Source organism: Zychaea mexicana, assembly GCF_025766255.1.
Source record: "Zychaea mexicana strain RSA 1403 chromosome Unknown BDB00scaffold_70, whole genome shotgun sequence".
NCBI lineage: Eukaryota > Fungi > Mucoromycota > Mucoromycetes > Mucorales > Lichtheimiaceae > Zychaea > Zychaea mexicana.
This window is the reverse complement of record NW_026516733.1, coordinates 57711-188500: the sequence shown is the minus strand read 5'-3', so window position 1 is coordinate 188500 and position 130790 is coordinate 57711. Positions and strand designations below refer to the sequence as shown.

The 130790-nt window shown below is 41.7% G+C and overlaps 44 protein-coding genes and 2 non-coding genes across 46 annotated transcripts in view; 19 read left to right on the top strand and 27 right to left on the bottom strand.

Moving 5' to 3' along the window:
- BDB00DRAFT_768761 (kinase-like domain-containing protein) overlaps window positions 1–125 on the bottom strand; it is a gene marked incomplete at both ends in the record, with an annotated part of 1647 nt that extends 1522 nt beyond the window's left edge. Inside the window, one exon of the mRNA XM_053119764.1 lies at window positions 79–125. Coding sequence (XP_052976800.1) covers window positions 79–125 — 47 coding nt within the window. The remainder of the gene's footprint in view (window positions 1–78) is intronic.
- A 2054-nt stretch (window positions 126–2179) lies between these two features.
- On the bottom strand, window positions 2180–2854 carry BDB00DRAFT_837550 (uncharacterized protein). The gene has a single exon (XM_053124564.1). It carries the CDS (start codon window positions 2589–2591, stop codon window positions 2355–2357), a length of 237 nt encoding a protein of 78 aa, XP_052976799.1. The 5' UTR covers window positions 2592–2854; the 3' UTR covers window positions 2180–2354.
- Window positions 2855–3728: 874 nt separating this feature from the next.
- BDB00DRAFT_790289 (Centromere/kinetochore Zw10-domain-containing protein) lies at window positions 3729–6902 on the top strand (the record flags this gene model as incomplete). The annotated part of the gene is made up of 1 exon (XM_053120947.1): window positions 3729–6902. One exon carries the CDS (start codon window positions 3729–3731, stop codon window positions 6900–6902), a length of 3174 nt encoding a protein of 1057 aa, XP_052976798.1.
- Window positions 6903–7047: 145 nt separating this feature from the next.
- BDB00DRAFT_884150 (alkaline-phosphatase-like protein) lies at window positions 7048–8543 on the bottom strand (the record flags this gene model as incomplete). Its single annotated transcript, XM_053128304.1, has 4 exons — window positions 7048–7941; window positions 8032–8190; window positions 8276–8319; window positions 8432–8543. The coding sequence occupies 4 exons, from the start codon at window positions 8541–8543 to the stop codon at window positions 7048–7050; spliced, it is 1209 nt and encodes a 402-aa protein (XP_052976797.1).
- A 461-nt stretch (window positions 8544–9004) lies between these two features.
- On the bottom strand, window positions 9005–10769 carry BDB00DRAFT_837547 (uncharacterized protein). The gene is made up of 6 exons (XM_053124563.1): window positions 10747–10769; window positions 10590–10666; window positions 10486–10506; window positions 9908–10408; window positions 9191–9831; window positions 9005–9120 (listed from the first exon to the last, which is right to left on the bottom strand). The coding sequence occupies exons 4-6, from the start codon at window positions 10338–10340 to the stop codon at window positions 9019–9021; spliced, it is 1176 nt and encodes a 391-aa protein (XP_052976796.1). The 5' UTR covers window positions 10341–10408; window positions 10486–10506; window positions 10590–10666; window positions 10747–10769; the 3' UTR covers window positions 9005–9018.
- A 1060-nt stretch (window positions 10770–11829) lies between these two features.
- Window positions 11830–12554, bottom strand: BDB00DRAFT_790287 (uncharacterized protein; the record flags this gene model as incomplete). Its single annotated transcript, XM_053120946.1, has 3 exons — window positions 11830–11842; window positions 12033–12302; window positions 12418–12554. 3 exons carry the CDS (start codon window positions 12552–12554, stop codon window positions 11830–11832), a joined length of 420 nt encoding a protein of 139 aa, XP_052976795.1.
- A 328-nt stretch (window positions 12555–12882) lies between these two features.
- Window positions 12883–13141, top strand: BDB00DRAFT_837534 (uncharacterized protein). The gene has a single exon (XM_053124562.1). The coding sequence runs from the start codon at window positions 12955–12957 to the stop codon at window positions 13129–13131; it is 177 nt and encodes a 58-aa protein (XP_052976794.1). The 5' UTR covers window positions 12883–12954; the 3' UTR covers window positions 13132–13141.
- Window positions 13142–14708: 1567 nt separating this feature from the next.
- On the top strand, window positions 14709–15594 carry BDB00DRAFT_875267 (uncharacterized protein; the record flags this gene model as incomplete). Its single annotated transcript, XM_053127321.1, has 4 exons — window positions 14709–14790; window positions 14903–14964; window positions 15031–15068; window positions 15144–15594. 4 exons carry the CDS (start codon window positions 14709–14711, stop codon window positions 15592–15594), a joined length of 633 nt encoding a protein of 210 aa, XP_052976793.1.
- A 76-nt stretch (window positions 15595–15670) lies between these two features.
- On the bottom strand, window positions 15671–16641 carry BDB00DRAFT_768686 (protoheme IX farnesyltransferase; the record flags this gene model as incomplete). Its single annotated transcript, XM_053119756.1, has 2 exons — window positions 15671–15854; window positions 15953–16641. 2 exons carry the CDS (start codon window positions 16639–16641, stop codon window positions 15671–15673), a joined length of 873 nt encoding a protein of 290 aa, XP_052976792.1.
- A 465-nt stretch (window positions 16642–17106) lies between these two features.
- On the bottom strand, window positions 17107–17663 carry BDB00DRAFT_884148 (inositol phospholipid synthesis and fat-storage-inducing TM-domain-containing protein; the record flags this gene model as incomplete). The annotated part of the gene is made up of 2 exons (XM_053128303.1): window positions 17107–17148; window positions 17280–17663. 2 exons carry the CDS (start codon window positions 17661–17663, stop codon window positions 17107–17109), a joined length of 426 nt encoding a protein of 141 aa, XP_052976791.1.
- A 482-nt stretch (window positions 17664–18145) lies between these two features.
- Window positions 18146–19292, top strand: BDB00DRAFT_790284 (WD40-repeat-containing domain protein; the record flags this gene model as incomplete). Its single annotated transcript, XM_053120945.1, has 3 exons — window positions 18146–18458; window positions 18551–19052; window positions 19118–19292. 3 exons carry the CDS (start codon window positions 18146–18148, stop codon window positions 19290–19292), a joined length of 990 nt encoding a protein of 329 aa, XP_052976790.1.
- Window positions 19293–19439: 147 nt separating this feature from the next.
- BDB00DRAFT_552748 (PIG-X) lies at window positions 19440–20597 on the top strand. Its single transcript, XM_053117828.1, has one exon. The coding sequence runs from the start codon at window positions 19494–19496 to the stop codon at window positions 20304–20306; it is 813 nt and encodes a 270-aa protein (XP_052976789.1). The 5' UTR covers window positions 19440–19493; the 3' UTR covers window positions 20307–20597.
- On the top strand, window positions 20431–22960 carry BDB00DRAFT_837520 (Aspartyl/glutamyl-tRNA amidotransferase subunit B). The gene is made up of 10 exons (XM_053124561.1): window positions 20431–20680; window positions 20790–20866; window positions 20934–21075; window positions 21146–21240; window positions 21311–21414; window positions 21480–21564; window positions 21646–22109; window positions 22201–22319; window positions 22386–22540; window positions 22612–22960. The coding sequence occupies exons 1-10, from the start codon at window positions 20485–20487 to the stop codon at window positions 22858–22860; spliced, it is 1686 nt and encodes a 561-aa protein (XP_052976788.1). The 5' UTR covers window positions 20431–20484; the 3' UTR covers window positions 22861–22960.
- A 282-nt stretch (window positions 22961–23242) lies between these two features.
- BDB00DRAFT_837514 (acyl-CoA dehydrogenase/oxidase) lies at window positions 23243–25367 on the top strand. Its single transcript, XM_053124560.1, has 9 exons — window positions 23243–23371; window positions 23466–23531; window positions 23608–23734; window positions 23821–24082; window positions 24154–24326; window positions 24409–24520; window positions 24606–24837; window positions 24926–25066; window positions 25167–25367. Exons 1-9 carry the CDS (start codon window positions 23288–23290, stop codon window positions 25272–25274), a joined length of 1305 nt encoding a protein of 434 aa, XP_052976787.1. The 5' UTR covers window positions 23243–23287; the 3' UTR covers window positions 25275–25367.
- Window positions 25368–29655: 4288 nt separating this feature from the next.
- On the top strand, window positions 29656–32590 carry BDB00DRAFT_837502 (S-adenosyl-L-methionine-dependent methyltransferase). The gene is made up of 10 exons (XM_053124559.1): window positions 29656–29839; window positions 29937–29995; window positions 30064–30392; window positions 30494–30602; window positions 30740–30938; window positions 31036–31097; window positions 31226–31310; window positions 31488–31571; window positions 31694–31870; window positions 31963–32590. The coding sequence occupies exons 1-10, from the start codon at window positions 29701–29703 to the stop codon at window positions 32352–32354; spliced, it is 1635 nt and encodes a 544-aa protein (XP_052976786.1). The 5' UTR covers window positions 29656–29700; the 3' UTR covers window positions 32355–32590.
- Window positions 32591–34388: 1798 nt separating this feature from the next.
- On the top strand, window positions 34389–36521 carry BDB00DRAFT_917088 (ferric reductase like transmembrane component-domain-containing protein; the record flags this gene model as incomplete). Its single annotated transcript, XM_053128710.1, has 4 exons — window positions 34389–34936; window positions 35056–35530; window positions 35615–36032; window positions 36135–36521. The coding sequence occupies 4 exons, from the start codon at window positions 34389–34391 to the stop codon at window positions 36473–36475; spliced, it is 1782 nt and encodes a 593-aa protein (XP_052976785.1). The 3' UTR covers window positions 36476–36521.
- Window positions 36522–36687: 166 nt separating this feature from the next.
- On the top strand, window positions 36688–37957 carry BDB00DRAFT_552447 (uncharacterized protein). The gene has a single exon (XM_053117827.1). It carries the CDS (start codon window positions 36860–36862, stop codon window positions 37898–37900), a length of 1041 nt encoding a protein of 346 aa, XP_052976784.1. The 5' UTR covers window positions 36688–36859; the 3' UTR covers window positions 37901–37957.
- Window positions 37958–38304: 347 nt separating this feature from the next.
- On the top strand, window positions 38305–38806 carry BDB00DRAFT_730514 (GATA-4 zinc-finger transcription factor; the record flags this gene model as incomplete). Its single annotated transcript, XM_053118308.1, has 3 exons — window positions 38305–38387; window positions 38490–38663; window positions 38740–38806. Coding segments are annotated over 3 exons (324 nt in total), but the record flags the coding sequence as incomplete, so codon positions are not given.
- A 698-nt stretch (window positions 38807–39504) lies between these two features.
- BDB00DRAFT_837498 (tRNA A64-2'-O-ribosylphosphate transferase) lies at window positions 39505–41619 on the bottom strand. The gene is made up of 8 exons (XM_053124558.1): window positions 41472–41619; window positions 41319–41401; window positions 41192–41232; window positions 40748–41128; window positions 40428–40667; window positions 39858–40362; window positions 39721–39776; window positions 39505–39648 (listed from the first exon to the last, which is right to left on the bottom strand). Exons 1-8 carry the CDS (start codon window positions 41543–41545, stop codon window positions 39595–39597), a joined length of 1434 nt encoding a protein of 477 aa, XP_052976782.1. The 5' UTR covers window positions 41546–41619; the 3' UTR covers window positions 39505–39594.
- BDB00DRAFT_837495 (uncharacterized protein) lies at window positions 41620–43766 on the top strand. Its single transcript, XM_053124557.1, has 9 exons — window positions 41620–41778; window positions 41856–41915; window positions 42008–42178; window positions 42239–42312; window positions 42393–42516; window positions 42592–42682; window positions 42757–42927; window positions 43031–43114; window positions 43198–43766. The coding sequence occupies exons 1-9, from the start codon at window positions 41672–41674 to the stop codon at window positions 43663–43665; spliced, it is 1350 nt and encodes a 449-aa protein (XP_052976781.1). The 5' UTR covers window positions 41620–41671; the 3' UTR covers window positions 43666–43766.
- A 148-nt stretch (window positions 43767–43914) lies between these two features.
- Window positions 43915–45236, bottom strand: BDB00DRAFT_768736 (uncharacterized protein; the record flags this gene model as incomplete). Its single annotated transcript, XM_053119761.1, has 5 exons — window positions 43915–44160; window positions 44240–44327; window positions 44411–44505; window positions 44603–44800; window positions 44859–45236. 5 exons carry the CDS (start codon window positions 45234–45236, stop codon window positions 43915–43917), a joined length of 1005 nt encoding a protein of 334 aa, XP_052976780.1.
- BDB00DRAFT_552352 (uncharacterized protein) lies at window positions 45050–45902 on the bottom strand. The gene is made up of 2 exons (XM_053117826.1): window positions 45499–45902; window positions 45050–45424 (listed from the first exon to the last, which is right to left on the bottom strand). Exons 1-2 carry the CDS (start codon window positions 45841–45843, stop codon window positions 45233–45235), a joined length of 537 nt encoding a protein of 178 aa, XP_052976779.1. The 5' UTR covers window positions 45844–45902; the 3' UTR covers window positions 45050–45232.
- A 452-nt stretch (window positions 45903–46354) lies between these two features.
- Window positions 46355–47262, bottom strand: BDB00DRAFT_837487 (putative beta-tubulin; the record flags this gene model as incomplete). The annotated part of the gene is made up of 1 exon (XM_053124556.1): window positions 46355–47262. A coding segment is annotated over exon 1 (873 nt), but the record flags the coding sequence as incomplete, so codon positions are not given.
- A 4442-nt stretch (window positions 47263–51704) lies between these two features.
- Window positions 51705–53725, bottom strand: BDB00DRAFT_837484 (NAD(P)-binding protein). The gene is made up of 4 exons (XM_053124555.1): window positions 53108–53725; window positions 52499–53013; window positions 52292–52399; window positions 51705–52130 (listed from the first exon to the last, which is right to left on the bottom strand). Exons 1-4 carry the CDS (start codon window positions 53249–53251, stop codon window positions 51911–51913), a joined length of 987 nt encoding a protein of 328 aa, XP_052976777.1. The 5' UTR covers window positions 53252–53725; the 3' UTR covers window positions 51705–51910.
- A 168-nt stretch (window positions 53726–53893) lies between these two features.
- On the bottom strand, window positions 53894–56288 carry BDB00DRAFT_931164 (uncharacterized protein). Its single transcript, XM_053129031.1, has 3 exons — window positions 55270–56288; window positions 54643–55130; window positions 53894–54561 (listed from the first exon to the last, which is right to left on the bottom strand). The coding sequence occupies exons 1-3, from the start codon at window positions 55904–55906 to the stop codon at window positions 54211–54213; spliced, it is 1476 nt and encodes a 491-aa protein (XP_052976776.1). The 5' UTR covers window positions 55907–56288; the 3' UTR covers window positions 53894–54210.
- Window positions 56289–61711: 5423 nt separating this feature from the next.
- On the top strand, window positions 61712–62074 carry BDB00DRAFT_837470 (uncharacterized protein; the record flags this gene model as incomplete). The annotated part of the gene is given in 3 exon segments (XM_053124554.1): window positions 61712–61743; window positions 61763–61995; window positions 62058–62074. Coding segments are annotated over 3 exon segments (282 nt in total), but the record flags the coding sequence as incomplete, so codon positions are not given.
- A 3433-nt stretch (window positions 62075–65507) lies between these two features.
- Window positions 65508–66353, bottom strand: BDB00DRAFT_875250 (uncharacterized protein; the record flags this gene model as incomplete). The annotated part of the gene is made up of 4 exons (XM_053127320.1): window positions 65508–65780; window positions 65859–65942; window positions 66025–66098; window positions 66170–66353. 4 exons carry the CDS (start codon window positions 66351–66353, stop codon window positions 65508–65510), a joined length of 615 nt encoding a protein of 204 aa, XP_052976774.1.
- A 196-nt stretch (window positions 66354–66549) lies between these two features.
- Window positions 66550–67470, bottom strand: BDB00DRAFT_790271 (uncharacterized protein; the record flags this gene model as incomplete). The annotated part of the gene is made up of 1 exon (XM_053120944.1): window positions 66550–67470. One exon carries the CDS (start codon window positions 67468–67470, stop codon window positions 66550–66552), a length of 921 nt encoding a protein of 306 aa, XP_052976773.1.
- A 1516-nt stretch (window positions 67471–68986) lies between these two features.
- Window positions 68987–72127, top strand: BDB00DRAFT_551966 (rab-GTPase-TBC domain-containing protein). Its single transcript, XM_053117825.1, has 7 exons — window positions 68987–69239; window positions 69339–69454; window positions 69514–69629; window positions 69713–69769; window positions 69839–71037; window positions 71124–71181; window positions 71254–72127. Exons 1-7 carry the CDS (start codon window positions 69223–69225, stop codon window positions 71929–71931), a joined length of 2241 nt encoding a protein of 746 aa, XP_052976772.1. The 5' UTR covers window positions 68987–69222; the 3' UTR covers window positions 71932–72127.
- An 863-nt stretch (window positions 72128–72990) lies between these two features.
- BDB00DRAFT_931159 (uncharacterized protein) lies at window positions 72991–75821 on the bottom strand. The gene is made up of 3 exons (XM_053129030.1): window positions 74802–75821; window positions 74577–74696; window positions 72991–74471 (listed from the first exon to the last, which is right to left on the bottom strand). Exons 1-3 carry the CDS (start codon window positions 75596–75598, stop codon window positions 73352–73354), a joined length of 2037 nt encoding a protein of 678 aa, XP_052976771.1. The 5' UTR covers window positions 75599–75821; the 3' UTR covers window positions 72991–73351.
- Window positions 75822–77100: 1279 nt separating this feature from the next.
- On the bottom strand, window positions 77101–80182 carry BDB00DRAFT_931158 (uncharacterized protein; the record flags this gene model as incomplete). The annotated part of the gene is made up of 3 exons (XM_053129029.1): window positions 79346–80182; window positions 78210–79271; window positions 77101–77192 (listed from the first exon to the last, which is right to left on the bottom strand). The coding sequence occupies exons 1-3, from the start codon at window positions 80082–80084 to the stop codon at window positions 77101–77103; spliced, it is 1893 nt and encodes a 630-aa protein (XP_052976770.1). The 5' UTR covers window positions 80085–80182.
- A 1953-nt stretch (window positions 80183–82135) lies between these two features.
- BDB00DRAFT_875244 (uncharacterized protein) lies at window positions 82136–82665 on the top strand (the record flags this gene model as incomplete). Its single annotated transcript, XM_053127319.1, has 4 exons — window positions 82136–82144; window positions 82263–82388; window positions 82474–82538; window positions 82608–82665. The coding sequence occupies 4 exons, from the start codon at window positions 82136–82138 to the stop codon at window positions 82663–82665; spliced, it is 258 nt and encodes an 85-aa protein (XP_052976769.1).
- A 253-nt stretch (window positions 82666–82918) lies between these two features.
- On the bottom strand, window positions 82919–84095 carry BDB00DRAFT_837444 (uncharacterized protein). Its single transcript, XM_053124553.1, has one exon. The coding sequence runs from the start codon at window positions 84026–84028 to the stop codon at window positions 83066–83068; it is 963 nt and encodes a 320-aa protein (XP_052976768.1). The 5' UTR covers window positions 84029–84095; the 3' UTR covers window positions 82919–83065.
- Window positions 84096–84798: 703 nt separating this feature from the next.
- BDB00DRAFT_875242 (Zinc/iron permease) lies at window positions 84799–86271 on the top strand (the record flags this gene model as incomplete). The annotated part of the gene is made up of 3 exons (XM_053127318.1): window positions 84799–84859; window positions 84939–85109; window positions 85202–86271. The coding sequence occupies 3 exons, from the start codon at window positions 84799–84801 to the stop codon at window positions 86269–86271; spliced, it is 1302 nt and encodes a 433-aa protein (XP_052976767.1).
- A 697-nt stretch (window positions 86272–86968) lies between these two features.
- On the top strand, window positions 86969–87840 carry BDB00DRAFT_768721 (Reticulon-domain-containing protein; the record flags this gene model as incomplete). Its single annotated transcript, XM_053119760.1, has 3 exons — window positions 86969–87222; window positions 87293–87440; window positions 87526–87840. 3 exons carry the CDS (start codon window positions 86969–86971, stop codon window positions 87838–87840), a joined length of 717 nt encoding a protein of 238 aa, XP_052976766.1.
- Window positions 87841–89706: 1866 nt separating this feature from the next.
- Window positions 89707–90168, top strand: BDB00DRAFT_837438 (uncharacterized protein; the record flags this gene model as incomplete). Its single annotated transcript, XM_053124552.1, has 1 exon — window positions 89707–90168. A coding segment is annotated over exon 1 (194 nt), but the record flags the coding sequence as incomplete, so codon positions are not given.
- A 38-nt stretch (window positions 90169–90206) lies between these two features.
- On the top strand, window positions 90207–91085 carry BDB00DRAFT_768658 (Peroxin 13, N-terminal region-domain-containing protein; the record flags this gene model as incomplete). Its single annotated transcript, XM_053119755.1, has 1 exon — window positions 90207–91085. One exon carries the CDS (start codon window positions 90207–90209, stop codon window positions 91083–91085), a length of 879 nt encoding a protein of 292 aa, XP_052976764.1.
- Window positions 91086–91245: 160 nt separating this feature from the next.
- Window positions 91246–93524, bottom strand: BDB00DRAFT_551685 (uncharacterized protein). The gene is made up of 5 exons (XM_053117824.1): window positions 93184–93524; window positions 93021–93060; window positions 92370–92925; window positions 91590–92282; window positions 91246–91490 (listed from the first exon to the last, which is right to left on the bottom strand). Exons 1-5 carry the CDS (start codon window positions 93335–93337, stop codon window positions 91407–91409), a joined length of 1527 nt encoding a protein of 508 aa, XP_052976763.1. The 5' UTR covers window positions 93338–93524; the 3' UTR covers window positions 91246–91406.
- A 2028-nt stretch (window positions 93525–95552) lies between these two features.
- On the bottom strand, window positions 95553–97196 carry BDB00DRAFT_790262 (uncharacterized protein; the record flags this gene model as incomplete). The annotated part of the gene is made up of 6 exons (XM_053120943.1): window positions 95553–95563; window positions 95780–95979; window positions 96471–96652; window positions 96911–96927; window positions 97029–97108; window positions 97177–97196. The coding sequence occupies 6 exons, from the start codon at window positions 97194–97196 to the stop codon at window positions 95553–95555; spliced, it is 510 nt and encodes a 169-aa protein (XP_052976762.1).
- Window positions 97197–98177: 981 nt separating this feature from the next.
- On the bottom strand, window positions 98178–99856 carry BDB00DRAFT_790261 (uncharacterized protein; the record flags this gene model as incomplete). The annotated part of the gene is made up of 5 exons (XM_053120942.1): window positions 98178–98247; window positions 98913–99082; window positions 99267–99477; window positions 99566–99691; window positions 99753–99856. The coding sequence occupies 5 exons, from the start codon at window positions 99854–99856 to the stop codon at window positions 98178–98180; spliced, it is 681 nt and encodes a 226-aa protein (XP_052976761.1).
- Window positions 99857–102694: 2838 nt separating this feature from the next.
- On the bottom strand, window positions 102695–102766 carry BDB00DRAFT_t84. The gene has a single exon. It is a non-coding gene; the product is annotated as a tRNA-Val (tRNA).
- A 1664-nt stretch (window positions 102767–104430) lies between these two features.
- On the bottom strand, window positions 104431–105252 carry BDB00DRAFT_768739 (uncharacterized protein; the record flags this gene model as incomplete). Its single annotated transcript, XM_053119762.1, has 3 exons — window positions 104431–104720; window positions 104798–105039; window positions 105128–105252. Coding segments are annotated over 3 exons (657 nt in total), but the record flags the coding sequence as incomplete, so codon positions are not given.
- Window positions 105253–108280: 3028 nt separating this feature from the next.
- Window positions 108281–108352, bottom strand: BDB00DRAFT_t83. Its single transcript has one exon. It is a non-coding gene; the product is annotated as a tRNA-Val (tRNA).
- A 1221-nt stretch (window positions 108353–109573) lies between these two features.
- Window positions 109574–110452, bottom strand: BDB00DRAFT_917050 (uncharacterized protein; the record flags this gene model as incomplete). The annotated part of the gene is made up of 1 exon (XM_053128709.1): window positions 109574–110452. Exon 1 carries the CDS (start codon window positions 110258–110260, stop codon window positions 109574–109576), a length of 687 nt encoding a protein of 228 aa, XP_052976759.1. The 5' UTR covers window positions 110261–110452.
- Window positions 110453–114377: 3925 nt separating this feature from the next.
- On the bottom strand, window positions 114378–115337 carry BDB00DRAFT_551564 (uncharacterized protein; the record flags this gene model as incomplete). Its single annotated transcript, XM_053117823.1, has 1 exon — window positions 114378–115337. A coding segment is annotated over one exon (720 nt), but the record flags the coding sequence as incomplete, so codon positions are not given.
- A 13018-nt stretch (window positions 115338–128355) lies between these two features.
- BDB00DRAFT_837409 (uncharacterized protein) lies at window positions 128356–128867 on the bottom strand. Its single transcript, XM_053124551.1, has one exon. The coding sequence runs from the start codon at window positions 128718–128720 to the stop codon at window positions 128388–128390; it is 333 nt and encodes a 110-aa protein (XP_052976757.1). The 5' UTR covers window positions 128721–128867; the 3' UTR covers window positions 128356–128387.
- Between the last annotated feature and the right edge of the window lie 1923 nt (window positions 128868–130790).

The following is a 130790-nucleotide window of genomic DNA, read 5'->3' as shown; positions in this document are numbered from 1 at the left end:
TACTGAGATTGATAATGACACAGTAGATTCTGATAGTAATGTATTGGGGGATGAGAAACAATAAAAACAGCACTTTACCGATGGACCGTGCCGAACTGGCCTTTACCGATTGTATTACCAAGTTTCTAAATGATTTTTTTGTCGTGTTGTTGAGCAAAGCTGTTGGAAAAGAACGTTTTGGAGAATACAACTTACATAGCGAGCAACAATAGATCCATCCGATTGTCGCATTTCGAGCCGTTCTCCACTATCGTTCGTATCATTTTCTGTGACTTCGAACGTTCCTGTCGATTTACGACGAGGTACTGCAGCAGCCAACGTTTCACGTGATCGCGAAGGATCCCCCCAGGAATCGACAGACAATTTCTTCATTTTGCTAACCCGTCGTTTTCGGATCATTTCTTGTTCTCGGGTCATACTGTTGGTAAAGTGATCGTTATACAGAGGTGACGACGCAGATGATTCTATCATCCTCGGATATTGTTGTTGTTGCAATGATGATCTATTGCTGATAATGGATGATGAGGTAGTAGTGATGCTGCTACAAGCAGTAGTACTGCTACTGGCGGTGCTAATGCTGGCGGTAGGATGATTCGGGGCTTGTTGATGAGATGGAGGGGTCGTAGTAGTAGTATCGGTAAGAGAGCTATTGCTTTTCTTAGAACTCAATGAAGGTCTCCTTTTTGGTGCTTGCTCTTTCCTTAATTTCGAGTCCGTCCACTCCTGATATCTCATATGAAATGGGATCTTTTGCCGAATAGGCAGTTTTCTTCTGAACGACAAGTTGGATGATAGTCGAGCCAACCGTGATGTTGCGGATTTTTTACTACTACTACCAGTAGTAATAGCAGTAAGAATTGTGCTGTTTCTGTTATTGCCATCCATTTGCTCGTCGTCGTCGTCATTGTTGCCGTAAAGGTCAATCGTTGATAATCGTTCATGTCGACCTACTGTGCTTGTTCGTCCCATAGGCATTCTGATAGAAGATAAATCATAATCCTCTTCATCATCAATCCCGTCCTCCTCTACCTCCTGGAAAGGCGGGCTCGGTGGAGGGTTGAACAAGGAGGTCAGATGAATTGCGCCTCGTACACTGGTGCTATTTCTTTTCTTGGCTGTAATCGCCGTATTTGTTATTGTCGTTGTTGTTCCGTACCCACTGTCGCCTGAAGATGTGCTGTCGACTGCGGGAGAATGTCGATCCGAGCAAGACGGAGTGTCGGGTATAATAATAGGTTGTTGCTGTTGCTGGTGTTCGTCGTCAACATCATTTTTCTCCTCGTCCTCTTCTCCCCATGTAGTAGCAACGACTTGTTTTTCGGTAGCTGTTCTTGACCATGATTTTCGTTGCTGTTCTTGCTCCTTAATTTTTTCTCTTGATAACCCTGCTTCTGGCACCTCCTCTTGCTCCTGCTCCTCATTATTATTATCATCACTTTTATCAACATGGATGACTCCTAAATGGCTCCTGTTGTCACTATCGGCTGCCAAACATCTTGGCTGCTGCTGTTGTTGTTTTTGGCCGAATGGAACGGTGTATCTACGCTTCAATATTCGCATGTCGTTATTGTTCTGTCGGTGATACTGATATTGTTGGCTATGCCAATGGCTCATGCTTAGTCGTTGTTGCTGTTGCTGGATCTTATTAAATCGCTGACTATTGCTCACTCGATCATGCAAAAATGACAATGTCCTTGCTACCTGTTCAGCATTCAGAACTGTTATTAGTATGTCTAGTTCTCTCCCTCGTCCCTCTTACTATCTTTCTCTCACATAGAGGAAAATCTTACAGCAATCATGTCATATCCGTATAGCAGGTCAACCGTATCGAACAGCTGAAATGCGTCAAGTCCTCCAATCTGCTCAATATACATAGTAAAAAGAAGGGACCAAAGGGATCCTCCCCCTGTTAGATTCCTTCCACCATCAATAGCATATAGTTATTATTGTTAGTATTATTCTTTTGCCTACTAACCTGTTCTGCCGCAGTGAGGAATTGTTGTATATTTTTGGTCTATTGGATAGATGTGCATCAATATACCATGCAATACGTCACATTCATTGTTTCGTCTTCTTCTAATGAGGACCGCAATTCTTATTTACCCAGGCATCAATGTTATTTTCAAAAAATATATATGGTACCGAGTTTGGTATTAAATTATTTATTAACCTACATACATGATAAAGGAAATTCATGCAAAAGCAAAAAAAGTTTGTTTGGTCGATGAGTTATTCGCCTATTTTCCGGGCGTTTGTGTGTATCACCCCGAAACCAAACCAAACCCACCCGCGCGGAAATCCGTGTCAAAATGATATTGTTCCACCCTGTTCCTTCCAACAACAACTCCATTCGTTTAATCCAAACGATGACCTCGCACACACACTCTCTTTTTAGTAGAGCAAAAAAAAAACAAAAAAGAAGGGGCGTAGTCGAGCACTAACTTGCACAAAAATACACCATCTCTAAGACTTGTATATAAATCGTCGGAATCGGGTAACTGGACTTGCAGGACGGCTTGTATCCAAAGTCGTGCTGTATGTTGTTGATCGAGATTGGGCGTGAGAAAGTCGAATGAAAGACAAGACTTCATTGTTTCATAATAACAGACAAAAAAAATAGTAGTAGTGATAGTGGTAATAGAAGGTCAAAAAAGAACCGTTTAATAAGTATTAGAGTTGGAAGAAAAGAAAAAGAAAGAATATAAGGGACAATGAGGAGTGAATCGTGTGAAAGTTAGACAGAGCAGTAAAGAGGGATATAATATATAAAAAAAAGAGGAGAAAGGGGTGTGTGATTCCTTATCCCAAAACCATGCACCACAGTTAGCACTGCCTTAATACTCTTAAAATCCGGATGATGTTTACAGTTTGCCGTTTTCGATGCCGCAACCCAACACGCGTGTTACTAACACTAACAGCAGTGCTTGTGTGTCGTCCCCAAAAAACATTATTGTTTCCCCTACCAACATGGTGGCATGGTTGCTACTCTGTCATTTCCGTTGCTACGTAACAACAACGGTTGTTATGCTTCCTAGCACTTTAACTCCTTCTGCTAGCAACATTCGCTGCTATGATGATCCCGTATACTATAAAATCATACAATGCGTTTTGTGCCCTAGATGCCACGGTCATGATAATGGTCCGTCTATTAAAGCGTACACCGTCGTCCGTTTCTACGCCCATCTTTGGTGCATGTCTGCTGCTGCACTTGATGGGTGCACACATACAAACACCCCACATAACACACAACAATATGGATACTGCATACACATGTTGTGCTCTTTCCTAGCATGGCAATTTTACATCTTGCCCATCTCGATTTTCACATCTACGGCCACTAAAAAAAAGAAGGAGAGGTTTAAAGACATCCTCATTTCAACATCCTTTATATAGAGACAACCATTATCGTAAGAGGTCGCATTGAAATAGATGTAGTGCTTCAATTGACATACTTCAAGTTTCTGAAGAAGTGCCGCAAATGTATTTCTTTTCTAAAAGAAGATTAAGTTAGTAGCAAACTTTATTTGAGATACGCTGGAGGAAAGGCCCGGTTGATGATGGCATGATCCGCGCTATTATGTATACTGTGGGACGGGGTCCAATATCCGACGAACCACAATGCCTCTGCCTATGATATTTCCCGCTGGAGGACGCGGTGCTCTGTTCTTCCTGTCTCCTCAACTGTACACCACCAATCGATTAAATCACGAAAAAGGGAGACACTTAAAATGTCAACGGAAACTTCAGCAAATAACAATAGCCGGATCCAACAAGATTTTATTACGGCCATTTTCAACGACAATGCCGACCGCGACGCACTCCTCCAAAACCAACACATTGACAACCGCGCCCTGGTGTCCACTTTGAACGGATTAGAAGACCATACGCATATTTTACAACAACAAGTGTTTGAAACCGTCCGTGACAATTTGGACAGCTTTGTTTCACTGTACACGGGATGTCATCAAGTTCATGAACGATTGGATGGTATTTTGGACCAATGCCAAAACTTGGGTGGTGGTAGCAGTATTATTGCCAACAACCATGAGCAACAACAAAAGATCACGGATGTCTTGCACAAGTATCAAGAAACGATACGGCGTACGACGCAAAATCAAAACGAAATACAAGTGCTGGAAAGGATCCAAAGGCTGGTTCAAGAAATGGATGACTGTGAACAACAGCTTTTGGGTTCACCAACAACGCCAGTACAAGACGTGACACGACAATATTTGACCATCCACGATGCCTTGTCCAAGGAAGAAGAACACCTTTCTAAAGAAAACGAATCCGTTACACGATTATTACGCGAACAATACACACAGCTCAGAGATAAACTGGTAACGACGCTGCAGGACAAAATGGCAGAAGCAGTTGTATTTGCGACACCGGATCCAGAAAACACGCGGACCATGTGCGTCTATCCTACTGGCACCGCCAGCAAACATCCACAGCTGTTGGATATTTTCGAATGCTTCGATATGCTCGATATATTATCTGCAGAAATGGCCAATCTCAAGCGCTCCATAATGAAGAATATTGTAACACCGTTTTTCGATTATTGCAGCACGGCACATATCTCGATTCAAGGAAACACGCTGTACTCGCAACGACATGGACAAAATGATGGAGAGGATAGTCACGCGGATATCGCCTGTGCTGTGCTTCACAACATTGACACGATGCTTAAGTTCATCTCAGAGCAATGCTTCGATGGACTCGTGGACAAGACGAAAACACGACTGTTTGGTAACTTGATCCTGCCCGAAATTTTCCAACAATTGATCCAGTACGCCATTGCGCCCGCTATCCCTTCCTCTGCTGCTCAACTCGCTACTTTTGACAGCGTAGCCAATGCTGTTCGTGAAGTGGAGCACAACTGTATTCAACAATATGGATTTTTGAGCGACGATAACGGTGAGCCTAGCTCAATCACGGTCTACGTCGACAATGTGGATAGTCATTTCGCGACCAAACGACGCGACAAAGTATTACTGGAAGGTCGTCGGGTCATGCTACGTCAACTATACGAAGTCGAAGACATTGTTGACATGGACACGAAAACCAACACTTTACAACAATACCAAATCACACAAACACCCAAACTGCTGTCATTGTTACTAATTGATACGGTCAAGGAAGCCAACAACCTACGACAACAAGGATCACATCCTGTCTCGGTCACCGGATTACTTGGTGTCGTATATGATCTTCTCGACTTGTATCGTGCCATCATGCCTCAATTCCATCGATCACAGTTCTTGTCGAGTCCACAATCTGCGCTGGTTTTTCGCAACGATTGTTATTGGTTGGCCAACTCGTTGACAAAAGACCTCGTATCTACTGTCCAGAACGACGGCACCACAGACTTGAGTGAGAAATTACAAGGCGCTGTGGATAATGTACGAACTTTAGGCGAGTCGTGGTTTGAGCTGGCTATGGCACAATGGGTCCGTGTCCTCCATAAGGCGCTCGACAAGACAAAAAAATTCGTTGGGATTGCCGAAAACCGTCAACAACAACAAGCTTGTGACGAAGCTATTGCCCAAGTAATCGACCAAATACGAAGCTACGCCGTAACCCTCCGCACCGTAATCTCTGAACGCGTCTATTTTGACTTGGTGAGCCGCGTAGTGGATAGTGTCCTCACACATTTAATGGGCGACATTGAAGATTTGCAAGATATTGGTGCCGACGACTCCCACTTGATTGCCCAAAGCTTAAACAGTCTGATTCAATTAGTCGACGTATTTGACTCTAGTCAAGGACAACCGGCAACAGAACCTCAAGTCATGCAGCGTGTTCCTAGCTGGCGCAAGTTTTGGTTCTTGAAGGATATGCTCGAGATGAATTTGCGTGATATCATGGACCATTATCGACGTGGCGAGTTGTATACTTTTGAGAAGAAAGAGTTGATCCATTTGATCTGTGCTCTGTTTGCTGATACGGATTTGCGGGCGTCTATGATTCGAGAGATCCAGACGACTAGTCCACCGCCGCCATCCATGCTTTCGCCCACTACGACCTCATCATCGTCGCCATCGCCATCCGTGGAGCAACATCGGTCAGCATCACCTTTCACCCCTCAGAAACAACAACCACAAGACGAAAAGCCATTGACCCCCAAGACAAGTTCCCTGGCCATGGTTTCGCAGGAGGATAACAATGAAGGGGAAGAAGGAGGTGATGGATGGGGTTGGGATGACGAGCCAATTATCCCTTCACAACACGTAGAAAGAAGAGAAGATGAAAAGAAACAACAACAGCCAAGGACAACGAGCTCTTTGTCCATGATGGATCACGATGCAGGAGCAGCAGATGGCTGGGGCTTCAATGATGACGACGAGCCAATGGTTATTCCACAAGAGCAACCCAAGGACCTTACCAAAAAGAAGACCTCCTTATCAATGGAGCTAGACGATAACGATGAACAGGAAGAAGGAGGATGGGGCGATGATGACGAGCCTCTCATAATCCCTCAAGAAAGCGACAACAAGGAACATAAGAATGAAAGAAAAGCAGACGACGACGAAAAGTCGAGAGATGTTCCGAAAAAGACAAGACCGCTGTCTATGCTACAACTCGATGACGTGAACGATGAAGAAGAGCAAGGATGGGGACTCGACGATAATGAACCACTCACTATTCCGCAAGAACATCAAGAGGAACAACAGCCATCCATGATGCAGTTAGATAACGTCGTCCATGGCAAACAGGCTTCCAAAGCTTCTTCAGAAACGGATACAGCGCAACCTGCTCCAGTTAATATTCAACAAGAGAAAGAAAAAGAATCGACATCGAAGAAAACGAACTCTTCTCTATCGATGGCACAAACCGAAGAAGGCAATGGTTGGGGTTGGGATGATGCAGATGAAGATGTCAACTGGAATAATCTACACTAAGAACATTATAAACATATATATACCCTTTTAGTAGTAATACTCGCTTAATACAACTCTGTTTTATGGCTCCAATTTACTACCATTTTGTCCCTCTCATAGTTTGTATATATAGATAAAAAAATAACATAGAGACCGTTTATTATTGCTACAGCTCCTCGGCCTTCAAATATCCCTTCAATGTACCATTATTACTTGCGGGCTCCAGATCCAATATACGAGTAAACATGGAGTACAACTCAACGTTCCAAAAAGGTTCTAACGTGGTTCCCTTTTCATGGTCCTCCCAAAAGAATGGACCTTGACCAACAAAGATAGCTCTCGACTGCTCATCCAAATTATCATATCCATGCACACCACGTGAGATCCAAGGGTTGTTTCGTGTCGTGATGATCCATTCATTGTCTGGCAACACCAACAGCGGCGGAATTCGCACATTGTCTCTGAAATGGAATCGGTCGGGTATATCTTGACGTCTGTAGACACGGAAATGGCCACCGGTCTTTTGTTTCAATCGTAAAAATGCTTTGTAGAGCACATCCACACTATCATCATCGTTAGTGTGGGGGCGAATCAGTAATAATGGATCACCTTCGACGCTTCGAATACGGCTCATTTCATCCTCGGTAAATTCATCGTCGTAATAAATCGTGCGTGATTTGGCATCGGTTGCAGACATGCCATGGTCGCTGACGACCATCAAGTTGACAATCTCGGTCAAATTACGTGCTTCCAACCCCTTCACGAGTCGACCAATGCTTTGGTCGGCTTTGTGTAATTGATATAAGGTTTGATTGGCATAAGGTCCGTATCGGTGACCGGCTTGGTCGATTTGTTGGACATAGATGTTGATTGATTGAGGCCGTTCTTCGATGGGCAAGTCAAGCCATGTCAAGGCTCGATCGACTTTTTCGTCAAAGGCCATATCGTCGTTAAATGGAATCTGTAAACTGGGCTGTAGATTGTCTTGGAAGATGGTGCTACAACCTGGCCACATGATCACTCCGGATCGCAAGCCTTGGCGGACAGCTGTGACCCAAATCTATTCATCAGAACACCGTACCAATATTCGTTAGTGTATCTTGTTACAATATAGTGATAAAAGTGGGATGGTGGTGATGTTGAAACTTACAGGCTCACCACCCCACCATTTCGCATCCCAACTTTGAGCAGGGCTCTTGTAATTGAACGAGTCGTTGAGTGCGGGGTCGTAAAACATGTTTCCGATAATGCCATGCGATTCTGGATAAAGGCCAGTGACCAGGGACCAATGGTTAGGGAACGTGATGGGCTATACACACGTTCAATGTGCAAAACAAACATCACGCATATCAGCCAAGTGCTGGTCCGTTTTGTGAATTAAAAAAATTTATTACCGGAAAAGATGGCGTCATCCACTTTGCACGTACGCCCTCGTTTGCTATGATTGAAAAGTGTATACACGCATGCATGATTAGCTCGAGCTTCTACTTTATCAACGTTGTTCTTTGTCTCTGTTATGAAGTGAAAGAGATGCATCAATGTGTATTTACCGATCTCTGTCATATGAGGTGTCAAAAACAAATCCAAGTCATGGTTTACCACACCATCGAGAGATATGAGAATCATGGTGGGATTAAACGCGTGCGTGCCGTTGTTGAGCATTGGCTGCCTGTGCTTTCTGGGAGCTTTGTTTGGGTAAAGAAAGAGGTACGTGAAAAATGCGCCTATCACGATGACGATGCAAATAACACCAGCAAGGAATGGGATGATACCACCCTATGTATACAATACATATAATATATGTTTAATCACTCCCTATACTAAGTTGTTTCTCCTCCTGATATGCACCTCCCATTTCTTTTCAGTACCCGTTCTCTTCGCCGCCGTTGCTGTTGTTGCTGCTGTCCTTCAAGAACACCTCCATTGTTGGGATTCTGCACGGCATTGTCCTTGGCAACGGGAATGGAACCATATGATGCCGACGATTGAGGTAATGGCGTTGCCGAGTCAGTGTCAACTAGTTTGTTACTGGAATCGGCCATCCTAACAATACACACACACACGCACACACGCTTCCCCCAAAAGAGAAATATGAAAAATATGAAAAAGGCAGCAGGAGAAGCAGCGGAAATAGAATTTATTCATCACTTCTTATATGCCGAGGTTTGCACCTGAAGGATGCATTATCCAGGATCCCTACTGCATCACCCACAGCATGGTGCCTGTACGCCTCAAAAAGCTACACATTTTTCAAGGGTTAATGTTTACCCATAATATGGGATAAAGTATGAATAATGATAGATACTTACTAAATCTCGAACACCAGGTAAATCCATCACAAACGGATCCGTTTCCACTACATTGACAAGAAATGTTGGTTGTATCAAAGGAAATCGAATATATTGCAGAATCTCGGCTAGATTAGCTCGTCGATCTTCCATGCCACCACCATCATCGACGAGGAATAATCCATCACCAGTAGTGTTATCATCGTCACCCTCGTCTTGGTCTTGATGTTGTATACCCAGCTCATCCGTCTTTTTTAACTGTCCTTTTTGTAGTTGTTGTCGTTGCTGCTGCTGCTGTGAACGGTGATGATGGTGCTCATTGGTCTTTGCTACAGTAGTAGAAGCACTGCTACTGCTGTTACTCGGAGTCGTATTTCCCACGCCTGTCTCTTCCACTACCACTTCCTCGTCATCGTCATCGTCATCGTCATCATCATCTGAAAGCAACAGCAATGCCTTGTTTATCATCCCATGTTTCGCCCAAGACACCACGCTTTCATAGAGTACTTCTTCACTAGGTATCAGGCCTTCATCGATCTGTAATGCCATTTTCAATACGTTCGGTCGCGCCCTTAACCATGCTGGATTCTTTATCAGATCGACAAAGTGATTTGAAACGAATCGAAGGCATGCCGATCTTGTTCGATCACAGTCATAGATATCTGTCTCATCACCATACTATATATTAGTATTTTTACTCTTTCACCCTCCTTCACAATATTAAAAGAAAACACCCACCTGACCATGCCCAAATATCCCAGATATTCGATTCCGTGATTTCTTGCCGCATATACCGAAGTGCCTCGTCCCGCAGCTTTGTCAGTTGGAACTGATCTGCCGCCTTCAAAATAGCCTGTGCGTCTGTGACCGATTGAATATCCATGCTGAACGTATAACAATAATGTAACAATCTTGAAAAGATGGCCGGATCCACGCCTTCGATATCAATCACGCTTTCGTAGGATTCGCGCATACCGCTTGTGAAGATTGCTTTAAACCATGGCGACATGGCTGACAGGATCGCTTTGTGGCCATAAAAGAGTGTGCCTGTTGCTTTGATACAAAATCGAATGTCGGAAAACTCGGGCGAGTTGGCATAGTCGGCAAAGGGGGACAGACCAGGTCCAACGACGCTGGGGACAATGTCGATCTCGGATTTGATGATGGTCATACTGATGGATAGCGAGGCTTGGTCTTGGTTGAGAAATGGATCAAGACTTTCCAATGGAGCAAGTGCATCTATTTTAGCTGTGTGGATCAGCCTTGTTGGCACAAACAAATGTAGATTAGTGCACATTAAAGATATTAAATATTACCTTCACCCCACTTTGTGTGCTCTAAAAGGATAAGAAAGAGGAGCGCAGTTACATTTTAGTGTGCTTAACACAATGTCAAACGTGTGAGTTTGTATGTAACTTACTTTCACTGAACCAAACTGGATGAAGACCTACATACAAGAAAGTAAAAGAGGTTGTTTACTCACTTGATATATTATTGCTAACAATAACAACATCATTGTTGACTAGACTGTCTCACATGATCCGTTTCACCCCTTCCTTGGTCCTTTTCAAACTTACGTTTGCCGACACCAAAGTCATTATAGTAGTTGGACGGGTTCGTATTGTTGACTTTCAGAGTCAATGTGACCTTTTTACGTACACCGCGTAACGATCCATGGCCTGTTTCATGTAGCTTCACAAACAAGGATAACATCTACTTTGATAAAAACCCTCCATTTGTGAGCCCTCACTCCCTTTCCATTGTGTCCGAACTCGAATGTTATGCATCATACTTACATTTGGGCTCTTTGGCCGACCTTTGTACAGCTACTACGGAACTGAAACAATTATGTTTCCAACTCTATTTGTGTATATACTATTATGGTTTTCTTCTCACCTTGATCGACCTAGAAAGAAAAAAACAATACTGTTGGTTTTAGTTGTTCTAGTAAATACATGCGATTCAGCCCATACGTATGACGAAAAAGGATATTCTAGTTTATTAAGTTATTACCATTTTAGACCGTCTATATAAAGTGGTGGGCTACTGTATTCAGTGCAAGTACGTAGTTTCTCCCAGTCGGGTATTCTCCAATGACAAGTATGGCTGGTCTTGATCGCTCCGACTTATACAAAAAGAAACGTTAAACTGAAATTAAGTTTTAATTGTTCTACAATTGGGAAAAGAGAATTTACCTTCGGTCATTTAGCAGTTAGTGAACGAGTGCAAAAAGAAATGAGCAAAAAAAAGAAAAAAGGAGAGGAGCGGTTCAGGGAGGAGAAGAAGGGGAGAGAGTACAAACTTATTTCGAGTGAGTGGCGTGTCAACGCATATTGTACACTATTCCACTTAATTAGCATGATAGTTGCTTTTACTTCTATTACCGAAATAGTAGAGATAGTGTCGTTAGTTGCTAAGCATGGTCCGTGATTGTCGCACAAACCACACCCGTGTCCCTTCATATCTGGTCTACAGTAGCTTGTTCTTAAAACGCATGCTATCATAATAATACAGACGTAATAACCAGTGCAACAAGCTTCGTCCCATTGATGTATTATGTAAGCAATAAGTCTAGTTACATATGTACTTAAGAAAAGAACCTAGCATTTTATCAACGAAATTACTAGTACATACCAACGAGAAACACTGGATATTTGATACTAGGTAGTGTCACTATTATTTATCACAAAATGTTTATCATATTTCAATGAACGAACTGAAAGAGTCGCTACATACTACTTCTACTATTACTACTACAAATCAAGCTAGATTCTAATGTTAAGCTTGACTTTCTTCTGTTATGCTTCAGGAAAAAAAGAAAATGGCGACATGTACGGTTCTGTTTCTTTCAATCACAAAATACTTGATTGAATGTTCACTGCTGCTCTGGAGTTCCAACATGCCATCATTGATTAGCTCCTTCGCACTCATCACAAAGTGGACGACACGAGGTTGGTGACGATCGCTATCATTTTCGTCCACGGGTGTATTGACCAAGCAGGCGCAATCGTCATAGATATCTTCCCAGTTCCAAATGAGTTCTTGGTATCGATGCATAGCGACCATTTTCGTCATGACGATCAGTTGATGATCCCTGATGCGCGTGCTCCGATCGCTCAAGAAAGCCATCCGTCTGTTATATACATATATAGATGGATAAAGGAAGCAGTTTACAAAAGCGATTGTAAGAAAGGTTGCACGAAACAATAGAATAAATATACATATCTATAATAGCTGGGGCTACTTACGCTTGGACAATGCATAGATCTGAGTCCCGTCCTCCTGATCCTTTTCGTAGATAATCATACATTGCAGCGATTGATTCCTCTAACTCGTCCTCCAGCATACGGTCCTCGTATTGATGGGAGATGAGTTTTCTGGCCATCTGCGGAGGCTCATGCAAAAGAATGGACAACCATATGATATTAAAAGATATGGATACGGAATAGTAGCCAACAATAAGTGGTAGCAACAAAACATATCAGCTAATCAAATCAAATATCTTAGACGCACATTTTAACTGACGGAGGTATCAAAGAAACGGTATCATTCATGTTGCAAACGGTATCGATAACATGCTATAATTATGGATACATGTTGAAGAAGAGGAAAACAGCCAATATACTATGTCAGAACAGAAAAAAACAATCCATTGATATATAGGAAAGTGTGTATATATGGGACGGAGGGATTCTCTCTTACCCCGATTTTGTCGTTCTTGTTCCTCTACATTTCCTTCGTCTTCACTGGTCGTATACCGCTGGCGTTTACCGAGGACAGGGGAAATGGAGAGTCCTTGTTGTTCCATAGTGGACGACGACGCCTATCCCTGCTGCTGCTGCTCCAACAGACCCGGGATCTGTTTGGGCACACCAATAATTTTCTTCTGTGTGTGGGTGACAATGGAGGAGCAAATGAAGATGCCTGCTGGTCTTGTCGCGCACGATATGCTATGGTTCTGACGGCTTTAATAACCCCTTGTTTGTCCTCCGGGTATGCTGCACCGGTAGATGACTGGACTGTTTGCTCTTCCGTTTGATGAGAAGATTGCCGTTACTGTCCTCCTGCATGATGGCCACCACTACTATTAATATACCACGTGAGACTGGCGACTATTTTGTTGCTGATAGCGACAACTGTGTTCTGCAAGCAGGAGTAGTAATGGGCACTTTTGCCTTCTTTGTTATGATCTCCATCCCCAAAGTTTTATGCCGACAAAACAAAGCTGGCCAAATAGACCCTGAGAAACGTTTTTTGTTGCCCTTCATTGTTTCTTTGCTCCGTGATGATAGAATCCCTTCTTTTTTTTGCCCTTTCCTTCATTTCCACGGGTTCGTATACAGTATCTTCTTTGTTAAATGCTACTATATTTATCGATTCCTTTACCTCAACAAGTTTGTTTGCATACAAACCATATCATCATTGGTTGAGGTTTTTCAAGCTTCACGACGAGCCAACCTTTTTTTAATTCGAAAACGAAAAAGTGTTTGATATTCTGGACCACGCTGCAGTAGACATGACTTAAAATCCAATGCACATTGCTTATTTCGCGTTTTTTTTCCTCCTTGTCTTTTTGCATCATACACATCTGGCCGTACCATTGAAGTTTTGAGATTCAGGCACACTTTCTGATTAGTGCCTTTGAACTTGACAGATTTGATTTGATGCGTTTTGGCCCTGTCATGGCTATTTCCGGCACTATCCTGACTGAAAAGATGATAAGTACTTGTTTCCGTTCGACAATGTCCTTTGTCTTGCCAGTTTATTTTTTTGTCAATAGTTTTGTCCCTAGGTTGGTTCCAAATTATGACAGCGCACATGATCCCTCGCTTAATACGGGACGATCCAGGCATTACTTCCACATCTGATGTGCGGACGAACCAGCAAGTAGGAGTTAAATGATGGTTTTGGCAACAAGTGTGCGAGAATCGTTCAGGTGGTAGAGCGCTCCGAGAGATACGGTGATCGCTTATAAGAGACTCGCTAACATCACGTTTGAATATATGGATCATAGACTTCTCCATTGCCTGGTCAAGTATGTAGTGTACATCTTGTATGGCTTATATTATCACAAATTCTTGTACTGCTCAAAGCAGCATTGTCTGTGAAACGATGACTTAAAAAAAGAAAGTAGTTACTGATAAAGCCCACAATTTTATGTCTACCTTGTACACCCAAAATGTGCAACGTCTGCGCAGATGATATATTGCTATGATCATACATATTCATTTCACAGCAGCCCATGGCGTCACAGTCGACCAGTACCGCGTATTCAGCAGACGGGCTGGAAAGTGTGTTACCACTCTGTGTGCGGGAGATACAATCGATTTCTTCATAGATGCGTATATATAAGTGTTAATTTTACAACAGCAGCTCTACTATAGTGGCAAGGATGGACGCATGATTCGAATTAATGCGGAACCAATGTGACGTTTGCCAGAACTTTTTCCGAGGTACAGAACGCATTGAACCTTGCGGGGTTCTCGAAGCATTTTTTTTTTATATATGCGACACACGTTTCACCTGTTATTGACAGAATATGGAAGGTCTGCAGCGTCGTTTCCAGTCCAAAAAACCAACAACCCATCCAGAAGACGAATCTGAGTTTTTAGATGAAGAAGGTTCGATCTTGTGTGTTGTTCTTTTTCTTTTCCGAGACCGTTATATTACAGTAATAGCTCATGCAGATAAATGCACGCCCCATTTCTTCATGTCGATTGTTGAACATGTTAGAACAAGAACGATTACTTGATGAACTTCGAGAACAAAATGAAAAATCCAACTTGGGAATCCAGGTAGACCCCTTTTCTCATATGAAAACTTTGTAAAAGGTCTTGTTTCTCTCACACAATATATAATAGCGCGGTATTATTGTCATTGGTATTCTCGTATCCACCATGTAAGAAAGAAGACGAAAGATATGCTATATTGTGTGTGTGCGTCATATTAAGTTGCTCAACTCTTAAAAAAATAGATACGCCATCTTTTTCTACGATCTCGCCACATCCAAAGTTTTATCAGTACCACGAATTCCCATGCCATTAATGCAACAACCTATCCCCTCCCTTATTCCCGTTCCTGAGTTTGCCGCCATGATGAGCATGGTTTCCCTGTACACATCCATCTACACTTTTGCAACAACCTGTAAACTCTCCGCCCTCGAGATCATCTGGCTTAAGGAACCAACACCCTCACGAGGCATAGGCCAGGTGAACATCCTCACTGCTTCCTTGGCCGGCTTTGCAGGCATTGTCTCACCTTGCATTGCATTATTGGACATGCAGACCTCGACCTTAGAAATTGCTTTTTGGTCTGTTCCCTTGCTTGTATTGGGTTTGATGTTGTTGGGATTACGGATGATGGTGCAAGTCGAGGGCAAGATTGCTGATTTGGATAAAGCTCGTTACAAGTACAAGGGTGCATAATTAAAGTTACATGTGTGTGTGCAATGTAAATGATTATATATATATTTGATATTTCTTGTAAATATGTTGCTGTTTTTCATGATTGTACTTGCTGAGGTTGTGGTGACTCAAAGACTTCTTCGTCAACAAAGTCACTGTCATCCCAGGATAGTAATTGTGTCATGTCCGTATCATACACCTTGTGCACCATCATCAGCGACATGATTACCGGTAAATAAATGATACTTCCGAAAAACAGCTGTCGTGCCGTTTTTTCGTTACTGTACATATAAAAAGAAGAAGAGTAATCCGTCCATCAGTATATAAACACAAGTTAAATCGCGCCCCCCTGTTTCCATATAAACAATTGATTCCTTACCTATCCCTCCAAAACTTGTAAGCACCATAGATTAAACCGGCATTCGCAGCAGAAGAATCCAGAGCAAACCACCAACTTGTTAAGCCCATATACGGAATACTCAAACAGAGAGGGGCCATGGCCAAAGCATAACGCAAAGAAACACGAGCGTTCAATTTAGGATCCGTGACAGCCATCATGCGATATCCGGCCTTGGAATAATCCGCACGCAAGTTCCAAGCCAAGGCATTGAAATGTGGAAACTGCCATGCATACAAGATGGCACCCAAAACCCAAGCGCCCGGTTCAACGCCATTGGTCATGGCCGTCCAACCCATCATGGGCGGGATAGCGCCCACCACGGCACCTACCCAGGTATTTGCAATCGAGGACCGTTTCATGGGCGTATAAACACATGTATACAGGAAAATGTTGGCAGCACCCAAAGCGGCTGTCAAGGGGTTGACCATGGTACTGAGCATGGTCACACCAGCAGCACCTGTCAAGGTACCAAACGAAAATGCATGGAACGGTGACAGTTGGCGTCTGCCCAGAATTCGGTTTCGTGTTCTGAGCATCTGTGCGTCGTAAGGTACTTCAATCCATTGGTTAATGGCATTGGCGGACGAAATGCATAGCGTGGTGCCGACCGTGGTATAAAACAAGGTGGAAACAGAGGCGGCGCCAGGTGCCATGGCATACCCGCACATAGTCGTCAGCGCGACCAAGCATGCTAGTTTGGACTTTGATAAGTCTTTGTATAGTTTTGGTAATTCGGCCAAAGTAGGGACGGTGACAGGTTTATATTTCGTGCCTCGATTTTCTTGTTGTGTCTGTTGTTGTTGTGGTTGGTTTTGTTGCGGCTGTTGTTGGACGGCAGCAGTGACATGGCGTGTAGTCGTCGAAAGTGAATTGGCTGCTCTGTTGGGGTGGTGGTGGTGTTGTTGCAAGTGCTTATTCAAGTGTCGCCATTGGTAGAAGCGTTGTTGTTGCTGTTGTTGTGACCATTGTGGTGGTGCATTACGTGAAATTATCCTCCATAGTCGAAGTGTAGATTGAGAAGGCAACATGAAGAAGGGAGGGGAAGTTTATATGTTATTTATTTTTTTGTTGTGCCCCAATGCAGGAAAACAAAAAAAATAATAGTGCGGGGTTAGGTTTTTTTTCTCTTTCTATCAATAAGACAATGCGCGGCAATGCGGCACCAATCCAAGGTACTGTTTTTTGATACGCAGACGACGAGAGGAGAGAGAGAGAAAGAGAGATGACAAACGTGAGTACGATATTCCGTGACCTGTTTCGAAAAAAAAAGAGAAGTGGGAGAAACAACTAGCTCTCTTATATTTACCACAATTGCCCATCCAAGAACACCAAAAAACGCGCCTGATAAGAGCTCGCGGTAGCCGTGGAAATAAACGCTTGTCATGGCCAGCATCCAGTACCACAATCCTAGCAACGCCAGCGCAAATATCCGTTTCCGTCTATCAGATTGGCGCATCGCTTCCTCCCACAGAAATAAACTGGCGTGTATTAAAAGGACGCAGTGACCGGAGACGTCGTGACCGCCATGCCATGATCCACCCGTGGCCCGACACGTGGCTTGCTGTGATACCAGCTTTGTCGCTGTCGTTGGTGTCGAGGAGCTGGTGGCCATATTATCGAAATGGCAACTGCCACCTGTAGCGACAAACATACGATCGACAAGACTCGGACCAAGTAGCCATTGGGTCATTCCAAACCAGTACAGGGTCATGAGCAAATAGCGCGCAAACGATCGTAGTATCAATGGTGTGCGTCGCTGTTGTTGCTGATTCTTTGCTTTTTTTTCAACCGAAGCTGGTGCTGCTGTCGGAGGCGACAGGAACTGAAAGACGACAAGTGAGCCAAAGGCTAAAGTTGTCCAAAGCCAACCGAGCTTGACAAAGTAAACGTTCAAGGCATTATGGCTGTCGCTAAAGTAGCTCGGTGGAACTCGACCGGCAAGTGTCGTGCTAAGGAAGAGTACTGTAGCCGGATAAAGGAGCAGGGCAGCTACTTGATAAGCTTTTATCATTCGCTTTTTGTTGGTTGCAAGGAAAAAAAAAAGAGCAAAGAAAATGCCGCAACATCCACCCTTTATATCTGGGTTTTCAAAACTTTTTTCTATTACTACCACATACACACACACAAAGCACAGAAAGAAAGAGAGGTGTTGATTAAACAAAGCTCCAAAACATGATTCAGGTCGACGCGAATCCGGAACTATTACCACCATTTCAACCTGTTCGAGCCATTGATTTCGGCTTTGAAGACGATTATGTGCTAGAAGTAACGACCAACAGTCAATATGCCATTGCCTCGGCCTCCGACAAGTTGATTCGACTCTACGATCTGTCAACATTACAACTCGCCGCCACATTAAAAGCACAAGAAAAGACAATTAACAAAATCAAGGTGTACCAGGACCAATACTTGTTGTCAGGTTCAGCAGACGGAACGTTAATACGGTGGGATCTGCGTACTGCACAACCTGTACAAACCATTCGACGTAAGCACTACGAAGCTGACTCTAAAGACAAATAATGTAAAGAGGACTGCAACTCTAAAAAGAAAGGGAGGCATGAACCAACGTGCTATTAGATGACAAACCTATCACGGCATTCGATATCAACTGCAACGACACAATGGCTGTTATCGGCACTGGTGACTTTGACCAGTACGGGTGCCCTGATATTGTCTTTTATGATACCCGTCAGACACAATTCTTGGCCCGGTTTGAAGAATCCCACAATGATGACGTGACCGAAATCAAATGCCATCCCACCCTACCTTCACACCTCATCACGAGCTCTGCAGATGGATTGGTCAACTATTATGATGTGACGGATTTTGATGAGCAAGAGGCATTGATATCTGTGGTGAATGCAGAGTCGGCGGTCCAGAAAGCAGGCTTTTTTGGTCCCGAGTGCGAATATGTGTATAGCTTGACGGGCAATGAGACCTTCTTGTTGCATACGCTCGAGGGCGATCTGATTTGTGATTATGGAGATGTGCGACAGTTGGATCCGTCGATCGGATATGGCATTGATTGTTCCTATGATCCAGAGACCCAGCGGTTTTATCTAATCACAGGCAACGCAGAGTAAGTCTATTCATCTTTCTATGTTGGTGATATTAGGGTTGGGAAACTAATCTTGTGGTTGTTAGTGGTGATGTTCAGTTGCTTCACGTCAATGTGGGTCACATCCAGCATTGTCAAACGCTCAAGGCACCAGGAGGACACACGGATATTGTCAGAGCAACTCATTGGAATCACCGCACTCAGAGCATATTGACCGGTGGCGAAGATGGGCGTATGTGCGCATGGCAAGCCAATTTGTAAATATTTTTATCATCATCTTTACCATTACCACCCACCATATCTATCAACATATACAAATAGACCTCATAAAGACGACAAAAAAGACCTTTTGTTAAAGTAGAAAAATTATATATATCACGTTTTTAATATTTCAAGCATAAATTATCTTACCTTTTAACGCACGACGTATCACACCCTCGGTTTTTTCTACCCATAAATATAATGGACGACAACGACTCACCACCACCACCACTCCAGGTCCAGTGGAGCCTAGACAAAGCCGAAAGTCTTCATCCCCACATTATCACCACTCTCCATTCTGTACATGACCAACAACAGCCTAAAGAGTGCTGGCTGGATCTCATATACCAACTTCCAGCAAGCGTGTTTGTCGATCCAAACCAACTACCATCAAACGTCCATGTCTTTGGCGAAACCGATCTCGAAGCACCGCTTGAACATGTCCAGGAACCACGCGGCAGCACTGTCATTATACGTCACACCAATAATGACACGAATGACAATGACGAGCTACGAATCGACCTTCCTATCCATTTACGATACCAACGTCCATCGTCAACAAGTCAAATATACAGATCGATCGCTATACCAAAACCGCGTGTTGGCTGGACCTGTGCCGCCAAAAAGAAAAACAACAATGCCGACCTTGATACGGGCGTTGTGAACGATAGTGTGACGAAAAGCAACAACCGTCGTCGTCGTGCCATGCCGCCGATACGAGGTACATTGATTCCTGCACACAGGATGGATCCTGACTTGTATACTTTCCAAGACATTCATATCCAACCGCAAGATGCATCATCCTCTCTTGCTGGTGGTGATGGTAATAGTGAAATGCCATTGTATTTGGAGCTGAAAATGCCCGTGGGAAGAGCGCAGGATGCAGATATGGTTCAGATGGGGACCATGGTAGCTGTGTTGGCATGTACCTTTTGGATTATCTTGGCTACATGGAAAAGCATTGCAAAGAGAAGACGATATGATGCCAAGGGCAAACGAAGACGGTCTGAATAAACTATCATCTGTAACGATACCTAGATTTAATATTATTGATAACCTCTAAACTGTGGTTCTTTTTTTTTCTTGTATCACACACACCTCTTTATAATTTTGTTGACAGGCCAGCGCGTGCTGTGCTGGGTTTTTTTTTCTTATACCATATCAACCCATAAAAAAAAGTACATACACAATTATGCTGCTGTCATGGTGGTGTCGACAACAACCACGACACTATGCTCGACCATTAATCACTACTAGAATTCATTTAATACGTACCCTGGTCACCCAGCCTCAGCAGCAACGATCGGTCTTTAACAAGAATGGTTGGGAAGCAATCATTGGCGTTGAAGTCCATGCTCAGATCGATTCCAAAACTAAATTATTCTCAGGTAAGCATCGGGGAGCGCAACCCGAGTAAACTTGCAAACCGAAAAAGAGAATCGCGTAGCTACAGCAGTTGGTGTCTTTGTTAATATTGTTTGGGTTTATTTTTTCTAGACATGGAAACGTCATATGAAGAGCCACCTAACAGCAAAGTTTCCATGGTCGACTTGGCCTTTCCTGGTGTTCAACCCGTAAGTGCTTATGTACATGTGCCGTATCAAAAGTAGGCCATCAAGCCTAATGTGTCTGCTACTATAGCGACTCAACGAGCGATGTGTGGAACTGGCAGTGAAGACAGCACTTGCATTAAAGGCGGATGTACAGCCTCGTTCTCGGTTTGATCGAAAGCATTATTTTTATCCCGATCTGCCACAGGGTTATCAAATTACACAACAGAGAGGTACCCACTCGTTAATTGTAATAAAAGAGAGGATCAATACTACTTACACGATGTAACCATGATCCTTTAGAACCTATTGCTCGAGGTGGCATGATTGCTTTAACCCAGTTGGATGGTGTTCCAGAACCTTTTATTGTGGGGTTACATCAAATCCAGTTAGAACAGGTAAGGAGACATACAACCAAGACGAAAAGAAAATATGGATTGGGTGAATATTTGACACCTTTTATGATAGGACACTGGTAAAAGTATGCATGATATGATTGTTGCATCGACATTGCTTGACATGAATCGTGCAGGAACTGGTCTGATGGAGATTGTTACACAGCCGGATCTGAGGTAATTGTTTTATGCAACATAAATGGAGGGAGACAAAAAAAAACTTTCTAAGTTGATACGACTAGATCATCATTCGAGGCTGGTTTGTTGGTAAAGAAGTTGCAAAGTATTTTACAATGTGTTGGATCATCACAGGCTAGCATGAACGAGGTATAATTTAATATATCCATGAATCCTAATGAACTTTGGTGGCCATTGACAGCGAAAAAAAAAATTATCTCTACGAATTAGGGCTCCATGCGATGTGACGTAAATGTATCAGTGCACAGACAAGGAGAACCGTTCGGCACACGATGCGAAATCAAAAACCTCAACAGCGTACGCTTCCTATCGATGGCCATTGACGCCGAAATCGAACGTCAAATCCAACTGATTGAAAACGGAGGTGTGGTGAAAGCAGAAACGCGAGGATTTGATGTGGGAGCGAAAAAGACGTTGAAGTTGCGAAGCAAAGAGACAGCACCCGATTATCGATACATGCCTGAACCAGACCTGCCACCGCTCGTCTTGACCAACACCTATATTGAGTCTCTATCGCACGAGTTGCCTGAACTGCCAGACGAAACGAGAGCAAGAATCATGGAACGATACAACATGTCGCTGGACGATGCACATGCTTTGCTCAACGAGCCTGGTAGTTTGGCGTTTTTTGAAAAAGTGTGTCAGGGTCGGAATCCACAAGCTGTTCTGAACTGGTAACAACTGAAAAAGAGAGAACTTGTTTGCTTCTGTAGTGGTTGGAGAGAAAAAGGGTGACAACGGTTTACATATTGAGTTTTTGTATAGGACGGTCAATGATTTGTTTGGTGAACTTGCAAAAAGAGAAATCCCATTCACCAAGAGCCCCATATCCATAGAGCAGATGGGCTCGTTAGTAGATCTGGTTCAGAGTAACAAGATCACAGGTAGGTAACTCACTTGCTTGTAACCACGGGAAAACCAATGCCTGTCTTTTTAACCCTATTCCATAGGTAAAATCGGTAAAGATGTATTACGAACGATGCTAGAACAAGAAACGGATATGATGCCACAGGAGATCGTGGACAGAAAGGGGTGGGCACGCATTGACGACAGCGACCTGTTAAAGAACCTATGTGGTGACCTAATGACAAAGCATCCCGACCAGGTACCAAAAATGACTGGACAAAATGCATTTCCTGGCATCAATACTGATCGGTGTATCATCGTGAACAATAGGTCGCCAAATTCCAAAACGGTGAAATGAAGGTGTTTAAATGGTTCATTGGACAAATAATGCGGAAAACAAAGGGTATGGCAGATCCTGTTCAGATCAACAAGGCTTTATGCGAGGCGCTTGGATGCAAGTCAGAGGATATTGCGGCAGCAGAGGCAAGAGGGCCTACAGATAAGAAGAAAGGAGGTAGCGGAAAGCAGCAGCAGCAGCAAACGAAGAAAGACAGCAAGAAATCATCATCGTCGTCATAATCATCCTCATGTAATATATGCACAGCACATGTAATAATAAACACACCCACTATCATTGAATCGATTCGACTGCGAGATACTGTAAGCACTTGATGATGCAGACGGATAATGGAGGAGGAGGGAAAAGGAAAACCCGAAGATGCATACAATAGAGTAAAGTTAGAAGAAGAGTAAGCGATAGAGTAAGCAAGTATCCCTGCGAGAATATTTGCTAGTATGTAAGCATTTTAACAGCCGTGGGTAACAGAAAGAATGTTGTCAATGCACTTTGGCCAATGGTTTTCTTCCCGCGGGACTGGTTTTTTGTCATCCGTAACTGGTAATCCTCTCAAAAAAGTGGGGTAGAAACGGGGCTAAAAGCGAACGCACTCTTCTTTTTTCTTTTCTCTTGAATCACTCTATACCCCCCCCCAACCGAACTACACACATGGCCACTAACTCACTTGTCGACTTTAACACTCTCTCGCCCAAGTTCAGAGAGCTCTACGCCAAGGCAAAGGACTTTGTTGAGGTAGGTTTAATAATCCATACTCAGTCAAAACCCGTACGTGTATCTATGCGAATTGCACACAGACTAAACGCGGGCTGCCCGATATCCTATACAGAATGAATGCATTCCTGCCGAGAAAGTATTTGCAGCACAAATGGGTCAAGGCGAAAACCGCTGGAAGGTAAAATGGAGGAAATGTTGATATACAAAAGAAGGCGGGACGCGCAAAAAAATAATATTAATATTAAAAATTCAAGGTTATCCCGCCAGTCTTGGAGGAATTAAAGGTCAAGGCACGTTCTATCGGCTTGTGGAACTTGTTCTTGGGCCGTGAATACGGCAACTTTGGCGCTGGCCTTACCAACGTTGAATATGGTCTTCTTGGTAAATAAGCTCTACCTTTCTCTTCCATTGGTCCATAATTGCACACTAAAGAGAGTCTCTAACTTTACACGGTATAATCCCATCAGCCGAATTATCGGGTCGCAGCAGCCTCGCCCCCGAATCATGGAACTGCTCCGCTCCTGACACTGGCAACATGGAAGTCTTTGCCAAGTACGGCACACCCGCGCAACAGGAACGATGGTTGAAGCCACTTTTGGATGGCAAGATCCGTTCTGCTTTCGCCATGACCGAACCTGCTGTTGCTTCTTCGGACGCAACCAATATTGAAACCAACATTCGTCGCGAGGGTAACGAATACGTCATTAATGGTCGCAAGTGGTGGATCAGGTTAGTAAACAATATAGCTATGCGCACATCTTGGGCTAGTGGTAATCACTTACACACTTACACACACACAGTGGCGCTGGTGATCCCCGTTGCGCTGTCTACTTGGTGATGGGCAAGTCTGATGCCGAAAACTCAAACCGCCACAAGCAGCAGAGCTTGGTCATTGTCCCTGCAGATACCCCTGGCATCAACGTTGTCCGCCCAATGCAAGTATTTGGTTTCGATGATGCTCCTGAGGGTCACTGTAAGTAGTAGTAATATCCATGCATTGGCGGATCAAATTAAAATGAGCCACGACAGTAACGCATTCTCTATTTTATCCCCAGGTGAAATCACTTTCACTGATGTTCGCGTTCCTGTTGAGAACATTGTTCTTGGTGAAGGACGTGGTTTTGAAGTCATCCAAGGTCGTCTCGGTCCTGGCCGTATCCACCACTGGTAACGTAACCATACCGGGTTAATTCACTTATTGTAAAGGAAAACGGGGGAGTGAAACTCATGTTCATTTCTTATTTGCTCTTAGCATGCGCTGCATTGGCAAAGCCGAACGTGCTTTGGAACTGATGATTGCTCGTGTGACCGATCCTTCTCGTCGTACCTTTGGCAAGGGCTTGGCCGAACACGGCACCATTGTCGCTGACATTGCCACTTCGCGTATCGAAATTGACCAGGCCCGTTTCTTGGTACTGAGCGCTGCTCGCAAGATTGATGAGGTCAAGGCAAAGGGTGCCAAGAAGGAAATTTCCATGGCCAAGGTTTGTTACCAAGATGTGGGATAAAACGTACATTTTGATAGCATGGTTTGATGTTAAACACGCCAAAACTACTTTTATATCGGTTTAGATCGCAGTACCTACTATGCTTTTGAACGTTGTTGACCGTGCCATGCAAGCGTATGGTGCTGCGGGTATCTCGCAAGATACGCCTTTGGCTGGCTTCTTTGTTCGCGCACGTACTTTGCGCTACGCTGATGGTCCTGATGAGGTAATTAAGATACAAGAGGAACCAGGGGAGAGAACAACTATGGAGTGGATGATTATAGCTTAACTAACAATTGACTATTCTTGTTGTGCTATAATTACAGGTCCATCGCAACCAGCTTGGCAAGACCGAATTGCGCCGTGCTGCTGAGATCGTCGAAAAGATGAAGCAACAAAAGGAAAAGAGTGATCAATTGGTTGCTAAGCTCTAAAATAAATATAACCCTCCATTGCCTTGTGATAGTTTCCTCCCCCCCAATAAATATACACGCGCTTGTTTTTTGTTTACGCTATACAGACTTCTTTACCCGCTCGCGCTTTTTTGAGCAGAATCACATATACTATCTTAACTTGGAACTATGAGGATTACGGAAACCCGATCAGTTGCTTGAACAAACTAAAGAAAGAGAGCTGGTCTGTATGACTTTGTAGAACGAGGCAAGTCGAGATCACGATAACCAAAGACGCTGGGCACGGCTTGATTATCACATATATATTACCAATGTGGTTTCTAAAGACTTGTCATATTTGTCCTGATGATGGTCACTGATGTGTCGAGCTACTAGATGATGAATTTTTAGATGGTAGTGAATCCAGACAGCAATGATAATACCAATCCAGTATTGAAATCACATATTCATCAGGTGCAAGTTCATTTAGAAGAAGAAGAAATAAGAAATGGCGAGCAAGGTGACTCCTTTCATAGATGGCTTGTTGAGTTGAAGGCGTTCATTTGCCTCCTTCAAACTTCATTAGTTTCATCTATGCATGAGCCAAAGTATGCAAGAGGGATCCATAAAGTGTTTCTCATTATTATTTACCTTAGCACTGCCGATTCATTGTTTCCCTCAAATATTTTCGTACCACATTGGCATAAAAATTACTCACTAACATCAAACTACTTTAATATTACAGGCGTCATCAGCGATCTACTCAAAAGAAACGAGTTTGAGCAGACCAAAGAGTTTACGACGCGTTTAACATTCATAAGAACTATTTGCGCGAGCTTTATCGCATTCTTGTCTCCTCTTTGAACTGACGTTAGGTCCAAGAGATCACGCTTTGAAAGCAGTCGCATCACAAATGGTCAGTGCAGGTTTTTCGATCCAGGTGAAAACCAAAATGATAAGAAAATCGTGTTGTGATAAGCTACGTGCAGGAAGAGTGAGAGAGACGGACAGCTGAAAAAAAATCATTCCAATTTACAGATCTGGCAATTGTACATGTCTGCTGGCGTATGCTCTGGCGTTGTCTCTTATAAGATAACCTCTTTCTAAAGGAGGGTCGGACCATATCCTCGGTAACAATTTGTTTTTTCTTGACAATTACTTTGGCAATTTGGGCGATCACAGAAGGTGAAAAAAAAGTGTCAAAGCGTGATAAAGCGCGTTGTGATCGTGTTACTGAGCCACTGTCATTGTTCCCCGCTTTGGTTTAGCACGGAGCTGTGAATGGATGGAGAGGGGAGTAATTAGCTTTTTGTTCGCGAAAAAAGAAAAAGGAACTTGTCGTGCACATAAAAAAAAGGCGAGGCAAAAGCGGTAAAACGTTTATGCGGAAAGTGCGAAAAAGAAAAATATATTTTTATTTTGTTTATCATTTTCTTATTTGTGTGTAATAAATAATAAAAAAAAGTTCGTTTCAATTATCCCAACATATACCGTTGGCATCACATGCACCCGAAGGTTCACGATCGGCTGCCGGAGTATATGACCACATTCCCACTGGTATATATTGCAAATTTTCTTCAGAGCGGACCACTGAATCTGCCGATCATCAGAAGAATTATGACAATAGCCAGCACAAGCAATGACCCGATCATGGCACAGAGCAGTGCATCTGTACTACAGATCAAAGCTGTACCAAAACGAACTGAAGAGAAGAGAAAAAAGAAAGGCGAAATTGCTCGCTTTATATAGACATTTTTCTCGTTCGGGACTTCAAATCCCCGTGAATTCTCATTGGCCCAGATAACGGGTTGCGTATCAACTTGTGGGCTGCCTACTATGGCATAACAAAAGATACAGCACCAAAGGAAATGAAAGGAGGAGTGGTACCTGATGGTCAAGTAGACAAGCGTGCTTCGGCGGTAGTGGTACGTGTCTCTCACCATGGGCTGCTGTACCTCCGATGCTGTCGCCGCTTGGTTGTGAGGGGGGCCGTGCACGGCACCGTGTCAAGCGAAAACAAAGACACGAATGTGAATGAGCATGTAGATTCACGGAAGAAATGCTTTTCTGTGAGCAACAAGATGACGGAAATAGAAATGACTGACAAGGTAGACAACCTAAAAGGCTATCCGGTATCAGTTGTTTAGTAAATAGCAAGGACACAATTCTTCCAGCAGCCAGTTTCCATTCTTCACCCAACAAGGTAAACAGTTTAGCGTAGTCCACAGACTATTCCATTTTATTAGTATCTTTTGACTGCATGTGCGGTGTGCGGGAATAGATACAACACACACATACTTGACCCCAACGCTGCAGTGTATAATGAAGACCCATTATCTTTTATTTTGAGGCGTGCTTGTCCACTGTTGCTTTATAATTTTCGCCATCCGCCAACAGTTCTCTGAACTACGCCGTGTAACCAAGTATGTATGTACTGCTGCAGATAAGTTGACCCGCTCGTGATGAGTATACGCTGCCGCTAGTGAAGTTGACTCACCCTTCATTGTTTTTCATTGCTACTGACAAAGTATATCGGTTCGTTTGTTTTTGTGCGGTTTTAAGTACTTTTTGAGCAGCGTTCAAGATCCATGGGGACGATCAGAAGAAGAACACTATAAACGATGACTTCCTACTGTACATCTTTTGACCCTTTTGTTCCATTGATTACCTTGTTCACCCGCCATCCCTTTGTGCACTTTGAGTACCAAGCAATTGGCCAAATTGTTGCTTAACAATAATGCGCTTTCACTCTACGGGAGTTTTCAATTCAAGGGAAAGCTGTTGGAATGTTCGAGGTTTGACACACGCATCACTTTGTCACTATCCAAAAAAGAAAGGTCTGTGTTGCGCTCTTCCTGAAATCCTTATTCCTAGACTACCTTTGCTTCCTGGTGATTTACGTCCCTTATGCTTGTCATTAGTATGGGTTTGTGCATACGCGTTCATTGCCTTCGTTATGTAATAAAAAAATTGTAAAGAGAGACGTAGCGAATTTTCCACCACTGTTGCCTATTTCCACAGCAAAATTAACATTGTGTTTCTGACCTTCTCTTTGCAAACTTTTGTCGTTGTCGAGTTAGTGATGTTATAATGGAGCTTGAGAGAGATATCCATACCATATCCTGCTTTACAGTATTGCAGTTGCACTTTACTATATGTTAGTAGCACCGTTGACTGTACATTACGTCCAACTTAGCAAAACACATGGTCCCTTTTGGCATACATTACGACCCGCTTAAATTTTAGTATGCCTTGTCTTTTAGTTGCCGCAAAATATCAACTTTAGAAAGAGGTGGAGAAAACAGAAAAGTGTGCTGGGAACAAGACTTCTCCCAGCAGTAATTTCACTCATGACTGGTGCAGCAATGTCTTTGCTCTTATATTACATGCGTTTGTTTTGAACAAAGTAGGGCTTGCTGTATAATGAAAGTTTCAAGGCTATGTATTTGATAATTCTATTTCATCATATTTTGAGCCACTGATCCGGTCAGTGTACGGGAAGGTTAACCAAGCTCATATCAGCTTTAGCAATATGTCAAGAGAAGTACTTGGTCTCTGGATCGCATTTAAAGGCACTGTATATGCAACCGTGGTCGACGGCTGATAATGAGCGCCGAATTGAGTATCTGTCTTTCCGATTGTGATCGTCGTCCAGCCTTGTGCAAACAAACCCTGAGCGAAAAGGAACCGAAATTGGAACACTAGCAAACATGAACTAAGAGATAGCAAGGGTGAGTGATTTTCAGCATTGATTCTGGAATAGAAATAGCTGTAAAAGATAACGAACAACAACAGCTCCAAACATATGTTGTTTCCATTGTTTAACACATAAAAGACGTAATATTTATGCATTGGTTTGGGCTGCAAGAGTCTTTCTATCAAGTGATATAAAAGAGATCGGAACCAAGAGATGAATAGTCTGATGTAAACGTATATATAGTAACGCAGCAATACTACTCTGACATAGTTGTACTGCATAAAATCAGTGTTACATAGCATATGGAACAATTTCTCCTTTACAACAAAGGACATTGGAGCATACTGTAGAGTGATGAAAGTGCATTTGCATTTGAAGCAAATGAACAATCCGACATTCACTTTTATTAAAGAAACAGAGTATGCATGCTTGTACCTTGCACGGAGCGCAGTGACAGTGCAGTGCACATCACTCAGAAATCAACTTACAACATGCGCAAGCGATCTGCCTTTCTTCCATAGTTTTTGCTTTGGGCATGATGGCGAGAACCATCACAAAGAAAAAAAGTGAAAAAACTCATATTACACCTCGGGTTTTTCAATCCTATCAAAAAATCGACTTTATTTTCATGCTAAAATCAGGAACATGACAAGCTGCATAAATCATTTCAGTGGCTTATATGCATTTTGAGAACCCCCCCCCTCGGGAGAGTATGTTGCGATAGCTTGTTGGATACCCCACCCCCTCCCCAACGCTTTATCGAGATCGATCATGAATTTCTACCAACATGCGGGCACAATTCTCGACAAGCTTGAACGACGGCAGGGTACTATTAAGGGTCTTGTCATTGGCGATCCCAAAGTAAAAGACAAGAAGAAAATGTACGCTCTCATTTGTGAAACGCTTAAATGTAAGAAACGAACCGACTTTATGCATCACGACCTCCTTTGTTCCTCGAATAATTGTTAATTCAAAACTAAATGTTCTCCTTACTTGTGTATGAATAGATAAAAAAGTTATCAATGAGCTGATTGATATTACGGATATTTGTACGATCGAAAAGAAGGTAGGTGGAAATGAGATAATAGGACGAAAAGGGGATAAGGCTACGTGGTTACTAAAATTATAGGGCAGATGTTATCCTCACGGTCGTTGGCTCAAGTGCTTATTCACGATATGCTATTTACCAAACGAGGTATTCCATTACCGGCCACCGTACCCATCAAAAAATGTGTCCACCGCCACCAGGCACGACTGAAAGCCGAGTTGGCAAAAATCAAAATGAAGCGGGGCATAAAAAGCAACGAGGAGCTAGTGAGCCAAAAGGCCAGAGACGCTGTACTCATTCCGCGCTATGCACGCGTTAATACTCATAAATCGACAATGAACAAGATTATTCAAGCGTTCAAAAAGGAAGGCTATACCTTTGTGGATAATGCGCCAGAAGATTTACGACAACTCACGTAAGCGAGAAGGGTGGAGGGAGGAGCGAGGGTTTAGAGGAAAGAGAGATTTACATAAAACAAAGATTACTGTTGTTGACGATATGCCTTTATATACTTAGCGAAAAGTCATTCTGTCGCGACCCACATTTGGATGACTTGCTTGTATTCACGCCAAAGACGGATCTGCATAACCATCCTCTCTATGTTGCTGGAGATATCATTTTGCAGGTACTTGAAATTAAAAAATGTATAAAAAGGATGAAAGGAAAACGGATGGAGAGCGGGATGGATTACGTTATTGGTGTATATACTGAAAGATAGATGGGGTTTGGGGTATGTGTTTTTCTTTTCTTTTGCTTTATCAGGATAAAGCATCCTGTTTTCCTGCCCATGTGTGCCGCCCACCCAAAGATGCACATGCTATTGATGCTTGCGCTGCACCAGGAAACAAAACTTCGCATCTATCGGCGCTTATGCAAAACACGGGACGGATATGGGCTTTTGATCTTGATGCAAGACGTCTGGAGCTGCTTAAGCGTATGACGGGAAAGGCCGGATGTAAAAGTAAGAGAGGAGGCATTCATTGTTTTTCACAAAGATCACATCCACAAGCTTAGGATTTGCATTATGTGTATACTGATAACTGATATACCTTGATTAGATATCTCACCTGTACATGGTTCATTCCTTGAAGTTGATCCTATGGATCCTCAATATGCCAAGGTAAAAACAGCTACGCATTCGAACTCTTTTCTTGGGTGGTTGCAGTAAACGAAAAAAAAAAAATGCGGGGCTTAGTGTAGTATAGTGGAAAAACATGTAATTGAGAACTCTTTGTGTTTACGATCAAGGTTGAATATTTCCTTCTGGATCCGTCGTGTTCTGGTTCTGGGATCGTCAGTCGATTAGATCACCTTGTTGATGGTGACGATGAAGGTATGTAAATGAAAAAAAAAACCTGGTACAACGTCAACAGCAAATGTCCATAGACGATGCTGTTGTTGGATGTCGGGTTCCTTTTATCCTCCTTTTGTGTCGCCTATAAAAAAAACAACTGTCTATGAATATATTTACTAAATCGGGTTTGGTCTTTCTAACCTTTCTTCCTTTCAGAAAATCAGGCGACAGACACCGTCGACGAACGGTTGAAAAACTTGGCGGATTTCCAGATGTCAGTGATTCGCCATGCGCTCAAATGTAAGTATTGCTATGTGCCACTGCCTCTGTTACAAATTGTTTGCCGATTTTTCCATCATGATATCTGTATGTTACTCAATACCATTGCTAACTACGTCCATAATGTATCTTTTGTTATCCAGTTCCTAATGCAAAGCGCGTGGTGTATTCAACATGCTCCATACATGCACAAGAGAATGAACAAGTGGTACAAAGCATCTTGGCAGATAATCCCGACTTTGCTTTGGCGCCGCGAGAATCGGTGTTGCCTACATGGAATCGACGTGGACTAGTGTCAGAGTTCAATGGCAGCGTTCAAGGTGAATAGGCATTAAACCTTTTAGCGTATTTTTTTTCACTCACTTTTTGGAATAATTGCGCTCATATCCATTTTATCCCAATGGTGTGATAGATGCTGACGCTGTAGTTCGCACGGATCCGGCTCATGATTTAACCAACGGTTTCTTTGTCGCTTGTTTTGTACGAACAAGCGCATCACCCTCCTCATCAGCTAATGCTTCTGCGCCTAATAAGAAGCGGAAAGCAGCAACTCAAGAAGAACTTACTGGCAGTACGAGTGCTATTACGACGACGAAACAAGTAGATCTTCCCGCGGAAAAGAAAAAGTCGGCGATAAAAGTAGAAAAGGAAACAACAAGTAGTCAAGAGCCACCAACTGTCAATACTGAAATCAAGCTAGCATCTACTACCGCTAAAACCAACAAAAGTAGTAACAACAACAATAACTCGAACAATAAGCGGCGTAAAAAGAACAAAGTTAGAACAGCTGTTACCCAACGATAATGATTTTTACACTTTCAACATTACTGTAAATACTTACTAAAGCATGATAACTTATTTAGAATACATAACATGGATCATAAACAAATGCGACATAGAGTTTCTATCCTTTTTAGCTGGTAAAAGTGACGTACAGCATGCACCTATTGAATATGGTAAACGACAGAAGGTTGTACCAAGGCTAACTAATAATATGCCTTAATTCGTGGGGCAATATGCTGCCTTTGATCTGATAAAAAAAAAGATATTATCACTCCACCGGATTACGACCATAATCACGCAAGAACCTAGGATGACGAGTCCACCACTATATATATATATATATATATATAACGACCAAGCTCATAATTATCATCATTCATCATTATATCCAAGAAATGTACTTTTGGTGTGAGAATGTATATATATATACATTATGCTAACAATCATGATTTAATCGAGTTGTAGCTTTATGATTATCCATCATCCCAGTGTTGGTCCGCCAACTTTTAAAGCTACTATAGCTCACAAAAAGCCGTTCGATATATTCTTAAAAGGATTAGTCTACACGCACTAAACAATAATCCAGGCCTGGTCCTCTCTTTCAAACATGCACGGAAGAATATAGGTTCCGCAAGATCAGTATCACATATTTACAAACCCTTAGCAGAGTTTGGAGATGGGGTAGAATGTATCGGCACGATGAGCACAAACGTAAAGGATATAAGAAGAAGGCAAGAGCGGGGCGTGGTTCCCGGGTCTAACGCTTAATTGCCTGACGGCAAATGACGAAGAAGTAATGAATTGGACATGGGTGTTCTTGACTTTTTTTTGGTAGTCATGACAACTTGCCAGGCAATGGGGTTTTCTTGGAACCCCTTTCTCCCCCACCTCACTTCATACTCACAACAGCTGCCAACCCGATCATGGTACATACATGCATTAAAGTTCCTTTTTTATCAATAACAATAGGGGACTTTAGTTAGTGCACCTCTCTAATGCATTGAAATATAGAGAAAGAAACGTCGAGGGTCAAACGAAAAGACGTACCTCTGTTCTTCTATTGAGTTCGCGAACAACCGGTTAAAGGCAACCTTTGGCGTAACGTTGTACGCGGATCTATAAACCCCAGCGGACCATTTTTGTACATTACACTAAGAGAAAATATATGTGTTGAGTAACAAAGAATTCCGCTGCCGCCACTACCACCCTAGTTTTGTAATACAGCGTTTTATTCCCCAAAGAAAGAAGATCACAGACTTGGTAAATAAGCCCAAATATGGTGTCTTTTCGGTGAATAGATTTCCCCTTCGCAAAGTGGGTATGTTATGTATGTTACTAGGGGATCTTCAACCCATCACACCCTGGTCAAACAGGAAATGAAATCATTGGCCCCTTTTACTTCAATGACTACATTTAACCAGCAAAACAAGCTTAAGTTTTCTCTTAAAGAGTTTTCTTTTAAAGCTTTCTAGATTAGGATGGATGACAGAAAATGATACTTATGCAGGGCCCGTTCTTTTACCTTTTTTACCATGCAGGGTTAATAAGAACAAAAACAGATGTTTTAATTTTAAAGTTAGCGATCTTTTTGTTGGGTACACAAACAACCACAGCGATCTGATAAAAAAGAATCTGATAATAGGTGTGTCTTGTGTAGCACAGTTCAGACTGTGATCTTCTTTTTTTGCTTGGGGGTGGTACTGTTCCTGTCAACGGGTAAACTGACCCACTCTATTGCAACAGCCCAACCTGATCCCCTCCCCCCAAAGATAAGAGAGCAACTGTGACGGACGACGGATGACGGATGGGAGCAACACACGCGCAGGGAGAGACTGCTAGGTAAAACAACGCAGTCTGGTCGATCTCACGTTATGATTAAAGCTATTTATTTACAGGCCAGTCAGCACCGTGCATGTGATTTACCGCGTGCCTCTTCTTTTTTCACTCTTGTTCTCTCTCTCTCTTTTTGCATATCCCCTGTAAAACCCTCCCCTTTACGTTAGTCCACTTGCTTTCTTATTTATAAAATCACAGAGGCCATCAATAAGCACACCAATGGCAGTTGTACTAAATACCAGCAAGGATTTCCACAAAGTCGGCTACACGTATGCATTCTTCTGGTGGGGCTTATTCGCCCTTTACTGCATCGCCTACCAGATCGACCGATTCCTCGTCTACCGCGCGCGTCTCCAATTGAGTCAAGGCAAACCCGTTTCCAAACCGTTCTCGCTCTTTGCACTGCTGAATCCGCTGAAACCTCTCGGCGACTATGTGACTCAAATCCCCTTTGTCACGACCTGGATGCCTGTCAAGCACATAATCGGTGTATCCTTGTTTTCGATCATCAATGTCCTATGGATTCTCTTTGCACCCTTCAAGCTGGTTGATGGCAAGACCTGGGCCGACGTCATGAGTATCGGCTTGATGGACCGTCGTGCAGCGTATGTTGGCATGGTCAACTGGAGCTTTGTCTTTATCCTTGGTTCAAGAAATAATGTCGTCACCCGTATGTCTGGCATGACTTTTGAAGGCTTGGTTCCTTTCCATCGATGGTTGGCCAGAATTGGTTTTGCAGAGTACATGCCTCATTTTGTTTGGCGCATGTAAGTTTTACTCTTTCTGTTGTCACAAGATACTAGCTTGTCGTCAATGCGCTTTGTTTACCGTTTCTTTTTCAACAAATTTCACTAAAAAAGGAACATTTTTTAAACTTTATATTTAGTATCCATGGTTACCGTCACAACTATATCGTCAAGGATGCGCTTTTCAGAAACATCGAGCAAGGCACTGGCACCATTGCCATGATCGGCTTTTTGTTCCTATTTGTGTTTTCCTTTGAATGGATACGCCGCAATCACTTTGAGATCTTTTACTACACGCACATTTTCGGAATCATCGTGGCCATCATTGCCTCCTGCTGGCACGAGACCGGTTGCTTTTACTATTTCATCCCTGCTGTCCTTCTCTGGGCCTTTGACCGTATCTGGCGTTCATTCCAGTCCTGGAGTGTCAAGACCAAAATCGTGAATGTCGAGGCGTATAATTCCGGATCCAAGCACGGTATTACCCGTGTCCTTTTCGAATACAGTCGCTTATCTCAATATCATCCTGGCCAATACATGTTTGTTACCTTGGTGAACAAGACCAAAAGGGCGTTTTGGAACTATGCCAATTGGCATCCCATGACAATTTCTGAAGTTTGGCAACCTGCCGTATCCAGCTCATTCACCGCCGATGGCAAAGGACTGAACGAAAAAGTTCCTACCAAAGGAGGTAACAAGGACATTATCATCAAGAAAGCCAGCGAAAAAACCCAGACGACCCATGAAGAAGCAGCTGGAAGCAGTAGCAGTACCGGTAGCAGCAGTCATGACAGCAACAGCTTCACTAACGCAACACGACGTCGTCGTTCCGAGCATGATCAGCCTGCTGCATCGATCCATATCAAGGCCCTCGGATCCTACACCACAGACCTATTACATTCTGCCACTGGCCACCATGATCTGGATTTGAAGGTCGATGGTCCCTATGGTCCTCGTTTGGAATACCAAGACTATAAGACCATGGCTTGTTTTGCTGCTGGTATAGGTATTACGCCTGCTCTGACATTAATCAAAGATTGTGCCGAACGACGTGCTGCTGGCGTAGACACTGTGGTGACCGAACAAGTCCACCTTGTGTGGGCCATTCGTACACTAGGTAAAAATTAACCACTGCTACTGCAAATGAAACACGCTTTTTGATTGGCTGTTTGCTGCATCTTTAAGTTTCTCATTCCCCTTAAAAAATTTTTTTTATCAGATGAACTGACGCCATTTACGGATCTGATAATTTTCTGGACCGAACAATGCCAGCGTGCAGCGAATCCATTTCAACTAAACCTCGACATTTATGTCACACGCGAAGTGCCTACCGATGGCTCGAACAACAAACGCCACTGGATTGAAGATCTGGAGCATTGCAATGTGACATTTAATCAACGGCCCGATATTGCTGGCTGTATGGATCATATTGAAGCGACAGCAACGGATACAAACTCGGTGTGGGTGCATACATGCGGTTCGGATGATTTCATGAGACTCATTATGAATCAAGCTATCAAACATCACTGGGACGTACACCATGAAACATTTGAGTTCTGAGGTCAATTAGACAAGCCATTGTATCAATATCACAATTGTAGTATAGAGAAAAAGTTATATATACAGGAATGCATCAATCAAAAATAAAAGTTTATTGTTTTTTATCTCTTCCCCTTTTCCATCAAAGACTTACGATATGATGGTCCCGCAAGAATTCCATAATTCGTGGCTGGTTTTTAATATATCCGAAGAAAGGGATCCATTATACCTCTTTTTATTTTGTTATTATTGGTCTTCTTCACTCCTACTCGCTTTTTTTTAATTGCTGCTGGCCTAGGCTGCTTCTTTCACCACTCACTATTTACTCTCAACCCCACCCCTCTCTGTCAAACAAACGGCCTCCTTCTCCATTAGACCAATAGCAGTCCATACGCAGCAGCAGCAATGGCACCATTTGTCCTGAGGGTCAAAGGTGGCGAAGACACATTCTTTTCTCCTTTGGAGAACATGCATTGCGAGGAGGATGTCTCGTACGCATGGCGTGTCAGCAACAAGGTGAGAGACGCATTGGAAAATGGATCACGTCTCGAAAACATGTCCTGGCGACTTTGGTTCCGTCATCAACTTTTAAATCAGCAAAAGGCAGCCGAAAAGGCTAAAACCGAACAATTACAGCAACAGCAACAACTCCAATTACAACAACAATTCAACCAGCAACAACCTAACTCGACTGTTTCATTGTCGGTGACGACTACTCCACTTCATGAGCAACACCATCACCAGTTTTGGTTTGACCAACACCATAACCCTCCTCCACCACCGACCAAAGATTTGCCTGATATGATGGACTATGACGATACAAACCAGTTTATGCTACACAATCCAAACGATTTTATATTCAGTATGCCACCAACGAAACATGTCGAGCACGATAACAATAACAACAACGTCCAACAACAACAGCAACATGAAGCAGAGCATCAAACACCTTGGCCACTTGCAGCTACTGAATATGATTTACAACATACTATGCAAGATACTCCAACTTCGTTTCAGCCAGATCATCATCTTGATAGTGCATTGGCTTCACGAATGGCCGCTTTCTCTATGCAACCCATGTCTATGCCGCCAAGTCCAATCATGTCTCACATGCCGCCCATGTCCATGCATCACCGTCCGCACGATGCTATTCATAACGCTACCGCCGCTGCTGCGGTTTATGTAGAACAACAACAATCCACTAATACTCTGCTGCATACAACTTCACCTCCATCGAGTTCCACAACTTTGAATCGACTCTTAGAACAACAACAACAGCAAGATACGCATGCACATCATACACACAATCATCATCATCATCATAACCACCATGGACATCCGGCTGCGCGTGTACGATCGAGGCCACAGATATCTTTAGAAATTGAAGGCATGACATCTTCAACTGCGACAAATAATCCTAGCCAGCTTTATCATACACATTTGTAAGTCTCTATTTTTTTTTTTTGGAAAAAAAGAGGAATAGCAACACTATTCAAGAGTCTAGGGGGGGGAGGGTGAAATATAATCGATACTTACTGTCATTTAATTTACTATGTAGATTCTCACCCTCTGTGGCAGGACCCTCTTCTGGTGCAGGCGACGTGATGCCTGTTCCACAGATTCTGAACTTGCTCGAACAGGCTGGCATGTATGATGGTGACCAACCGGCTAAATTCCAAGATGAGCTGATGGATCAAGCACAACAAGAGAACAACAACCAACCGCAACAAAAGAACGATAACGACGATAACGACTCGGACGATTCAGATGAATCATCGGAGGATGAGACGGACGATGACTCTGACGATTCGGACGATGAAGAAGAAGAAGAGATTGACGATACACCCATCTGTACAAACTGTGGTGCCACTTCAACGCCCCTGTGGCGCCGATCTCCCGAAGACGAGCTGTTGTGCAATGCATGTGGTTTATAGTAACGTATCAGACACTTCTTGTCTCCCTATCTAAATAGAAAGCAGCAAGCAAAAAAAAAAAGGAGAGAAATGTTTAACTTTATCTTTTTTATTAATTTTAGTCAAAAGCTGCATAATGCTCCACGACCGAAAACCCTTCGACCAAACAGTGCACGCAAAGAAATTCGTGAAGAGACTGCCGTTCGTTTAGTATGTTCAAATTGTTCAACAACAACTACACCGTTATGGCGTCGTGATGGAGAAGGTGCTCCACTCTGTAATGCATGTGGTCTATAGTAAGTACAATAAGCTGGTAGAGGTCATCACACTTTTGTGCGTCGTCTATGTTGCTAAAGTATATTATCTGTATAGTCTAAAACTGCATCATGAGAAACGTCCCCTTTCGATGAAAAGCGACACCATCAAGAAACGACAGCGATACGAAGGTCAGCGTGGACGCAACAAGGCCGGTAAAAAGAAGAAAGATAAGCTCAAGAAGAAAAAGCGACCACGCAAGGACAAAGAATCATCGTCGAAAAAGAAGAACCGAGAGCATCATCGAGAAGAGAAACGAGGCCGGGTGGCCTATTCGCCCACACCTCCTGCAGCATCACTACCTTCATCACCTGCCGCAGCAGCAGCAGCAGAAGCAGCAGCAGCAGCAGCAGCGGTTCACAACCATCCATTACCATCGAGTTTTATGGCTTCGACTTCGCAATTGATGATGAACTTTCAACAGGCTACAAGTTCAACTAGCACACAGCATCACGGCGATCCACCACAACATTCACCGTTTTATCAAGACCATTTATTCCAACATTCGTTCAATTTTTCATCATCTTCTCCGTCTTCGAGCACAAACAATGATTTGTGCGATGGCAGCTGCATTGCGGGCATGGGTGCTGCTGATTTCTAGTTTCTCCTTTCCTTTATAAATTCCACTTACACTACTCTACTCTATATAAACGCATATACCTTCTTCTTTTTCTACTACACATACACTCTCCTTTTTCTTCTTTGTATCATAAGACATTGTTTTTTTTTGCCACTGCAGTACCATATCTCTCCTCCCTACTCGTAGATCAAGGTCTTTTTTGAAGTTTGTAATAATTGCTTGATAGTTGTAATATAAGTTTTGGTATCAAATGCATTACATTTTTTATTTGTTACACAACAAAAAAAAGGCTCTACTGTTTTCTTCTTTTGGCCAGCAAAAAAAGCTCGTTTCTAGCTCATAAAGTAGGTATTGATCTTTTTCAGCGTTGCCCTGGAAGGTGCAGCCTACAACACAAAAACACAGTTAGAGCTCCATTGCCGAGTTGTTTTGAGAGAAAAGCAACCAATGTTGCATACCTTAGGCCGACTACTGATGATTTTAACTAGATGATCATGAATACCTTTCTTGTCAACTACAAAACAGAATTTTTAGTCAAGAGCTATTTGCCCGCATTTCATGTTGAAAGAATCAACCTTGCTAATAACCTACATACCTCGAGTGACACCATCCGATACAAACTTCATGTCCTGATCAAAATACTTGACAAGGATAGCCAAAGCAATGCCCACAGATCGATCCTGGCCCTTTGCACAATGTACCAATATCCGCTTTTCTTGCTGTAATGGTTCCTTGACAAACGCCAATGCTTTAGGTATCGATTCAAACAACTGCTGCTGCCCCTTTTTCCCTTCTGGTATAGGTAACTGTAGATAACAGTGTTCCTTGTCGATCTCTTCATAATGCGTAGGAGTACAGTTGATTATGTAATCGAAATGTTGCCAGCATGCGGGTGGTTTGCCACTGAGTCTGGACCCTATCGCCAGGGTGGTGCCTTGGATCATATCGTATTTCTTGTCATTAGACGTGTCATCGTCGCCATCATCATTTGCTGGACCGGCAGAAGCGACAATGTGTTGAACGCGTTGTTCGCATTCAACGCTGCTGTTGCTATTCAGTAACTCTTTCGCGTGTTGCCAGAATAATCGTGGCGTCAGGCCCTTTTTAAATATGGAAGAATTTCCTGAGTTACAACACACATATACAATAGCGGGGAAAAACGTACATGGCACCAAGCTTCTTGATCATCACCGGATCCTTGCACATACAGATATCCACCAGGCCGAGCTTGACATCCGGACTCGACAGCCTGGGAAGCACTGAGACAGATCACGGGCCAAAAAGGCGCGTCCGAGTAATCCGGTGGATCATTGATGAAAAAGGATGATTGTGGCGTAAACCAAAGAGGGCGTAATGGTTTTTCTACAAGTTTGGAAATTGATTCCATATCGATACCACCTGAATCCTTTTTTTGTAGATAGATATCAAGGATTAACAAACACCTCGTCTGTCGTAGTATTTCAAATCTATAGAAATAAAACTTACCAAAAGCTTTTGAGCAAATCCATCCATTCGAGCTTCAATTTGAGCGTGTTCAGATCGTGACACGCAGGATGGTAAAGAATATAACTCGCATGCTTCTTGTTCCTGTTTTTTGTTTTCAAAAAAGCCATACTGCTCGTGATGGTGATGATGACGACGGCTACGATATTTTGCGACGGCTCGATTGATGGCACAACACCATATGGGTATGGTTTTGGAAAGCGAGTCGGGGATCCGTTTGCCACGTCGTGTCGAGTCAACAACAATACAACCTTTGTATCTGTGGATGATGTCTAAAAGGTGTAGATTGCTACGCCTTAAATTGAAATCCCATTGGCCCATATGTCCATCGGTTGACTTGTAATAGACTGAATAGACCTTTCGCTATAGTATACATGCATTAGGATTCAAACATGCTACTGGAAAATTTTCTTCCTCATATATTACCTCGGTCGGATCAATGTACCACGAGCCACATCGTTCATTAGCTAAATATGCGTATCTGTTTAATTAGAAAGCAAGTTCTTGCATACATGGTACAAAATTTTTCTCCTAGTAGCTTTTCCTTATTTACCAACAAGCGGTAACTTTGGAAACAAACATGCAATCTCCTTGACAAAGTCTGCGTCTTCCTGGATCGATCGTAGCCGATTCAGACTATCAAATATTATTTTCTCCAAAAATGAGTCAAACCTGTATAAATCGAAACATAGAACACCATAATTACATGTTTTTGTGATCCTTACGGATCTGATTGGCACCGACATGGTATTCATTCTCAAACAATCCTTTACTTGTCATTGTTGTTTGAAGGGTCAGCAAGGGAAAGCTTAAAAACGAAAAAATAAAAAGGCGGTGTTTTCACGCTTCGTCTCTCTTTCTTTTCTGCCGCATACACACCCAAAAAAAAAAAGAACGTTTCCTCCAATGTCGCATAAACGTAAAAGAGAAGATGACAATTCAGCGAATCCATATGTACAAGAACGACCTCATTTTGGTGAACTGGCAGAGCAGTTTCCCGTCTTTCGTCCTTTGTAAATATCTTGCTGTCTTCCTTTTCTCTCCTGCACAATATTCATATGCACACTACTTAAATACACGATAAACCTAGTGTCCATACGGATAAAAACGAAAACCCATATATTGATTTTAAGGACTCAGAAGCTGTTCGGTATGGCGGGTGTGAAAAAGGAAAAGACGGGAGAAGACATGCACATTTTCTAATGATAACCGTCATTTATGGCGTATCTAATATTACGATAGAACACTAACATGGTGTTTATTGAAACGCGACTTTGGCCTTGATGTCAAACTACCTGCAGATCGGCTATGTCCGCCAGTTCCTAACCGTCTCGATTATATTCTCTGGATTGAGGATATTCTGAAGGAAACCTTACCCACTGATCAGTTTGATATGGCCCACGGTATTGACATGTGAGTTCTCAACTTGTTATTACAGTGATACATTGTATTGACATTGATTTCCTCTCACAGTGGAGTTGGTGCATCATGCATATACCCATTACTGTGTTGTGCGCGTCATAAAGATTGGAAATTCGATGGCACAGGTAATATATCCGTATGCGCTATAAAAAGCACATCTGTCGATCCAAACATTGATGAGCTAACGATTGTATGTCAAAACAAGACATTGACGAAACCTCTGTACGGATTGCACGTGACAATATTCGTAAGAACAAAATGAACGACAGGATTACCATCCAATACAACAGTATTCCAGAGCGTATCTTTCTTTTGGATGAAGGGAAAAAGTCAGTGCACCACATCAAACTATATCATCATCTTCTCCCTATATAGCGGCTGATAATGACACGCAAAAAAAATAGGTACACGTTTTGTATGTGTAATCCACCGTTTTATGCATCTGAAGAAGAGGTCGAACAGAGTTTACAAACCAAACAAGCCGAACCATTTGCGGTAGGATTTTTCCTCTTCTTTTTCAAATAAGTATATTTTCCTATAATCATTAGTATTCATATTTGTATCAACAGATCTGCACAGGGACCAAAAATGAAATGATCACAGATGGTGGTGAATATGGTTTTATTCAGCGAATGATGAACGAAAGTCTAATTTACAAAGACCGGATCATGTGGTATACGAGCCTGATAGGTTTAAAAAAGTCGGTTCGTCCGTTAGTGGACCAACTTGAATCATTTGGTGTGAGTAAGCTCTATCCCTTTTCAAAATTCCTATCTATCTTTAGGGCCCTTTGATACGTACATGCACAGCTGTACCAACTTTACTCTTCCTTCTGTCACCTAGATAAACAACTATGTTGTCTCAGAGTTTATCCAAGGACGGACCAAAAGATGGGCGATAGCATGGTCATTTGGACCCAAACGACTGGTAAGACAATAAAAAAACAGAAAGGTCGTTCAACAGACAAAAGTGCTTACAAGGATACAACGCATATTTACCCACACATGTAGCATAAGGTGCACAATCTCGTTGAATATCGAGCAAAATTACATTTCGTCTCCTATATGCCCAAACCCGTATCCTATGTTCGCGAGCAAGTGATTGCCATCCTGCAAGACCTCAACATTTCATTTGAACAAGACGGAAATGATCCAAATGTCATTACAGGCAAACCTCGAGCCATTACATGGAGCCGTGCAGCACGTCGTCTTTTGAACAAAAAGCAAAAGATTGAGGAAAATGAGCTTCCGATATTTGAGTTCCAGTTTGCACTGCTCGAAGAAGAAGAAGAAGAAGAAAGAGAGGGAGACAAGCAGTTGGATGGTGGTTGCAGGATCGCCAGTGTATGGCTCCAGGGCGATAAAAGAACGGCATTTGAAAGCTTCTGGTTTCATGTTGAAAGGCGTGTCCAGGAAGCGTGTGGAGTTGATCGAGGAAGTACGTTCAATAGCAAGAGTGGTGCTGTTTCTGAGGCATGATCAATGTGTACGTACTGTATCATACTCAAAAAGATGATAAATGGCATTTGTACATACCTAATCGAAGCTTATCAAATAAAGTGTTTAAATAATAAAGGACATAACAGCTACAGTGCATTCATCAATGATTTCAGTTGTTCTTTAAGATTTAGTGACGCAGCATATGTATACATACATATTGCATAAAGTGTAGATCATGATATTTTGCTTTCTGTTTGAGCAATAGCACGGTGTGTGTATGCTATGTTATTATTGCAACTTTATGCAATCGGCCTGGAAAGAATCCCCGACCCATCGCGCCACCTGTTTCATGACATTGACTTTATGGCCAGTAGCCGGATCATAGCGTAGTTCATACAAAGTGCAAAGATTCATGACTGCTGTTTCGCAAGTGCCTGCAGATGTTGGGTTTTGAGTCGTCATGGTCGATAAAAGCTCAATAGCAGTGCTAATCTGACCCAGATAGACATAACAAACAGCCAAATTGTTCACCACCTAGTATCGAATATAAGTATTGACTATACTTTATTTTTCTCGCGTGCCCGGTGTCTATAATAAAGGAGCAGCAACGTACCAGAAGATTCTCTTTATTCGCCTCTAGTATGCCGCGTAATACTGCAGCAGCTTGATTCCATTCTCCTTTAGCCATGAGTAAGAATGCCCTGTATAACCCCGAGAAACGTTAATTTCTTTACTACAACGCAAGCCGGGGGAGTCTCACACATCCTCTAAAGTCTTACGTTACCTATTCATTTGAACCGTTTCAACAATAGCTTCATTTTGTGATCCTTCCTTATCGACTTGGCCGTATATTTTTTCGGCCGATTCTATATCGCCCAACTACAGTAAAACATAAGTTTTTGTGAGTCACTGTATCAAATAGTGTTGTTACACACACACAAAACGAAGAGAAATAGAGAGCAGTTATACTAAATACCTGCAGATACAATCGACCCAATGCGGACAGGATATCCAGATCTTGTTTCCCATCCTTTTTGGTACCAAACTGTTTGGATACCATCTCCATGGTGGACGCTGCACCTGTGTAATCATTCATTTCCATCATTTGTGTGGCCATCACCAAATAGACTTGGGCTTCACGTTGTCGCCAAGGTCCCATTTCTTTAGCGTGCATCTAGAGATCCAAGAAACTTGTGTAGTTAGAGCCTTTTCCTTCCCCCCCCCGCTGTAACCATAGATATAGAGTTGACAACTACCTTTTTACAATGCACAGCAAGCATTGTCAATCGTTCCAATGCCACGAGGGGGTATTTAAGCCAGGCGGGTAATCGAGCTGCCAAGATACGCAGTTCAAAGGGAACCATGCTACCACTACTGCTGCTGTCTTGTTGTTGCTTGGGTATGGCGTTATGGAACTCAAAAGTCAATTCAGCTCGACTCAGATCGCCCAGTTTATCAAGTTCGGCCGACGCCAATTGATACAAGCCAAGTTTGGTCAATGCTAATAGACGCAGATACCATAGTTCTAAGATTTGTTCCAAGTCGGTTGGATTGGATTGGACGAGTTGTTGTCGTGCATAACGTGCAACTGCTCTCCACATATTGTTCATCTATTTTTCCCCCAAAGAAAAAGGCATACAGTGTCAAGTTGATATTTTAGCAGTTTGGCACAGGACAGAAATATACTCACCACAAGATTGACTATGCCTTCAGGGTTTTCTGCAGTGGTGGCAGTGTTACGTTGAGGACGTTGATCCGGTGGAATATAGCGTTCAACGAGTTCAGAAAATGCGTCGTTCTTTTACACAGCAGCAATAGCATTAGTAACAATCTCCTTGCTGTATCTTTGAGAGAGAGAGAGAGATAACCTACCACTGGGATATCATAAAAGGCGGTATTACTCGTCAAATGGTGACCAATGAGTGCTGCCGTATTGTCGCTGCTTGCTCGCTGCCGAGTACTTCCACCACGCGACATTTGTATAGAGTTTCTCGTTGTTGGTGTAGCACGTCGCTCATCTTCTGGGGATAAGGTCAAGGACCGTACCGAAGGCGATGCAGTAGATGGTGAACCAATGCTGACATTGTCAGGTAATGTTCTTTGTAATGCTGAATCAGCAGGAATTGGATCGTTGTCGCCGCTGTTGCTGCTATTCGTGTCGACTACTGGCTTATTCGATGCATTGATCAAGTCGTTATTGCTATTACTGCTCTCCATAGCTGGTTAAGTTTAAGAGACGACGCGCGCGCGCTTTGAAGAGTCGGAATTATAATGGAGGCATTGAGGGTTCCACTCATTATGTGTGTGGTGTGTGTGCCTGAACGTTGAGGTATACGTCGATTATGTAAACTAGTTGATAAGCTGACGAGTCTTTTTTATTGTTAAAACGGAAATGTAAGTCTTTTTGATGTGTGCAAATATATGTGTGTGTGTAGTGAGAGGGAAAAAGGTGTGATTAGAGAAAAAAGGTACGGTATGTCTGTGTGTGTGTGTGTGTGTGTGTGTGCGTGTGTTGTATATGAGTTTACTCCTTCATAATTTATGGGTTGACTGCGAGGGAGATAGAGCCATTATTAATAGCAAGCTTCTTTACTGTTCATCTTCAAGGCCACCGTCGTTGTACTCCTCCTCGAGGTACTCTTCATCTTCTGTTAGATGAATGGAAAAGTCAAAGTTAGTAAAAGATCCACCGCTTCATCCATTCCAACTAAACCGCAAAGAGAGAAAGCTTACCCATCATCTCATCATCAATGGTTGCTTCCTGATACTGCTGGTACTCGGATACCAAATCGTTCATGTTGGACTCGGCCTCAGTGAACTCCATTTCATCCATACCCTCACCCGTGTACCAATGCAAGAAAGCCTTGCGACGGAACATGGCAGTGAATTGCTCGTTGACACGCTTGAACAAGTCTTGGATAGCCGTGCTGTTACCGATGAAAGTACCGGACATTTTCAAGCCAACAGGAGGAATGTCACAAAGCGAGGACTTGACAGAGTTGGGGATCCATTCGACAAAGTACGATGAGTTCTTTTGTTGGACAGCCAACATCTGGTTCTCGACTTCCTTGGTGGACAAGCGACCACGGAACATGGTAGCGACAGTCAAGTAACGACCATGACGAGGATCGGAAGCAGCCATCATGTTACGGGCATCGAACATCTGGGCAGTCAGTTCGGGAACCGACAAGTTGCGGTATTGCTGCGAGTTGAACGCCGTCAGGGGTGCAACACCGACCATGAAGAAATGAAGACGAGGGAAGGGGACCATGTTGACACATAACTTGCGCAAGTCAGAATTCAACTGACCGGGGAAACGCAAAGAAGTGGAGACACCAGACATGACAGCCGAGACGAGCTGGTTCAGGTCGCCGTAGCCAGGGTTGGTCAGCTTCAATGTGCGGAAGCAGATATCGTACAAGGCTTCGTTGTCGATACAGAAGGTGGCATCGCAGTTTTCGACCAATTGGTGGACGGAGAGGACAGCGTTGTAGGGCTCGACAACAGTGTCGGAGACCTTGGGCGAAGGCACGACGGAATAGGTGCTCAAGATGCGGTCGGGATATTCTTCACGGATCTTGGACAACAGAAGCGAACCCATGCCGGAACCAGTACCACCACCCAACGAGTGTGCCAATTGGAAACCTTGCAAGCAGTCAGTGTTTTCGGCTTCCTTGCGCACAACGTCCATGACCGACTCGACGAGTTCGGCACCTTCGGTGTAGTAACCCTTGGCCCACGAGTTGCCAGCACCCGATTGGGCATTGATAAAGTTGTCAGGACGGAACAACTTGCCGTATGTGCTGCTACGGATGGCATCCATGGTGGCAGGCTCCAAATCGACAATCACCGATCTTTATAACATTCGTTGTATGGCGTCAGTGTTACCTTTTCTTTTCGTATCGTTATGAAGCCATCCACACTATTAAAGAGAGACAGGGTGTTTACCTAGGGACATATTTTCCTTGGAAACCTTCGTTGTAAAAGACGTTGATACGCTCCAATTGCAAGTCGTTGTCACCGACGTAGTTACCGTTGGGATCAATGCCGTGTTCAGCACTGATGGTTTCCCAGAATTTCTGGCCAATCTATTTTTTCGTCAAAAACGATGGTGGCGAAGAACGTTGACGATGATGCATAAGCAAAACATACTCTCTCTCTCTCTCTCTCTCTCCTTTTTATTTCTCCGTGAAAAATAAAAGGTGGGCACTGGGGTTGACTTGCATGTACACAGTCAAAAGTAGACCAGCCCCTTTTCTTCTTTTGCTGTTGCTTATTGCTGCAGAGACGCTCTCAGAGCAACAAGACCCCCCCTTCTTCCTTCCTAGAACAACCCCACTTGAGCCCCTCGAATATTTCCCTGGGGCCACCGGAGAAATATAAACTAACCTGGTTACCACATTGGCCTGTTCATTCCCGCACGACAACAACAACAACAACAACAACAACAACCGTAACAAAGAAAAAAGGAGAGAAAGAAAAAAGAGTGAGCCAACCAAACCCTCTCAAGTAACTGTTAATGAGATCTCCACATTACCTGCTTGTACGTGAATGATTTCTCTCATTATGCTAAAATGCTATTATATCTATATATTACTGCTAAGGCGTGTGTGGGTTATGGAATGCCTAATGAAAACGAAGAGGTTCAGCTATTAGAAGCTTAGTTAAATGGCTGTACAGCTAGAGAGATTAAAACTTACGAAAAAGAGAATTAATGAAGGTATAAAGAAAACACGGAGGAAAAGAAAGTGAAGAAGAAAAGAAGAAATATGCGCGAGTTCTTTCTCAACCTCCCCTTAAAAACTTGTTGCTTACACTTTTACAAACACGCGCCCCTCCCCTCATAGGATTGGTTTCAGTCACAGCATAGGGTGCACTACGCGAGGGGGTGGGGCTAAACGCGTGTTGTGTATATTATTTGTCGCGCTCTTTTTTTTTTCAAGAACAGCGCGCGTTTTGGAAAAGACCATTTTGTTAAGAACGACGCAACACACACACGTGGAGCTCGTCATCATGGTTACGCAAACAACGTGGCCATATATGCACAGACATTCTTGTGTACACGAGCTTAAACAAACCATGATTGAAATAGCAACCAAGTCTAAGAAGAACTACACACTGCTGGCAATATCTTTTCTGATCGGTTATGGAAATTCAGCAGCAAGCAACATCATCTATCGGGCACTCGAACTACAGTATATATATATAAAAGAATGTCTATGTTATGCTGTTATCAAAGCTCGTGCCACTTGTCAAATTATAAATTTAGTGCAAGTGCGATATGTGTTACATACTGATCGACATCCTTCGTGGCGATAGTGTCTCTACCTTCATTGTTGCTACTGTACTGCTGTCAAAAATACTAACACTGTATGTAGCACGAATAACATGACATTTTCAAATAAGAGCTACCAATCCTTTTTTGACCTTCCCACATCAGTTTAAACTTAAAAAGCGAAAGTCCCTTGAGATCTCTACGTGGCTCAAGAACTGCTATGAAGCATACTTTGTTTCATTTGAACGTAGGACCATAAAGCTCAAACACCAACAGACTCTAACTGCTGGTGCCATTGCTTTTTCACATATTTTATCGTGCTCACTGTTTCAATTCCGAATGTGTATCATTGTTGGTTTTCATATGGCGCAATGCTTTTGACATGTCTAAGAAGAAGTATAAATCGTTTGCAAGCAACCTTGGTTGAGATTGGCTTTTTAGTTTTTCTGATTCTGCTTTTATGCATGGCTTGTTCTATCTAGCGATTTTTTAACGTCAAGAACATGAAGGAGATAAACTCCACTGGTCGCCATACAGACGGTCACCTAATTTCTTTCTATCCATGTTATGCATGAAAGAATAAGTACGCAGGAAGGCTTCCGTTGTTTGAGCTATTGATCTGTTATTATCTAGTCTTTCTAAATCATTGGTGTATGTGTGTGTTTCAAGTTAGTGTCATTCATTATATTAAGTCAATCATGTATCTCGATGTGATGCAACAATCCTTCCCTGAATGTCATTTTACGTAATCAGATATATTGAACAATTTTCTCATTCACTACACTCGCTGCTAGACAGTTTACTTCATCAAATGACACACAAACAAGTACATGGAGTTTGATCAAACATTTCCTTTTTCCGGTACCAACAGTGTATCATTTCCGTCGACATTTTAAATCGGCAGTACTCGACGATCATGCATTTTTCTTGTGCTGTGCAGCCTCGTCATCTACAACAAGATTGTGCCGACTAAAGCCAACGGCAGAGAGCCAAGAAAGAGGGAAATATTAAACGCTTGTCTACATATTCTAGTACTCGACGTAATCACATGTTGTGGCAGCATGAAGAATAAAAGGAAGGTTCCTTCTGCAATCTCGCACCTTTACACTTTTTCTCTTTCTTTCCATTATCCACCCTTCCCCTCCCTTCCACTTTGCGCAGCACAGCTATCGTCCTACCAGATCCACTCTAGTGTTTTCTCGTTTTAAGAAATCAAACCTTTTTCTCAGAGTCATGGTCCATGGGAGACATTCGAATTGAGTTTAAGGGTCTTTAAATACACATAATTGCACAAATCCATCAATACCGTACTCACACCATGACGCTCACAATCGATCACTTTTACAAATTGGAGGACTTGTTCCTGATGCGAATGCATAGTCATTATTGAATTGCATTATAAGCATAGACTTTTAATCTCCTTTTAATTCATATCTTTTAAAGGGGTATTATACCAAACGAAAAAAAAGAACTTGGTATAAATCACAAGCATACGTGTGTCTTTTTTATGATATCTTTTAAGATATCTAAAAAGGAACTGATGAGTATACGAGTTTACGTATCATGCACTGTGAATGATCTCGACCGTTCTCTGGAGTACGTGAATCTAATTACGCACGAGTGCGTACTTCTAGCTATAGTACGCATGTGTCTAGATCTACATAATTTAATGTGTAATTATAAGCGTGGGCCTGACAGATGTCAACCATATCAACCAACCTACTAATAACTTGAAGATAAAGATAAGCGCGTCACCCTACGCTGCATCGATGACAATATCGCTCCAAGCAATCATGAACGAACTCCCTTTACACCTTGCTGCGCAAACACGTCCTCCATCAACTGTATGCAACAAACAGCAGCAATTTGACAGCGCTCCACAGCTTTAACGTTGCAGACGACACTATACTGAACCTGGTCAGGTAAAACAAGACCTTGGCCAATATAAATGTCTGATCAATGACTTCAAACCGATTACAACACAAAACGGTCTCTCGGTCATTGCACAGCGAGTTGCCAACAGCTACTTGAGTTGAGCAGCCTGACCTTTGGAAAGTTCGACTTGCGTGTACCACCGGGAGGTTTTTTTTTAAAGCTAATAGCAGCTGCTTTTAATCTATCCCACGTTGAACTTTAACAGCTGTGACATGAACCATGTTGAATATCTCTCGTTTGTCAAGCATGGCAATTCGATTCCGAACGATAGCTAGCCATAACATTTCCCGCTGCTGGTGAAATAGAAGAATTGGCAACAGCGTACATGGTGAGTAATAAGTATGCGAGAAAAACCGCTGTTTCCCACCTATCATGCTCTATGTCAGTGATACATATCTTGCAGGCTTGCGAACCACCAATTTGCGCAATTGTTACATCGTGCTTCAGCCAAGCATCACACTCATAGAAATCCATCCGTTTCTGGTAAAGTTTGTCCAATCAAGCATCTTGGAAATGCTCATCAACACAGTAATGATGTTGTTAAGAAAAAAAGAATCATGATATGATATTAGAGCCATTGCTGTATATCATACTGTAGTTACACACACCGTTGCCACAAAAAAGAAGAAACTGCTTTGCTATAAGATGCGAAATAAAGGCCCGCCCCATCACGCGCTTCCTTGCTTTTCGCTTTTTCTTGTATCTTATGAACATTCTCACGTTGATTACACTGTCATTAGTTGTGGTTAGAGATACTTAAAATACAGATTTTGTCTCTCTATTAAGTAGAAGCTCAACAAGCTTTTCATCCATTATGTACCCCCCCATATAGATGTGCCAATACAACACAACCTAGCAAATGATAGGTGTCTACAATACGTTATATAGCGGATTTTAATTTGAAGAAACACAGAAAAATAACGCGGCATTGCTGCATAGCCCGGCTTTTGCATAGCAAAATTATTAATACATCTTTTTCTGAAACAAAGTGATGTGTATGCGTGTGTCGAAGGGAGAAGAAGAGGGAAGGAAAAGTCAAAGGAGAAGAGGAAGTTGCGGATATAACCCAATTATTTATATCTTGCTATCATGGCCGCCAACAGTAGCAACAACTTTGGCATAAGTCTCACGGTTGTTGATGGCGTCCATGCCTTGAGGAAGATTGGCCAAGTTGTACACCTTGTGATACAAGGCGGGCTGTACACGGCCGGACTCGAACAATCCAAAGAGACCCTCCCACACCTTGGGAATGCTTTCAGGCTCGTTCTTGGTGTAAGCACCCCAGTGGATACCGCTATATATTTTTGTCAGTATTCCTATTCGCTTCTTTGTTTTGAAAACGGACATCTCTCTCTCTCTCTCTCTCTCTCTCTCTCTCTCTCTCTCTCTCTCTCTTCTCTCTCTCTCTCTCGCGAATAGTACACTGGTCCAATTTAATGATTGAAATACACTTACACAATAGAAATGTTCTTCAACAGCACACGGTTAGTGGGCAACTTCTCAAAGGTACCCTTAGCGAAACCGACGACCAAAATGCGTCCGTTCCATGCCGTGCATTTGGTGCTATTTGAGGAAAAAAACGAAATTGTAAATAACAGATGCACAAGAAAAAAGCAATGGTAGCACGGTGATTATCATAGCCTAGACACACATGATACATACCTTTGTTCAATCAAACCAACGGGATCATAGACGACATCAGCACCATGACCATTGGTAATCTTCTTAACCTGCTCAGTCCAATCCTTATCGCGGTAATTGACGGCATAGTCGGCACCGAACTTTTTAGCAATCTCCAACTTGTCAGTCGATCCAGCAGTAGCAATGACCTTGGCGCCAATTGCCTTGGCGATCTGTACGGCAGCAATACCAACACCGCCTGCTGCTGCGTGCACAAGACAATATTCACCGGCCTTCAACTGAGCGCGCAAGACCAAGGCAGCATACGACGTAGGCCAGGTAATATACAAACCAGCAGCTTGTTCAAATGAAAAGTTCTTGGGAATAGGCAACACCTTGCTAGCTTCGACGGTGATCACTTCGGCAAACGAGAAACCTGAACCAAACACTCTGTCGCCAGCCTTGTATTGCGACACGGTTGACTTTTTGACTACACCTGCGAACTCGCCACCGGGAACAAAGGGGAATGGAGGCTTGATTTGGTAACGGCCTTGAATCTAAAAAAAATCCCACTCATGTTGTTAGAAGCGCTTTCACAAGTGTAGCATAAACCATGTGTGTGTGTGTGGGTGGGTGGGTGGTGGGATTTACCATGAGGGTATCGAAAAAGTTAAGGCCGATCGCCTTGACTTCAATCTGTAATTCGCCCTGCTTGGGCTCGGGTTCGGGAACATTGGTCGAAAGGACGAGATCCTCAGGACCCTTGAGCCACTGGTTGACAACATAAGCCTTCATATTTTTTTAAATGATATATTACGAGAGGTGGGAGCGAGAGAAAAAGTGTATGTGCATGTGGCATATTTTTGCGGCGTTCTTATGCCTGTAACCCAAAGTTAAATTTCGCTGATATAATACGAAATAGCTCCTGAGAGGATTTGTCATCCATAATTATTATAATAATGCAAATGGAGCCATGACCAAAAAGAAGTGCTGAATGATTGCAAAGTTCAGCATTGCCTTTGCTCCATTAGTACAGTTTTTTCACTCAAACTTGCAACAAGTCGTTTTTCTCTCTTCTCCTCTGCATACTGTTGGCCTTTTTATATTTTGACAGCTGCACTCCCCCCCCACACACACACAAACCGAATCAGATCTTTCCCCCTTGGTATGACATCATATGCAGGCGCTTTTATTTACTGCTACACTCTATCAGAGTCATATCATTGCTATCACCAAAAAAGCATGATAATACAAAATTCAGGCACTGAGCTCTCTTCGCCTCTTCAAAAGAAGAACAAACCCCACTTTCCTTTGCTTATATAGATGACGTGACATCGTTGACATGTGACTCGAGTGGGGACTGCGGAGAGAAACTGGCAAATAAAAATAGTCAGAATTAGCCAAGCTTGAAGATTCAAATTAGCCAAGACTGGCGCAAAACGCTTCAGAGTGGTGCGAAACGCTTCAGAGTGGTGCGAAACGCTTCAGAGTGGTGCGAAACGCTTCAGAGTGGTGCAAAGGCACTTTACGGAACACTCTCTCACTTTGTGTGTGAAACTGTTGTGCGATTGCGTTGCATTGCGACGACGCTTGAAAATGGTGCAAAGACTCTTTAACGTGATGCTAAACGCTTCAAAAGTGGCATCACTTCAGACCTGCCTGTCTTTTGCGCAGACTTTTGACACTGTTGGCATTCCCACTCTTTCACGAAAGTAAACCTGGAAACAGCGAGCGGCTTTATTCAGCAAATCGATTTAAAACAAATTTTCAATTTCATCGGCAATTGTATTGTTTGCTGACGAGAGATACGAGGATAAATTGTGTGCCAGAGTGTTGAGGATATTGGAAAGGTCGAAATTATTCAGAATATGAATGGAGGCGCATCCGCGGGGGAATAAGGCGTGGATATCGGCAATAACTTTGGCGACGCGTCCGTCTGATTTGCACTGTTTGAGAATATCGAGAACAGTTCGTTTTTCCAGCACTGCATCGTCCTTCTTTCTGATAACTTCACTGGCGACATGTGCGAATATAGGTGATGCCAGCCTGCCATCGGAATCGGGGGCGCCATTGTCAAAGGTGCAGTAAGTGAATATGGTTTGTGGCTGCAATCGATGGAAGTTGCACAAAGAGCTGCTTGCACGACACGGAATGTAGGTCGAATGCTATTTAAACTTTGAGCGAACTTGCCGCAATTGTTGCAGAATATCGACGTCTTGGATATTGCTGGCATGGTCATCGAGAGCAATCTTCGTTGCATCATGATAGTTGGTGATATCCAAAAAGATTTGTACCTGACACCCATGTTCCTTGTTGATGACAAATTTGCTTGTTGTTGGTCCAAGTTCTGGCGTGTGTTTCGCATCAAGGCGGATGCTGGAAGTCACCAAGGCATTGAAAGTCTTCGTTGCGATGTTCAGCTTTGTACCGTCGTTTTCTTTAATTGAGATTGCCCATATCTGATTGTATCGGCCCTTGGCTGGTGGATTTGTAGAAAGTGAAGCAATTCCTTTCTTGTTGATGCAGCGTTCATGGTGTGCGTCGACCAGACTTGAGCGACCATATACCTCGATGCTGTTGATCATAATCGCAGTACACGACGTCGGATCGACAAGAATGGCACCTGCAAGCGCCTTGGCCGCGAAGAAACGCATCTGTGGCCGGAAGAGCCAATCTTGATTAAGCAGTTTGGCCACGTCGTTTGTCATTTCCATGAACCTGTCCAAAAAAAAATGTTGAGATTGCTTTATTGCTTTGAGTTCCCCCTTCTCTTTGCTCATGCTCGTTTTTGGCCAGTGATTGTCTGGCAAAACTGTTTCGCAAAATGATATCCAAATCAATTGGCATGACCAGGCGTTGGGAAATATCTTCAACCTTGATCTTTTTTGGGCTTGGTATTATTGTCAGCTTCAGACCGCGCTTTTGCTTCGATTGAAGAGAGCGAATGACGGGGGACTTTCCCATCAGATTCTCTTCCACACCATCATCGTCAATGACGGCGACAGGCTCCAATTCCACCGCGTCCATGAGCTTGACGGTTTGAGACTTGTGCTCCGTTGTGTCCTCTACTTGATCAAGAGCATAGATGGTGGCCGTGTCATGATCACGCAGAATCAGACTGCTTCCTGGCGTAGATGTAGATGGCAGACTTGATAAAGTTGGTACAGTCGAATATGGTGCGATGCTGATCAAGCCTGGTCCGAGTTCTGCAGATTCTGTTTCGTGTGCAACAGAATTATTGACGCGACTGTCTCGAGCGTGGTTGGTGTTCCTGTGTTCAGAGCAAAGCCCAGAGCAGCTGCCACCTCTGATTAAATTATTGCAATGAGGATGTGAACATGTTCTTTGCTTGGGATATCTATGTTCACGACAACGTCCGATCTGATTATCCTGTCTTATCGAACGTTCACAGTTTGGGTAGTTGCAGAATCGAGTGCTGCTTGTCCCCATGGCAATGGCATTCAGAAATGTTTCAAAAAGAATGTGAAAGGAAAAAAGTTGCGAGCTTTCCAGACCCCCCCTTTTTTTTGCATCTTCTTGGGACAACACCAGCAGAAAAAAGGACAAGCGTCGAAAGGTCGCAAAACCACTTTGAAGCGACCATTTTCAATGTCGTCGCAATGCAACGCAATCGCACAACAGTTTCACACACAAAGTGAGATGGTGTTCCGTAAAGTGCCTTTGCACCACTCTGAAGCGTTTTGCGCCATCTGAAGCGTTTCACACCACTCTGAAGCGTTTCACACCACTCTGAAGCGTTTTGCGCCACTCTGAAGCGTTTTGCGCCACTTTGAAGCGTTTCACACCACTCTGAAGCGTTTCGCACCGCTCTGAAGCGTTTTGCGCCACTCTGAAGCGTTTTGCGCCATCTGAAGCGTTTCACACCACTCTGAAGCGTTTTGCGCCACTCTGAAGCATTTCGCACCGCTCTGAAGCGTTGAACATCTTATGTCGGGATAAATGTCTGTCGCATCCATAAGCCTCACGGTCATCGCATCTCCGATGTTCCTGTCACATTTATTAGATTACTCTTCTTCTTTATCCTCACAATTTTTTCTAAATAAATAGATTTATTAAGTCTCGTTATTTCTTCCCTGCCTTTACAATAATTAGATTCCACAATGTCGCCCCAAGGCGAAGCTGTAGAAATGCGTTCGTGATACATGTACTTGATTACATAAATTTCTTGTTCAAACAGTCATCGAATCTTGCCATAGAATATCTACAAAAACCCTGAAGGTCACTCAGAAGGATGTTATTGCATGCATCACGTACAGTTGACCCCCGCTTTTTGCAGTAGCGGTTTTTCATGAAAAAAACTGCAAAAAGCGGGGAACTGCAAAAAGTGAGGATGGGTATAAGGGTGTTACACAGGCTGAGTATAGCTTAGCTTACTAAGTGTCAATTATGTGAAACAATTAAAGAATATCGGTACTTTGTTGAGGTTACTTTCACATTGCAATGTCTATATATAAAAGACTTGAATTTTTGCAATTGTCTTATACACACTACTCAAACTACACATCATGACGAAAGGAAAATATGAAAAGCTTACGGACGAAATAAGTGAAGCAGCGTATCAGTACTACGTCGCCAAAGAGAAAGCGCTGCGCAAGTTTACATACAAGGATTTACTCGACTGGATAAAAACAACATACAACCTTGAGAGTGTTCCGAATACAACAACAATTTCACGAATGATTGCTAAGAGAAAACATGAAGAAGAAAACGGCATCGAGAGAAATAAAAGACAAAAAGCTCGAGCAAAGTTTCCCGTATGTTTAAGCTTATTGAGTACTGCTTGCTATTCACTTTACTAATAAGAAAGCAAAATAATACAATAGGAACTAGAATACGCTTTATATACATGGATAGAACAAAGATTCCATGAGAAGATCCCAATCAATTGGGATATTATTAAGAAAGCTGGTGAAAACTTTGCAACTAAGCTGAAATCTCAACTGAGGACTTGACATTCTCCAATGGCTGGCAAAACCGCTTCCAAAAACGATATAACCTCAAGGTCCAAAAAATAAGTGGTGAAGCTAGCTCTGCTGATGTCACACTCGCAGAAGTCAAGTTGCCTGAAATACAACGAATGCTAGAGAAATATACGTTAAAGGACATTTACAACATGGACGAGACAGCTGTCTTCTACTCCAGTGCTCCTGTGTCTACAATTGTACCTGGACCGTTTAAAGGGGTCAAGCAGGACAAGTCGCGGTTGACACTTGTATTGACGACGAATGCTGATGGATCTGATAAGTGGCACCCCTGGTTCATTGGCAAGGCACAGCGCCCAACCTGTTTCAGCAAAGTATGCTATACGAGAAAGTAAAAGATGATGATCAACTGCTTATTATATTTTCTATATAACAACAGGCACAGCAGAGAAAGGTTGACATCTCGAAGTACCGTGCAAATGCCAATGCTTGGATGACGCGCGATATCTTCAAGAAGTACCTTACTATGTTGGATAAATCGATGGTGTATCAGCAAAGAAAAATTGCATTGCTCTTAGACAACTTTTCGGGCCATTTTTGCGATTACGAGCCAAAGAATGTCGAGCTAGTATATTTGCCGCCAAATACAACATCGCTTATGCAGCCTTTAGATGCTGGTATTATCCGCAGCTTCAAGGTGCATTTCAAGTACGTTGTTGTTATAATTATTAGATAGGCTTATTTTATATGTATGTGGAAATTTGAAAGTAACCATTTTCTCTGTTGTATTAGGAATTTGCAATATGAGCATGCATATAGCAGAATTCAGGAGCGCTTGGAAAAAGGCCTGCCTGTTGATAACGGAAATACGTTTCGTATTGATGTTTTGACAGAAATACAATGGTGTCATGAGGCATGGCAAAGTGTTCTAGTGCTGACAATTGTAAACTGCTACATAAAAACGAGGGTAATAGATGCAGTCATGACTAGCAGCACTGATAGTGGGTCAGACAATGCAGACGAAGTTGCACTTGGCCAGATTGATGATCATCTCAGTCTTATTTATGGTGCCAACAACCTTGCAAATTTCACTTTTGATGCAGATCTACCTGAGGAAATTGCAGCTGTTCATCCACTGCTTTCCGATGAAGAAATTGTTAGTGCTGTTCTTAATGAAAAAGTAGCTGATGATGTTGTTGACAACGGCAATGAAGATACTAGCATGACTGTTGTTTCATCTGAACCTGTTACACCAGTATATAGTTTGCAAGAAAAAACAAGAATACTAGAAAAAACAATTGCTATTTTAGATGCCCCGGAACATCAAAACATCCGGAATGAGCTCAGAAAAGTCCGGGATGATTTCCGCAAGAAAAGCCAGAACAAACAATCCAGGATCACCAATTATTTTCAGTGATAAAACCTTTATGTAATAAATATAAAGCTTTATATAGAAAACTAGGAAGTATCAGTGGTTCGATTCTCAGTGTCGCCGCTCTCTGGGGAGAATGAAAACCACTAGCGGGAAATTGCAGGTCCTGGTTTTGGGCTGCAAAATGCAAAAAGTGAGGAAACTGCAATTTAAATGATGAGCGGGATTCCTCCAAAAAAAGCTGCAAAAACTGAGGATCTGCAAAAAGCGGAGGTGCAAAAAGCGGGGGTCAACTGTATTCTTGAGGACAGCGTCTCCTCTTGTAAAAGCTGTTCTCGTTTCATTTTGCTTTTGCAAACGGACCAGAATTGCTCGATGGGGTTGAGTTCAGGGGAATAGGGTGGAAGATACACACAGCCATAGCCGCGCCTCTTGATCTCTTGTTCGATATCACGATTCTTGTGGATAGGCGCATTGTCCATCACAATATAGTGTCCTTTAAATTGTTCATGCTTGTCCAAAACATCCATTGTATCGCATATAAAGTTGAAGTAATGTCCTGTCACAGTACCAGCTCTACCCGGATTCTTGCTGGTAATTGCACCGGTTCTTGACTTCCTCTTTTTATTCTGAACCAAAGCTCTTGGCTTTCTTACCTTCACGTTAATAACACCAACTGCACAAATTGCACCAAGGATTGTCGTTGTCTTTGCTCGAGTCTTAGGCAAGACGACTTCTGCATGGGTACCTACCTTCGACCAAGCTACCGTTCTTTTCATATTGATGTGAAAAGCCGCCTCGTCAATAAATATGCAGTTGCATAAATAATCCAAATTAGTCTGTTGCCATCTGATCACCCAGTCGTGTCTTTTTTCCAGGCTTTCAGGAGAATTTCGATCGACTGAGTGGAAGTGAGCCTTCTTCAAACTAATTCTACACTTATTCCTCATAAAATCGTACAATGCAGTTTTTGACACCTCCAGATCTATGAACTGTTTCGTTAGATCATCCATGACTTGGTCCAAAACTAATGCCGGCTTGTTGTCAATCAGTTCAACCAAAAATTCTCTATGCTCTTCATGTAATTTTGGTGGCCTTCCAACAGGTCCTTTTTTTGCTTGCTTTCGTTGAATCACATCTTGAGGGTCATTTTGATCTCTATTGTACCAGCCTTGAGCAGTGCGTACAGGCATACCTAATTTTTTTGCAGCTTGAGAAACATTTAGTCCTTTTTCGTAGATCAGTTCGAAGAAGTCTTCCTTATCTGCATCGGTGTACTTTCTGTAGCTGCGTCGCCCTTTTGTAGGCAGCTCCATTGGGGATTCTTCTTTCACTTTCTTCACTTTCAATGGCGTTTCTAGAGGTTTCAGGTCCATATATTGATCATAATTGGTGATGCTATCCAAGGGATATTCTTCCAAATCGACTTCCATTTCCACAACAAATGGTTCTTCTCCATTTTCACCCACAAGATTTCCGAATCCATCATCATACACAAAAGCTCTCATTCTCAATAAAATAGACGAAAAAGAACGGGAAAAAAGGTCCAGTCTTGGCTAATTTGAATCTTCAAGCTTGGCTAATTCGCCAATCCCCTTTCAGCAAATTGGCCAATTGCTTTTTTCAAAGTCAGCCAATTTTTCCCTGAAGTTGGCGAATGATTTCCGAAAAGAGTGTATAAGGTTTTTACGTATGTCATTTAAGTGTATTATGTGGGCTACGAATGAATTACACTTCTGCTGCTAATTGCCTATAGAGGCTCATGTCTGAATGGGGTTGTCCAATATAAATGGACATACTACCCTAGTCATCAAATCATGTCTCTGAAATGAACTCTGCGACGATCTCGCTGATATAGCTCGCTTGAACGGCGCGAATTGATGACTCTCGGATGTATTCTTCACAGTGATTAATTTATTGTTGTAACCTCCTGCCGTTTGCTAACCGACATTATCTATATAACATTATGTAGTGGCATCTTATGAGTTTTATGTAGAAACAGCTGAATTGATTAGAGCGATGACTGAATCTCTCTCCAGTAAATAATTTTGCAAGCGTGGGCGAATGAAGGTTTAAAGATTAATCCATAACAATATCGTGTTGGAAGCAGAGGAAAGTGTTAACATCTTACAGCATCATATTTCTGCATATGATATGTAATCGTTACCTTAAATAATGGTTTTCGGCTGCTACCAGTACTGCTATTGACACTTGCTCATTGTTAGCAGAATAGCTAGTGATGATTCGTTCTAACATATAGGAGATAAATAGGGATCCGCACGGTTCGGTTCGGTTCGGTTCTTAAAGGGAACCGAACCGAACCGTCTAAAGCAAGAACCGAACCGACTAGAACCGACGAGAACCGTAGAACCGAAGAATCGAACCGAAGAACCGAACCCATCATGTATATAAAAAAGGCAAGATTCGGTATCTTTAAATGAAAGCTGATGTGTGTGTTCAAATGTCGCGGTATACTTGAATACTGCAGTAAAAAAGAATAATTTATTATTGTACAGTGAACAGCGATCTCAAAATGAATAAGAGAAACAGAATGTAAACATTCTCATACGATGTGGGTCATTGCATGGTTAAAAGATTGAAGCACAGTTTTTACAAAAAAAAGTGGAGCTTATAGTACTTACTTAGAGCGACTTAGTATTACTAGTACAATATGTTATCGTAACATTGGAGGAATTGAACCACAACCGGCAGTACATACAGCTGCTGTGTCTCTACGTGTGTATAGTGTATAGTGTCTCATAAAAGGCAAAGGGTGAATGGGTAAGATAATTCTGTTATGAGCCCCAGAATGCGCAATCTCAAACGGAATGCACAAACTTGATAAAACTGATCGAGAAGCCATGATAAATCTAGTAAAGTAGTACGTCATGGAGAAAAATGCATTGTGGGTAGCAAAGTAGAGGAAGTAATGATGTGCGTCATGGGCGGAGAAAGCAAGCTGCCGTCAGAAGAAGTGTTTTTTTATTTTTTTCTCTTCTCTTCTTTACTATTTTTTACTCCCTTCTGCTTTTGCAGGTTTTGTTAAGTTTTTCAATAAAGTATGGCTTGCAAATACACTACTTCGTGGTCTTTTCGGAATAACATTGTTCGTAACTTCCATTATAGCCTACTTTATACTAATTACCAAAATCGCTGATTGCAATCTTCTGCCTCTCGGTTCTTCGGTTCTACTTATACAGAACCGGTTCGGTTCCGGTTCGGTTCTTGACAGGAACCGAACCGTATTTTCTCGGTTTCGGTTCGGTTCGGTTCCGGTTCTACGGTTCTGATACGGATCCCTAGAGATAAACATAAACAAGAAGTTAGTGTTCCCTTATTCCTCAAAATAACAAACTTCATTCATGTACGCATGCCACCGCGGGGAGTACCTTTGGATAAATACTTTTCATCACTTTGAGAAACATAAAAGGCTGGTGTGGACAAAAATTTAACCAAATGCGTTTTATTTATATGATACAGGTTTTGATGCTCTTCATTTCACTCTCTTCCAATTTATTTTTAAGCTCTCTGTTCATTAACTACAGTAGTTAAAGACAAGTCTTTGGGAAGAGGGATAATGGACGAAAGCATACTAATTGGAATGGCCACAGCATGACTAAGCGACATTTGAACGCACTTGTTTTCGGGTAATTTCATTTTCAACGTTATAGCAGAGTGAAGCGAAAAAGTTATATAAAGAGACTTGTTTACTGTATGTCAACAAGTTGAGCAGTATACTCTACGCTCGACCAAACAAAGACAACATCGTCTTCAGCATCATTGTCACCAAATAATAAAGTATCGCTGTCGTCGTGGTCGCTATTTATCCACATTCTTAGATAATTACCGTTTGGAACACCTGAGACCTCAAAGGGTCTTGGAAGCTCGTTTTAGGTGTCCGAAAGACTGCGAACTACTACCTTTTGAATGCGCCTTCGGCCTTCTGGGATCGCCTTGTCAAATGTTTGCCTTCCCCACCCAATTTCTTCTCCAAAGCTATGATGTGGAAAGCACACAAGATGCGAGAAAACGAAGACTTTTTCTCATCTTGTTCATCGTCCGGATTTCTTACTTTCTTCCGTCCATCCTCTTTCACGCTGTGTTCAAAACCTCCACTTTTTACTTTTTTAACACACAGCAGAAACAATAACAATGCCATCATTCATTCCCGCAAATTTCTCCACTTCGACCGATATTAACATAGCACATCAGCAGCAGCAGCAGCAGCTGGATGGTCATCAGGAGCAGGTGCTTAGAATGAAACAATAGAAGGCATTCAACCGTTGACAATACTGGAACAGGTGAAAAAAATTCTCTTTGTTTCGTGGCATTAGTATCTACGATGTGGAGAAATCGTTGGGACTAGCTAGAGTTTGACGAGAGTAATCTGGAAAATAGCTCACCATTTCCCTTCTTTTTTTTTTTACAACCTGATAGTTTAACATTAATCACCGGGGCTCTCCGCAATCAACGAGTGGCATATCGATGAATTGACGACCATAGTTAGGGACCTGCGGATCGCGCATAAACAAACTATGATACAAATACTGTAATCGTGTCATTTGTCAAAAGCGATTGTAAAATTTGGATAAATACATTATCGACTGCAAGGTGGTGCGAGGGATATAAATTAATGATAGATTGGTTTATGGTACAAACAGGAACAATGAACGAATTCTACCACCGTTGTTTAACCATTTTATCTTGTGTCTGTTACTATCATACTAGTGTTATACAGAAAATAAATCAAGCACTGGTCGCTCGTGGAACCCGACAAGCCGAATACGATCAAGCTCAAGTATGTATGTAATCTCAAATTTTTTATAACTTAATGGGTCATCCTGTCGCCGTGAGGCCGAGGAAGCTTAATGAGACCAAATTTCTTAATGCTCATTGCTACGTCCGAAACTTTAAAGAGCTCAACAGACGCGTTTAGCCAGATATCAGACCTACTACTTGACAATCAGGTGGTCGACCACATAGTGAACCATCTCTCGCTCTCTAATACCGGCCTATTCTGTGACAAATAGAAAAGGATCTGGCCAGCGCTAATTCGCGCCCCTCAGGGAGATAGATCGCTCAAGTCATCCTCTTGACAGCTATAACGACGACGACGAAACAGCTTCAAAAGAAGCCCATTACTATCTCCACCTACTCCAGCACAAGACAATACCATTGGCCCCATTCTTTATTCTTTCAATCATACTGTAACCTATTATGATATACACTCTTCTATATTATCCTTCGCCACCCGCAATTATAGCACTATTGATCTATGCTAGCATAGTTTTTTCCTCTGTGGGAGGTTTCTTCAGTTAATGCATTACATCATCATGAACCAATATCCCTTCTCCACAACTGTACCGCAAGAAAGCGAGCACATGCCCATAGGCGTCTGTCCAATTAGTCTTTCATACTAAAGCATGAACAGTGGCCGCTCGTTATAGTGATATTCGATATAGTGATATTTCGATATAGTGATGGGTTTTTCGGTTACATCAGCCGTTTATGAACGTACCTTAATCTCTATCAATAATAGCATCGTTAATGAGGTAGTTGAAGAAGGAAGTTGGTGCATGGATATCCTCTAATTCTTCATGTGGTATCAAATCAATACCATCAATGCCACATGATTCCTCATGAGTATCCAAAATCCTAGCACCAAGCTCATCAGATAGAAGCCTTTCAGCTTATTCTCCTACACTAAATTTTTAAGGAGTTGCATACTATCAATTTTGACAGGATGTGATTCTAGATTCTTCTGTAGAGCTCGCCAAATACCCCGGGTAATCTATGTACCGGATATCTTTGACGGAACTACAATTCGATAAAGTAATAATTCGATATAGTGATGGGGGTTGGGTCTCACCGGGCATATCACTATAACGAGCGGCCACTGAATTTCAGTCTACCAGCTCATAGGTCCTATTTTCGCTGATGACAATTCGGATGAATTTGTTTTAGGGAAAAATGGAACAAGAACATGCATTGATTCAACGGTCAGACATAATTAAACGCAGAAAAACTCAACAGCGACAATAAGTTCACGGGTCAAGAAAAAAAAAGCATTAATGCCGTAGTGGACAACATATCATTACAAGAAGGAGGACCGGATGATAGTAGCAGCAATGGTAAATTATAAAAATCTACTCTTTGTTCGTTGTGATTTGTTTAGTCACCTGGTTTCTTTTTTACAAACTGAAGCAATGTAATTTTAAATACACAGTAGTGGCTATTTCCTGCTATTACTACACGTCGTATTATAGGAAACATACCTCCTCTTCTTATAGATACCATATACACAGCTATAATATTAATGTATAGTAGTTGAAGTTTTTAAACAAAACCGATTTTAAAGAATAAAAGAAACAACAGAAAGTTTAAGACAATGGTTATTTATGATAACAATGGTATGCTGAACCGATCGTATGCATTGATATTTTGTTTTGCTATTTCCGGTTAGCTGAAGTATGGGATATATAGAGCACTGAGAAGATCGAATAAGCAGCACACGGGAAAATAAAGGCGTGTTGTGATGTCTCCGTGTGTGTGTGTCATGAAGAAGAAGGTGTAGTAAGGCGAGATAGAATAACTACTAACAGCAAAGGAGTACTGCAATAATGAAAGAGAGACTTGCTCGAGATAAGAAAGATATATAAAGTGAGGAGCGCGCGATGGTATATAGGTGCATAGCAGTAGCACCAGTAAAGTTGTCCTGCTGTTTTTACTACTGCTACTACCATCCTTCAGTTCCGTAGCGATTAATAGCATCCATCATTATCGGTCGTACAACATCCCAACGGTCCTGACACTCCTTGGCCGTATGTCTTTTCTCCATTTTGGTTTCCGCTTCATGCCATCGGCCACCAGCTCGAGGGAACCGTGTCCAAGCATGTTGTAGCAATATTGAATCGTCTTCGCGTGTCCACTCTTTTTTCGTTTTCTTTCCTGTTGATTTTGTAGATTTTGTCGTAGCAGTACCATGACTAGGCTTTGCCGCACCATTCTTCTAAAACGAAGACACATCAAAACTTTCTATCGACACCCAAAAATCATACCCCCTATCAACTGAGAATTTATCTTATACCTCGGACTCGTCCAGGATATGTTGTACCACTTGATTCGCAGTGAATCTCCGTGCTCCCACCCTTCGTCGTTTGGATTTGTGGTCCTTTTTTGGGATACAGTAAATGGGTTGAATTCTTTTAGCTACACGGAAACATGAGGGTGTCGCATTTGATAACTACGGTTACCTGTTGTTCGGTGTCGGCGGCGGTATTGCTGCTGTTGTCGAGTGCAGTCTCCGCAATAACTGCATAGTGTGGATCTGTGCGGAGAGAGATGATATCATATTAATATTTACTCTATATCTCGCACGCACGGTGAAAAACGTATTACCATCGGGAGGTGCTAGTCGTGCTATGGAAGGTGAGCCGGTACGTTTGAAGTTTTGAATGATTTGACGAATGCTGCCTTTTGTCAAGTCTGTCATTTCGACAATTTGACTATCGACAGCGCCGGCTAGATGCGCACCGACCACATACCAGCGCATATGCTCTGGTACATTTTGCTTTGTGGACATTGGTGAAGGATGGATTGTTTCTGAGGGGTATATATTTTATTATATAAGTTAATATTACAAGTAGGAAAAAGAAAAGGAAATAGTGCAGAAGAGCAGCGAAAAGGGGAAGAGTGGTATGATGATTTAGCGGCACCCTATTTAGGGTACATACATTGTACGCTGCAGGAAGAGTGCGTGATAAGCAAAGGATAGAGTATTAGATCCGTTTTTCAGGCACATGGCAAATATCGCATGTCATATTCCAGAACTGTTTGGCTTTGTCCGAGTTCCTTGCATCCTCGGACGGTTCTGCCACTTGTCGCTTTCGATAATAAAATCCTTCTCGTTCAATTTCCTCATCATGCGCATAATACACGTAATCGTCCGCCGCATCTTCTTCCGACGTGGCAAAACTCATACGGCTGATCACATAATACATGAGCAAACGCAAGAACCAGCTCGTGTTTCGATTCAATGATGTGGTGGGTACAAAGCCAGGACACAGCGCGATGACTTGTATCCGTTGACTTTTCAGTTGTTCTCCAAGGACGGACGCAAGCCAGAGCTGCGTCAGTTTGGAAATCTTGTAGAACAACATGCTTTCCCACGCAATATGTCCGTCCAGAGAATCCAATGTTACATGGGTCGGTAAGCCTTTATCATTTTTGCGTTGACCGCCTCGTACGTTTGGATCATGTAAAGACGATGTAACGAAAAGAATCCGACTGCCAGTTGCGTCGTTCATGTGTGGTAAGAGGAGCTGAGTAAAGTACCATGGTGCAACGGCATTCACAAAGACGGTCTTTTCCACGGCAGTGGTTTCAGCGACATATTCACGCTCGTATGTTGTTGTGCCGGCATTGTTGATTAACACGTCGATCTTGCCAAGGCCGAGTGCTCGAAATGCGTCTACTGCCTGGCGTACGGATTCAAGACTGGCGAGATCCAGAAAAATAGTGTATAGTCTTGTCGTCTGTTGTTGTTGCTGCTGATCACTAAGCCAAGTAGCGGTAGCGTTGAGCTTTGTTTCGGACCGACCGGTGATAATGACAGTGTTGCCAGCGGCAAGAAACTTTGCAGCTGCGATTTTGCCTAAGCCGTCAGTTGCTCCTGTAATCAGGACGACTTTGTCGCTCATTATTTACGTTGAAATAATAGAAGGCAAATTAGGAGGAGTTTTTCTTTTCTCTCTTTCTGTGTTTGACGTTACACAACTGCGCGGCGTCCCTAAGCCGTCGTCATGGCAACAAAACAATCTTCTGCTGGTCTTTTCATAGAAGCGCTCACAATGACAACAGAGAAAACGAGAGTCATGTAATTGCGAGAGAATTTATGCAGACGTGTCATGAGGAGCGCATTGCGTAGAACCAAGTGTATACGTATACACTGGCTGGTTGGTTGGCTGACTAACTGGCTCACTAACCGTGGCAAAACAGCTCCGAACAAACACACACACCACACGCGGGTTTCATATCCATCCCACAAGTCGGCTAGGGCAGCTGGAGACGTTGCAAAACAAAATGGTTTTTGAATTCCATGTACACGTTAAAGAGCAACGTGTACAACATGTCTGAAGCGCATGCTTTCCTAAATAAGCTGGTGACTTCCTGAGATACGCGAAGACGTTAAATTTTGTTGGTGTTTGTGTTGAAGTAGTTTTTTGCCAAGTCATGGTTGTGGCAAAGAAGTGTAACGAATGCGACAGATATTCTTTAAATACCTAAAACCTAGAGTAAATGATAAGAGAAGCACGTTTTTTTTTTCATGGATGTGTAACAGCTCCTCCATACACCCCCCGGCCCTATTAGAAGCGAATGGACTCGGAGGTGGAAAGTGGCGGGCAAAAGAGGGACTTTGAACTTTATTGCGAGTAATCCGTCTTTTCAATTACCCGCCTTCAATACCATGGCAACGTAGCCTCCATCTAACGATCAACACTGCACTTGGACAATCGAATAAATACATCAGCTTCAGTCCAGCAGAAGTATCATACGTAAAAGGAAACTTCATGTTTCATCCTAAACTTGATTAATTAAGCATCCTCTTTCCCCCCCCCCAAACTCTCAAAACAATCCACGCAATCACTCATTCCAGGCAGTAAGATATGTCTTGCATACAATTGATATGCGTTTATTAACCAGCACAGGCAACTAATAAGTAACGCAATATCTTGAATTGAGCACCCTTCTCCCATTCAGGCTCAATCAAATGCTCTCTTGCAAGGTAACTTGTTCACATTGATATTCACTGCAGTTCCAGACTTACCAAGTTCGTTCAAAAGCTATTTGCTTTGCAAAAAGAGTCGAGTGAACCTATTTCGTTATTGATTGTTGGTTTTGTACAGCTGTAGTAGTCTAAAAAGGTTTACCAATAAGGTTCACAAGAGCTACTTTTCTTTACTGAACGTTTTTATGCGTTGTTATTGCTGATCGACGTTGCAATGAGACCATAAAGGTCTCTCAGTCCCCACACATAATTGAAGCTCATCTTAGCACGGGTCGTCCTCCAGAGAACTTAATATTAAATAGAAAGGCGTTCTGTTGTTTGTCAACTAACTTCCATTATGTGCGTATGTTAAACTATATATTCGTTGGAGACACATAAAGTGAAAAAGCTTGTATTACCATGAGAGGAGGGGGATCTGTTGCCACCCGATAAGTTAGCCCGTAGAATTAAATTGAGAGGCGGGAACCAAAATAAGAAACAAGGTGAAACGCAAAGCAAAATCACTGCATACGAGCTTTGTTTCTTTCCTTTCCTCCCACAGCAACTTACTTACCTCCCTCTCTTTCTCTTTCTCTTTTCTCTCCGCTCACTTGATGGACTCAACATATAAAGAAAGGTAATTTTAGCGGCCAATTAATACTTAAAGTAGTTCGCGGAGGCGAGTATGGGGTTAGGGCAAATGTGTGTGGAACTTAAAGTGTCTGTCATCACTGTGGAAATGGGCGGTAGAACCTGCAATTGAGTTTTGCTTGCTTGCTGATGACACTCCATAATATCCAGAATCAATTATTTTGAGACCACATTACGATCAGAGCCTACAAGTAGTGATGGCGATGAAACGAACAACTGGAAACCGATAATTGACATTAAATCTTTCCGTGAAGCATGTTTTTTTGGTAAAGCCCAAGATTCAAAAGAGTGTGTGTAATATACTTACGGACCGTATAATATGTAGGTGTACCCGACGAGTCTGGACTACGTGCCACGGCATGGAAAGTGTTGCTTGGTTATTTGCCACCGGATAAACGAATGTGGAACACTGTGCTGCATTCACAACGACTAAGTTATTATGTACGTTGTTATGCATATACTACAATGCAGCGAGAGGTGAAAAAATAGCATGCATGGTGCTAAACTATATATACATCATATAGAATTGGGCTCGAGATTTATTGGAGGATCCAGGAGGAGAACCGCCGTCGAGTGATCATGTAAGTTTCGTCTCACGGGTGGGTTTTGCATAAATTACTAAAGAAAAAAGGCTATTTTTGGGTTATTAGCCACTCAATGACGAGAGAGGATCAAAGTGGGCTTCGTATTTTCATGACAATTCTATCTTGGATCAGATTGACAAGGACGTACGACGCACATTGCCCGATATTGCCTTTTTCCAAGCGCAGGTGCCTATCAATCACTTGAATCCGCTCTCACGAGCGGAAGAAATTCAACCGCCACCTGCTACAGAGGAACAATCGATCGAAGACCCATTATCGACATCATCATCAGCGGAAAACAGACCGTCGCAAGGACGCCGGTTCTCGTTTGGGTTCATGGGTCGACCACGATCCTCCTCGACTGCATCAAAGAAATCGCTTCGAGTATCAGCTGCTGCAAACAACAACAACAACAACAGTAACAATACTCGATCACGATCTAATTCCAAAAGCTCAGTACACTCTACACATTCAAACGCAGACGCAACAGCATCACCACGGAATATTGTCCGAAAGTTCTCATCTGCCTTCAAGGGCGGCAGTTCCACGTCGGTTCTTTTACCTCCCACGAGTAGTACAAACCCAACAACCAAACGGAAACACAACCACAACATCCGCAATTTGAAACCCATCTGTCCGCTTGTCACTAACCGTCGCATCTTGTTCAAACGCATTGCCCATATCAACAACGAGAATCTGTTGCGAGGAGACAATGCCACACCCGAAGAAATCGCACGCCAATCGCATGCGACCGACCTCCATACCCAAGATTATCACTGGGAAGCGATCGAACGGATCCTGTTCATCTATGCCAAACTGAACCCAGGTGTCGGGTATGTGCAAGGCATGAACGAAATACTGGCACCCATCTACTATGTCTTTGCCAAGGACGATTTTGATCTGGAAGCACAAGCGTATGCTGAAGCAGATGCGTTTTTCGTGTTTACAATTCTCATGTCGGATGTCCGGGACCATTTCGTACGGTCACTGGATCAGGATGCAAGCACAGGGATCAACGCGACCATGCAGCGCATGAGTCAGCGGTTGGCGTGGGTGGATAAACCCTTGTGGCGGGATCTGCGACGGAAAGATATCAAGGAGCAGTATTATGCGTTCCGTTGGATCACCGTGCTTTGTTCGCAGGAATGGGACTTACCAAGCGTGATTCGGTTGTGGGACTCTATCCTGGCTGATAGAGGCAATCAGGAAGGCTTGGCAGAGACTCGCTTCGAGTTCTTGCTCGATTTTGCTGTTGCTATGGTGCTGTAAGTTTTCCCCCTCTATCGATCGTCGTACTTTATCTTGATCACGTATGAGTAGCTAACACTATTTACCTTTGATTCGTCGACAGATGCATTCGACAAGACATCCTCAAAGGCGACTTTGCAGAAAATGTTCGGTTACTGCAGGTAAATAACAAAAAGAGATGCTTCCCCGAGTGGCGTTACTCATTTCTTTTTGCCTTTTTTCCCTGAATCAAGAATTACCCTATCGACGATATTCAAGTAGTGCTCGCAACAGCCAATTCATTACGAGAAATGCGACTGGATGCCATTGCCAACGGCAAACCTGTCCCTGGCGCCTACGACAAACGCAACAGCGGATTGTTTGCCAGTGACTGGAGCGACACATCCTCCATTGCATCCAACGGGTCTTCTACTCGGGTACAACGATTACGGGACAACGCCGATATGGCTCGACAAAGCTTTGATTCGTTTCGTCGAGAGTCGCGTGAGTCGTTGGATGAATTGTTCCGCAGGAGTGGGGGTCGTGTCGATGAGGCATGGAAAAGGGCAAGCACAGGCGATGTGACAAGAAGTTTGTCACAGCGCTTTGCTTCGGTCAGTAGCAAAATGAAACGTCCAACAGCAGACCTTAACCGGAGTGCATCGATTTCGTCCGAACATTCGACGGCTGCAACTGGATCGTCGTCTTCTTCTTCTGCTGCTGCTGCTACGACTAATGGAACTGCACCAGTCGCACGGAGCAATTCGCTATTGAACCGGTTTTCTCAAATGATGGGAAATGGTAATACGGCCGTGTCGCCCTATGGCCGTTTGAAAGCAGCACGAAATGGCCTTGTAGAAAAAGGACAGCAACAACAGCAACCACCACCTCAGCAACAACAGCAGCCAGCATACTATCGTGGATTTGTATAAGTTTTTATTCTACATTGTTTTATTCTATAATTTTCTTCGCTTTTTCGTATGTATATTTTTAGTTCTTTATTTTGCAATTCGTTTTATTTGCTGGTCACTGCAAACACACACAAACGCATCATATCATTGTATCACCCCTTCTACACTTGTCTAGATCTATCTCATCTTCGCTATCCACACACACACACACACACACACACACCCATCATACATAACTACCTCTCTTCCTTCTGCTATATAACTTATACTCTTTATAATGCGTCTTATGAAAGATTTTTATATCCTCTTTATCCCTTCTCCCCCAGTCTGTCGTTCAAAAGAATACCTTTCACCTTCTAAGTTGTATTTTTTCCATATATACGGATCATAAAATTGATTTTGGTTGGCCATTCTATTCATGCCTGCTAATGGTGGCTTCAGGAGTTAAGAATCCTTCGGGGTTTTTTTCAAAGAACTCTGCGTTCATGCAAAAAGAAAAGACGAAGGGGCGTGGGTACATATGTATGAGAGCGAAAGGGTTATAATATTCCCAGCACCCACTGCCTGATTTCTCTGTATATATTATTATCGGAAATGCGAGATATGTACAGAGGGGACACATCTAGTCCATAAGACGGGCCAGCCGTTTTATATCATCCATCCATCCACATAATACATTTACACGCGCTTCTTAGCAACACACTCACAAAATGAAGACATTCTCAAATCTGAAATTCACTGGTATACATATTTGCTGTTCTCGGTGGTGCTAATAGTATGAACGAAATTTGTAATTCGCATCGTTTACATGCACCACCATGGCAGCAGCCGTTTCTATAAAATATCAACACCCATCCATGGTATCCTGTGACAATGTCGGGTATTTCGAGAGCCCTTCGCCGCATGCTCTCTATAAGCCTGGGCAATCAACCAACTTTTCCATGAATGATATGCCTGATCATCATGGACATATGGCGCGTCTTAATCTTTGCAAGGAAGATGGCAACGGCATGTACGGAAAAGCAGTAGTACTAGTGTATTTCATTAGAAAATAACTATAATCATCAATTTGAGAACTCTCTCTTCACAGCACATAGACTAATTATTACGTTCCAGATCTGGCAGCCTAGCAGTATTAAAGATAAAGACCAATACGAGATATTCGATGGTGTACTAGATTGATCGCTTCCGCATCGTCTATACCATGGTCCAATGCGATGTCGAAGCCGAAATCAGCAAAGATCGATACAGGAGTCATTTGTTCGCTTTGAATCGTCAGTCTAGTGGTACTTTTGAAAACACGGACTTGCTCAACAATAACAAAAGATCCTCAACATCATCCGTACTATCAAAAGTTTTCATTTTCTCTCTATCTAAAGTTCTTTACAATTTTTATCTGATCTCTTTAACAATGAGGGGAGAGGAGGGAATTGTGGGGTTTTTATCGACGTGATGAACGTGATGATCGATACCCTCTTCGTCGTCTCTTTCGTCTGGAGGAAGAGGGGGATGGAGGAGACCGCGATCTGTTTCGTGATGATCGATGTTGACGGTTGTTGTTGTTACTGCGTTGATGTTGGGGTTGTGGCGATCTATCGTCTCGGCTTTTATGTGATCTTCGTTTCTTGTCATCATCATCGTCTTTGTTATTGTCGCTTTCGCTCTCATTCCCTCGTGCACCTTTCCTGGATCGACGACGACCACGATAATCATCATCGTTGCGATTTTTGTTGTCATCATCCATGCTGTCACGTCGTCGACTCTCCTTTTCAGCACCATCATCTTGTTTACCACTGCTTGGTAATATCTCATCCTCTTTCCTGACTTCCACATCCATTTTGTCTTGATCATCCATCTTGTCTTTTGATCGCTGCTTCTCCTTGTGTTTGTCATCCTCTTCGTTCCGTCTTTGACCACTTCTCCTACCCCGATCATCATCTCTACGACTCCTGCTACTAGTGTGTCCTTTCTCTTCCTTGTGTCGATGTCTTCGCTCACGACTGCCACCACTGTCATCATCTTCATTTTCACTTTTATAAGAACGGCTCCGTTTGCGTCGTCTTGAGGATGCATCATCATCACTGTCATCAGCGCGACGCTTGCGATGACGACGATGAGTACCCCGACTCTCCTCCTCAACTTCATCGTCTGTATCCCGTCGCCGTCGTCGTCTGCTGCTCCTTGATTCATATTTAGAAGACTTTGATGATGATGATGATGTCGACCGTCGTCGTCGTCTGGGTCGATCATCACGTCCATTTCTTCCTTGTTGTCGTCGACTACTACGATCATCCCTTTTGTTTATTTTATCACTCTTTCTATCCTGCCGCCGTTTGGGTCGTCGTCCTTCTTCCTTGGATCGATCCCGATGAGAACTTTTTTCAGATAATGTATCCACAACATCGCGCCGTTGTCGAGATGATGATTTCTTGCCTGATGACGAGGACGATGTATTTTTGACGTTGCATAGCAATGTTTTGGCACCGACGTGGCTAGGGTCGTATTGAAGCGCACGTTGCAATTGTTCGATTGCCTCTGTCTTTTTGCGTTGTTGCAAAAGTCTAATAGACATATTTTTTTTCCCAGAGTCAATACTTTAAATTGAATCGTAGAGTGCCCCCATGCAAGCAACAACAACAACAGCAGCAGCAAAAGTCGTAGTTTACCCTTCAGCGACACGAAACCACGCTTCTGCATATTTTGGATCCATATCCAATGCCCGCTTGTAATGCTCCATCGCGTCATTCAACCGGTTTTGTTCCATCAGCTTGACTCCCTCTGCAACACTAATAAATAACACGTAGCTCGAAATTTGAATAAAAATTGTCCATCTCGCGTACTGATCACCATTCTTTTCACTACTACTACTACTACCAGTATCCAATACTTACGCGTCTCGTGCATAATTACGATTCTGGGTATCCCGTATCTTTAAATAACTTTCCGTATGTCCACCCGGTCCTCCACGATCCAAATTAGCTGCATGCTCTGCCGCTGGGGCCAGCAAGCTTGGTTGTCGATGTGTTTTTGACTGAACACTAAACATGCTCGCCAGTCGTAACCATTGGTGTGGATACATCATGACAACGTCGGTCCGCATACTAGCTTGCCACGCCTTTTGGTCTTGTGGTGTAAGTTCAGTAGACGAATCTAAGAATTGCCATGGTTTTCGTTCATTAGAAATGACCAAGCCTTCTGTCGTTGCTGGTTGTTGTGGTTGTTGTTGCTGTAATGTTGCATTATTGGAGTCATCAGTCGATTGCTGTTGTTGTTGTTGTTGTTGTTGTTGTAGCTGATGAGATCCAGCAGTAACAGCACCTGTGCCAATACTTTCGTCATATTGCTGCTTCTTTAATCGTGCTTGGCGCTCGGCATTCCGTCGTCGAAGTTCGGTCACAGAATTAGCATGCAAGTATTTTAGTATACGTTGTGTGTTGGCTCGACTGGCAAATGCTTTAACACGTGCTTCAAACAAAGGATCGTTGCCGCCGCCAGCTCCAGGTGTAGTAGCAGTCGTGGGAGTTGTTATGGCACTATTATTGCTAGAGTTGTGTTGTGAGTCCGGAGCAGAATAAGAACGTCTATAAATGTAGGGTCGTGAAGAGTTTGGATCGCTGCTATTGCGAGCTCGAATGGTCCAACTCGCGGACTGTTCTACAATATGGGTATCAGAAGACGTGTCGTCCATAATGGAGTTTTGGGCATTGAGGGAAAGAGGGAAAGACGAGATGTGCAGCAATGGTCATCATCCATCAATTAAATATTTCGAATTCCGCGTATGCGCTGTGTGTAGCAGTTAGTCAAAGCCTCCTTGAAAGAGTTAATAAAGGAACGCATGTATCCATGAAGTATAGTATGATAGCTCACAATATCGATACTATAAACTCTCAAATCAAAAGCTTGAAAGCAACATGTGTTTATCTTTGAAGGGAAAACCTTTACACGACGAGAATTTGCACTACTTATTGACTGTATAAGAATGATTCTCTAAGCAAGAAATGACAGAAGTAATTAATTTTCCTTTGAGCGACAGAAGTTAGTCGAACGTCGAAAAGAAACTTAAAATAGCGTCTTTTGCTAGCTTAACAACAAAAGTAAGGGTAGCGCCTTCCAGTTGCTTCGACAGCTTGCGGGTAGAATGAACAAGCCGATACGGCAACCTATTTCCGTGATCGTTCACGACAGGCACCGCTTGCAAATCTCCTATGTCAAGCGCGTGTCTCCTGACAGTCTATTAGCGTCACCGTAAGGTTGAAAAATTATATCGAGCTTTTGGGCATTGTTAAGAAAATAGCGTAGCTTTCCTGGTGGAGGTCGCAGCTCCACACGTCCGCCAAAACCAAACTTGACATCCAAGAGAAACGTTTCATGTGAGACATTGGCCGCAGATCAAACTTGCGAAACGATATACTTTGTATACTAAGGACACCAGGAGCAGCAATTCTACGATTATGATCATTATTTCCGGCTGCCAAAAACTAGCAAATTGATTGAATCCTCGGTACGACCCCGTTCCAAAGTCGTCAATAAGAGTATTCATCCGCAATGTCACGATGTGCCCAATCAATTCGAGCTCTATACTGTATCGTCCGCAACATTGTGGGTCAAAGTCGCAGAGGACCCGCAAAAACACAAGTCAACATGGGTTGCGAGCAAGTATTTAAAAGCAGCCCCGCCATCGCTTTGATTGGGAGTTTTTCTATGATCATCATACAGAAGTACAGCTTAAGATCGTGCTGTACAGGCAGGCGCACAATAGCAATTTTGATCGCGCGGGACGCCAGATTGTCGTCAGTATAAATATGACAGACCAATTTTTTTCAAAGGAGAGCACTGACTACCAGTCAATTCTTTAGCGGTACATGATGATGAGCTTTGTCTAATACCCCGTCGTTGTTCTTCGTCGTTTACATTGTATGTCCCAAATCTTACATATGTACAAAACATGCAAAACATCACAACTAAAACATGTTTCCGTGTGATGCTTTTGCTACTAAATATACTGTCATCGGTTCACTATTACTTACAGAACTGTAGTGCCTCGGTTCAAACATTAGTGTGAGCAATCCATATATTCTTGTAAAGGCGGGTTGTTGAAGATCGCGCAGAACACAGTGTTGCCGCTTGAGTACCCAAGCAGCGGTGCAAGCGTCGTGTTTAGACCCAGCCAATGTCACTGATTTACAGGCGTCAACGCAAAGCAGCGGCCATTTCATCCAAAAGCTTTGATACACACATGGCTGTCAAGAAATTCTCTGGATCGTCGAGATGCGAGAAAATATCTGATAAATAGCATAAATTTGAATAAAATCTGAGTGCGATTAAAGAAATCATTTTGTTATGTTATTGTTTGCGGCTTATTGCTTCTTACTCAATTGGAACCGAAGAAGCTACTGGTGGCTGTTGTTGTTGTTATATGGTGCTCTGTACTGGCGTGCCGGATGTATCACTTCTATCTTGATTTCAGATAGTGACGAAAAGAATAACGCGCGCGTGCTGTTATTTTGGAAAATGCTTTTAGGAAAGGAAATACATATGATACATGGAAAAAGGAATCATGAATATGTGGGAGATTTAATATGTGCAGAGTACCTTACTATCTGTATTTTTTAGCATTCCATCATTTATACAGTGCTTTGTCGTCGACGTACAAGCAACAAATCAAGGCTACATATGGGATGTACTCATCACATCCCTCTCACTCCTCCAAAACATAAATATCCTGTGTTACATACCTTGCAGCTTCAGAACGTATAATTTGAAGGGCCATATAATCGCATTACCGTGTTACGTCATTAATTCCCTCTTGCTGATAGATATAAAGACAGTACCTGTAGCAAATATCATAAAAAAGTATCGCTTTCGATAGCGATTTTTATCTCCATCAGCAAGTTGATTGATGCCTTCAAAGATAGAGTCAAACATACATCTTTTTCGAGGCACACCAAATAGAACACGTCTTTCTTCATCATTCTTTTTTTTTATCATATGCAAAAGCAGTAGGAAGCCGGTATATACAGTCGAATACACTATGATACTACTATCCTATGCCGACAAATTCATCAAAGTAAAAGTAAGAGTACTGTTGAGGTGTGACTAGAGAGCGATGACTGAAAGCAATGTTTAATTTAATGCGAACAAATATAGCTAGTTATAAACAGTAGAATGAACAATATGTCAATGAGGACAGAAAGCACTAGGGGAGGTCATATTTTCAGGGGAGGAGAAAGTGGTGAGAGAAGCAAGGGCAGGTTGATGCTCGACAATGATGAAAAAAGGATTCCGAGCACAAACAATACCCAAACCACCAAACAGGAGGTCCACAGGCACCACCCTACAAGGCAAGCGAATTCCAGTATCGGGGTCAATCAATTGGACCACTTCTTGCTGCTGAGGCGCGCAATATATTGTCTGCACTGCCACCTGCAACTGTTGCGCCTTATTGAGAAAGTTGAGATAACCACTGTGCTCCACATCGCAATGACTGATATCGATTCTGGTCAGATTTGGCGCGTGCGCAATATGATTGAGAATCTCGAATGGACGTAGATCGAACTCTTTGAGTATCAAGTCTTTCAAGATCAAACTGCTTCCCAGCCGCATAGAAAACCGCAGGATGCCTTGTCTGGTTGCTAATTGAAACCCGTTCGCCAAATCAATCAATTTCAGCGTCAGGATGCGACCGACCAAATCCAAGATAGTATCGTCTGCAACGTTGAGGAGTAAACATTTGAGAGAGCTGCGTTTAGGGCCCATGTCAACGTGTCTTTGCAATAAAGCATAGAGTGCACCGTCGTAGTGGTTAGGTGTGAGATCGTAATAGAGTGCAAGGAGAGAAAGTCCAGAAAGTCGAGTTAAGGCTTGAATGACGATTGGTGCAAGGTTGTCACCAGTACATGATAAGATAACGTCATTCAGCTGCGGGCAATTGTCAATGACAGCTGCCAAAACGTCGGCGGTGCATGTATTGATATGATGCTCACTACGACGGCGAGAAGTACCATGTCTGTATTCTTGCTGTTGTTGGTATTCGCGACTTAATCTTCTCGGTCCTGGGATGCCGATGCACAAGCTCCTGAGGTTACATCCAGCAGCAATGTTGAATTGTAACGTTTGACAGGCTGTAGTTGGTATTTGTGGTGGCGGTTGGTACAACAGCCGCTGTTGCAGCGCATCCACCTGTCGCTCATTGACATAATTTACAATAAGCTCAGCAAGGCTGGGACACATAGTCAAGAAAAGATGGATCGGTAGCTTGCCATTCTGGCTATGGAACTCCACTCTGGTTGTACGTTGACTGATGGGATAAAAATATTCTTCCATAAACAGTGCAGGATCGGTAATGGTACAATCGATAAAATCTAATGGGCACGTTAAAGTTTTCTTAATAAATTACAAATAGTTTGCGTAGTCTATATTGTTTCCTATTACTTACTATAGTACTCGACCGCGATGCAGTTGCGCTCACTCACAATGCGCAGCATGCTAAATAGGTCTTGCTGTCGATGGAATCCTCTGATAATGACCGCTTTGATACCGAGAATAGCACCAAGGCAGTAGTGTAACAGAAACCGTTCCAAGGCACGATCTGCCGCATCCAGTTGCACAACTTTCCATGAGTCTGCCGGGCAAATTGCAGGCATGCGTTGCTTCCAAAGTTTCGATACACACATGGCAGTCATACATTCCTTTTGACTGAATTCGGAGAAGATCTTGGAAAGGATTACGTGATGAAAGAGAAAGTGTTGGATTGGGTCGATGTGCTGTTTTGCTTGCCGATTATCTTTACTATGTTCGTAATTACTACCAGTACTTGTGGCTGCTCCTTGATGACGCGTCGTCGTAACTTGCTTTTCTTCTTTTGGTGGTGGTGGTTTCATTGATGAGAAAGAAGATGCTGGTGCCTGTTGCAGCTGCTGATCATCTTCTGTATGAAAGCTACTGCTGCGATTACTGATACCGGATGAAGCAGTTTGTACGTCAGGCGACTGTTGCTGCGGAGGAGGAGGGATGACGTCCTGCACTCGGCTATGCTGTTCTCCTTCTGGTCGTTGTTGTTGCTGCTGCGGATGCGATTGAGGTGTTTTTTGATGGGTGCTCGATTCGCGTGGCTTACGTGGACGTCCAAGTTTGCGTGGTTTTGGGCCTTTGGTACCCTCGGCTGATTTGGGCATGGGTAAAAAGGTAGAAAAGAGGGGGGTGAAGAAAGGAGTAACGTGAGAGGAATTCCGTTTTTAGTGGAACTGTGTCAGTTTCTCTCTGCTCATTTTCGTCGCACTCCTATCATAGCAATAGCAACAACATCACAGGTATTATTGCTAGAAGGGTCACACGATTATATAGTCAGAAATAGAAGGGGTTCCCTTACCGATATAAAGAAGCCTTGTATGTACTATAAAGAAACGCCCGTTACACGTTGTTTGGAGTGTATATCCGCAATAATAAGAAAACCAGCACTTTTCTGGAGGCTAGGCGTGATGGTACTATATCAAGTCGACGCCATACGAGTTACTAATAGCAGTATGATTCCTCTCTGTCATTAGTCGGAAAAAAACCTGATAATTAAATACTAGAGACTGATGTAAAATATAATGGCATCATTCATAGTGTAAGCGTAGTATACGGTGCGCTAGAACATATAGCTCTACCTTATAAGAGTTATATAGGATGATATACAATAATAAAAGGCCCTTTTGGTGAGCATTATCCACTTCATACACTGCTGCCCAAGGAGGTTGGGCTCAAATCTTCTGGGAAAAACCAGCAAATGGTGTTTGAAGTTAAGGAAGATATCTGCATGTATAATTGCTCTATAAATCTGGCCAATATAAAATACACAAACTCAAGATACCTTCGCTATTGCTCACCATCGTAGTTGCACTTCGTGGATATGACCCGAAAAAGTAGTGTAATGCCAGAGCAGTGGATAATAGATATAAATCAGGGGCTTTAAATGTTTATAAAAGCCGTAGGTATACGAGCTATCGCAAGCCATAATTGTTTGTATGATTTCTCACCGGTATCTCATAGGAATAATGTAAGACAACTCGAAAATATGAGCGATTTTGTACGGTAAGATACCAGTACAGCGATTTCGTTTATACTGGTAGTTCACTAGGTAATACTAACAACCTACTACATATCGTTCAACATCAAAAATACTGGTTTGCCACCATCCTTATCATGTTTCGTAATGTCCAATGCGGCATCAATTTCATAGTACGAATTGTCTCATCTGCTGATCGCGCACACAAAGAGAAGTAAACATATTTTATAAAAATAATGTCGAGTGAAAGGTATGTATGGGCCATTTAACGTATCAAATAGCGGTGAACATTTGTATTAGCTAACGAGTCACTCTTCTCTTTCGACCAGTCTTGTATATCAAGAAGCATCTCTATATGCCAGACGGAAAGATACATTCAGTCAACAGCATTAAAAATGCAATAACCGCCAGTGCCCAAGTCAACAGTAAAAAGCAATGCACCACAAGCAACCGTGATGCACGTAAAGGATACACATCAATCTGCTTACATCAGTATCATCCATCATTGCAAAGGACAGACTAGTTCTACCGCCTTTTCGTCGATCTTTCTACACCAACTGAGCAAAGCAAGTCATATCCTGAGAAGAACCATCAATAGTGCGTTGACTGGTGAGTTTTGCTCTCCGTTTTACACGCACTACTCTACATGCACGACACTTTTTCCTCACGATGCTCTGATCACCTCAGCTCGTCTTCGCAACGCACGGAGGTGTGAATGCTCATGCTAAGTCTGATTTCATTTTCCCTTAAGAAAACCTGTGGCTGTATCTCTGCAATCCCAAATTGTACCCACTCAGTATTATTTTGTTATGCATGAACGGGTTATACATAACAGGATCAAAAAATGTACAATCAATGGTTTTTTCTCACCTATTTGCTACTTGTCTTTTTGACAAATGTATTAATGTACTCTATAACCGCTTCCATATGATTCATTGTACATTAATCAATTGAACGGTACAAGCGGTTGCTCAAAGATCTCTGGTTTTGACGGATAGGATAAGAACTTGTAGCCACTATCACACTCTAGACCCTGTATTCATTTGTGCTCTAGATTTGGCAGTTAGTGACGTCTTTATCACTCTAAGCTCAGTCACCTCCGACGTTTGAGCTTTCAAAGTATTGGGCTTCGCGTTCGTTTGTCGACTCCGTTCATCGATTCCCACTTTTTAACAAATCATGGCCGCAGTAAGCATTCCTCCTTTTTCTTATGCTATTCCCATATAAACACTGCACGCGATGTCTCTTTGCTTTTCAGTGTTAGAATTTTTTAAAAAAAATACTGGTCTAATTTTTTTTTGCGTAGTTTGTTCCCGTAAACCCAAAACCATTTCTCAATGATCTTACGGGAAAGCCTGTGATCGTCAAGCTCAAATGGGGTGGCGAATACAAGGGTTACCTCGTGTCTGTTGATGGCTACATGAATCTTCAAGTAATAAACAATTAACTTTCAAATCAGCAATGAGCAGCCATTCGTGAGTGGATCCATTAATTTTTTTTCTTATAAAAAATAATAGTTGGCCAACACTGAAGAATTCAAAGACGGTGTTTCAACAGGCACTTTGGGCGAAGTGTTGATCAGGTATGCTGTGTTGTGTGGTTGTAAATCACCGTGACAGCTTCTAATTTGAGAGTACCTGGTTTTTTTTAGATGTAACAACGTTTTGTATATTCGCGGGGTGGACGAGGATACGGAAATGGAGCAGTAGAGTGAGCTTTGACGTAGGTATATATACGTACGCCCTCTCAAAGAACAAAACCGCACACAAACACACACGCGCAAGCACACGTACAACACACCACATCACGCGCCTTTTCTCTTTTATTCCTTTCTTTTAACTCGCAACACATATACATATATATCACCAAGACGCAACAGACTGAAAAAAAGCCCCATACGTTCTGGCAAAAAACAACAACACCATGCATCTTTTTACGATAAAATCGACTCGAATGGCTTGAATTTTTTTTTTTTGGATATGAAGATTGATGGGTAGAAAAATATGTTGGGATAGTGCATTTGCTTTTACATAATCAGTGATAGAGGAGAGAATGGAGGAGGATGTATGGAAGAGGAGGTTTACGATAGTGGTATACAAAATGCATATGTCACGAACGTGATTCTATCTCGTTCTCATTAGTACTACTATTGCTGACAAGATTTGCAGATGCCGAGGAAGTAGAAGTAGAAGCAGAGGGCCGTGGTCCAAAACAACGTGTTGACAAGACTGCAAGTTTGACGCGTAATGACTTTGACAACCAGGGTGTCGAGGGTGCAGTATTGCTTTGAGGCTTGTTAAGTTGCCACGAATCTATCAAGACTGCCTGCTGCTGTATGCCTTTTACGCGACTTTCAAGGATGACTTCATACAACGACAGCTGCCAATCTTGTCCGTGCAACACCCAATCATCGACAACGATAGTCTCCTTGGCTAAGGTATTCAACTTGGACAGCGTTGTGGGGGATAAAGAATGTAAAATGTCGTAGGCAAGATAGATACGGTTCATGGGTGGGATGGTTTGGAAATTGACACCTTGTTCGGGCGTCATGAGTCGATGGATAGAACGAGCGAGTTTAGCAAAATCAGCATCGACATGGACATGCATGACGAGTGCGCGTGTAGGTTTGGAAATGGTCTGATAACCGCCAAAAATTGGTGCTGTCAACATATCGAGTAACTGTACTTGTTGGCTGATAATTTGATGGAGCCGGTCAGCAGTACGCCATTGCGACTGATCGCCTCGTGTGATTGTTACTTTGCCGAGTATGGAGATATGGGGTGTAGTGTCGTGAGCACGATTCGGTCCACTTGTCGAATATGAACAGTCCTGAAACTTTTTAAACGATTGTGCAAGGGGTGTGCCGGGGGTAGGTTCGAGATTCAAGGTGAATGTTCGACATGATTCGCGTAGTTGATGAGGTGGTGTGGCATGAGCATCGAGTGGATCAAGTCGAAATTCAGTAAAGCCGATATGATTGGTATTGCTGCTGGCAAGTGGAGGTGACAGTGCTGGTGCTTCGACAGCTTCAGTACGTACTGATTGTGTGGTAGTTTCTACTGTAGTTACCATTTAGCTAGATGGTTTATATACACGTCTTATTCTTTCTGGAGAATATTCGATCGGTCGGGGAAGAAGAGGAAAAGAGTAAAAAGGTATGTCTCGTGCTTATGTAGTTTATGAACTTGCTCATATATCATGTCTTTTAATGAGAATGGTTATTAATCTTTGTGCAACACGGGCAGTTCTTTTGATTGTCAAAGTGAGGGCGCTCATGCTGCAACTCTAAAAAGATTGAACTACACCTGCGTCGGTCTTTTTGTCATTGAGTTGATTTGAGACATCCCCGATATAACAAGGCCTAGATCGACACTGATTACTTTTGCTTGATGCGCATCCAGGTTGTCGTAGCAGATTCAGTTGCTACGTCCAACAGTATCTAAGCGAATATCGTCAGGCACTTTACATGACTAGAGTGTTTTCCAAGATGTGACTAGAAACCACCGATTTCAACTAACCTTATAATTATAAGCATGTTTCATTTATAGCAACTATTACTATTACTTTTGCCAATCGCCTTCACTGTGAGGATAACCAAGGCTTATGATCTCCCACTGACAAAAAGCGTTGTTTGTTATTCCATGATGTCAATTTAAAAGTGGCGATATTTCCGCGCATAGTAAATTCTATATTGAGGAGGGAGGCTGGGGTAAATTTGACGCCATCGCCAAGGTGGCTAACAATGTTCCAAATGTAATACTTTGTTTGCTTGTATTGACATTTTACTTTATCAGTTCGAACTAGTCGCATTTTTTTGTTCCGGTCTCTTTTTCCATTTTTTAATGATTTGGCCATTGCCTCTGTTGCTGATATGGGTGGTCTTTGCGATGACCGTGTCGTCTGGTAAAAGTCATTCCACAAAGAGAACTAGAAAAGAAAGGCACAAACTTACAAAAAAGTATAAATGTAATCATTTGACCAGACGCGGACGACGCACAGTCATGCTCAGCAGAAGCATTGTCATCGTACAATCGCCCCGTCCATATAGCAGCCATATTCATTATTTTTGCCGTCTCCAGCTTTGGCGTACTGATACCCATCGCGTCTAAATTCGTCCCTGCTTTTGGAATACCACCACGTGTTATCACATTCGGTATGTCGTTCTTTCATTCTTTTTGCTGTATATGCAATGATGATAATGCATTGCACGAAATCGTTGGTTTCGCTAATACCAATGACAAAAAGGCAAATCTTTCGGCGTTGGCGTTATCATTGCCACCGCATTAATTCACATGCTTCAACCCGCGACTGAAAAGCTCGCCTCACCGTGTCTTGGGGATGTATGGCATGAGAAATATCCTTCATTTGCCATGCTGTTCGCCATGTGTGCTATTCTTGCTATGCAATTGATTGAATACTTGGCAACCACGCAACTCGAGCACCGTTTTGACGGTTTGCATCAAACTAGCACATTACGCTCACACCATGATCCAACAAACAACGACCCAGTCATAACCGCCCATAATACAATGATTCCTGAAACCCCACAACCACCATATCAATGCACGCACGACATCATTGACACCCATCCTGCTGTCGGACACGACGACGAAAATATTGACAGTAACAACAACAATACTAACGACGAGAACGGCCGGCCGCGCTCACAAGTAACCATGGTGGACGAGTCAGTGGCCAACGAAAACTATTATGTTCATGGTCGGCGGGCAACGATACAAGACGAAAAATTAGAGCCAACATTCACCTCATGTCCTGCACACGACCGCACTGCGTGGGACTCCACAACCAAGGGCGAATCCATGAACGATACCAAGCGATGGCTCAGCACGGTCGTACTAGAATTCGGCATCTTGACACACTCGGTAATCATCGGAATAACCTTGGGTGTCACTGGACAAGACGAGTTTTCCGGCCTTATGATTGCACTATGCTTCCATCAATTTTTTGAAGGATTTGCTTTGGGCGCACGGATAGCAGAAGTCAACATGATCAATTGCAAAAGAGCGCTTGGCATGGCCTTATTTTTCGCTTGGACGACGCCAGTAGGTGCAGCCATTGGCGTGGGTATTTCCTCTTCCTACAACGGCAATTCTGCCGCTGCATTATTGGCACAAGGCATTTTTGACGCGGTCTCGTCTGGTATCTTGATCTATGTGGGATTGGTCAACTTGTTGGCAAGCGAAATGATTTTTGATGATCGGTTTAAAAAGATGCGTCGATCTACCAAAGTGGGGTCTTTTCTTTCCATGTATGCTGGTGCAGCTGTCATGGCTGTCATTGGCATTTGGGTATAATCTAAAAATACCGCCAACACAACTAGCTAGGATAACCCTTGTAATGATAGCCAATCAATCATGCACATATGATGGTGTTACATCATCACCATTGTCATTATTTATTCGAGTTGTCTGTAATGGTGCCGCACCTCAAACCCTTGCATTCAAATTGTATCGCATTACCCCCGCTTATACTCCAATTCCTGGCCTTACCCGTTTCTGTCTTTCATTAACGATTTATATATATATCACGACAAGCCCCCCTCGCTATAAAGGTTCCGGTCTTTTCTTTTTTTTTATATTGAAAATGGATACTGATTATACTCGTCGACCTGTTACTCCACCCGAAGAAAACGGCCACAAAAGAAAATCCTCAGTGCTTGCCGATCTGGACGATAACAAAATGAACGACACCGAACCTACCAGCGTACGGTCCGCCAAACCATTCAGCCATAACACGGCCAAGACGCATGATGCTGCTGGCGCTGGCAAAACGGGTGTCGATGACCTCCCATCATCAACAATGAAGGACAACAACACAAACAAAACTTCCACTGCTCCGTCTACTACTTTGGCAAGTCAACAAAAGACTGTTGGCACCCAAAATGAAATGATGACGGATAAGAGCTCTATTGGTATATACATTTTTTCCTTTACATTTGAGGTTTACTTCAAAAGAGTAAAGCATCAATGCTTAAAAAATGGGTTGTTAGATATGCAACGTAACGATGTTACCCGTCGTATAGAACGTGATGTTTATGACGTTTTGCAATGGAAAAACCCAGTTCGTTCCGGCGCTACGTTGGCCATTATTGTCAGCTCAATCATGCTGACCCGTTCGTATTCTTTGCTCCAACTCGGTGCTGCATTGTTGACTGTCGCCATCGGGTTGAATCTCATCTATGTCACATTTGTGACCCAGACTCAAAAGGTCTTTTCTGAAGGCAGTGAAGTTGTCCATCCTTATCGGTATGAGTCGCTTTTTAATTATTGCTTGCGCAAAAAAAAAGAGTAGTAATTGCTAATGCATGTCTTTCAGAGGTGTCATTGGTAACAAGGAGCAGTTGACTACGGTCGACAAGCGTTTGGTCCATCACTACAGCTCATTGGGTGTCGATATTGCTGAGACCATCATCCGTGCACTTGCTCGCATTGTCTTTATCGAAGATTCCATGACCAGCTTGAAGGTAATTACTGATATCTACTCGTGTTCTTCACGCACACTGTTGATGTCGCTATGATTGACTAAATGATAGATTACGTAAAATGTAGTGGTTTGCCATCTTTTACGTGACCTGGGCCATTTCAGCACACATGTCAAGCCGCACCATTATCCTTTTCTTTGTCATTTCAGCCTTCATTTTCCCTCGCTTGTACATGTCCAACAAAGGCATCGTGGATTCGCACTTGATGCAAGGAGAAGCTATTTTGAAGGAACAGATGAACAACGCCCAGTCATACATGAACGATAACATGGGTTCAGCTTATGCAAAAACCAGAGCTTATTTCGCCAAAGCTCATACTACTGGTACTGATGCAAAGAACTCCATGTCCAACACATCTGTAGCTGCTAAAAAGGAAGAGTAAAAGTGAGAGCGATGAACTTTGAAAAAGAACTCTGTACATAATTCGTAATACAACCGTAATAAAAAAAACTACTTGTTGCCACACTTTGCACATGTATACACACGCCGTGAGCATCATCATGATGTAATTTTTTTAAGTTGTGCCAGATAGGGCAGAGTTGTCTGAAGCTGGTGAATCATGAAGCATAGGTTACGTAGAGTTACACACAGAGTAACGCATCATATATCTACTCTGTAACTGCGGCAGCACCTACTTCGTCTTCCTTTGAAATTAGATGCTTATCACTCTTCAAGTTATCACTACGTATATATACTGTGTACATCAATTAGTACTTTTATTTAGCCTCAAGATATCAGCAACGCCACATCAGTTGGATCCAAGTTCGCTACTTGTAGGTCGGAGCTAAGTTGAGCATACATCATGTGTACTTCGCCGATAATTTTTTACTTGAAACCATTATGAACAAAATATCGTAGAAACAACAACCAATCAATACGATTCCCGGGTAAAGAGAGCCACCGTTACAGCAACGCCTTCTTCAACAACTTGTTAGCAACATGATTTGAAGTTTTATTATAGACGAATGCATACATATAGTATCTGTTCGTTCACGAAGGTACTCTTGCTGGCCGGCTTTGGTCAGTAGTAAACGTTTACATATAGACATAGACAGGAAAAAAATAAGGGTAAGGAAGGAAACGCGAATTTGAATACATCTCTGTTATAACTCAAAAAAATTATTCGTATCCTTAGATTGCACAATAACGCGTGATGTCAACATGTATCCTGGCATACCTGCTGTATCGAACCTTCAGCCCAACTATATCAAAAGCATCCATACTTTTTTCACTGATTTCTGTCATTTCAAAGTGCAAAAGCTTAACATGCCTGGACTATTACACTTTGGACATATTTGACTTTTTCGATTCCTCGTTTTCTCCACCTACTGAACCGACAACGACGCTTCTAACGCTATAAATCATCGTACCCTACCTTCCAGGTCATGCTTTAGAGCGTGTTGCTGATCTTTGTCTGAACCCTCGTGTATTGGTGGTAGACAGCAACAAGTATCGATCCACCAAACTTTTCATTATACGCCACCGCTTCCGAAATCAGCTCCGGCACGTGTCGTTCGGTATCCTTGGTCGTCGTCGCTTAGCTGATATAACCTGCGAAACTATCACCCTGTTTCCGTAGCAGCGTTGTTGACGATTATACATTACCTGAACTCTACGCTCCATACAATCAGTCTCACCGAGGCAAGATACATCTGTGATGGAACGATGACCAGCTTTTTTTGATCATTGGGAGAAAACAACAGCAACAACGGCTCATCGCCTCTAAAATAGGTCACACTTGGTACAGTCGGAGGGCGCTTAGACAATCCGCACGTACTGCATCTCTCAAAAGTGTAGAATTATGGTGCGTCGAGGATATCACTGTTTCCGTCATGGAAAATTTCCCTTCAACTTTATCATGTAAAGCCATCACCATCACTGTTATGAAGAGTATGTACGGTTCTTCTGGTCCTCCCAGCGGAGATGCTTATTGGTTGTCGTATCAGCTTTGTTTCTTCGTTGCAGCATGGCTTTATATATCATACTAAGTGTGCTATGTGGGTACAGTGTTTCCAGAAATGAATTGTTGTATACAAGTGAAGGTTCGTCATTGCCTTCACCGCCACTCTATCCCCTCTTTTTCTCCTCCCTAAAGCAACTGTATGAGACATCGTCCAGTAACCGGTAATTCAGTCGTTGAGCAACGGCTTTATTTACTTGTTGTTACGCGGCTAATTTGTGATATGAAGGAATTTCTTTCCACCATGTGTACTTTTTTTTTCTCGCATGCTTAAACTCAACTTTATTACCAGATTTAGGATACGGAAGTATCGAATTTGTGCTGACAAAATGAGAATGCAGATGCGGGGTAAAATATACCTTCCTTTTATTTTACAAAGAAACACTCTACTCTGAACTTTTCGTTCGTCTAAATTATTATGCCTAGTCCTCCAAAACCTTGGGAAACAGGAGGGACGACAGCAGCTTCAACAACAACTTCGGCCACTTCAGCACTCAGTGGCGGTGCTCCTGCATCTTCAATAACGACTGATCTTACTTCTTCTGTCAATTCCCCCGCTGTACCTAATCGGCCATCGGCCATGGCAAGCACAACCGGTTATGGAGGAGGTAAGTAAAGATACATATATTACTGCATACGATTGCTTCTGTTTTATATAACGTTAGTTAACAGACGGGTATTAAAACAATATATTAGTTGGGGGAATGGGGGGTTACGGCAGCACCTTGGGAGGATACGGCAGCACCATGGGAGGATACGGCAGCACCATGGGAGGATATGGCAGCACCATGGGAGGCTATGGTGGATACGGATCATACAGCAGCCCATACAGTCGCTACGGCTCGAGTTACGGTGGTTACGGATCATCCTATGGCGGATACGGTGGCTACGGGAGCTATGGCGGATTAGGCGGCTTTGGGTCCCCATACAGTCGTTTTGGTGGTGGTGGCATGATGGGCGGACCAGGCGACGAATTTGGCCAACAAGGAGGCATGGAATCTAGTACACGAGCTACATTTGAAGTCATTTCACAAGTTGTCAGTGCATTTGGTGGATTCGCACAAATGTTGGACTCGACTTTCATGGCAACACATTCCAGTTTTATGGCCATGGTCGGTGTTGCTGAACAGTTTGGAAATTTGCAGCATTATCTTGGCAACTTGTTTAGCATTTATGCATGGATTCGATGGTTCAAACGGTTGTTTTATCGATTGACTGGACGAGAGATACCACCTGAACTCTTGGAGCAACCACCTCAACAAGAAGGTCAACAACGACAATTGGAAGGTCCTGAAGGTCAAGAAGGCGAACAACAACAACAACAACAACAACCCATCCGCCGCAAGCGATCTATTCTGTTCGCTCTCGCTATCTTTTTGGGTCTCCCATACGCACTTTACAAATTGTTCCAGCGCGCACGCGAATATAATCAGCGACGATTGTTATTGCAAGGCAAAGAGGAGTTGGCAACGGTCATGCATGATTTTGTTGCAGAGGGACCTATGGAGTTGAACTTGCGGCAAGGCCAGACCATCTTTGTCACATCCAAGGTGGATCCTGCCACCGGCCATTCCAGTGATTGGTGGCAAGGTCGTCTAGAGAATGGTGCAGTGGGCATTTTCCCGGCCAACTATGTCATGCTACAGCCACCTAGTGGAATCTCTTGAAAGATGCGATAGATTATTATCATAGTTATTGAATGATCCTCCCCTTCCTAACCAACGTGTCCCTCACCTTTTATCTCAATTTCCTCTCTCTATTTACTCTTGTATATATACTACAACAAACAGCTACAATCAACGCGCAGGTTCGTTTCACTCCCTTTTCCCTCTCTTAAATCCGTTTCTTTTTTCGCTCCCCCAATTTCTTTTTTGATCAATACCCTTCAAACCCCAACTTGTCTTTCTTCAAATTAATCGTGTCGAAAAAATAACAAACTAGCAGAGTATAAAAAACAATTGTATATTTTTATATATATATTAAAATCATTAATCTTTTGCTTTTTCGTCCTCATTGGGTAGCGATGAGACCAAGTTGTTTAGTAAGTCGTCGGCGGCCGTAGGATTTGCTACCTGTTTTGTTATTGATGTATACAGTTAGTGGGTGCTACTTCCTCTTTCCTCAATCCATTCTGCCAACGATATAAAATGAGAACAGCAAAGAAATCTTACTTTAAGCGCAAAACTACGGAACTTCCGCTCCGCTGTTCCGTTCTCGTTCGTCTCCATCTCGATCGCACCAAACCGTACAAATCTTTCCTGCATGATTTCAAACTTGAGCCACGATACCAGTCGGATATTAAGGATGAGACGGTATACAGAATCTGCGCGCATCACGACACGCCTGCGCTCGCTATTTTCTTTATGTTGCTTGATACGTAATGTACCAACACCACGTTCTTTCCAATTGCCCGTGGTGCCCTCCATTTCATACAGTTTTGCCTTGGTCTGATACAATGTATCTTCATCTTCTTCGCCCGTAAACACTTCGGCTTGCTTCACAGGTTTAATTGGGTTTGTCGTCGTGCTGGTGGTATTATCGGCAGCTGGTTCAGGTGTCAATGTTGCGCTACGTGTTTCCGTGTTGTTGCTTTCTCCGTCGTCTTCATTGTCCGTAGTGGTGCTTGCGTTTGAGAGATAGCTCAAGTCTTTGTTTAGTACAGATACGGACTGCAAGGCATTCGTAGGGCTACTTGCTGCCGCCAGGGCAAACGAAGAAGCTTGAGCAAACGATCCGAACGTCACAGGTTTGTTACTGCTAGAAGCTGTTGGCACTAACGGGGTTGTTGTTGTTGCTGTTGTTGAGCTGTTGGTGCCAGATCTTGAGCCGAATGCACCAAATCCGGAGAATCCGCCAAATGTTGGCTATATGATATGTTTCAACATGTCAATATCTTCATGAAGTGCCTAGTGATAAAGCAATTGAGAGAAATTTGCGGTTGTTATCTTTACCTTTTGTGTCGTTTGTGCAACCGGTGGAGTGGCTGTTTGCTGTGAGCTCCAACCCTTAGTACCAAACCCGGATGTGGCGCCAAATGTATACTTTGGTCTTTCTTCTGCTGCAGCCGCTGAATCCTTTTTTGCCTGCTCATCTTTATCCACTTCTGCGAACTCACCCCAACCGTCATCATCTTCATTGCCACCACCGAATGCCGCAAATGCATGCTTCTTTTTTTCGGATGCTGATTCTTTTTCTTGCTCTTGTTGTTCTGCTTGTTGATCATGCAGCAAAGGTGATGAGCCATTATTCGTCATTGTCGTTGTATCTACCGCAGCTTCTTTGATTGTCTCTGAAGATGCCTCTTGTATCTCTTCATCCTCCTTATTTTTTTCTTCGTTATGATGCATGGTGGTATCCTCTTCTTGTTCGTTAGGTTGTAATGATGTTGTGGATTCTGGATTGTTGGATTCTTTATCAGCCGTAGACATGTCTTTTAAATTTCGACGGATCGTGCGTACTGACGTTGCAGATGATGGTTCTATATCTTCTTCTTCTCCGTCGCGCTTACTGTTGATACATATAAACAGCATAGCGATGAAATACATCAATTAGTCTTCTGCATTAAATTCTTCCTAATTATTTTCAATATAATAGACGCTTACGATTTTTTGGGTGCAGAAGAAGTCGGCTGCTTGTCCCCGTCTACCTTGTTCTACATACAAGTCCACAGAACGTTTAGCATTTACTTTATAACGCAATGTACGATAAGAAAAGCTGAACTCGAAACCCAACCCCACTTTCCCCAGACACTCTTGCTCTACTTACAGCAACGTCCGCAGGAACGTCTTGAGGTTCTACGGATTGATCGCGTCCTCGCTTCTTGGTAGATGCGGCATCGTCTAATGGGTTGTTTGGTAAGCATAAACTCTTTAATCAAAACGTTGAAGCTGACGCGGGCTGGTAGACGGCGCGTATACATATAACGCCGTCACTACAACCGTCCACTTCTCGCTCTCTCCTTCACCCGTTATGTATGCGTGTCTGTATGGACGTGGGTGTAGTTGAACAGCCCAAGAGAGACGGCAAAGAGCAAACGGAATAAAATTTAGGCTGCTTTATGGTGATACTTGCCGAAATCACTGATGGATTCGTTGGGTGAGGACATGATTGATCGAGAGAGTCCTGAATTTCAGAAAATAAAAGGAAGAGGGAGAGACTTTGTAAGTAGTCGTGAAAGAGCAACAAAAGCGGAGAGCGAAACTTTTTTTGGCTCTCTGTGTGCTTGCCCATGTATGGTTCGCTTGTTTATGCTCCTCCTAACAGTTTGTTGTTCGTGATAACACTTGGGTAAGAGAGCATATATAACGTAAGCTGGGGCTATGAGTTGTTTCATTGTTTGTGGCAGTAAAAGAAAGATCACATCATCCATCATGTGAGCGATACAGAAAAAAGAAAAGATGGATCTAGAGCGTGGTAGAACATTCATAATTTCAGTTACTGGAAATAGCAAAATAACTACCAGAAAGCACTATATGCACATAACTTTCCTCTGCCAGATGCAGTGGACAAGCAATAATTGTCTGTATAGCTTGACAATACTTCGATAAGTCATACTTTTTTGTAAAGGTGTGACCGCTTTATCGCTATATAAGCTCACAAGGAATCCACAAGAATTCTTGTTAATTTACTTAGTGTTTTGCAAGAATTTAAATCCACAAAAATTCTCATACAGTGATCAGTTACTAGAAACAAAAATTGTGATATCCACCCGCTACCAAAAGATTGTCAAACCATTATACGTCGCCTTAAAGAAGTCGAATACGGCGGTTTTCGATCATTAAACTATAGATATTGAAACAGAAAGTCATATCAGTTAACTATCATAGTATTACGAATGAAGATCCCCGCTCTTTCCAAAAAGATTGTCAAACCATCATACGTTGCCTTGAGGAAATCGAATACGGCCGTTTTCGATCTTCGACTATAGATATTCAAACAGAAAGTCGTATATGAGTTACGAGCAAAAAGAATTATTAAGTTGTTCTCTTTTTCCACAAATGATATCCAAACCATTGTACACTGCCTAAATGTGAGAAAATAAATGGCTCAGCTTGTATACCACAATATTTCTTATCCCAAGAAAAAGTAAAAAACAGATGCTTACCATGGAATCTTATATTGATGAACAATTTAAAAAAAAAGATTTATGTCAATGCTTTTTACCGCAGCAACCGACAACCACGGCTTCTATGAACAGCCTCTTTGCCTCCGCCAGGTCGCGGTTGCTTCCTCGATGGCGCCACACGCGATCTCTACGCCAGACCACTATAGCCTTTTCGTTAATCAACCCAGGCAAACGCAATATGAGGTGGGTAGAAACGCAGTCGAGTTTACAGACATTGCGGGTCAGAAATAACAAAGACATGTTATGACCTTGCACAACAAGACATGAAATAGTAACAGAAGCCTTGAAAGTCGCAGCAAAGAAAGGACATGTATGAGAGAGCTGACATGAACGAGTAATGATGGGTGAGACACACAAATCTCTTCTTCAGTGATAACAGACAGACACGATAAGAGTATCAGCAACAGCAGTTGTAACAGATTACATCATAGCAAAGAAAGAGACGCACTTGAAGACGACGTATGACCAGTGGCATCCAATTTGCGCTCTCTCATGGAAAATAGATAGTCCCTCAGATAGCTAGACCCTAAATTTTTAATACAATAGCTGTTCGGTATTCATTTCACCCTCTCTCTTTCACTTTACTCCATTTTTCTCACAACAAGTCTTTTTGTCATAGTTATCTCTATCATAAATCATAACTAACGCTGTGAGAGAGAAAATGATAGGTTATCATACTTTAAAACATTGTCAGTATAGTCATCGAGAAAGTATTCGGATTATTTTATTTCACATGGACCGAGCGCTTTGTAGTACTCCTCATCTTTTTTGACAACTGGAAAGCGGATGGAATCACCTTAGATTTCATCCGTTACCTTCTATCATCATATAATACTTTGCAATGATGATAAAAGTGCAGTGGAAAGACATCTGGTCAAAAACAAATTGAGCAGGATTTTCCAAATATACGATGTACATTGTATGTATTTATCATATTGATATAATAATGCGTGGTACTAAGTGTATAGCACTGATGTTTCAACCATCAACTCAAGGGACGACGGCGAGCTCAAGACATGGCTATACAAAGGAAATGCCATACCGTTTACTTAATAACAAAAGTCTGAGGGGGTGCAGTGTTATCAGCGAAAAAATATTCAGAGTTTTTTATACTACAAGTGCCGATTGCCTTGTAATGCTGTCCTTCCTTTTGTATGACTGGAAAACGACGATCGTACCAAGAATGGAATTGGATCCCGGAAAGTATCACATATCCTCCTTCATATCCAGCAGTACCTTGGCTACTTTCATCTTCCGTGAGATCGAATGAAAATGAAGCTACTTCCTTTGTGAGGAATAGTCTACCGATCCACCAGAACAAATTTTCCTTCTTAAGCGGTATTAAACGCGCCAAAAACTGGAGCTTTGGGTTGATGATGGTAAAGGATCGACGTTCAAAGTTGCAAGAAACAAAATCAGAAAGATTTACTACTTTCCTCTTTTTGTGTCCAGGTAGCTGAACATATATTGCAAGGTAGCCTGTAATGAACTCCTCTTCAGCGGGGTGACCAGGGATAGGTGGTAAATCGTCGTACGTTCACGCACGTGGGTCTTCCCCTGTGTCTGCTAGCATCTTGCTAATCACACTCGTACAAGTTACGTGCATGTATTGTCCGTCGATGTCAACAACAGCAACGCTATTTTCCGTGTCGAAGAAACGGTCCTGTAAATCTGTTCCGGTAGCACCAGTCCATGACGGATTCTTTTCGGACCGTGCTCCTCCGAAGCACAAGACGCTTAGATCGCTCTTCGCCAGAAGGGCATAAAATTGGACCAATAAGTCGGACAAAGGCTGCTTATAATCGACGGTAATACCCTTAACAATATCCGGAAACATGATTCCAAGTGCAAATACTCGGTCATGATCTTTGGTGGTTTTACGGTTATGTGCGTGGTGTAGGGTGTTACAAGCATTCCACCAACTTACATCAGAATGTAGTGGTTGATTAGATAGGTGGTACAACGGTCCAAGCGTATTCGTACGCTGTACATCCGACCAAGAATGTACGTCTCGGCCAACAAATAGCATCTTCCGCGACTGAAGCGCCTCTTCAAAGGTCCATAAACGTTGCAACCATTCTGGCTCGGGAGACCGTTGGCTAAAACCTGCTATACAAAAAGTTTCTGTGCCTAGCATACGGGGTACTAGAGTACGAATTTCTGGAAGCAACACTACAGTGCAATGTAACTAACACAAGAGTGTCAGCTTTGCTGCTCTGTGTAACATATCATAATTATTATTAGAACTTGTCGTGCCCGCATCGATTCCCAGATATTATAACAATCGGTCTTCACTGACAACGGGTGTAATGCGATAAAAAGCTTGATACAACTGCCCTCCATATTATGACACCCTTGTCCACGTACCACTTCAATATCTACAACTAAATCATTAATACATGCATATTAAAATTTTTCTAAAATTTATTTTTGAATCAAGTAGACAAAAGCGTTGCAGCTAATAGTTATATGTTTAACCCTTTACATCTGGTGGTTCCAAAACCAGCTGAGACATAATTACAGAAACTCAATACAAGCAGCCATCCTAGCCTATATTCCAACGATCTAATAAGAGACGGAAAGGAAAAAGAGTAAGTACACTGGGCCACTAGATTTCACCGTTGTCAACTTACACTCGCTCATCTGCGGCCATATGCCTGTTGAATAGCACCGAATTGACTTGCGCTGCTAGTGAACGACAACACCACCCGTAATACGGAAATGATCGAAATCCAGCACGCTCACTTGAAACATCTCAAGGAAGAAAATACACAACCAAGCAGAGCTCCTTGTCAACATGGTTGAATTTGTAAAGAAAAAATCTTTTAAAAAGAAAAAAAAATGAAAGCATTAAAATATGTTCAAATGCAAAATATAGAAGTAGGTTTCCTTGCAAAGAGGTGGACACGGAAGAAAGATTCTGGACCGCTGTTTATTATTGCGACCGACTAAAGAATTTTGCCAGTATGTGAGCCCTTCAAAGACTCAAAGCCCCTGGTTGACCTATTGCGCCGCGATTCCAAGAAACGAGTATTTCATGTATGCCGTGGTCCATCCGTCTGTGTGTGCGCCATGAAAGGGAACCGCTTCCAAGTTCTGTATTATTTGCCTTTAAGAAGCGCTGTACAAGCTGGTCATGTACCTTTCAAACGTACTAACACTTGGAGCTGCAGTCTTGGATTTTCGGTACAGAATCGGCCATATGCAAGAGCATTTGCAACAAGGATCCTTGGACAGACGTGTACGGTGCGGCAATTTATATAATATCCTGAACAAGGCACCTGTAAAACGCGTCTCTGCCGAATGATGCCACGGGCGTTTGTCCTTGACTTCCAAAATGAGCATCGATTGTTGAACGATCACGATGGTTTACAGGCGCGCCTTTTGCAGGAGAACCCTCGGTAATGTCATATGTTTTCATATGGACGATCAGATTTTGATGGACCCTTCTTGTCGCTAATATGTGGGTGGATACTGTCTCGACCATTGCTAAATGCCTATTGGCAGCGGTATTCCTTTCTACCATCATCCAGGTTTCCGACGACCTTTGCCTAAGTATTCTCGACGAGCCAGCTTCTTTGGCGCTTCGATCGAGTACGTAGGACGCCTAGCTTTTTGGGCGTCGTTATCACCATCATGGATCCTTGGCAGGAAGCATACTGGCTGTTGCTGCTTTCAGTGATAGTATCTTTGTCTTCATCATCCTAAATATATGAGAATTATGGTTACTATTGCTATTGTACAGAATGCCAATAACGTAAATGTGAGATTTAAAGATATTGTCATAGGACATTGTCGTGGCTGACTTAAAGCGGTTTCGATTAGAAACCAGCGTCAAGATGTATTGGTCAGATTTCTGAGCGCATCTATCGTTTCATGGTTTTTCTTCTCATCACAGACTCTGATCGTGTTTAAATAGTTGTAAAAACAAATTAAAGGATAGATCTTTATTCCTTCAAAAATTAACAGCAATCTCGAAGATTTCTAGTCCCTTTCTATTTTTGAACATCACAGATCTGTTTTTATTACATACATCAGTATCATAATACTAATCTTTTGGATGGGAAAAGAGAGAGAGAGAAACGATTGGGTGGAAGGGAGGAGAGTGATAGATGAGTGCTCACTTAATTTGAATTGGATCAGTTATCCACCATCTATCATAGCTCCTTTTTAATATTACATCACAATAACAATACTAGTCATCTTGTCATTGAACAAGGGATTGGGGAGGGGGGCTTTTTAGATGATTGTATGAAAGAAGATGCTGATTTGTTGGTATGTATGCGTATTATTTTTGTTTGGGTGAAGGAGGTGGAGGCGTTGGTACTATCTCTCTATTGTATAGCATTGTCTTTTGTTACTCTTTGACCTTGATAGAATAACATCGAATGCTTCGTCGGGTAATGCTTTTCGCTTACAGGAATCTTGGTCATTAACACAAGCGGACATGAGACAATGTTCTTCGAAAAGATCCAGAACAGCCAAGAGCTCGTCAAAGTAGCCAACAAATCTTGAATTGCTTCTCTTGATGATGGGATCCTGATATTGTACAATTCAAACATTGTATATATCCCATCTGCCATCAGTTTGGTTATGAAAAAGTTAATATTGAAGCCTAAAATGAAAGTGAAACTATGAGTATCACATAATTATATTTTAGTCCTGCCTCTCTTGTCGTACCTTACTACTTACCAACTACTTGTATGGCTAAGCAACCATCTACATTCGACCGATCGATTGAATTTTTGGAAAGAAGGCCAAGTCGAACAAGATCATTAGAAACGGCGAATTTGTCGCTACCCTTTTTGGCACTTTTGACCTCCACGAAGCCTAAAGATGGCCCGTAAAAGAGTCCATCCAACTGAGAAATGACACTGTTAGGACGCTGCTTTGTAATGTATCTGTACTTTGACTCCTCGTTTGTGACACTGGTCCTACATATATTATATATGCATTAATATCGTGAGTATCTCCCTCCATTGACACGAATGACAAACTATTTGGAGACGAATTGCCACTTACCATCTAAACAGGGTGCCCCTATCTGGATCATCAAATAACCCTGATAAAACTGGGTCGATGTACCGTAGGCATAGTTTGAACTCTAGAACTTCTTCCTTGATATCTTGATTAGGCAATTTCTCGATCCTATAGAAAGGATGGTCAAGCTGATAATCCAACATTTACTCTTCCTCACCAAATTACTTACAGCTTAGCAACGCATTTCAGAAGCCTATTAAGGTTCGTGGGAAGTGGTAATAACGATGGTAATGTTTCTGTTGTTATCATTGTCAATGTTGTAGATACGGACATTGAAGAAGGTGTTAGTCCCAATGTATATGTTTTTACAATTGCCTCTTCTCTGGTAATTATATCATTTTTGAAATCCTAAAATATAGAAAACGCAAATAGAAAAATTGTAAAGAATGCTATTAGTAATCGTCACCCTGCTTTTATCCTATGTATTAAATGACTAATAATATACCTTGATGATATTTGTTACAGCTTTAGTATTGTTGACACACTTGCAAATGTATTTTCAGATACCGAACCGTTTGCATTGATCATCGAATATGTCTTTTAGTTTTTTTTCAGTGAAGAGTTTCAATCCATAACAATTAATATTACTCTAAATAGTAAATTAATTTTAGTTAAGGATTTCACTGTCAAGTGTTCTAAAAAAAATCTAACTTCATTGATTTTTGATGAAACTGGGCATCGTCGTACCTCCTAGCCTGTTTTGAATTAATTATACAAGAATATTATAGTTTAAACGATTTAAACAGGTTTATACAAAACCTAAACATATTATATGAGTTTAAAGAAAATAAAAAAAATATCTTAAACGTTTCAAAAATAAAAAAATTATAATCTAATTTTTGATTTTTTCCTATATATTTTTAAACAACTATATATATTAAATTAATAAAACCTTGTTTAAATCACTGTTAAGGATTAATACCTGAATACACCCATCAAATCCAGATGCCATTTGTTGCGCTGGATGAGAAAGATAGATGATAATGCCCTGAAATGAAATGGTATTAGCAATCCTGTTTTCTTTATTTCCAATAGATTTTTTATTCATTTTATACGTATAAGACATAGGATACATTTGACTCAACATTGAGTATATCAAAGGTATTACCAGAAATGAGTTGAAAGGCATAAAATGCCAAGGATACGTCGTATTGACCAATCTTGTATCTGCTTTGGGTTGAAGGGAGGGCAATACTGTTGTTCGTGAATCAGTATGTTGGGGGTCTGTCTTCAAATGTGAGTGTACTGTGTGCAGAACCGAGTGAGTCACTACTACACATATTGTCTTGTTCACTGGGTGTTTGCTCGGGGATTTGTGCTACTTGTGCTGATCCGCCGTTCCCATCATAATCAAGGCTTCTACAGATAATAGTCAGAGACAAATATATAAATATTATTATTGATTGATGAAAAAAATAGATAGTGCCTCTACTCACTTCACTTCTTGTTCCATCGCTTGTAAGAGAATTTTGGTACTCAAGGAGCTCATACTTCATAGAATAATCATAGCTTGAATCGCATACTCGTCTTTAGTTGATTTCTATAGAAAATAAACTCACTATTAGCATAGCCTTTTAAAGAATTCCATGACGAACTTACTATTTGCTGAACCATGTTTTTAATCGACTGCCAAAGGGCGAGGGTGTCTTTCATACTAATTCTAAAGTTTAAAAAGTATGAGTCATTATTGCCAAGAGCCAGTTTGCTATATCTGTTATAGAGAATACATACTTTGGACAGTGCGTCTTCTTCTTTACCAAATCCATATTCCATGCTTTTTGAAATCTGCCTTTCCACAGTGAATATAGGTTAATTGCTGAAATACAGCTGGTAGAAGTGAACCAAATTGCAATGTTGTTCTTGTCAGTAGCCTAAAAAGGCTGCTGATTAATTAAATAATTTTCCTATACTTTAAATTATTTAATTAAGATTCTAATTTATCTTATTTTAAATTAATTTCTCAAAAAGTGTATTTACCTATTTTATTTGTAGGCTTTGTCTAATGGTTCTGCGTTTTTACATGTTTTAAATTAATAAATAATTAAATAATTATTGAATTATTTATTGGAATTATTAATAACTTGAGGAAATACCTCTAATTAATTTTATTCAACATGAAAAAGTTATGGAGTACAATCTCAGAACAAATTGGTTCTATTATTACAGGTGTAGCACTAAATATTTTTACTACTAACTTTATGAAACATAGCATTTATAAAGTATAAGGAAGAGCTCATGATGATATTCAAAAGAGTTTCTATGATGGGAGAGTTGATGTATTTAATCCTAAAGGATCTAATTTATATCAATACGATGTAAATTCATTATATCCTTTCTCAATGTTAAATGATATGCCTATTGGAAAACTAAGATTTAGTAGTAATACAAATTTAGATGATTACTTTGGTTTTGTTTATGCTGAAATTAAAACACTAGATAATTTATTTATTCCTACTTTACCTTACAGAGATAATGAAAAAATGTATTGTCCTTTAGGATCATGGAAAGGATGGTATTTTCCTGAAGAATCAAAACAATCTAAAGAATTTGATTATGAAATTAATGTTTTATATGGTTATTAATTTGATAGAGGTAAAGATGTCATTGAAAATTATGTCCTAACTTGTTATTTCCATAAACAAAGATCAGAAGGTCCATTATGAGAAATTTATAAATTATTATTAAATTCATTATTTAGAAGAATAGGTATGAATGAAATTAGTGATTCAACTACTATAATAAATAAAGAAGAAATGGATAAATTATTAACTTCCCATATTGTTAATACTATTTTTGAATTACCTGAAAACAAATATTTAGTTAAATATAATATTACTCCTGATCAAAATTTATGTGAATTATCTGAACAAGATTTTAATAATGAGCTTCTAAAATATGATTCTTCAAAAAGAACTATTTCACAATCTGTTCGTATTGCAGCAGCAATTACAGCTTATTCACGAATGTATATGAATAAATTAATGTATTTAAAAGGGTATACATATTATTATATAGATACATATTCTTTTATTTATTAATATAGGGAATAGTAGAGTTGAACTACTGCCAGTTATGTGCAAGATAACCACTCTACTATTATTATAAACTATTTAGGGAATAGTAGAATCGAACTACCGACTTTTAATTTGTAAGATTGACACTCTACCACTGAGTTAATCCTTTTCTTCGATGAATAGGTCAAATTCAGGTTCTGGATTACTAGCAATGAATGCTCGAAGTTCTTTTAGGCTAAAATAACCAGCCATGGTGGATGACGCATCAAGGAGGAGTAGAAAAAGTTTAACAAAGGACGAGTAGAGTGGTTACTGTTCCATGTGCATATGGAGATAGGGACTGAGTTGGAAGAACAATAATGCATTTCGTGGCCGAAAATACTGAGGTCAACAAAGTGTGGATCACATAGAATGTAGTTCATATATGAGTGGGTGATGAGAGCACGTCGCGAAGAGGAATTCAGTTTGATGCATGATCACTTTCGCTCGTTGTACTGTAACTCATATTTTTAATGCCTGTTACTCGACGAACTAGACTCCATGTAATCTAGAACGAGTCAACTTCCTAATGGTCTCATATTCAATGCTATGGCATTTTTTCAAGAAATTGTTTTGATACTTAGGAAAAATGCACATAATGTAGGTAGACTTTATATCTCATAAGCTATTGGCTAAAGCTTATTCGTGCGAGCCACACTGTGTATCATAAACCATAACTAACGCTGCGAGAGAGAAAATGATAGGTTATCAAACTTTAAAAAATTGTCAGTATAGTCATCGATAGGGGTCGCAATCTGACCCACGGGTCAAAACCGACCTATGGGTTGAGGACGGGTCAACGGGTCGGGTTGATGCTTTTCTGACCCACGGGTCAGCCTGTCTAACCCTTGACGCGACCCGTTGACCCGTTGTGACCCATGTATACATATGATATCTATGAGGTACTTGTATTCAAAGTAGTCAATCTTCTTGTTGGGAAGGATCATTATATTAAAGATGTAGTTGTCAATATGTCTGCTATAGAGCTGTAACATAAAACGTACTTATATTCTTTTTCATTGTGGGATCATATTTTATATTCAAAAGTGTAAGATAAGTAAGCTATAAGCAATATATGTAATAGTAGTAAAGAAGTAGCAATAGTACAATAAGAATAGACAATAGAGAGTGGCAGTGAGAGACGAGATTTGACAAAAGACGTAGAAGGAATTAAGAAAAGAGAAATGAAAGAAGAAGGAAGAAATGGAAAGAAAAGGGAAAAGGGAAAAGGATTAGGGGCATTTAAAGCAAGTCGATATTTAACCACACTTTAACCATTATCCTTGCTTTAATGCATGTGAGCGCAAACAATTTCTTTTGTTATGGCACAAACCCCTTTACCTTTAAGAATAATCACACAAAACGTAGATATTGCTAGCACTACTAAGAATTTGCGTGCCATCATCTTAGAGAGCTGTGTATACATGTAGTTTTGCACTTCCAGTGCTCAAGCTCAGGTTGATTGAAACCTCCTTTGTCACCAAATCAAAATCAGTAGTGACCCGTCAACCTGAGTTTTGACCTGTCGGGTTGAACGGGTCGGTCGGGTCAGTGTTTTCTTGACCCGTGGGTCAATGGGTCAGACCCTTGACCCGGCCCGACTGGTCCAATTGCGACCCCTAATCATAGCTCCTTTTTAATATTACACCACAATAACAATACTAGTCATCTTGTCATTGAACAAGGGATTGGGGGAGGGGGGGTTTTTTAGATGATTGTATGAAAGAAGATGCTGATTTGCTGGTATATATGCGTATTATTTTTGTTTGGGTGAAGGAGGTGGAGGCATTGGTACTATCTCTCTATTGTATAGCATTGTCTTTTGTTACTCTTTGACCTTGATAGAATAACATCGAATGCTTCGTCGGGTAATGCTTTTCGCTTACAGGAATCTTGGTCATTAACACAAGTGGACATGAGACAATGTTCTTTGAAAAGATCCAGAACAGCCAAGAGCTCGTCAAAGTAGCCAACAAATCCTTGAATTGCTTCTCTTGATGATGGGATCCTGATATTGTACAATTCAAACATTGTATATATCCCATCTGCCATCAGTTTGGTTATGAAAAAGTTAATATTCAAGCCTAAAATGAAAGTGAAACTATGAGTATCACATAATTATATTTTAGTCCTGCCTCTCTTGTCGTACCTTACTACTTACCAACTACTTGTATGGCTAAGCAACCATCTACATTCGACCGATCGATTGAATTTTTGGAAAGAAGGCCAAGTCGAACAAGATCATTAGAAACTGCGAATTTGCCGCTACCCTTTTTGGCACTTTTGACCTCCACGAAGCCTAAAGATGGCCCATAAGAGAGTCCATCCAACTGAGAAATGACACTGTCAGGACGCTGCTTTGTAATGTATCTGTACTTTGACTCCTCGTTTGTGACACTGGTCCTACATATATTATATATGCATTAATATCGTGAGTATCTCCCTCCATTGACACGAATGACAAACTATTTGGAGACGAATTGCCACTTACCATCTAAACAGGGTGCCCCTATCTGGATCATCAAATAACCCTGATAAAACTGGGTCGATGTACCGTAGGCATAGTTCAAACTCTAGAACTTCTTCCTTGATATCTTGATTAGGCAATTTCTCGATCCTATAGAAAGGATGGTCAAGCTGATAATCCAATCTTTACTCTTCCTCACCAAATTACTTATAGCTTAGCCACGCATTTCAGAAGCCTATTAAGGTTCGTGGGAAGTGGTAATAACGATGGTAATGTTTCTGTTGTTGTTGTTGTTTCTGTTGTTGTTGTTGTTGTTGTTGTCAATGTTGTGGATACAGACATTGAAGAAGGTGTTAGTCCCAATGTATATGTTTTTATAATTGCCTCTTCTCTGGTAATTATATCATTTTTGAAATCCTAAATAGAAAACGCAAATAGAAAAATTGTAGAGAATGCTATTGATAATCGTCACCCTGCTTTTATCCTATGTATTAAATGACTAATAATATACCTTGATGATATTTGTCATGGCTTCAGTATTGTTGACACACTTGCGAATGTATTTCCAGTTACCGAACCGTTTGCATTGATCATCGAATATGTCTTTTAGTTTTTTTTCAGTGAAGAGTTTCAATCCATAACAATTAATATTACTCTAAATAGTAAATTAATTTTAGTTAAGGATTTCACTGTCAAGTGTTCTAAAAAAAATCTAACTTCATTGATTTTTGATTAAACTGGGCATCGTCGTACCTCCTAGCCTGTTTTGAATTAATTATACAAGAATATTATAGTTTAAACGATTTAAACAGGTTTATACAAAACCTAAACATATTATATGAGTTTAAAGAAAATAAAAAAAATATCTTAAACGTTTCAAAAATAAAAAAATTATAATCTAATTTTTGATTTTTTCCTATATATTTTTAAACAACTATATATATTAAATTAATAAAACCTTGTTTAAATCACTGTTAAGGATTAATACCTGAATACACCCATCAAATCCAGATGCCATTTGTTGCGCTGGATGAGAAAGATAGATGATAATGCCCTGAAATGAAATGGTATTAGCAATCCTGTTTTCTTTATTTCCAATAGATTTTTTATTCATTTTATACGTATAAGACATAGGATACATTTGACTCAACATTGAGTATATCAAAGGTATTGCCAGAAATGAGTTGAAAGGCATAAAATGCCAAGGATACGTCGTATTGACCAATCTTGTATCTGCTTTGGGTTGAAGGGAGGGCAATACTGTTGTTCGTGAATCAGTATGTTGGGGGTCTGTCTTCAAATGTGAGTGTACTGTGTGCAGAACCGAGTGAGTCACTACTACACATATTGTCTTGTTCACTGGGTGTTTGCTCGGGGATTTGTGCTACTTGTGCTGATCCGCCGTTCCCATCATAATCAAGGCTTCTACAGATAATAGTCAGAGACAAATATATAAATATTATTATTGATTGATGAAAAAAATAGATAGTGCCTCTACTCACTTCACTTCTTGTTCCATCGCTTGTAAGAGAATTTTGGTACTCAAGGAGCTCATACTTCATAGAATAATCATAGCTTGAATCGCATACTCGTCTTTAGTTGATTTCTATAGAAAATAAACTCACTATTAGCATAGCCTTTTAAAGAATTCCATGACGAACTTACTATTTGCTGAACCATGTTTTTAATCGACTGCCAAAGGGCGAGGGTGTCTTTCATACTAATTCTAAAGTTTAAAAAGTATGAGTCATTATTGCCAAGAGCCAGTTTGCTATATCTGTTATAGAGAATACATACTTTGGACAGTGCGTCTTCTTCTTTACCAAATCCATATTCCATGCTTTTTGAAATCTGCCTTTCCACAGTGAATATAGGTTAATTGCTGAAATACAGCTGGTAGAAGTGAACCAAATTGCAATGTTGTTCTTGTCAGTAGCCTAAAAAGGCTGCTGATTAATTAAATAATTTTCCTATACTTTAAATTATTTAATTAAGATTCTAATTTATCTTATTTTAAATTAATTTCTCAAAAAGTGTATTTACCTATTTTATTTGTAGGCTTTGTCTAATGGTTCTGCGTTTTTACATGTTTTAAATTAATAAATAATTAAATAATTATTGAATTATTTATTGGAATTATTAATAACTTGAGGAAATACCTCTAATTAATTTTATTCAACATGAAAAAGTTATGGAGTACAATCTCAGAACAAATTGGTTCTATTATTACAGGTGTAGCACTAAATATTTTTACTACTAACTTTATGAAACATAGCATTTATAAAGTATAAGGAAGAGCTCATGATGATATTCAAAAGAGTTTCTATGATGGGAGAGTTGATGTATTTAATCCTAAAGGATCTAATTTATATCAATATGATGTAAATTCATTATATCCTTTCTCAATGTTAAATAATATGCCTATTGGAAAACTAAGATTTAGTAGTAATACAAATTTAGATGATTACTTTGGTTTTGTTTATGCTGAAATTAAAACACTAGATAATTTATTTATTCCTACTTTACCTTACAGAGATAATGAAAAAATGTATTGTCCTTTAGGATCATGGAAAGGATGGTATTTTCCTGAAGAATCAAAACAATCTAAAGAATTTGATTATGAAATTAATGTTTTATATAGTTATTAATTTGATAGAGGTAAAGATGTCATTGAAAATTATGTCCTAACTTGTTATTTCCATAAACAAAGATCAGAAGGTCCATTATGAGAAATTTATAAATTATTATTAAATTCATTATTTAGAAGAATAGGTATGAATGAAATTAGTGATTCAACTACTATAATAAATAAAGAAGAAATGGATAAATTATTAACTTCCCATATTGTTAATACTATTTTTGAATTACCTGAAAACAAATATTTAGTTAAATATAATATTACTCCTGATCAAAATTTATGTGAATTATCTGAACAAGATTTTAATAATGAGCTTCTAAAATATGATTCTTCAAAAAGAACTATTTTACAATCTGTTCGTATTGCAGCAGCAATTACAGCTTATTCACGAATGTATATGAATAAATTAATGTATTTAAAAGGGTATACATATTATTATATAGATACATATTCTTTTATTTATTAATATAGGGAATAGTAGAGTTGAACTACTGCCAGTTATGTGCAAGATAACCACTCTACTATTATTATAAACTATTTAGGGAATAGTAGAATCGAACTACCGACTTTTAATTTGTAAGATTGACACTCTACCACTGAGTTAATCCTTTTCTTCGATGAATAGGTCAAATTCAGGTTCTGGATTACTAGCAATGAATGCTCGAAGTTCTTTTAGGCTAAAATAACCAGCCATGGTGGATGACGCATCAAGGAGGAGTAGAAAAAGTTTAACAAAGGACGAGTAGAGTGGTTACTGTTCCATGTGCATGTGGAGATAGGGACTGAGTTGGAAGAACAATAATGCATTTCGTGGCCGAAAATACTGAGGTCAACAAAGTGTGGATCACATAGAATGTAGTTCATATATGAGTGGGTGATGAGAGCACGTTGCGAAGAGGAATTCAGTTTGATGCATGATCACTTTCGCTCGTTGTGCTGCAACTCATATCTTTAATGCCTGTTACTCGACGAACTAGACTCGATGTAATCTAGAACGAGTCAACTTCCTAATGGTCTCATATTCAATGCTATGGCATTTTTTCAAGAAATTGTTTTGATACTTAGGAAAAATGCACATAATGTAGGTAGACTTTATATCTCATAAGCTATTGGCTAAAGCTTATTCGTGTGAGCCACACTGTGTATCATAAACCATAACTAACGCTGTGAGAGAGAAAATGATAGGTTATCATACTTTAAAAAACTGTCAGTATAGTCATCGATAAAGTATTCGGAATATTTTATTCACATGTACTGAGCGCTTTGTAGTACTCCTCATCTTTTTTGACAACTGGAAAGCGGATGGAATCACCTTAGATTTCATCCGTTACCTTCTATCATCATATAATACTTTGCAATGACGATAAAAGTGCAGTGGAAAGTGGAAAGACATCTAGTCAAAAACAAATTGAGCAGGATTTTCCAAATATACGATGTATATTGTATGTATTTATCATATTGATATAATAATGCGTGGTACTAAGTGTATAGCACTGATGTTTCAACCATCAACTCAAGGGACGACGGCGAGCTCAAGACATGGCTATACAAAGGAAATGCCATACCGTTTAGTTAATAACAAAAGTCTGAGGGGGTGCAGTGTTATCAGCGAAAAAATATTCAGAGTTTTTTATACTACAAGTGCCGATTGCCTTGTAATGCTGTCCTTCCTTTTGTATGACTGGAAAACGACGATCGTACCAAAAATGGAATTGGATCCCGGAAAGTATCACATATCCTCCTTCATATCTAGTAGTACCTTAGCTACTTTCATCTTCCGTGAGATCGAATGAAAATGAAGCTACTTCCTTTGTGAGGAATAGTCTACCGATCTACCAGAACAAATTTTCCTTCTTAAGCGGTATCAAACGCGCCAAAAACTGGAGCTTTGGGTTGATGATGGTAAAGGATCGACGTTCAAAGTTGCAAGAAACAAAATCAGAAAGATTTACTACTTTCCTCTTTTTGTGTCCAGGTAGCTGAACATATATTGCAAGGTAGCCTGTAATGAACTCCTCCTCAGCGGGGTGACCAGGGATAGGTGGTAAATCGTCGTACGTCCACGCACGTGGGTCTTCCCCTGTGTCTGCTAGCATCTTGCTAATCACACTCGTACAAGTTACGTACATGTATTGTCCGTCGATGTCAACAACGGCAACGCTATTTTCCGTGTCGAAGAAACGGTCCTGTAAATCTGTTCCGGTAGCACCAGTCCATGACGGATTCTTTTCGGACTGTGCTCCTCCGAAGCACAAGACGCTTAGATCGCTCTTCGCCAGAAGGGCATGAAATTGGACCAATAAGTCGGACAAAGGCTGCTTATAATCGACGGTAATACCCTTAACAATATCCGGAAACATGATTCCAAGTGCAAATACTCGGTCATGATTTTTGGTGGTTTTAAGGTTATGTGCGTGGTGTAGGGTGTTACAAGCATTCCACCAACTTGCATCAGAATGTAGTATGTAGTTGATTAGATAGGTGGTACAACGGTCCAAGCGTATTCGTACGCTGTACATCCGACCAAGAATGTACGTCTCGGCCAACAAATAGCATCTTCCGCGACTGAAGCGCCTCTTCAAAGGTCCATAAACGTTGCAACCATTCTGGCTCGGGAGACCGTTGGCTAAAACCTGCTATACAAAAAGTTTCTGTGCCTAGCATACGGGGTACTAGAGTACGAATTTCTGGAAGCAACACTACAGTGCAATGTAACTAACACAAGAGTGTCAGCTTTGCTGCTCTGTGTAACATATCATAATTATTATTAGAACTTGTCGTGCCCGCATCGATTCCCAGATATTATAACAATCGGTCTTCACTGACAACGGGTGTAATGCGATAAAAAGCTTAATACAACTGCCCTCCATATTATGACACCCTTGTCCACGTACCACTTCAATATCTACAACTAAATCATTAATACATGCATATTAAAATTTCTCTAAAATTTATTCTTGAATCAAGTAGACAAAAGCGTTACAGCTAATAGTTATATGTTTAACCCTTTACATCTGGTGGTTCCAAAACCAACTGAGACATAATTACAGAAACTCAATACAAGCAGCCATCCTAGCCTATATTCCAACGATCTAATAAGAGACGGAAAGGAAAAAGAGTAAGTACACTGGGCCACTAGATTTCACCGTTGTCAACTTACACTCGCTCATCTGCGGCCATATGCCTGTTGAATAGCACCGAATTGACTTGCGCTGCTAGTGAACGACAACACCACCCGTAATACGGAAATGATCGAAATCCAGCACGCTCACTTGAAACATCTCAAGGAAGAAAATACACAACCAAGCAGAGCTCCTTGTCAACATGGTTGAATTTGTAAAGAAAAAATCTTTTAAAAAGAAAAAAAAATGAAAGCATTAAAATATGTTCAAATGCAAAATATAGAAGTAGGTTTCCTTGCAAAGAGGTGGACACGGAAGAAAGATTCTGGACCGCTGTTTATTATTGCGACCGACTAAAGAATTTTGCCAGTATGTGAGCCCTTCAAAGACTCAAAGCCCCTGGTTGACCTATTGCGCCGCGATTCCAAGAAACGAGTATTTCATGTATGCCGTGGTCCATCCGTCTGTGTGTGCGCCATGAAAGGGAACCGCTTCCAAGTTCTGTATTATTTGCCTTTAAGAAGCGCTGTACAAGCTGGTCATGTACCTTTCAAACGTACTAACACTTGGAGCTGCAGTCTTGGATTTTCGGTACAGAATCGGCCATATGCAAGAGCATTTGCAACAAGGATCCTTGGACAGACGTGTACGGTGCGGCAATTTATATAATATCCTGAACAAGGCACCTGTAAAACGCGTCTCTGCCGAATGATGCCACGGGCGTTTGTCCTTGACTTCCAAAATGAGCATCGATTGTTGAACGATCACGATGGTTTACAGGCGCGCCTTTTGCAGGAGAACCCTCGGTAATGTCATATGTTTTCATATGGACGATCAGATTTTGATGGACCCTTCTTGTCGCTAATATGTGGGTGGATACTGTCTCGACCATTGCTAAATGCCTATTGGCAGCGGTATTCCTTTCTACCATCATCCAGGTTTCCGACGACCTTTGCCTAAGTATTCTCGACGAGCCAGCTTCTTTGGCGCTTCGATCGAGTACGTAGGACGCCTAGCTTTTTGGGCGTCGTTATCACCATCATGGATCCTTGGCAGGAAGCATACTGGCTGTTGCTGCTTTCAGTGATAGTATCTTTGTCTTCATCATCCTAAATATATGAAAATTATGGTTACTATTGCTATTGTACAGAATGCCAATAACGTAAATGTGAGATTTAAAGATATTGTCATAGGACATTGTCGTGGCTGACTTAAAGCGGTTTCGATTAGAAACCAGCGTCAAGATGTATTGGTCAGATTTCTGAGCGCATCTATCATTTCATGGTTTTTCTTCTCATCACAGACTCTGGTCGTGTTTAAATAGCTGTAAAAACAAGTTAAAGGATAGATCATTTATTCCTTCAAAAATTAACAGCAATCTCGAAGACTTCTAGTCCCTTTCTATTTTTGAACATCACAGATCTGTTTTTATTACATACATCAGTATCAGTACGGAGCTGCCATCAGACACCGCTGTGCAGACGTTTGTCCAATTGGAGCTTTGGCATTCCACCTTTTTTGCCGCTCGCATATTGAAAACGAAGAGTTCCCGGATTTCACATCATGCAGACATTGGTACGGCATGCACGTCTTGAAGGGTGTCAACCGTATACAAGCTATCACTTACAATACGCAAAGAGATGGATGTCAGGAAGCGCTCCGAGCTGTTGGTATTCAACCGAGCAAAATAGCACACATCAACTGCGGTAGTGTTCTGAGGTCGATCACTGAACAAGATGTTTCTGACAGTGATCAACGTCGAATTAGAAGGTGGGGTCGGACAAGATGATCGGATGCTACTTGACAAGTCTTCCAAAGCCAGTGATTCGTGCTTTAGCTGGTTTCTATGCCAAAAAAGCTGGTGCGTTTGGTTACCACGGGCCAAAATCGATCCGCCACAGAGCTTGCAACAAAAAGTTATTCCTGATATCGAGTACTGGGAAAACAAGTTCGAGACGAGGACTGTCCAAAACGATCTTGCAGGTCCAAACTTTTTGGAGCTCTTAAAATATTTGAGAATTGTTTTGATTCAGGTACATAGTCACTATTTATTATATCATATTGTTATAAAAAATCTCTAAAATTTGATATAATATAACTTTAGGACTCTGTGCTTCTGAAAAAGCTTCATCCGACCCACTTCTTGTGGACACACCCCATATTCGACGACCCGCTATACAAACAGTATGAATTGGACGTGTTGCGTTATCTAGCAAGAACCAGCGAAGAAGAAGAGCCGTTAGGCATACAGATCGAAAGGGCTATGCCACATATAACGGAACTACTGCGATCTTCCTTCGGCATCATCAGTGGGATCGGAAGCGATATTGAGGCTCTTAAATCGTCACAGCAAAAAGGTTCTATCAGTACTTTAGACTCCATTTTTTCCAACCCGTTTTACTTCTCCCGCAATCCAGCGAATATGACTCCCACTTCAGAAGTTGACGTCGCAAGAAACGAGATCCTTCAAGTTGATCATCAAACTACCACAACTAGCGATATGCTCCCAGTGGACGCTTCATCTTTGGCATCGCTGTCACCGCCTCCACAAAGCTATAAGCTTATAAGAGAACTTCTAACTGTCACCGATGTCTTGCGCGAGTACACCATTGGAATTGCTGGGCAGCCTTCAGTTCAATTTCTGGAAGAAACGTGCCGCACGCGATGGAGAAGGAATTCCACGGAGTCGAGTTTTTTTTTCGCCGAAGAAAACTGATGTTTGAAGAAGTCGAGCGGATAGCACGAGAAAGCTATATATCAACCACTGATGTTGCAAGTCAGTTGGAAGACAAACGTCGTGATCTCAGTATCAGTATAGACAAACTGGGAAATGAAATCAAGCGTCGTAGAACCGAGGAGTAAGAGACATACAGTAGAATTATCCATAGATTAGTGAATTAAGTTGTTGCCTATTGTACAAGTTAAAATTTTTTTGTAATTCGAGAAACACATAATATGTGCAAAAGAAGCATCAGTGCCAGAACGGTTTAATTTACAATGACTCTACCTACGTAGTTGTTTTCCATGAGAAGCTTTGGTTTCTTTTTGTACTAATTCTTTTCTCTCAGTCCGCACATATAAGACAACACTTAGAAGCAGTTTTTGAAACGTAGACAACATAATAGGAATAAAACCAACATAGCATAAGCTCATAAATAAATAGAAACATTTTCGATATAGAATGACCACTTGAAGATTTAAAAATAATGTGACATATTTCGTAGTAAATACGATCGTTAGAGACATACGATGTTTGTAAAATGAAGATGAGTACTGTACTGGTCAAGTGCATCACGTTGTGCGTTGTAGCATGCTAACCAAGATTATTAAGAGTGTTACTGTATCCTCCCAGTAAGGAGGATAATGATACCCGACGAAGGGTTATGGTGATGCATCAAAGTTGAGAGGCTAAATTTATATGCAGCCACTGCGCTCAATTTACAATTGTAACACTGCTCGAAAGAAAGAGTATGTAGCAATTTGAGGTATACTACTAAAGCCTCAGCCGTTTTAATTTTTTCACGGACACGTGACCTAATCACTCTCGGACAATTAAATAGCCGGTAGAGAAACGCCAACTTTTTTTTCAGATCGGCCTAAAGAATCACCTCTACTTATGTATTACATGGTGTCTATGTTGCACTTTCATTTACTGGATAATTCATACACATTCATGTTGATACGCGGCATACTTACTTTGTTTTCCTCACCAAACATCGAGTATCGTGGATAATTTTGTCAGGACAAGAAGTAATCATATGAAATTAAGAGTATAAAGCAAGCAAACAAAAGTTAATACAGCGCGCATTGCCTGGATTGGAGCAGTTTGATGTGCATGCGTGTGCTCGACATGTAGATAGAAATAGCCATTGGGCTTATCGACTAATCCCTTGATATAACCCCCACAAAGGAATGTCTCCATTCGCGTATGCAATCGCAGGCGATCGCCATCAGGAACTTGGTGTTGCACATCGAAATCTTGAGAGCACTTATGCAAAAACGACCAAGAAAACTTCTTCCCGGGTTCGGTTCGAGATACATGGTAGTAATTGTAACCGTCGATGGCTTGAATGCGGCCAACGATTGCAGCAGTAAGCTCCTGATCTGCCATTGTCGACAGCTGTTCATCGAGTTGAACGTAGACATCGAGAGAGTAACCTTCAAGAGTGTCGTTTGCGCTTGGAAGATCAGTACGAGACGGAATCATAGCCTCTACTTCTTCCATCGTTACGAGCAATTGGTCTGGAATGGGTTTTCCGACGTCACTCTGACGTTCACGACACAATCTACACGTTTTATAGTTCCGTGTCTTGCCAACAAACAATTCAACAGGCTGGTTTTCGCACTTGCAGTTAGAGCAAAACTGAACATTTTCACGGATGAACGATCCATCTCGTGGTTGTCTTGAGTAAGAGGTGGGTTTTGATGTTGAGTATCCATTGCTGATAAAGTTGACTTGCGATGTGAGGTAATCGAGTTGTTATAAAGAATAAAGAATAAAAGCAAAAAAAAGTTGGCGTTTCTCTCCCGGCTATTTAATTGGCCGAGAGTGATTAGGTCACGTGTCCGTGAAAAAATTAAAACGGCTGAGTAGGGTGTCTATAGCACTGGTTACCATATACGGTTAGCCTTTTCCCTTTAATGGAATAACCAACAACAATCATATAAATTTTGTTACTATCGCGCTATCTCTTATAGCTTATTGTGTTGAAGTTCGCTCACCCGTTGCTCTATCGGTATACTATCAGAGATACTAAAAGGATAGTCAAGTTTAGAGTAAAGTCACTTCAAGCCCTTTCAAGAGCAGTAAGTACTAAAGGTTGGAGCATCTGCTGTCTTGTTTGTTTGTAAATTACATTGCGGATAATACTTGATGCATGCTTCGCTGCCAGGATATTTTCCCACAAAGGCCACGGTGACAGCAGCGAGCCAACGACCCCATGTGTGATAAAGCAACTCTAAAATGAATCTGATTAAATAGGGTTACTAGGGACTAGAAGTCCGTGCAGCTCATATCATAAGCTTGTTATATGTGTATTCTCAAGACGAACGCGAGACTATATAGTCATGAGAGGTGCGCCTGTTTGTTTAAGAAATCATTATCTAAGTCTACAATGCGTCAGTGCCATGTACGGTATCAGGTCTAAGCCATTTTTGAAATCGGGACGTGAAATATGAAATTGCAACAAAATAATATATATGCATCATATCCGCTCATCCGATCCGTATCCGATCCGATACCCACGGATTCGGATCGACCTTGTAGCTCTCGGATGCAGATGTGGATAAGTATCATATCCGATCCGATATCCGGTCATACTGCAGATAAACTCTGATTTTCGAATTACATCATCAACGTTTTTAGAATCAATGAAGTTTTGTAATGTAAATGAAGCTAACAATGATTTTTGCTGTGGCATAAAGAGATGAATTATTGATTTAGGAAATATAGGACAATTTTGAATGGAAAAGCAAGTTGTGTAGTATCTAGTAGAGAACACTAAAGATGGGTGATCATCAATTTATTTTAATGGTTTGCCAGTCGTAAATACAGAATAAAAGGAAAAGATACAGCGTTTTGGGTATAGAGAAGGAACGTTGCTGTCGGTCATATTCCCAAAAAGTAGAAGTAAAGAAAAGACGTATAGAGTGTAGTGTGTCAATGCTGAGTCGTAGCCATGGGGTTGCCATGGCATCAAGCAATTCACAACGCTCTTGACTTGCTTGTACTTCTCGCTTTTCTTCGGAAAGCAGCCACCGAAGTGAGAGATCAAATGCTGCGCCATGTGCCAACCGCATAAAAGATGAATCGATTTCGGAAAGATAGTATCGATGGCAGTGATGAGCGCCTTCTCGCTATCAGTAATGAAGATGCCGACATCACCTTCGGGCCAAATAGTATCACGCATGGTTTTCGTAACCCAGAGATACGAATCGGTTCTTTCAATGACGACGACTGCTGATGCAATTCATACATTGTGTAACGATGTCGTACCAAGGTTACTGATCCCAACGACGTTGATTAGCGGTATCTTGCTGTTGTTCGTTCCATACGTCGCATCGAGACTGATGACTTCTTTAAATCGCCTTGCTTTTGCCAAGCCAACTTGATGCGTAACGAACAATGCTTCTAATGTTTCCGTTTTACTATCTATGCGATATCTTACGATATATTGATTGCTGATCAAGAAGCTGAATAGTTTTATGCACCAGATTTGTCGTCCTTGAATATTTCTTGTAAATATCCTTGATCGTCACGATTGTGCCTTCGTCGTTGTTTTGTAACTCTTGACAAATCTTGGCTGCTTTGATAGAATTCTCTGTCATTGACAAGATGCGACTGGCAATATCAGCTGTTGGCTTTCGATGTTCGGCGCTGCTGACACGTTTAATCACCCATTTTTTGATTTTCGGCATGTATGAGCCAAAGAGCTCCCAAGTACAACCGGTCCTCTGTGTCGATACCAGTCTTTCACGTTCTTCATCGTCGATGTCATGACAGTTCCTGTAGCACCCCCATGAACACAACAGTGGATGTAGATATTCCGACTGTTGCTGCGCTTGGTGGATGTTGCAAACTGATTCTTTAGGGTCATCTCTTGAACCTTTGCTCGGAGCTGATTTTTCGAATCATATTTGGTGCCAATATGATCGACCATGGTATGATATCTGTTCTTGTAGCGTTCATCTTGATAGAAAAGGGAGAGAGGAAGAAAAGGGGATTCATCCTTTTTCTTTTATAAACTTGTCAACTTGAGTAATAGACACTTCGTAACTTTATCAGTCATGGGAGTAGTAAACAGTTTCATAAGCTCAACGCCTACGACGCCATCATTGCGATTGCGACACTCCAAACACTCCTCTTCCTTAATAGTCCTTTGTTAGTATATTTATAGAGCAACCGCTTATTTTTGTGCAACCATTTGGTTTATTTGAGGAAAAATGGAGTGTCGAGTCACTTTTTTGGAGTGTCCCTAGTAATACCCATTATGTAAACACCCATAATACAATACTTAAATGGTCTTGCTGTAATCATACTATTGCAGCACTTTGACTTATAAAAAAATCGAAGATCACTTAAAAAAACGGTACTTTACTGATAGTTAACGAGTAACTTAGTTACCTGGAACAATAACAGATAGACCCATTATATAAAGATTTCAATGAAATACATGCCGCCGCTCACCACCCTTCATCGTTTCTCACCACCCGCCATGCCATTTCACCTCCGAAAAGCTGATCACTGATTGGCGGCTCATTTTTTTTCTTTGGCGTGGGGGGTGGGGTCTTTGATTGGTGGTGTGATTTTTCGTGATTGGCAGAGAAATTTCAGATGTTGGCAGAAGTATTAAATTCATGGCGGTTAGGAACTGTAATTTTGTTCCCTTCATGAAAATATATTTTCTTATCAAAACAGGCCCTCAAAAACTTCTTTTGTATAAAGGCGGCGCGTTCTTCTTTGTTGTTGTTGATGTTGATGTTGATGAAGGTGATGATAGTAGTCCTTCAAAGTCAGCAAAAGGCAGTGCCTGACTTAAATTTTGTGTAGTGGAAGCAACTTCTTTCATAACTACATCTTCATATTCAAGTAGTTCGACGCCTACCATATGCAAAGCAGATACAACTCCTTGCAGTGTATAGAAAAAGGCGAGCACAGTAACCAACTTAAGGCAGCTTCTGCCGGGCTTGCTTAGGTTATATGGCAATGAAAATGGAAACACGGTATGCGTTCTCCTTCACGCGTCGTCGTCATTTTGATTCGCGTGATTGGAGCGTTTCGTGGTGAATTAATTGGTCAAAGTCACATGGCTGGAAATCTTCCATTTCGAATTGTTCAACTGACCCACCCACCCCATCCAAAAAGGAAAAAAGAAAGTTGATAGGGTCACCTGTCCATTCAGACCATGCCAGGTTACACCGACAAGCACATTGGGCAATGCGTCTGCCATCTCCTAAGGCATTGGGATTGCAATCAACCTGACATTCCCCTTTGCAATGTCCACACGCCAGGCTACACGTACACATTAGTCTCGTCTTTCTACACGGCTCTCATGGAGTGTCTCGACTTGTTAAAGTATAAAAAGACGCGTTTTTTCTTTTACTCGACACTAAAGTTACACAAGGTCTAGGCTATCCAAAACGGGCGCATGAAAGCATACGGAACAGTCAAAGATGGCTGCCTCCCATGCAGTTCTTGCGACTGCGGCTACCAGCTATGAACTGTGCAGTATAATAAATGAGCCCCCGGGTTCATGATAGCTCTTCCTGCGAAAACACTTCATTCAATTCGCTAATGTGTGGCATTGTCTTAAGGGAGATCTGCACTGGCAATCGGTGATCCAAGTAGCAGACTTGATTCCTACACGCTTCTCGGCATGTTAAAGATTTTGGAAGGCCTACACTCTTTAATTATAAACCTTGCGCGTTTACGCTCTGGAGTTCAATCAGTAACTTAGATGGCAGACCAAGAGATGCAGTGCTCGTTCTTTTAAAGTCTTATCGTCTGGATGATGTTGCGTGCTTGTGCAGATTATGTAAGTTGCCTGTAAGGTTGCTCTACTGCTTCTTGAATACAGTATTCTCGACGTCCAGCCTGAGAGCAGCAGAATTCTCTTCACCGCTTTCAACGATGGAAAGTGATCGTGTCCTTCTACATACGCGTTAAAAGCGCGGTCGAGCTAACGCAACACGATGGAACCGCTATCTTTCTGTTTCTGCTCTTGATCTTCGGGCCTGCTGCTGCTGTTGCAGTGGTGATGCTTTATAGCTACACACACCTGTTTTAATACGTTCGCTGTTAATTGTTATTACCGTAGTAGCGATGCTGGGGCCGCGTTTTTTACTTCCGGGAATCTTGACGGTTACTATCATGCATGCTTTCCCGCGTAGCGCAAGGCTAGCACCAAAATGTCAAGCTCGTTTGTGTTACACACACTGTTCACACATGCTGTCATTGGCTTTGTATTTTGTAAAGTGACAACGAGAGCTCTTGGCTACTTCTTGTGATCGACTATAGATCGACTATATTTGCGTATTGTTGTTTATCTTATCAGAACCAATAGTTTCGGAGAGTATCCGCAAAAGACAGTTACCACCAAGTGTACTTGTATGCTTCTAGATGTACTTTCCTATGCATGGTTCGTTTTTTATGCTCCTCCTATCAATTTTTGTGTAAGAGAGTATATATAACGTAAGCTGGGGCTATGTTGTGTTGTTTCTTTGTTTGTGGCAGTGAGAGAGAGATAACATCATTTATAATGTGAGCGATACGAATAAAAAGAAAAGATGGATCGAGAGCGTGGTAGAGCACACATAATTACAGTACAGTTACTGGAAATAGCATGATACCTACCAGAAAGCACTATATGCACATAGCTTTCCTCTGCCAGATGCAGTGCACAAGCAATAACTGACTGTATAGCTTGACAATAATTTCGATAAGTCATACATGACTTTTGCGCACACAATAAAATAGGTAATGTGGCTGGCACTTTACATATCTGTATAAGTGGGTGTTATCAAATTCTTTCTAGACAACACATAGGCATTCCTTTGCCATACTCATTGCAAGGAAGCCATAGGGACTCCAAGTCATAGTAGCAACACATACTACATGGAATGTATCAATGATAGCATGTCAAGTAAGCGATGTGGCAGCACTGATCTCTGGATAGATTCTCTTGATCAGATCTGCACGTATCTACGACATTAGACAAGCACAAATACTGTATTGACTTGGACACGTAGAATACCTGACGGTCCACTATATAGCGACTAGAAAATAGAATTTTTGGTTTTACATATGTCACAAATTTATCTAACTAGCACCCACCATCAAAATAGCATGCTACAAACGCTTTTTAAATTTATATAGAAACGACCCACAAATCCTTAAGAAAAGATGCTTATGTTTTTCAACAAGGGTGCATATACTGATTAGCTTACACTATGAGCATTATTTAATAAAACTTTTTTGGTGAACGAAATAATATCCAGACGTACTTGATACATGCTTTTTAACCTTACCACGATCACTTCGACTTCCAGAGTGGTTTAAGTAAAGCAATAATCGTCAATTGCTAAAGTAATAAGCACCCGTTATTCTTTAGCAAGAGAAAGCAATGATACCTATAACCTCTCTTTATCTCTTGAAACGGACCGACAACTTTTCATTTTTTAAATTTGTTTAAGTTTCTGCGACCTAGTTGATGACGTTTTCGATTGTCAGATCTCAGCATATTATTTTTTCGTCTATATACTTTTCGTATTGGCCTAAGTCGTAATCAACTGTAAGTGTAGTTTTCGCTACAAAATTCACTTGTACAAACGTAGTACTCGAGCACAATACAGTATAGACAAAGAAATATACTAGTAGTATTATTCTCTCTTGTATTTACCGTAGCTGTACAAATCTACAGAATTTTTAGAGCATCAGCTGGTATATAATCTTTATAGCAAGAGAAAAGGCAAAAGAGAAAGAAGTATTTGACATCGTAGTTTTGCGTAGGAGACAAAGATGATGCTGGAACCAAATTGATAACTACAAATCTTTGCTACACGTGACAGTCATATGATTGAGAGAATGAGTCACTATGTACCTCATTTATTACTCAAAGGAGCCAACCGCCCTGAGAACCCGTTAACATAAATCACACATATTCTCATCAGACATACTGAACATTATATATTCCTATAGCAACCATACCATTGTAGCTTGCAAAAAGCGCTCTTGCAAACGAGTTGCTAACGAGTGAAGCGGAATTTAAGATGTCACGGCAAGGGAGGGTCCGCGGGAGGGAACGTCACGCAAATGAAAGACCTATTTGAAGATAAGAATGCTACATCCACCACTGTGTCTCTTCACGCACCGTGCGACCCGTAGCAAAAAATATGAGCGAACCGAGCGGCTTAAAGTGCTACGAAGCAACAAGAAAAGGCTCACGAGAGCGTACGTACCGTGAATGAAGATGAAAACCAGCTTTTGTACGATAATAACATCGATGAACACTGTAAGTAGATGTACACTAGCAGACCTTAATGACATAGCATTATATGTGAGCACAACAGGCAAGCATTCGATGACATTACTAACCTGTACAGTTAACGTAGTATATATCACAAATCAGTGGGCACCATTCTGTTGCTATACTGCGCCAGCGAAAACAATATATCTCTCTTGGTTTTCGTTTAGACTCTTTTTTCTCTACAGTCGAGGATATGAACTTTGTGTTGCCTGCTGCACTAAGCGTATTTGAAATACTTATGGAGATGGCAACTGGCTGTCCTCAGCGGAAAAGGTTGACCTTTTGTGGCACAAGGTGTCTCGAGCTATACCACTTTTTGGCTTTTGCTCTTCAGGAGAACACGACCGAAAAAAGCTGATTATAATCTTGGAATCACCCATATAGTTGTTATTTAACAATCGGTTAGCTATTTCGTAGAAAAAAGCTACATGGTACTGGAAAAACTTCTTCGATAGTTTGTTACAAATCCAAGACTTTTTCCGCTCAATAAGTCAACCTCAATCATTATTGCTTCCTGCATGACGAAAATATATAATGAGAAGCAACGATTTTATCTGATAAAGGGCCGCAACCATTGCTACGTACTGTTTCGTTTAAATCCACAAAAATCTCGGAAACTACAGTATTCAGTTGGCCAATACGAAGCTCCCCAGAAAGGAAGTTATTGAATATCTGTCTGTCGAAATGAATGCTTAGCAAGTCAATTTTAAGCAACCCGACAAGATGATAAAAGAAATAGCATAATATGTTTGGTAAGCATATTCATCGATAAATGCTACTATACATACATCTGAAAAGTAGCAGCATTATCTCACAGCAGTATATGGTGCACATAGTAACTTTTTGAGATTTAAAAACTTGCGATTGTACACGCCTTCCTTTCATAAAAAAACCTATCATAATGATGATCTAGGGCTCGGCTCTCGTCTCGTTCTTTGCCCAAAGGGCTGCCTTGGACAAAGTCAACCAGGGATCACATTAATAAATCAAACGAGGCGTTTTACCACGTCACCCAGGTATAAAGAGTTGCAACCAGAAAGAAGTCCTGGTCTTTAAACAGCCCTTTATGGTTAATAAAATATTCATTTTTTTGTAAGTCTGGCAACGAAAGCAGGTCGTCTTTTTTAATCGTTCCATAATAATACAAATCAACTACGTAGCTGATCGCGTCATGACACAAAATACATTCTGCTGTGATTAGTTCTATGGCTTATAGGCAAACACAGCAAAAGCACAGGTAGCTCTCAGCTGTATATTTCAAGCACTGTGAGGCAGTGACCTGTAGAAGACGCTCTGATATGCTCAATCTTTCCAATAGACTATGGCAGCGTCGAGGCTAGAGCAAATCAGCTTCTGAGACTCCGTCAAATCTTTAACCATGCCGACAGCCCTCCGACGACTGCGCACAGCCTTTCTTTCTCCTACAGACCACTCTACCATTTGACACCAGCTTGAAGTTCACGATGTTCAGTTGGCAATTCCTAAAATTCGTCTTCTTCTCGTGAGTCTTTTCTCTATGACTTCTTTTTTGGTTATCTGCTCTCTTATTCCGCGTCATTCTATGTATTATGTTAGAAGAAAAGCGCGTTCTTTCAGGCGTTGAGTTCGACGTGGTGAACGCGTTTCATTTTGAATCATTCAAATCACCCAGTAAGTACTTCACACTTTGTTAAAGGATTCAACTTTCATGATGCTTAATTGCTCTTACTTTTTCTCTGCAAGGTTCACAGACTGCACAGCAACAATATAAACCGGCTCCTTGTCTTAACTCTTTTCAACTGGCTTACTGGTTACTCCATTGTCATTACTTTCTCCGTACGGCAGATTGTTAAAAGGGGCAGTTTTTCAAGAACGTGAATCCTCGGATTTCGTACTCTTTGAGCCATAAGGCTCGGATCAGACTTTCTTTGATCGTGCGGTCTTTGACTGACGGGATGTCGCCGCCTACGTGTGGGACGTCGCTCGACCGTGGGATATCGCCGCTTGACAGTGGGATCATGCCATTTGACCGTGCGATCTTGCAAGTTTTGGTTCTTGGAAGCTCCCTAGTGCTTTGGAACTGAACCAATGAGAGACACCCCTAGGAGGCTTTACCTGTAGTGAGCTGTAGGGTGGGATCTTGGCCTGGAGTCGAGCGTGTGGACGTGTATCATCGTTCGATGCTTGCACGCTCACACGATCAACTATTCTCTCTCTCTCTCTTCATTGATATCTCGGTGATCGTCGCTTGAGTGCGGGTCTGTTGGCGTGTGGTACGTATGTTGGCTTTCGAGAAGGGAGAGAGGGTGGAAATGACTGTGTACTGGTGCTGCGGAAGAGCGAGTGAGGGGATGATTGTTACTTCACTTTCTTCTGTTTTTATGATAGGTTCTGTTGCCCAGACTAAAGTGCAGGGTCTCCCAGCAATGGGAGGGTAGGGCAGGGGCCGCGATCCATCTATAAGATGAATGGTAAGTGAGTGACTTTGGTGACATTGTATACTCTAAGTATAGCCTTCTGATTATGTCTGCCCTTCTCTGTTCTTAGAGGTGCGTTATGTTCCTGTGCCGCCGTGTGTATATATGGCCGATGATGAAATCTTTTTCTACTGAAGACCACATAACATTCTTTAAAAGCTGATGCAGTGCCATCCCCTTGTAATAATTTTTGAAAACTTTACCGATATCGATAATGGCAATCGATGATCAAGAGCACTGTATAAGATTAACTCTTGTTGGGATTTCTCTACTCCCTGTTGTCGTTATTTACTAACGTTGTAACCTGTTGTTAAAATACACCACCATCACCACACTTATAAACTAGTATGCTTCTTCGCAATAACACACTTCTCCGCGTTCTTGAACTAGGATTACAGTACTAGATATAATTGGGTGAAATGTACATTATGTGCTTTGAAACTTCTTTGACATCATTTATTATTATTATCACATCAAACATCATATCCATTGTTCTTTTTGGCTATAGATGATATTTTTGCTCAATGAGCTAATTTTACAGTGCTCAGCAAATTTTACAGTGCTCAGCAATCTTGTTGCATGAAGCTTTTTCTGACGTGGTACGTTCAAGTACGTAGCAAGTCCACCATAATCGCCTGTAAATAGTAAAGCACGGCGATATCAATTAACTGATGTGAACAGACGCCAAGGAGATACATACGGTCGAACGCCACCATAGCTGCTCTTCTTGAATAAGCAGTTCTTAATACTTAGCTATAATGGGGCGTCTACTAATAACGGTTATATTTCTGTTAGCCGTTATAATCTTTTTCCATCTGGTGATGTAACGTTGTTGGTTGGTATAGTTACGTTGCTTGTGCTTATGGCAATCATTCGTTCGGGTTTGACCCAAGCCAGTACAGCTCCATTGAACGTGCATTTGACAGGACGTCAAAGTGCAGATTCTCGATTGAGCCGCAAGCAAATTACTCCAGCATTGGGCTCTACAGTAGATAGTAAATATATATAGCAGTGCCCGCTCGATAAGGTTATTCGTGCATATGATAGTCGCTAATTTGATGAGTCAATTAGTCGCTCCAATAACCGAAAACGGTAGGCAATACGATATTCAATGATGCGTTTTGAAGCCTTCAAAAGGATTAAAATACTTTGAGTGTTTTGACTCATCACCGTTCGGTAACTGTATACCAATGAAATCCCTCTACGCAGCATTATTATAAACCACAAAAAGTCAAAGAAATACAATATTACTTATACGGTGTCATCACAAAGAAAAAAGCTTCACTTATCATAACGGATGAGAGAGTAGGTTGTACTCCTAGTATAAGCTCGTTAACTCAATACAGTAACTCGATAATTTTTTATTACTGTACAGTTGAACGTCTTTATTTCACACTCGTTAACTTTTAATTTTCGCTATTGTCTTAGCTTTTGAAGCTATCAAACAAGTAACACTTTTCTCGTTAACTTGCAAACCCCACTAATCTACTGGAATATGATGATTGATTAGTCGAGCGACCAACATCGTACTTCTTGACCCCAGGAGCCCGCTGTTTAATTTCTCTTTCTCATGTACCAATCCGAACTATCAATGTCTACATGCTTACTCCAATCATTAAGCAGGATTTTAAGTTTTGCAAAGCATGCGTGCCTAGTATTTTAATACTTTTCATAACATTTGCAAATAATGACATTGTACGACACACAGAAAGTATGTATTTACAAATATTGTTACTCTTATTATCATTTCTGTACAGTACTTACTGTCAACATTACTAATTTATATATATATCTGGGAAGCGGCACATGCGCTGCGCCTTCAGCTCACACGTTCTTTGAATAGCTGCTAATATATATATATATATATATTTATATGTATGTTGAGATAATCAAAGCTGGAGACTAACGATTAAAATCCATGTAGTTTTTAGCAAAAAGTGCTTTCAATTGATTCTCAGTGTATTTGGAGAGAGAAAAACACGAAACTTTCTCGTTGACTGTATGTTTTTTATGCAGCGACTATAGCCATTTTGTATCGAAAACAATGCAGTACAAATTCCCAATGATCAATTGAAGCTCAACTACCGTTCTATTCGACACTTTCTTATGACAGCATGAGCTCCGATTAACTAGTGAGTATTGTGTCTATGTCGAGTGTGTTTTCTTGATCGTTGAGGTATCAAGCAAATAAAAACGGTGAGATTCTATTTGTTCAAATATAAGCAGCCTAGATCACGGCACCTGTGGGCTGAGCGAGTCTTTAGGGGGATAGAGAAAACTAGCGAGATTATGGCAAATGGGCTTTTCTTTACTAGCACCAGTAATGTTTAGATGTTAAGATATGGGATGACAGAAGAGAATGAATGAGTATGCTGATTAGTGATAGATGATTGTCTGTTCCCACACAGGCCACACAGCATAGGGAAAAGGTACCAACCCAGGTTTGACACGTGGAGACAGCTTGTGTTTCTGAGAAGATGAGAAGGGACTTACGCGACACTGCCCAGCCATGTCGTCTGTATGTATATACATATGGTGTTATCGGTCCTGCCAATGTCGTAGAGGCATCCTGGGTAAATACATTTATGCATCCTTGAATACACGACTTATGTAACGCCGTTTTTCAATATTGAGCCCCAATACATACTTCGTACATAATTCCGCAGTTCGTTTTCGTGTTTCTCAAAAGTATCATAGATACGTGTACATGTATGAGTGACCGAGAACTGTTCCTTTACAATCGATTCTTCCTTGAAGATTGCTGTTATATAGCAGTCGCTAGGAGTAACTGTAGTGGTAGCTTAAATGAAGCTGCTGATATCTTTTTGATGCTGTGGGACACCCTGCCTTGGCTAAAACTAAAAGTCTAACAGACGTAACTGGCACTGTATAGACAAAATAACAAATCTTATAGAAGATAAAGAGCAGAAAGACAATTAAACGGGATGCACTGCTTTCCAGCCAAATTACTTGGACAGATGTCTAACACAACAGCAGAAAAAGACGTGGCTTTTGTTTCTTATACAGCGCAATGCTGCCTTTTTTCAATTATTGTTAATTTAATTTAATGAAGTAGGGATGGTGAGGGAAGTACGAACGTGACGTTTATGCGTCGACGTTTTCTTTGTCGTTGTCAGCACCGAGGGTGCTCATCATCTCCTTGGCCAGCTCGCTCATCTCCTCGGCAAAGCGACGTTCTTGTTGCCGTTGCTGTTGCTGGTTGCTGCTGCTGCTGCTGCTGCGCTTGGTTTTGGTCTCGACAACCACCTTTGTTACTTTCCCAGCACGATTAGCACTTATCTTTGTAGTTATCGTGTCGGAGATCTCCTTTGCGCTGTAGATTTTTGTAGTTGTCTTCATTTTTAAAAGGAGAGTGTGTATGTGTGCTTGAGTGAGAGAAGAGAGAGAGATGAGTGAGGCAGCAAAACTTACGTCTAGTCAATGCTTTTTGTTATAAAAATGCTGTTACACTTGGCACTCCGGGTACTGGTTCCCCAAAAAGGAAAAAAATGAGAGTGGACACTTTCCAACGTCACACAAGCACACTGGACACGTCGAACAATGGGTCTGCCATCTCCCCAAGGAATGGCGACCAACCTGACATTCCCCTTTGCAATGTGCACACTCCAGGCTACACGTACACACTAGTCTTGTCCTTCTACGTGGCTCTCATGAAGTGTCTTTATTTTACTTGCTAAAGCATGGCTTTTACCAGACTACATACAAGCTTGCTAGTAGTGCCGTGTGAGAGTGTGTGTAACCAACGACGTGTGCATAAGTTGTAGGTGACGGTGGGTTAACTTTCGTTTGGCCATACGTATCTGGGATAGATAGAAAGAGATATGGACAAGAAGACAGAGACATCCAAGGTCTAAAGTCGAAAGAGACCAAGAGCGTGTGATGAAGCGTGTGGGGATGATTGGAGCAGTGTGCATGAGTTCTGTCCTTGTGTTACTCTTAGAATAAAAAAGTTATAAATTCTGTTCCTTCCCAACTAAAACTCTGCTCCTCCCCTCTCTTTCCGCTTTACTTCTCCACTGGTTTTCACGCAAGCATGAAGGTCGTAAACAAGATAACTGGAAGTAAGTTCATCACTTCACTGATCACCAAGATCAAAACCACCCGTGGAGGTCGCGTTACAAAAGTGACCACAGCTATCAAGGACAAGCCCCGCCCGCGCCGCAATCGAGGCCACGACGGCCACCACCACAGCGATGACAGCGATGACAGCAGCAACAGTACCATCATCATTGAAGTTGATGTTGACTCTGCTGCTGACCAGGAGCAGCACGAAGACGACGATGACGACGAACAACAACAAGAGCATGTCTCCCAGGAGGCGAAGATGGAGCGGGTAAGTGCGTGGTTGGGCAACATCGCGTAGATGTGAGCAGTGCAAACCACTCTCTCCCTCCTTCTCTCCCTCTCCTTCTCTCTCTCTTTCTTTCTTTTCTATAACTTTGAAATATATTTTTATAAAAACACTTAATAAATCTTTCCAGCCTTGTGCTGAGCGAAAACCAATATGATTGTCCATTTGTTTTTACTGCGCACGCGTGTGCCATGTGTAAATCGTCAAAATTACATTTCAAGCGGTGTCAACTTGTTTTCTACATTCTCATCGCGATTTGATGAATATTGACCTCTCAAGCTCGATTATGGGAAGCGCGACATGATGTGAACTGATGCAGTCAACGCCCTACCATATGCAAAGCAGATACAGCTCCTTGCAGTGTAAAGAAAAAGGCGAGCACAGTAACCAGCTCAAGGCAGCTTCTGCTGGGCTTGCTTAGGTTAGATGGCAATGAAAATGGAAACACGGTATGCGTTCTCCTTCACGCGTCGTTGAAATTTTGATTCGTGTGATTGGAGCGTTTCGTGGTGAATTAATTGGTCAAAGTCACAGGGCTGGAAATCTTCCATTTCGAATTGTTCAACTGACCCACCCACCCCATGCAAAAAGGAAAAAAGAAAGTTGATAGGGTCACCTGTCCATTCAGACCATGCCAGGTTACACCGGCAAGCACACTGGACAATGGGTCTGCCATCTCCCGAGTCATTGGGAATGCAACCACACCGACATTCCCCTTTGCAATGTGCACACGCCAGGCTACACGTACACATTAGTCTCGTCTTTCTACACGGCTCTCATGGAGTGTCTCGACTTGTTAAAGTATAAAAAGACGCGTTTTTTCTTTTACTCGACACTAAAGTTACACAAGGTCTAGGCTATCCAAAACGGGCGCATGAAAATCGGAGCAGTCAAAGATGGCTGCCTCCCATGCAGTTCTTGCGACTGCGGCTACCAGCTATGAACTGTGCAGTATAATAAATGAGCCCCCGGGTTCATGATAGCTCTTCCTGCGAAAACACTTCATTCAAATCGCTAATGTGTGGCATTGTCTTAAGGGAGATCTGCACTGGCAATCGGTGATCCAAGTAGCAGACTTGATTCCTACACGCTTCTCGGCATGTTAAAGATTTTGGAAGGCCTACACTCTTTAATTATAAACCTTGCGCGTTTACGCTCTGGAGTTCAATCAGTAACTTAGATGGCAGACCAAGAGATGCAGTGCTCGTTCTTTTAAATTCTTATCGTTTGGATGATGTTGTGTGTTTGTGCAGATTATGTAAGCCGTCTGTAAGGTTGCTCTACTGCTTCTTGAATACAGTATTCTCGACGTCCAGCCTGAGAGCAGCAGAATTCTCTTCACCGCTTTTAACGATGGAAAGTGATCGTGTCCTTCTACATACGCGTTAAAAGCGCGGTCGAGCTAACGCAACACGATGGAACCGCTATCTTTCTGTTTCTGCTCTTGATCTTCGGGCCTGCTGCTGCTGTTGCAGTGGTGATGCTTTATAGCTACACACACCTGTTTTAATACGTTCGCTGTTAATTGTTATTACCGTAGTAGTGATGCTGGGGCCGCGTTTTTTACTTCCGGGAATCTTGACGGTTACTATCATGCATGCTTTTTTATCGCGTAGCGCAAGGCTAGCACCAAAATGTCAAGCTCGTTTGTGTTACACACACTCTGTTCACACATGCTGTCATTGGCTTTGTAATTTTTAAAGTGACAACGAGAGCTCATGGCTACTTCTTGTGATCGACTATAGATCGACTAAATTTACGTATTGTTGTTTATCTTATCAGAACCAATAGTTCGGGAGAATACCCGCAAAATACAGTTACCACCAACTGTACTTTTATGCTTCTACATACCAGTGGACGGACATAATTGTGATACAGTAGCTACAATTGTCGTGCCCGCTATCAGAGTAGATCATGTAATTGGCTTAACCTTCTGCTGTTACCAATACAGTATGGAAGCATTGCTTACCATGAACTGTCAAATGGCTCACATGATATCTTCATCTGCCATCCACATCGTAGTCATAATATACCGGATCATTACTCGTTTTACAAGTTTCTTTGTTAATTAATAC

Excerpts from the sequence above, each read along its gene's own strand:
- BDB00DRAFT_837550 (XM_053124564.1), bottom strand. The coding sequence starts at position 2,591 with ATGAAGTCTTGTCTTTCATTCGACTTTCTCACGCCCAATCTCGATCAA.
- BDB00DRAFT_837547 (XM_053124563.1), bottom strand. The coding sequence starts at position 10,340 with ATGACCATCATCAAATCCGAGATCGACATTGTCCCCAGCGTCGTTGGA. Across the intron at positions 9,832-9,907 it reads GGATATTTGGGCATGGTCAG|ATATCTATGACTGTGATCGA; the intron begins GTGGGTGTTTTC and ends GTGATGAGACAG. Across the intron at positions 9,121-9,190 it reads TACCTGGTGTTCGAGATTTA|CTTTTTGAGGCGTACAGGCA; the intron begins GTAAGTATCTAT and ends AAAAATGTGTAG.
- BDB00DRAFT_837534 (XM_053124562.1), top strand. The coding sequence starts at position 12,955 with ATGGAGAGTCCTTGTTGTTCCATAGTGGACGACGACGCCTATCCCTGC.
- BDB00DRAFT_552748 (XM_053117828.1), top strand. The coding sequence starts at position 19,494 with ATGGACGACAACGACTCACCACCACCACCACTCCAGGTCCAGTGGAGC.
- BDB00DRAFT_837520 (XM_053124561.1), top strand. The coding sequence starts at position 20,485 with ATGCTGCTGTCATGGTGGTGTCGACAACAACCACGACACTATGCTCGA. Across the intron at positions 21,241-21,310 it reads ATCAAATCCAGTTAGAACAG|GACACTGGTAAAAGTATGCA; the intron begins GTAAGGAGACAT and ends CTTTTATGATAG. Across the intron at positions 21,415-21,479 it reads GTTACACAGCCGGATCTGAG|ATCATCATTCGAGGCTGGTT; the intron begins GTAATTGTTTTA and ends TGATACGACTAG.
- BDB00DRAFT_837514 (XM_053124560.1), top strand. The coding sequence starts at position 23,288 with ATGGCCACTAACTCACTTGTCGACTTTAACACTCTCTCGCCCAAGTTC. Across the intron at positions 24,083-24,153 it reads GGTCGCAAGTGGTGGATCAG|TGGCGCTGGTGATCCCCGTT; the intron begins GTTAGTAAACAA and ends ACACACACACAG. Across the intron at positions 24,838-24,925 it reads AGGAAATTTCCATGGCCAAG|ATCGCAGTACCTACTATGCT; the intron begins GTTTGTTACCAA and ends ATATCGGTTTAG.
- BDB00DRAFT_837502 (XM_053124559.1), top strand. The coding sequence starts at position 29,701 with ATGAATTTCTACCAACATGCGGGCACAATTCTCGACAAGCTTGAACGA. Across the intron at positions 30,603-30,739 it reads CTGGAGATATCATTTTGCAG|GATAAAGCATCCTGTTTTCC; the intron begins GTACTTGAAATT and ends TTGCTTTATCAG. Across the intron at positions 31,098-31,225 it reads TGGATCCTCAATATGCCAAG|GTTGAATATTTCCTTCTGGA; the intron begins GTAAAAACAGCT and ends TTTACGATCAAG.
- BDB00DRAFT_552447 (XM_053117827.1), top strand. The coding sequence starts at position 36,860 with ATGGCACCATTTGTCCTGAGGGTCAAAGGTGGCGAAGACACATTCTTT.
- BDB00DRAFT_837498 (XM_053124558.1), bottom strand. The coding sequence starts at position 41,545 with ATGACAAGTAAAGGATTGTTTGAGAATGAATACCATGTCGGTGCCAAT. Across the intron at positions 41,402-41,471 it reads CGTAAGGATCACAAAAACAT|TCTGAATCGGCTACGATCGA; the intron begins GTAATTATGGTG and ends AATATTTGATAG. Across the intron at positions 41,233-41,318 it reads TCCAAAGTTACCGCTTGTTG|CTAATGAACGATGTGGCTCG; the intron begins GTAAATAAGGAA and ends ACGCATATTTAG.
- BDB00DRAFT_837495 (XM_053124557.1), top strand. The coding sequence starts at position 41,672 with ATGTCGCATAAACGTAAAAGAGAAGATGACAATTCAGCGAATCCATAT. Across the intron at positions 41,916-42,007 it reads AAGGACTCAGAAGCTGTTCG|AACACTAACATGGTGTTTAT; the intron begins GTATGGCGGGTG and ends ATATTACGATAG. Across the intron at positions 42,179-42,238 it reads ATGGCCCACGGTATTGACAT|TGGAGTTGGTGCATCATGCA; the intron begins GTGAGTTCTCAA and ends TTCCTCTCACAG.
- BDB00DRAFT_552352 (XM_053117826.1), bottom strand. The coding sequence starts at position 45,843 with ATGGAGAGCAGTAATAGCAATAACGACTTGATCAATGCATCGAATAAG. Across the intron at positions 45,425-45,498 it reads CCTTTTATGATATCCCAGTG|AACGACGCATTTTCTGAACT; the intron begins GTAGGTTATCTC and ends GCTGTGTAAAAG.
- BDB00DRAFT_837484 (XM_053124555.1), bottom strand. The coding sequence starts at position 53,251 with ATGAAGGCTTATGTTGTCAACCAGTGGCTCAAGGGTCCTGAGGATCTC. Across the intron at positions 53,014-53,107 it reads ACTTTTTCGATACCCTCATG|ATTCAAGGCCGTTACCAAAT; the intron begins GTAAATCCCACC and ends GATTTTTTTTAG. Across the intron at positions 52,131-52,291 it reads TTGAAGAACATTTCTATTGT|CGGTATCCACTGGGGTGCTT; the intron begins GTAAGTGTATTT and ends AAAAATATATAG.
- BDB00DRAFT_931164 (XM_053129031.1), bottom strand. The coding sequence starts at position 55,906 with ATGGGGACAAGCAGCACTCGATTCTGCAACTACCCAAACTGTGAACGT. Across the intron at positions 55,131-55,269 it reads GGATATCATTTTGCGAAACA|ATTGGCTCTTCCGGCCACAG; the intron begins GTTTTGCCAGAC and ends TGCTTAATCAAG. Across the intron at positions 54,562-54,642 it reads TTCTGCAACAATTGCGGCAA|CCACAAACCATATTCACTTA; the intron begins GTTCGCTCAAAG and ends CATCGATTGCAG.
- BDB00DRAFT_551966 (XM_053117825.1), top strand. Across the intron at positions 69,455-69,513 it reads CCGTGAAGCATGTTTTTTTG|GTGTACCCGACGAGTCTGGA; the intron begins GTAAAGCCCAAG and ends TATAATATGTAG. Across the intron at positions 71,038-71,123 it reads TTTGCTGTTGCTATGGTGCT|ATGCATTCGACAAGACATCC; the intron begins GTAAGTTTTCCC and ends ATTCGTCGACAG.
- BDB00DRAFT_931159 (XM_053129030.1), bottom strand. The coding sequence starts at position 75,598 with ATGGACGACACGTCTTCTGATACCCATATTGTAGAACAGTCCGCGAGT. Across the intron at positions 74,697-74,801 it reads CGTAATTATGCACGAGACGC|TGTTGCAGAGGGAGTCAAGC; the intron begins GTAAGTATTGGA and ends GTTATTTATTAG. Across the intron at positions 74,472-74,576 it reads TGGTTTCGTGTCGCTGAAGG|ACTTTTGCAACAACGCAAAA; the intron begins GTAAACTACGAC and ends TATGTCTATTAG.
- BDB00DRAFT_837444 (XM_053124553.1), bottom strand. The coding sequence starts at position 84,028 with ATGGTAACTACAGTAGAAACTACCACACAATCAGTACGTACTGAAGCT.
- BDB00DRAFT_551685 (XM_053117824.1), bottom strand. The coding sequence starts at position 93,337 with ATGTATACGCGCCGTCTACCAGCCCGCGTCAGCTTCAACGTTTTGATT. Across the intron at positions 93,061-93,183 it reads ACGTTCCTGCGGACGTTGCT|ACGGGGACAAGCAGCCGACT; the intron begins GTAAGTAGAGCA and ends AGAACAAGGTAG. Across the intron at positions 91,491-91,589 it reads TCCGTAGTTTTGCGCTTAAA|GTAGCAAATCCTACGGCCGC; the intron begins GTAAGATTTCTT and ends ATAACAAAACAG.
- BDB00DRAFT_837409 (XM_053124551.1), bottom strand. The coding sequence starts at position 128,720 with ATGTTGCCCAACCACGCACTTACCCGCTCCATCTTCGCCTCCTGGGAG.